This window comes from Ptychodera flava, unplaced genomic scaffold (genome assembly GCF_041260155.1).
Source record: "Ptychodera flava strain L36383 unplaced genomic scaffold, AS_Pfla_20210202 Scaffold_28__1_contigs__length_4768798_pilon, whole genome shotgun sequence".
Classification (NCBI taxonomy): Eukaryota; Metazoa; Hemichordata; class Enteropneusta; family Ptychoderidae; genus Ptychodera; species Ptychodera flava.
In genome coordinates, this window is record NW_027248350.1 from 3,943,784 (window position 1) to 4,087,962 (window position 144,179).

Genomic DNA, 144,179 nt, shown 5'->3' on the forward strand with positions numbered 1-144,179 from the left:
AGCGCGCCGGTATAAGCTTACGTCGTAGTGCGGCACGGTCGTCGAAAACATTTTGTGCATGCACAAAACTTTTTGACGAATGCAAGCGTATGGCTCATTACAGGTACGTTTCCATCTGAGTCAACGGCTAAAGTTATTGAAATCGTCTTGAAAATATACCATCTTCGCTTAAGCTGTAATGTAACCCTCCCGGCCGGTATTTAATGAAACAAACTTTGCATGGCATAATGTACTCGGCGAATCCCCCTCATCATTTATAGAGAGCAAAGTTTGCTTGAGTCCGTTATGGGCTGGGGGTGTTACATCACAGCTTTCATTATAGGGGATGATGTCACAACATTCACTGATATTGACAAAGCTAAAATATAATTAAAGACAACATACAACATGTGCTGAGAAGCTGAGGAATCCACGACAATTTTAATATCACCAAATTTCCGAACATACAACGTTATCATAATAAAGATATGACATTGTACCTGAATGCCCTTCAAAAAAATACACACCAAGTGAACGACAACATCATCAAAGGAGAAGATACACAGCAAATATCTAATTATGAAATTAAATTGACATAGGTCATGTTCTGAAAACCGAAACAGCAGACTCAGTGTCCGTTGAAAATTTAAACTAGGAAATACTGATATGCAAAGTGTAGTATCTAAAAATAATAATAATGTCATGTCCTTGCTCAAATGATTTAAGAGTCTTACCCTTAATTGTGTGCTATACTGATTCTATCATACCTTCTTTGTGAGTAGTGCTTTATTTTAAATCTACTGTTTTCATGCGCGAAAATAACTATCGACCTTTATTTGCGCCAATTAAAGAATAAGTCGTTACCTATATGCGACAGTAATTCTTCAAATTTCTTCGTATATGCATGTAATATTACAGTATTGATCTACGGAGACACCTCGAAGGTGAATTTCAAGAATTTTCAACACTACAAGGAATCTACTATAATGATATTTAGTCATGAAAACAAAAAAGAACACTTTATCTAACTCACTTCACTTCATATCATGCCTGCAAGTCGTTGACACGACTTTTAACTAACATGAAAGAATAAACCTTCATTAAAACAGGTAACTTCATCGGATTTCTGCAGATTTTGTACACTCGCTGATAAGAGGCGCTGGCAAAATAGTTGGATACTGGTACTATCGATTATAATTCTTTCGTCAATTCATAACGCGTTTATGCTTTAGGCCGGAACTAGAAGGCCGGTATTTCGTCCCTTGGTTTGTTATAATCCACCTCATCATCCAGAGTCAACAATGTCTGTGGAAAATAAATTACATAAAGACTGTTGCAGACATCGAAGTATCAGCACATTTATACCTTTCATGGAGACTAGTGAGCACAAGGACGAAAGGTAGTAGTAGGAGTAACAGGAAGGAAGGACGGAAGTAAGTCTGGTGGGACAGTTGAACTGTCAGTAACGTAACTATTATGGTCAGACAGCTAAATAGGCAGCTAAAGAAGCGGCGGCAAGACATGCATGTATGTGTGCGTGCGTTCGTGCTTGCGGACGGATGGATGGATGTAACGCCCCTCCCTGTAGAGATTTTATCTCGAAGCGTCCCTCACGTGGCCAAGGCGTGTGAAGTTCATTGACTCAGATCGTACGAGAAGCAGATAAGAGATAGTGTGATAGTTTAATTAATTATTGGTTAAGATTTCATTGAGAACAATCGAGAATGGGATATTCCATGGTGTGATCTTATTTAATCTTAAGAAACAATCAAAGACTGGCGGGAAAATTACCACGTGATAACTTTTTTAATTATGTAAGTTTGGAGATGTATTTAACTTTGTAGAGAGTTTAGATAGAGACTTGAGATCAGACCTTTGACGGTAACGTTACGGTCGCCATCTTTCAATAAAGAACAAGGTTGTGGTAAATCTACATCTTGGTGTGTCAGCTTCAGTTACTGAAAGCATTACGATCCAGACTGGTACCTCTCAACTCGTAATTCCCTAACTACGAGCGCAACACAGATGGATATGGATGAATAAATGGCTGGTTGGTTGGATGCATGCATGCATTCCCCTATGCAGGTAGTTAGGTAGAAGGTAGGTAGGTGAGTAAGTAGCTAGGTAGGGTAGGGTAGGTATGTAGGCACGCACGTATGAATAAATTGATATAAAATACAGACGCAGTTGTTGATAAAACTGATATTAAATACATATAGTGTTACAGTATTCTTGTTGTTTCCAAAGAATGAATTATAACACGTCTTTCTTCGCTAATTACTGTCCATGCTGTCGGTCTTATATTTGTTCTATGCATTTCTGTAACTGGCTTGATATCAATTTCCTAAGTAAACATGGGGAAGACATAAATTTATCAGCGTATTGAAATAGATACTGAGAGAAAAGCAGGGACGATGCAATGGCTATGCCTTTGCACTATTTGTTATTTTAGTTATATGTACACTGGCTTGGCATTGCAATAGATGGGGGCCACTTTATAAAGTAAAATCAACAAGATTCTCTTATATGATTTCATAGTATAACCCTACCATGAATGTAAAGAACAGGCCACAGGCTGACAAGAAGTGCCACACATCGTGATCGTCGTAGAAATCAAACAGAAGACAGTCACGGTTTCCTTCACGTGATTCTGCCGGGGTTTTCTGCAGAAATAGAAAATGTGTAAAGATCACGTTGCGGAAGCGAATGCATGAAAACAAGCAAACCATGTGAATAAAAAGCACAGTCATGTTCCTCAAAATTGGCATGTGTAGCTGGCGTCAATTAAATCACTTTGGTCATAGATATACACTTTACATATAAGTTATACTCACCTCCCACTGGGCTAATCCCTGAACGAAGAAATACAACGCTGGCACCCACACGATGTTCAGCACAAGAAACACGACAGTTCGTGGTGACTTTGGAAGAATTCTTTCACCCCATAGATACTGAAATATAACCCAAATTAGTATATTTTCATTTAGGAGAACAGTGGCTTGGCAATGAATGCTACCATAGAATGTAGTTTGATGTTTGTGCAGTCCTTTGCCAATTTGTGTAGAAATAATCAGATAAGGCCAAAGTAATTAAATTCTTTGTTTTGCGTCCCCACCCGCGTAGGTTTTTAAGGTTTACATGAGAAAAACACACACAGTGTATTTGAATAGGAAATTTTAGGACATAACCGCTTAGCTTTTCTGAACTAAAATTTTGTTATAATTTTTTATTTGCTGCAATCAAATTACATTGTGTTAATTTTCTTGTGTGTGTTTTCAGCCGCTTAGACGCGTACCTTTTCCCATTTTGAGTGGACGCAAATCAAAGAATTTAATTACTTTGGCCTAAGATATTACAACTCGAAAATGGATATATTGTCACCTCAAATGTTGACTTAATTAGGCAAGAATGTCATTTACCTTCATGGTAATGTAAAATCCTATGTACCACGCTGCATTGGCCAAGAAGACGTAAAGCAGATGCGAAGCAAAATTTTTGGGTTGTGCGATTGCGCCGTACAAGGCACTGAAACATAGAGAACTTTTAATAAACCTTAGGAGTGTAGGATGGGTGCATGATAACGCTCTAGTCATCTTTTCAAAATATGCTAACATGTTCATTTGCTTCAAGCACTTGTGGCTTGCGGATACGATAATTACAGTTTACTTTCATCGAGTTCGACTTTCCACTTATGCCTTACTACAAAACCTATTGAAAAGAAACCTATTTAGCAAAAGGGACTTTAAAAACTTACAATGACAAATTGATGATATTTCCAACAAGAAGTAGCACAATCCGCGCCTAAAAATAAAACAAAACAAACACAAATTCCCGCTGAATGATTTTAAAGACGACGCAATCGCGACCAATCAGCAATATAAAACGTTCAACGAAGTCTGGTGAATACCTGATAAAGGTGCGCACGTTCGTGCACTCTGTAGCTCTTTGTCCATTTCAACACATAACATAAAGAATCGCCACAGATTTTTTTTTCTCCTTAAGCGACGCGACGGTAATGACAATGACAACCGTGAAAGAGGCATTTCTGCATTGCCGAACCTTAAGCAGTCATGATATCTCTTTGGACTCTGACTACTGTCGAATAAATGGTGGAAAACACCATTGGCATTCTTTGATAACAAGCCAATCGGTTTAATTGGATATCAGACGACACAGGAGGCGGACACAGCTCAAGGTTTATAAGTTCAATTTACAACCGCACATAGTGAAAATAAACATTTGCCTGTAGTGTTTGTTTACACACTTTCTTTGATAAATATTTACTTTTTTGAAAATCGCCATTCTGGTCAAAGACATACCTGCAGTTGAAGCTGTAGCTCCAATTGCTTACATTGTAAATAAATCGTCACACAAACGGATTAGAACGTCAGTCAAAAGTATCAGGGCAATTTTTTTGAGTTTGGGTTTTCATGGCCTGCTGGTCCGAATGCTGAAACAAATTGGTGAACTTAATCGGAAAGTAAACGCGTAACTTTTGTGTAATTGCAGAACATTTTTTTGTAACCATAACATCTTTTCGTCACGACTAATCACTCACCGGATACTTTGGTCGACTGCATTTTCGTAACGCCTCAAATGACTTCTCCAACCTGTCTGTGTGTAGAAGTGAAATCAGATTTTAATGTTACAGTAGTATTCTATGTCCGTGCTCACCTGCAGAACAATAGTACATTTCACTACAATAAAAAACCATACTGTGCATAAAGCATTGCTTTTTGCAGGACTTAGCCTTGTGATTCCGACACACTTGTGGAAGCTGAAGTGGTGAATTGAATGAAAATGTCAACAGATTAAAGACATTGAGCTTGTAAAGAATACGCGGGTAAAACTGAAAGGAGATGACACATGTGCCTTTGAGGCTTTCGCGTACTATAACGTATTTGAATAACATTGGATTTTCTATGTCTACTCTATACGAAAGGCACTTTCGACTCACCACAGCTGATCCCCTCCACGTAGTATATTTGGGCAGTCAGTACAAAGGTCACCAAAATGTGTAATATGGTGAAGATAACCCAGAACCACACAGTCCCAAAGACCTGAAAATAATGGTTTCATACTTTTTACAACCATTTTAGAGAATATGGTTCACATTACCTAAAATATTCATATCTTAGTCGACATTTCTATATATGATATAACTAGAAGTTAAACAACTCAACCACAGATACCAATATATACACACTTAGACTTTCATGTTCTTATCGGACTTGTATTGTTTGCGGAAATATTTGAGGTGGAGCTGCATGTTGCCATCACAATTTTTTTTCAAAAAGCAATATTTCTCATCAAAGATGACAAGGAAACACCCTCATATTTTTTAAAAAGCAGAACATATAAAGTTTAGTATGGTAGCAATAGTTTACTTGAAGGATGAAGGGGTATATATTTGGGGTAAAAAACATCAATTTTGGTATTAATGATAATAATCAGTTAAAATCAAATACTTGATACTGTTTTCTGGATTTCACTTGAAACAAGAGTATATGTAGAAAAACACGGCTATTCTATTTTTGCATTATCTATCCTCATTATAAATGGCATGGGTTGAAAGACTGACACTCAAAAAGTAATTAAAACCATGATAAGCAAAATTAAAATGCCTCTTATTCAAAATGTAAGAGCTACATTGCCAAACAAAATAGTCGCTTTGTTTAATAGTATTTAAAGAACACAATGTGAAATTTCACAAAATTTGACCCAGTCAGAGTGGAGGCAAATTCTTTAGAAATCTTGAAATTGGGAGAAAAAGAGGCCAGAAATTCGGACGATTTGCATACATTTGCATAGATTTACACTTCTTTATTACCCAATTGATGACCGCTCGACAAGCTTAAAGGTGCACCCAACCAATATTTTCAATATAAATTTTAAAAATACGTAAATGAACGAATATTTTCAAAAAACTGATTTTGAGCAAAATACGCTCTGTAACGCCCAGCACCCCTTGAAGGTAGCTAATATTCTCCCACCCTCTTTGTGAAATTTCACTTCCTCTTTTGTAATGAAATTTTTGAGGACGATCACTTTGCAATGCGCCCAGGTTCTCCAGGAGTCACGCTTGCTGTACAGTAACATGGGTGTTTATCAAAAAACACTTGACACGTCATTAGCAAAACGTGCAACACCATTGCAAGTAGTTTACTTAGACTGCTAAAATAACGAACCCACAAGAACAGGAGAAAACTTACCACTCCAATGACAGTGACAAAGATGACAAGAGCAAGGCATATATAGGTCAAATGTGCAGTTGATGTAATGTCTGGATGCCTCGCCTGGTAAAGCTTTAGCATGCTAAGACCGACCATAATGTACATATAAGAAGTATCTGGTGTAAGAAAACAATAATGATAGAATTCCTTTGTCATTTTACGAAGTATATCCTAACCCTATGAATCAGTACTGGTGATGCATATGAGTCAAAAGACACAATTAACGTATTGTTAAAGGCACTGGTAAATACATGGTTACCTGTCGTAATTGATGTTGATTTCATGATATTGTCAGGTTATGGTTGTCGTTTGTGCCTGTCAAAAATTGCTTTTGAAATCTCCTTCTCCATAGTGCTGACTACCGTAGTCTTTTGACGTGGTAGTTATGCGTTCAAACATTAATTTGCTCATGGCTATTTGATGTTTTGAAATATGCAAAAAGGATATGATGATAGCATTATCATACAATAAGACAAACTCTTACAGAAGCAAATAATTATAATAATTTTCATGACTTGCTGTTATAATATTACTATTGTGTGCAATTTCGGAAAGAAAACAAAAGGATAAAGCTTTTGTGTCATGTCCACTCCACATCACTTTGGATAAATTGTGTGCCCCGAAGCCTTTCTGGTCTAACCGCTAGTGGACGCTCATTTTGAAGCTCTTGGGTAATTGAGGTTAATTTATTCGTCTTGTTTTTGTGAAAATTGAAAATTTCATTCTTTTCCATAAGTGTGGAATTTCAAGTGTGTTAAATGCAAGGTAGTTTGTTTCTACATTTTTGCAACGAACCCTAATTTGCATTTTCAGTGTTAAGGGCAAGGGATTAAAGTTGCCTTGATAAAAGGTAAAGTAAAAAGATACAATAGAAAAAATAGAAGACTGTTTTGAGGAAAGTACTACTTAAGCCAAACATAGGAAAGGATCAACGGCAAAGTGGTTTGCTGGGCTCAGTGGATTTTAGTGGCAGAATTATTTTCAGGTATTGATCATTCTGATCCAGTTGATGGCTTCTAAGCCGATTTAATCTAAAGCTCCATTAATATTACAAAATGAAACTCACCGAACTGGAAGTTAGCATGAGTTGGACACACATGATAGCAGGCGCTATGGATTCCCTCCATAATCAAGGCGATACCAATGGCGTAAAATATACCGAAGTATCTTGGCAGACCGAGTTCCTGTGATGGAAACATTCACTCTGTTATCTCATTCTTGATAGTCTCAGCTGCTGTAGATTGACGACATTCTTTAGCAGGCTTGGCGGTCCCTGCTTAATCCGTACGAGTTAATACTGTATTTTATCGAGAAACTGGATGCTTGTTATTTTCAAATCAGTATGGACCCAACCCTACATGCCGTAAATGATCCGTTTTTCCTCAATGTAACCAATCCGGCTTCAATACAAGAAGAACCATGCAAAATTGTTAATACTCATTTATATGCGTGTGTAGTGCGACATGAAACCAAATAAAAGTTACACTCAAACTTGAACAATACCTGTCCGCTCTCTTTGCATCTCTCCATATGCTTCTGTTCTTCCTTTCGAGTGATGATGAGGAAAAGTATGCCAAGTAAGACGTAACCCACATTACTGAAGACATTGTTGAAAGAACTGGCGAGGAAAATATTATTAGAATATTAGCTTTATAAAAAAATCCTTCATGTCTACCTCAATATTTGTGGGACTTATTGGTTGGATTTATGTTTCTGTACCGCAAATGTTTGTCTCTAAACAACAAATGGCTATTAATGTTCCTACCTGCGTCCAGGGTTTGCTTCACATACCAGAAACTACACACTAGAAAAAATATAAGGATATGTTATGCTCTGTCGGATAAACAGTGTTTTCCTGTGATGTCAGAGGCCGTTCTGATTTGATACAACCATGGCAAATACTATTCTAAACTACTAAGGGATAAAGGCGGTTTGAAACTGACGAAGTACCACAAACCTTAGCACACCGAGGGGATTGGCACAGAGGAAGTTGTAGTAGCAGACATCTTCGTCACCATTATCATGGAATATCTGTGACGAACAATGGAACATATTATTATTATTATTATTATTATTATTATTATTATTATTATTACAAGTTTAGGGGCTATAAGTATTATATAGAAATCTAATAACAGTTCATTGAAGCTGTGTAGGAATTCTGAAAAAGAAGTGTTGTATGTTTTAATTTTGTCAGTAGGGGTGACTTCCAATTGTTTTACGTGCAGCGCAGAATTATGCATTATACTGTACGGAGAGAGGGGGATATCATTAAGCCAAGGGGTAATTAAATGCTTGTCGGAAAAGTGACACTAAGCACCTTACGCGATACAAGCAGGCCTAGACTTTTAAATCGTTTGTGCGAACTTTACGGATACACGTTCAATCGGTTCAATTTAATTTTGTTTTTAGGTTTCTTCCATCAAAAGTCACGACTATGAAAAAGATTTCCGATATAAATTAACAATCTCTCTCTCTCTCTCTCTCTCTCTCTCTCTCTCTCTCTCTCTCTCTCTCTCTCTCTCTCTCTCTCTCTCTCTCTCTCTCTCTCTGCAGTGCTATGCTGCGACCACCGAACGAATATTCCCCACCCCCACCCCAACTCTAACATAACGTATCCTGTACTAATTCTTTCATAAACGTATCAATGTACCAATGTACAATGGATTCATTCTGTTGTATAATTTAAAACTTATTCAGACTTACTTCGTAAGCGTCATATTGGCATTGCAGAATAAACATTTTTCTGCATTTCGCATGTTTCACCCTGGCAGTGTAATCTGGCAGAGACCCTGCGATTCGCGTTCTTCTCTGTCGGAACACGCGCGCGCCCTTCAGAGACGCAACGCGAATCCCAGAGCATGCGCTATTGGGAGTGCGTGGCGTGACATTAGAACGTCTCCGATCTCGCGCTATCGTGTCGTTGGAATGTTGACAGAAACTGGAATTACTGCAGAGAATACTTTTCAGGATATCACATGTGAGTGTCTAAGGTACCAAGAAGGACGTTTAGGAAATCCTTTCAGAAAGTTCACGCCGCCTGTAGCCATTTTGTGGAGTATAAGCTTATAAGCTTACGTAACTCAGCACTGCAGCGTATACAGTATTTCTACTGACGGTACTGTACATATTGCCGGAAGATATGCGATAGAATTTTGCGTTTCACGTCGTTCAATCATTCAGATGGAAATGCCGCCCTTCTCCAAACTTTGAAAAAAACGGGTGAAAGACTTTGGAATGCTACACTACAGTTTTCGAGAACTCATGGACCGTGATTTTATTCAACAATCGAGAGGGCTAGGGTGAGTCGAACTTTTTCCTATGTCCATGTAGCACTTGTGCAAAAATATGCGAATCCACAGGCCTTTGGCGAATCAATAAATGCGTTTTTCACCAAGCTGAAAGGTTGAAAGATGCGTCCGTCACTTTGGGACGAGCTAGATAAATGCAGTCAAACCAGGCTGGGCACAAAAATTTGCCATAATATGACTTTGTTCTGGAAATTACGAAGACAACCGGCCGTGCGGGGGAACTTTGCAACAAAGTTTCAATATCTGAACTGGCATACTTGAATGACAGACACAGGAAACGATGGCCAATAAAAACGCATTCTCGTAGCATTTTGATAATAATGTATCAATCACAATGACACAGAAATTATGCCTCCTCCTGACAGAAGGGCCATGGCCTATTTGTAGCCCTGCTACACTATGTCTTAGTGCTGAAAAGGCCATGTTGTTGTTAGGTTGTCATGGCGACTTTTAAAATTTGCATACAACTCTGAGGGTTGAACGGGTTGTTAATGGGTCACAAAACTATGGAGTCCCACTGTCGTCCAATATACCTGTTTCCTTGGGTATTAAAGGTGTGTAAGTATACACATCAAAAGCCTAGAAAATTCACTTCATAGGCAGAATCTTGAAAAATAGCCTTTTTTTTGTCTGGTTAACGAAAAAAATACCCCTGATCTAAAATATGCATGGGCTAAAATCCACTGTCACTGGGCTACCAACTTCAGAAAATGGTAGCCCAAGTGGACTACCAGGGAAAAAAGTTAATTTTAAGCCCAGGGCAGTATTAAACATGAAACATTTAACTTGTAATATTTCCCCCTTGTCTTGGCCTGCTGGGTTTAAAAATGTTTAAAGGTATACAGACACCATGTTAAAATTTAGCCGTTGCTACCATGGAAAGGGGAGATCTAGCTAATCATAAAGTTTATGGCCAGGCCAGGTCACACAAAAAATAATGCACCACTACATGGTCATAATTTTACTTTAGTTAAACAATCAGAAATAATTTGTCTTCATTATTCTTCCTGGAATGAGGCAAAGAAATCAAAATAAATTATTATAACATGAATATTAATACGTTGTTCATTATATAAAATAAATAAGCACCAGTGAATTATGTTTTAAATAAAAAAACTGTGCGCTACTGTAACTGCCTGTGATAAATAATGGTACACTGGGTGATAAGGGGAATTGGGTTCATAAAATTAATTGAGATACTAGTAGAATTAATTTTAAGCACAAAATTAATTTGAAGGCATAAACATAATTCGATGCATAATGAGTTAGTACTGTACTATATAACACTTAGCCTATTTGGGATGACTGCATTAAACAAAATAAAAAATACTTCAAAAATTATTTCTGGTCTATATAAAATTAATTCTAACACACTAAAATTAACGGAAAATATAATTTTGACCAGAATGGCCCCAATATACATTATGTTTACTATTCATCCTAGAATGAAGGCAAAGAAATTACAATTATTATTATAGAACAACTTTCTTAGTTGTTACTTAGAAATCCATTAAATAACTAAAAAACAGTGAATTATGTTTTAGCATAGATCCTCTCGAGGGTCTATGGTTTAAAAAAAACTGTGGTTCCAAAATGGTTACCAAGGCAACATAAAACAAAAATGAACATGGAGTTCATGCTGTGATAAATACACTAAGGAGAGCATTTGCATAGTAACTGGGATTACTTTTAATGGAATTTGGAAAAAAAATTTGAAATTTTAAAATGCAAATAGGTTACTATGGAAACACAGGGCAGTAAAAATTGATATCATATTTTGTCTTTCTAACCCAAAATAACCCTTTGGTATAATATTTCTGTTGATTACTGGATTTTTACACTGGATATTTGGTCTTTCTAACCCAAAAAATCACTTTGATATTACACATTCTGTTGATTACTGGATTTTAGGTGAAGTCTTTAAAAAACTGGTAATTTTTACTCCTGAATGGTTGCCATGGAAACATCTCACATTAAAATGAGTGTGATATTTTTTGATGTGCAAACCAGAAAAACCCTTATGATCAAATTTTTACATCAATCAATCGTTCTTTAATAGGAATTAGGGAAAAAGTAACATTTTCAATCCCAAAATAGTTACCATGGACACTCGAAACATTAAAATAATTCTGGTTTTTGTGTTCTCTGACCCGAACTCCCCCACTAGATAATTTTCATATAAAATCAAAGTAACTTTTCATGGGATATTAGAAAACTGAAATTCTCACCCCTAAATTCTGGTTTTTGTGTTCTCTGACCCGAACTCCCCCACTAGATAATTTTCATATAAAATCAAAGTAACTTTTCATGGGATATTAGAAAAACTGAAATTCTCAACCCCTAAAATGGTTACCATGGAAACATGGGGCAGTGAAATCGATATCATATTTGGTCTTTTCGACCCAAAATACCCTTATGGTGAAAATTTCACGGAAATTGAACCTATTATTATTCGCGTTATTATTTCTATATAATACTTATATTAATTATTATTATTATTAGTAGTAGTAGTAGTAGTAGTAGTAGTAGTAGTAGTAGTAGTAGTAGTATCCAACATGTACGGTATCGTAGTGTTTCGGATATGATTGTATTTGCTGGTCCACGGCATTTCTGAACGGTACATCGAATATAAGATTTTATTATTATATATCATAGGCGCCTCCTGACCTAGTTCTACCAATGAATTTCATCGGGTGATGAGACCAAATTCAATCAGAGCAACTGATGACTTTCCCAAACCATAAGATTCCTGGTGGCAGCTAACGTCGGACTCTAAAGTTATGCCCAAAACCACTATTTTTCCCAATGTCGCTTCATCCCATAATTTCAGGGATATATATAATATATATATATATATATATATATATATATCGAAAGTATATCATTATTTATTTATTTATTCATTTAACCCATCCTTGTCCGTGAGTGACCGTATACTCTTCCCACATCTTAGAAACAATAACATAGGCAAGGCGGTCAACAGCAGCAGCAGCAGCAGCAGCAACAACAATTTTTTTATAAGGATATTCCACAGCATAGTTTTCTGTGGACCTTTATGTGGTGTATACCTACATTTTGGTGAGCCAAGACCAGTTGTATCACTGGTAATGCGTAGAAGATGGCTATGGGAATGAGGTTCCTCCAATACAGCTTGTACTTTTCAGACTGGTCTTCTTGAGGAGTGATCGACAAATCAGCCACAGACAGGGGCGGCTGAAAAAAGACAAGTATTGCACGGTTATCGAATACTTCACATATTTGAATATTCTCCCTTACAGCAAAATGTATATAGTCGATGGTACAACACGAGTGAGACTTACAAAGCAATAAAAGAATCGCGAAGACAACCCTAGTGTGAGGAAAGCTCAACGACGCTTCAAATTGCGACTGTTTACAGTCACTATACCATATGGTGTTATATTCTATGCAGCAAGAGCTAACAGATATATTTAAATGAGATGGTATTTGATGATAGAATGGGTTTTCATTGGTTTTAAGACCTAGTCGTGACGTTATCACATGACATGGCTATGTGATATAAATAGAATCCCAGTCCATTGGACTTGTCTATGTCACTTTGCTTCAAACACGATTGGATCTAATTTGGGATAATTGGATGGAGAAGAAATGTCGATTAAATCTACAAATGTTATCCCATCTGCTTTTCTTTTTATATTACACACTTGTGTTTATGAGTAGTTTGCGATATGGCAACATTCAGCTATATGTCACCTAACACTTTTGAGAAATTTGCAAGATATGAAAATCCAATAATCCCAAATTAGTTCCAATTGTGTTTTCAGCAAATCAGCCACACAGTGATTTATGCGAAAGCCGAACGACCAAATAAATACCGCAGGTAAGGTCTTGTCCGGAGCCTTCCTGCTACAAGTGAAGTGTTCTGTGATGGACAGATGTACACTGTTGTATTCGCAGAGGAGACAACGTTTTCCTGTATCTTAAAAATTCCGCGTTTCCCCTTCATTAGGATTTTCTGAACGAATTTACAATGCCTTACCAATATACCGTTTGGCTCGTACCTTTGCGCTGTCAGTGTTGCTTTCTCCTCTTACCTCGAGGGAATCAACTCCACCTTGTTGAAAAAAGAAAAATACCTTTTTTCACCATTTGATCTCTCACAAGTCTAATGTGAGAGAGTGCGTGTGTACACATCATGTGTGATATGCTAACATATGCTTAGAGATAGACTATTTGCATGACAGAATCCATCACTTAAATGTGAATCTTGCTTATTCCACTCAAATACTTTAAGTAGGTGTAAATGTACTATAACATGCGTATGCCTTTAGCTGATTTGAAAAACGATCTTGACGGCTGCTCTTTTTGATTCGGAAGACATTACTGGGATGTTGTGTGACCAAAATATGAATGCCTTAATAGATTGTTCTTGTGCAAAATTTAATTTAAAACTGTTGACACTTATGTAAGTAATGGCGATCGACGTGCAAAATCTCAACCTTCGGTAAAATGGCGACAAGGCATCCATATTGGATCATATCGTTAAAATTAAGAAGCTTGTGCAAGTGCGTTATTAGGCAATGTACTTGTCAAAAATCTGGGCAATCAGGAGGAAAATGTTTCCTTACGAATAATGCTAAAGACATTGTGAAATAAAATAGCTATCTGATTGCCAAAGAGGATTTTAGCCCACGACAGATGGACGCGCATGTGTACTTCATAGTCAAAGTTTCAAATACAGTCCATTGGATTGAGCTATTGTTTGTGTAAAATATCTGCACATGCAACTTAAAAATGAGTGAATGATGGCAAAAAGGCAGCACTATGAGATCAAAAAACAAGATGATCTTGGATCTAAAATACATGCGCTGTAAATCGCCATATGATATAATGATGGACTCGTAGGAGTAGAAGTTTTGATCGTCATTTATTTTTTGCTAATGTATGAACTTTGTAATTTAGAAAACAAATCTTGTCAAATTTCATACATTTGGCAAGTAAAATGTCTAGTAAAATTTCACAGCGTAAAATCGTGGATTTTATGTCTCGATCACATTTTAAAGTGTACGGACTAAATTAAGTACATTTTGTGTAATTTTCTACGCGGCCTGCGCTGCCTCTGACAAGATATATGATTATTAGGCACCTCAGAGAAAACACAACCTTGAGTTATGCATCAAAACCTTGATCAAAATTATGAAAATATTCCAAGGTCGCTTCGTAGTTGCCTGTCTTTTAGCAATGTTTTATCTTCTAAACTTACATTTGATTTACATATGTTTAATAACCGATTGCTGCAAGTGCTGTAACTTGATGTTGGTTTAATATCGTCATTCAAATGAAGTAAAAGCATAGTTTTCATCTTGATATGACAAGTTTCTGTATCAGAGTTACATTGACATTGAATTCAGATTGGCAAGAACCAGTGCCTGAGTGAAGTTTCATGGCTTGGACAGACTCATTTACATTAAGGGAAGACTTTTTCTGAACAATGCACGTTATTTATCAAGTAGCCATCCATGGACACAACATTTACACAGCAGAACACAGGTCCTTTTATTACCTTGCTGACGTCTTTGATTTGCGTCTGCTCCACGGCCAACATCTTCCGTCTCTTCGTTATAACTAAACAAAATTCAGAAAAAAAAACAAACTATTGCAATAATGAAAAGACTTGAGTGCACTGAGCATCCGTCCATCAATATCCACATTTATGTAATCCAAACCATTTATTTATTCACATAAATAAAACATATATCGATACATGTATCGATACATACATGTAGATAGATAGATAGATAGATAGATAGATAGATAGATAGATAGATAGATAGATAGATAGATAGATAGATAGATAGATAGATAGATAGATAGATAGATAGATAAACTGATAGAAAGATGGAGCGAACGATAGATCGATCGACGGATAGAGGCATGCAGTTATACATACATACATACATACATACATACATACATACATACATACATACATACATACATACATACATACATACATACATACATACAAGTACACATATGTATACATACACGCGTAAAGACATATACCTACCGCCGACAATACTGTATCAGCAGAATAAACCCATAGACGCCGTAGAAGGATATATAAAATAGAACCATCAGTGTAGTGCCTAGCCAGTAAGTAGATCCTGTCCCAAAAGCAATTAACATCATGATGAAATGGGTCTTTATGTTCTAAAATATCCCTAAATAAAGTGCAACACATTTGGATAGCATGTTAAAGCTCTCGGTATCGAGGTAAGAATGTCGTCCTGATGTTTGATTACAACGAACTTTAAAAGGGTCTCATAAAACAATTTATCTCTGACTAATGTTGCAAAGGACAAAACATCATTGTTGCCAATATTTCCTAGGATTTCTACAAATTGACTATGGTTGTAGTAAGTCCATGGTGAACTCTAAAATATGGTTATGGGTTGTTATATCAAATCGTTGAAGATACCCTGCTGAAGCAGTCATATCGAAAGCGGCGAATAACCAAGTTAGAATGACAAAAATAGCAGTCGGCACAAATGCTAACAGATTTATATAATGAGAAATAAGTATGTTCTTCATAAAAAAAAATATCATACAAAGATGACTTTTGAAAAAAGACCGAGTACAGCAGTGGACCTACTGCCACGTTCCTATACATTGATGTATTTAGTCTGATCAGCCAAAGTACATATAGAATTTTTCGTTTGAAATTAGCCAGTGCCTAGATGTAAATGTACCACTCTACTAACTTGATTGCAGCCAATAGATATTTCAGCGTACTATACAGCTATATAAAGTTTGCTTTAATGAAATAAAAAGTTTTAGCAAAACTCAACCTTCATAACAGCTATCTTTTATGGCGATTGGAAATCATTCTAAAGGCTTGTGAAACCACAGATTAATAAGGTCTCCATATTGCCTCGGAGTTCAAGATCGCTCATTAAAACATTTTGCAGATTTTGGAAAACATTGTAGCATATCGATGGAAAAGGCCATATATTATGAGCATATAAATAATATGCACAGATGTAAAAAAGCCACGTAAGTTTGGAGATAAATCAAGAAAGTATAGTCCATAGCATGCATCTGAATTCAATCACTACTAATAACCATAGGAACACCGCATGGATTGTGCGTGAAAGAAGTGCGCTGATGATTTTGTTCGTCGGCTAATGAAGCTAACCCAAAGCAATTGCGTAACCTGTCTGATTGCAGGTCATTTCGAAAAATTGTCAAGTTCGACATCATTTGTCTTACGACAACAACATCGGGGGAACTTAGTCACATAAGTCACTCTGATTCCCAAAGAGGCCAACATCGGTCACTTATTAAAGGTTCTTCGGCACAATTATAATAATGTGGCAGTTCTAAAAGATATTAATTATAAGCCCTTAGTAAATAGTCAAGTCTCCCTTTATTTACATTTTTGATAATAACCTTCAAATATTTATAAGGTACAATAAGGAACAAATTTTGGAGAAATTATATTCTCGTAAATGTTTGTCCTTGGTTTACATTTGGATCATGTAAAAGGAAGCAAGAAGATATCTCTCACTACATATTGACCGGAAATATCTGAACACCCGATATGTAATCATACACAGTACTATATTATCGGCTTTCCGGCTGACCCAATTATGATCATCGAAACAGTGACGTCACATTACTGATTCCTTATAATGTTAAATTATCACTTACCCGATGCTGTCGGTATGATGTTGATCGTTACTTCCTTAATTCTATCCACTTCACGTCCGAAATTAGGGAAATCTGAATAAAAAAGAAAACATGTAAAAATGAAGGTAATTTTAAAAGCAACATGCAACAAGACTACGCTTCTAGTAACAAATTACAGGTGCTTATAAAACTATGTCACACTTTCTGTTATTCGCCAGTGATGATGACAATAACGTGATAATGATTATGGTGATAATCATAAAGATGTGAAGGCTGACGGTCTTGATAGTTCTGAGGATGACTTTGATGTGATGATGATGTGATGATGATGATGACGACGACGGCGACAGGGATGACGGTGATGGTGGTGGTGACGTTGACCGTGCGGACGATATGCATTGTATACATACCTCCAAATATACACACATACATACATACATACATACATACATACATACATACATACATACATACATACATACATACATACATACATACATACATACATACATACATACATACATACATACATACATACATACATACATACATACATACATACATACATACATACATACATACATACATACATACATACATACATACATATCGCTTTGTTTACCTCCATCTCCTAATGACAAGCCCTGTTTCAATTCACTGCAATCACTGTCGCCTGGATGTACCACTAGTACGATGAAGAACTCTGGAAAATCACGTTTCTTGGGAAAAATTCAATCCAATCGATTAGAATATTGACCAAGCCATAGAATTGGTTTTGTTTGTTTTTCCTGAGCTCTATATTTATAACTACTGGGAAGATATTCCATGACAGTGTAGAAAGAAACTTCCTACCACGCTTCATAGGTTTGTCAAATTCTCAGCGGAAAAAAAATAACATTTTAATTGATGTCATTCTATTCTCACCATAAAAGTAAATTTTCAAGTATTCAATAATTTCTGTTGATAGTATATGCTTCACTCATTTTGTTAACAACACATCAGCAGTGATAATGTATGTGCTGACAGTGTCCGATGACGTCATATTAAAATCTATATTGAAGTCATATTCTAGGAATAGTGTGACGTCATCCTTATTTGCACGATTTTTAACTACCTTCCCCATGAGAGCACCGCTCTAATGCAATTTTTCGAGTTTGAAGCATAAGAAAAACTTAAAAACTTAAAATAAACATAGATTCAAATCAATAGTATGAACCTGACCTGCACAATTATCGATGACTTCGTTGTCAATGTCTGGTACATTCCTATAAACTTCACACTGCGCAGTAAGTCAAAGACAGGGCACTACAACATAAGAAAACACACACACACACACCTATATATATATATATATATATATATATATATATATATATATATATATATATATATATATATATATATCTGCAACGGATTAATAAATAAAAAAACGTTGAAAGAAGCACGCTAACACTCTGAATATTTTTCGTCTAAGATTTGTTATTTTTCTTGCGTACGAGTTTTTTGCTTAATAGTTAGGGTTTTGTCGGGTACATCTAAAGAAAGTGATAAAATACGAGATGTGGATGAGTACAAAAGGAAACCTGAATTTAGACAGTTTGATGGAGTGTTTAGACTGCGTTTTAAAGGTAATCGCAAAGGTGTGTGGGAAAACGATTAATTTCTGATGTTTAGTCCATGCGATGTGACAATCTAAATATAATAGAATCATTGAATCATTCACAAAAAGGTGGTGAAGACTGGACAGATAGAAATGTTATTTAAGAATGAATTAGTAGTTCTTGAAGAAGTCTTAGATGAGGGAATGCAGACTTTGTTAATGACAATGCCAGGCTATTGCCTTACCGTTGCTTCTTGAACTGATATGGTGGCACAGATCTTATCCTCGGAATGTCCTCGAACTTGAACCGCCTCCACGGCCTCAGGAAATTTGAAATAGTAATACTGCAATAAAGGGCGATATGAAAGCAATACAAAAAATTATTCCATACGTTGGAGCCACTTCTTGCATTGTTATTCCAATGTTTATCAGTTGCATATTTGCTTTCCCAGTCTGCTACATAGAACACATTAGTCTACAAGTTATTATAATGTGACGTGTCAGTAATGATTGACTTAGTTTGGTAAGCGGGAAGGGCGCCTGATGCTTTAATAAGGGCTTTGATGTCCAAGATCGGATGAATACCCTCAATTGATATCCACGCATTTAGGAAATGCTTAAAACTTACACTAAGACAGTTTCGCCCTTTTGGCTCATCAAATCGACATACAACTTTAACACTGAGACTAGAAGGATAGATATGTTGCTTTAATTTAGAAAACAAATTTTTGCTGCTTGATAAATGTAAAATGGCAGTGAGTTTTCGTGAAAGTCACTGGTAGAATTGATACAAGATGTACCTGGCAAAGCCGATTAGATTGTACCAAGCTGATAGACGTTTTCATTGGTAATGGTCAAACAATAATACAGCCGTTTTTTTTTATGATGATTATGAGAAGCTTGTAGCGAGAGAATGCGTAAGTACCGACAAAAACACAGCTTGCATCCAAAATAAAATTGTATGATAAGAGCTAAAACATCGAATATTATGTATTGTGTAAATGTTATTATGTTACGCTCTAAAGCTAAACTGAGCAAACAATGTTTGTTCATGTAGTAGTGGCAATGTACTCCCGCTGGTTGGCATGTTCATCGTGTTTACATCAAAATATTTTGATAAAAAGATGGCTATATTGAATGTACAGTGAATGGATTCCAATTGCCAAAGAAAGCCTGAATATGAGTGTTTTTCTTGAAAATAGAGTGCGACTCTACTGTAACATGTTGAGGCTGCAGGCCGAGGCATCTGATAAAAGGGTTTTACTGTATATACAAATAGCTATCCGAGTTTTAGGGGTCCGCCCCACCCAAGAACAATCACCTTTTAACCCTACAAATTTAACTCTTAAATGTTTGTATTAGCTATTTAAAACTTAAATGTCAATCAAGATACTCTACAAATTTAAGTCATGACATCCCAGAACCATCCCAGTGGAACATCCCAGAACCATACAAGCGCAATTTAGTTTACATTTGTGCCAAGGCGGTCCACTGTAATAGCTAGTTCCTGCATCACTCTCGAAATTTGCACATTGACACAACTTATGCGTCCAGATGGCACAGCATAAGAGCAAAGGGTGTTTTGTAGCCCTGGGAATTCGTGATTTAAATCAATACCTCATTGCTATACACAGCCCCAAATAGATCGATGGAGCTTTACGTTTTTGTAGAGACTGTTATTAGAGCGCCGCCAGCGGTGGGGAGTAAATTCAGAGATATTTGGGTAATGAGTAAAGGTAGCTATTGCCCATTATGACGACGTTTGTTTGTAGAGGAAAATTTCACGGCTTTTAAGCCGTTCGAAAATGTTAACACGCCCACAGCCCTGTTACATCTACGTGAGCTATCTCTTAACTCACCTGTGGTCGTGAAGGCGATGCCGTCACAGCGTGGCGGGCAGACAACCTGCAACGTCAAAGCGTATCACAGGATGAGAAACTTGTTTGCCCTACGTGGTACTACATGTTAGGTAAGGCGGGATACCAGCATATAAAATTCACATTGCACAGATATATATATAGCCCTTGCTAACACCAAATTTTTGCATGATATAAATTCATTCATTAATCCATTCATTCAATAAAAATTAGAGCATTTATATTAGTGTCTTCCACATCCTATAAGGATTTTCTTCATGATATGGTCGCAAAATGTTAACGGTCAGAAAAGTCTTGCACGATTGAATATTGTAACATAAGACTTACTTCATTTCAAAATCATTGACGACAGTAACAATCAGACTGTAGTCTGTCGCGTTTGGTGAGGAACACGTGACTCTGATGAGCACATCACTCACTGGTTTATCGCCAAAATTCATCGGACACAGTGTCCTGGCAACGGTGTCGTATTGATGACTGAAAAATCAAACATGATAGTCTAACACGACTGAGATGTGAGGTGACTCAATATGCCCAAACCGCTCTTCTCTGACAATAAACGTCAGACAAGGAACATAGTCGTTCTACGGGTTTGCATATCTGCAAGAACATGTCTGTTTAGTACCGCTGTTTTCTTGAAACTGTTGCTAAAGACTCCATACGAGAATACACTTGGAAATATGGGTCATAGTCGCAACAAAATTGTAATAGCTATAAGATAACCTGCTATAACTGCTGACTCAGCAATTTTATTGTCTTGCTCGGTGTTCAAAAAGATATTTTTTACACTAGGTCATAAATCCACATGTTTCTTCACACGTCAAAAGTCACTTGTAAAGACGTTTCCTCGTTATATCTAAGCTGAAAGACATTTACATTGTTTAGATAGGTAATGTTTAGATCCGAACCTCATTTAGTGCTCGAATTGGAAACAAAAAACTTAAACCTGTTTACCTAATTCATTTATTTATTAGAGTTAATGCTACACTAAATTAGCTAATTTTAAACTACACTTAGCCTCTCACTTCGATAACCTTTGTATTTACATTTTTTACGTGTATCGCAATATTATTGAGTTGAAGTTCAACAGAATCAATATCATTCATTCATTCAGTCATTTACTCAGTGACCGTGCAAGTGGAAATTACAAAAGGTCCGCTCAATAGTTTAATTGGTGATGAACATTCCATACATTGAATTTTAAGATGAACAAGAACGGACGTGGCAAGACTCTTTATTTGGAATATGTCAAGAAAGTATTTCACACTCGACAACAGTATACATACTTACAGTGACATTATTTCCAAAGGTAATTTCCATGATATGATACCTTCCTGCTGGGTGACGACAAACATCACAGGGTACGTTTCAAGAGCGTTGCTGCTATTCACCTCTACACGAACTGCAACTGACTAGAAAAAAAACCATATAATTTGTTATCAACAATTATATCCAGCTCCTGAAATGGTGACATTAGTACAGGCAGCTGCCATTCACATTAAGTAACTTTGCTTCCTTGATTAACATATGTTGATTTTTCCCCTCATTTAAGAGCTCAAGACCTGTAGCAAAATGAATACTCCAGCCAAATTTCTCACACGTGCAATACTTTTTATTGATATGCAGGAATGACGTTCAGAATTTGTAGATTGTCAACGCCTCTTGTCTGTATACACGCGCTTTTCGAATGAGGTGAATATCGTTACGACCAAGTAAACCAAAGTTTCTGGACGGGATGTCGGTCAAACAAAGATCACTCCAAACATTAAATGTTATATAACAAACTTATATTTAATTAAAATTAACTAATGCATGAAAAATAAAATGCAAGTTATCACAATGACTTTAAACTGAGCGTGACCAGGTAAGTAAAAGTGAACAAAAAAACGATAATTACTGCTTCTATACAAATAGAGTACAGACCCGTCGGATATTTGCTCCAGTCTTGAACGCCGTCGAAATTCTGCTATCTAGCAACAGAGTCCGCTATTTCACGAATGTCCGTACACAGTATTTCTTGTGCGACACTTGAGGAAGGACAGGGACGTCTCTGACAGCGGCAATACAGTTCTTGAGTTAACCGACGTAGATATCACAGCGTGCAGCGTGCAACTCTTACGACTAGGACGTTTCCAAAGTCTCTGACACACACACACTCACCAGAATCTTGAGCGTTTTTACGAGAAGAACAGTCCGGCCAGCAAACAACTTGACATAATTACTTCGTCATCAAACAGTCCGAATTTCGCCGGCAAAGATAGCAACTGGGAAGCAATCAAACCATGGAACTTCTGGACATCACGCTGCTCACAGAAGACAAGCGACGTGGCGACACGTATGCATTTATAGAACCACAAAATACATTATTCATTAACGCACCTGGTCACGCATAAATTATACAAAACAATGTGCACCTGGTCACGCAAAAGGAAAGATACATTCACTGCATCAACTTACAATAGAAGACATCGTAACAATATCGTTCACCTGAGAGTAAAAAAGGTAATCTTTTAGTTTTTCTCCCACCTTGTTCATGCCTCCTTCCACTTGGAACACATATTGTCGTTCTTCTCCTTCACTAACATTACCGTGATACAAAGTGTCCAATTGATATGAAGAATTGTCATGGCTGTCCGTTGGTTCAACCGTTGTCAGGGCTGCACCGTCCGTCGACATGAAACACCACGATGTCCGGACTGACAGGGTCATCCCGAGTAAAAGCAGCAACATCGGATTCTTGAGTGATATTTCTAACTCCATCTGCCAAATGAATGCATGTCAGCTAGTTATATATTAATCACCTCAATGTGGTTCAATGTGCTTCTTGTTTTCGTATGGGTTCTCGTTTTTCTTAAAAGTAGAATGCGCGTCGGGGACAGATATTCGAACTCTCATACTTTTCTAATATTCTGTTGGTCTATATCTCAGACAAACACTGCTTTCTACGAAAATATTTTTTGTCGGCCAAGTGTTTTACCTTATTTTCGAACAATTACAGTTGTTTGCGCCTCAAAAATGGAAGATTTACACTTTTGCTCAAACTTTTTACAAGCAAGCTTTCAACAATTCTCTTTCGAAATCAACGATACAAAGTAGGGGTCGCCGTTTAAATTTTGTACTCGAGAAACAAATTGCCCAATATTTACCAATGATTAAAATTCAAAATGGTCGCCATCCCTGTGTTATCTTGACGGAGAAAATTAAGTGTCAGATTTCCAAAAAAATTTATTTACTCCATAATCTCGAAAATGAGTCCACAAATTACAAATGAATAAAGCACATTACAAATGTCGACGTCATTTTATTTTAATTTAAAAAGAAAGGCCATAAACGTACAATGGATTGGTTAAGCTACTTCAGAGCGAAGACTATCTGATGTCAATGTAGGGTAAACGAAATTTTCACTGCCAATCCTAGAAATAAATTAAATGCTATATGTGGGATAATATATCGTAAGTATTGACGATGGAGTTAGGTGTGAGGAGGCAGTTTTTTACAGAAATTGTAAGTCCTGATACATTTACAAGAACACAAGCAAATGAGACCCCGTCGTGACTTGATTTCAAAGAATACACCTTTCCTCGTGATCTGACATTCGGAGAAATGAGCTTTCGGTTGGATTTATTAACATAGTCAATTTGAATTTCTGAAAATTTTGATGACCAAGAAGAACGGCTCAACATCTGAAGAGCTTTCGTTACGATTTTCACGTGACCTCAATTTTCAACTTCTGTGACCTGGTACAAAAATAAACCTGTCACATAGGAATACAGTGACTGTAGCTTTAAGAGGATGGGGCAGCCCCTAGATGTTAATATATTAAATCTAATATCAGGTCAAGCTAACTCAACCTTAGTCAATAGTAGGTCATACAGTAGGTCATTCTATTGAAGCTAGGGTCATACAAACGATGTAAATCTCTAAACGTCATAAATTTGCCATTGCTGTTTATATATTAAGTAATACATTAAAAGCAGAATGTGCCCTGGAGACAGATATTGCGACTCTCATATTTTATAATTCTTAGCTTTTCTGCCGCTCGTGGTGCTTCACTTTGAAGCGGCTGGTTTAAAAAAGATTTCCAGCGTCGTAGATTTTCGAAAATTGCAAATTATGTTTTCCTCATAGAGATAACACAGGGACGACGGTCTTTGTTGAATTTCAAATATTTTTTATGTATTGGGTGATTTGTTTCTTTAGTACGAAACTTTACTAAGTGACCATTGGTTTTTATTCCTGATTTGGTGAGAGACTGGAACACGATTGGAACTAATCTGGGATAATTGGATAGTGAAGTTATGTCGATTTCATCTACAAATATAACCTCATCTGCTTTTCTTTTTACGTTACATACTTATTTTTAGAAGTAATTTGTAATATTGCAACATTCAACTATAGGCCACCTAACATTCTTGAGAAATTTGACAAATATGAAAATCCAATTATCCACAATTAGCTCCAATCTTGATCTGGCAGAAAGTTTCATTGCAGCAAGTATATAGAACGCTTAAATCATTCTGTACTTTCGAGGCGTGAACTACCTGAAGGAAACATATGGATGCATACTGTTGAAATGATGTGTAAAAAGTCAATTCTAAGAATAAAACACACACACAGACATGCACACTTCATAGGTGCTGTGCATTTTGAACACACATGTACCTGCTTGTACAGAAATGCAAAGTACAAAATTTCTAAGATGCATAATACCTAATAATAGGTGCCTCCAGCACCAACACAGGTTATCAGGCGCTATCATCACCGAGTTCGACATAAATCATTGCTAATTAAAGGCGGCAAACAGTGTTGGTCAAAAAGAAAATAATGCTCCTCGGAATTTTCTGGCAAGGCAACAGAACTGACGGGTAATGCGTTTTATAATGTACACCTAATAATTTTATGAATATGAATGCTGAGTTAATATGTCACCCGGGTGAACAAGTATAAATCTTGTTTTCGATGTAATAAAACAATAATGCGGTTGATAACGATGAGCCCACAAATGTCAGATGTCACTGTGCTTTCTTTCGCTTCGACTTCAACGTTGTCGACTATTTTGAGAACGCTTGTATGGTCCTCATTACCGCCTTGCAAAAAACCAATCACAACTGACTTTGAACAGATGCACCAGATATCTGCTTGCAAATGAGATATTCCATTGTCGACAGGAGGGTATTCACCAAAACCTAGTACAGTGTGGCGTACTCCAAGTCATGCTGTACATATGCGTGTAAATGTCTCTGCTCTAAATGCTGTCACATGTGGCATAATACAGGGAAGAGCATTTTGCCATCTCTTCACTAGCCTTAAAACACTGTTGACACTTTAGGTAAGCATGGTTATACCGAAAACGACAAAGCAAGACTTACCACAGCTCATGAAGCTTCCGTTGCAAAATTAATTTTGACTGTGGCCGTAAAATATCGCTCTTTCGTTTTCTTTATATACGGCATGATGACCATTCACCCTGTCAGTCAGACATTGTAAACAGCAAACCCAATAGCGACACTGATATAATTTTATTGGTAAAATTATCTAGGCCTGGGCTTTACTAGGTGAGCTCGGACATTGTTCTGCTCACGGGCCTAACAATTATGACTAACATCAATTATTTGACCTGATAAAAAGAATATTGCTACAGTCATAGCAGCGTTGGAAACTACGCCGTCCTCCCGTCCGAGACGGGTAACTTTTCAGTCGGACGGGAGGAAAATTGCACTTCCACGTCCCGTGTCGGGCTCTCGATAGTAGCCCATACGGCATACCCAGTAATCTCATCGATTATGATCAGCTCCTTCTAGATGTTGTTTTAAACGAAATGTAGTATACCAATATGTCGGACTTCGACGCGCTTATGCTACTGAAACTGTGCAACTGTGTGACGCCGGAATGCAATGCAACCGAGACACGTAAACACGGGTAAACAGGAAGTCGCTCATACTAGTAAATCTCACACTAAGCGAGATTTGCGCGATATCAGCCAGTGCTATAAATATAAAGATATAAAGGAAAGATGTAAAGGATATAAAGAAAATGAGGGCAACTCCACACATCGGCTCTACCAAGATTGTTTAGTATTACGACAAGGTGAATAAAAGGATCATTGCATTTATTTTGTGTGGAATACATGGCGAGACACCGGTGAATCGATAGTGCCTTGACCCTAGTCATGTATTTGGGTCCCCGGTAAACCGGTTTGTTGATTGAGTGATTCGTCTTAACGGTGTTTCGGAACCCAAAATCGGGTTCCTTCATCAGTCGCTCTCTTGTTTTGTATCCCATCCGTTTGGTTGTGTGATGAAGTCATCTTCGTCCTCCAGGAGGAGAAGCCAGATTCGTTATTGAGAGAGTTAGCCACTATTGACTGACTCTATAGTGAGCGATCCGGTGTGTGGTGTCATATTATATCTAACATGACCCAGCATCGACCGGAGTTTCTGGACGCTTATAAGGATTTTTGTTTTAGGGCATATTTTGAGCGTTGCTAGTGCTCGTTATGTTAACAGTAAATGTTGTCCTAATCTGTCAACGATTAGTTTGTTTTAGGCATTTAAATCTATTATCCGAACTTTTAGTTTTGTGTCAATTTTTCATGGACTTTGTAATAGATTTCGGGTCGATATTGGTGCCTGCTTTCCGGTGTTTGAAAAGCATGTTGTGAAGGGCTGTTTCGAGAAATAAATCTTGTTTCTCTGTGTTTAGCCATTCCCAGGTTTCATGGTTTCGTTAACAATATTTGCTGTAAACGGCCTTTGAAATCGGTTTGGTCTGAGGAGAGTATTGGTTTATTTAATTCATGCCGCCAACTTTGATTACTTATATGGTAGCTCTCTCAGTTTTTGATTTTCTTTGCCAGATGTTTTCTGTATTGCTCAGCAATCTTTTCAGTTTGGTTGATTGTAGTACCAATTCGATGACAGATTGCATCTTGGTTTTATACGATAAAGTGGCATAAAATGGAGACATATTAAAAAAATGTTTCCCCGTTGTTAAAACCGCTATCGTGAGACCTTTTAACTGTTTGAGCGATATGGGCAAAGTGTGTTTGAATTAACTAATTAATTAATCAGAGTGTTATCAGCATTGTTATTGTAGAAATTTTGTATTCAAGCCCGGATTAGAATTCATTTCAAACAGTGGAATGTTGAAAATAAAGTTGTTTACAGTTTGAAGTACATAATGCTTTTGTGTTTTTTGAATGAATGGATTTGTCAAAAATTCAGGACAGGCAACTTTCTGGCAGGACAGGCAAGTTTGAAAGTTACCAGTCCTGATGTCTGGCAAAAAATTTGGCCAGTTTCCAACACTGGTCAGTTTTAGGCGACTACGGTTGTGTGTGTTCATGTGAGGAAATAATGTTTGTTACGTAGTAGAACACATGCAGTTTTATCAGTAATTGCCACGCACTCATTTTCGTCGCTGACAGCGATGCTACAGTCATAGAGGCAGAATCTATGCTCTAATTTCAGTGTTCACGAAAAACTACCTCTTGGTGGCGACAGCTAGACACAGGCTAACTCATTCTACACTTAGAAACTACCCTCAAACATGTGTGTTTTATATTTACCGGTTGATTGATTGATTGACTGACTTATGTCTGATCAATGGCATCCCTAGGCAAAGAGAGTACTGCGTCACTACACTGAATTAGATAGTCTAGTTTAAAGGTATACTTATTGGTCAGGATTAACATTACACTCCAAAAGAGCGCACATGTATATAGCCTTGTGAGGCCTGGAACAAAGCATTTTTCTCATCTAATTAAACGTCTCTGATAAACTAATATCCACTTTTCAATGGCCAAGCTAGGTTATAACAAGCATCACTATCTTCTGTTTCGCACCTGAACGTTTTGATCTGTTTGTTTGAGACAGCGTATTCGATTGTACATACAACAATTGTATGGCGCCCCTCCGATCTCTTATGTCACTGAACTAAACGCTGATTGTAGAAGGAATCCATGTTATCTCAGGTACTGTTTATGGACGGTAGTAACAAATAGCTGTCGTGTAAATGCTTGCTTGTTATCACTCGGCAAATCTGAAAACATGTGTTTACGAATATTTGCTTTAATTTATCATGAATACGCGACACCTAGCAGGATTATATTGTGCCATATATTCTGTTTTGACTTTAGTGACATGCCCTTTGTAATGACAATAATAGAGAGAGACAAATGAAGTGTATGCAAATCAGAATTTTCTGTCGCAATAAAGCAAAGATGAAAAGACTATCACAGATATCGAATGAAGGCTATATTTTAATCATTAACTGTATATTGCCGTAAATTCGTGGCAGGGCAGTTGGTTTTGCGATATGTGGTGGTTATTAATAAACTACAGCTGTTTTAAAAACAAACACGGTATATGAAGCCATGTAAAATTGACAAATTGATGCACGCTGCTTCAGAGAAATGGTAAATTTCGATTGTTAAACCACCTTAAATTCATCATCGAGTATATCGTAATTTACAAAGGTTCCAAGTGTTTAATCTGTAGTTCTTTAACTGTTTTACATCACAAAGTGATTGCCGCTACTGCAGACTGTGCGAACGCAATCTGAAGAACGATACAAATTTTCTGTATGGCCTAGTGTACTGATAGCGTCATATTGCGCCCTCCTTTACTCATATGGCAAACTCGTTCATACCAAAATTCCTCAGAAATGACCGGTTCCTGGAGGTCATTTGGAGGTGTACAAAACATATGTGCCAATACTTCAAGAATTTACATATAACTTTTATATGAAAGGAAAAAAATGACCAATTGGAAACGTTGTATTGAAGCAAAGACAGACGTCACTACAATCTTTTCTCGCTAAGATTTCAATTAATCTTGACACCAATAGGTGTCACCGGATGTGATAAAAAATGCTGTAATCACTTTTTTGTCATTAATCACAAAGAAATGAACTGAAATCGAAGGACTGTACAAAGCCTACACAGTAAGAGTTACTGAGGTAGACTGTCAGTCATGCTGCCCTAATAGCTGTCTTATTTAGCATAGATATCATATTTAGCATAGATATCAGGAACCGTACTTTGTAATCTTTTCATTCGTTTAAGCATTTTTCACACTTTAATTTAGGCGTGACTGTAAAGAAAACCAAAAGGAAGATTTACTGACCATAGGTCACGTATTTTGCGTCACATGGGTATGGCCATATGCCTGCAAAAGACTTGCTAGAAGTTCTTTCGTTATTCTTTCTGTATTGTATGGTGGACTTTGACCTTGTGACAAAGGCATCATAGACAGCTGAAATCCAAGAGCCTGTTAGTACAGTGATCGAAGCCAGGGGGTGTTACCCTCTAAAATTAGTCTAAACTATAAAGGCAGAAGGCAGGTCCTTAGGATTCTAGTGTCACTTTTGCATAGGAATGTCGCTATGATGATAGGAAGGCCCACGCGAACGTCCTACTTATTTTTCTTGTTACTCCACACCATGTAGTTCATGGATATAAAAAATACCCCTATACCCCATCAAATCACCCCGCAGTTAATAATTCTAGATCTACATTGCATTGCAAAGAAAAGTTTCAGTAGAACGTATTGCAAAAGACATGACCAAGGACCACGACTTTCCTGTTTATGAAGAGTGTGCTCTAAAATCACTCTAATCACAGTCCCTCTATCCACGGGACTGTGCGCTAATTAATTATTCTATGTAAGCCCGACTCGCTTCAAAACCTTTCTTGTACACATAACCGTCGATATTCACTCTTCTTAACCATTCAAACGCAGCCTATTCATAAATATCGCTGTTTCTTTGATTTCCCAACATGACTCTCCAGAATCCGTGTTTTTTCTATCGATTAATTTCGGCCAAGAATCTGGGTAGTTAGTCGGTACAGTCGCCTGACCGCTGACCTCTGAAACTCTAACAGGTCATCCATTGCCAACATTGATTCTACTTACTCACACCTGTCTCATCTGCGCGCAACATTGGTATGATCTTCGACAATAAACACATGTTCAGGCAAACTTGCAAATCAATCTACAGTCACCTCCGCCGATGGTTCTATACGACGCTATCTCAGTAACGATACATGTCAAATTATCATACATGCAACTTTATCAGCTAAACTCGACTACTGCAACGCCCTTCTGTACGGCCTTCCGGATACCACTATTTCTTTACTTCAACGAGCACAAAATGCTGCAGCCAGGATAATCACTCGCACCAGGAAATTCACACCAATCACTCCAGTTCTGGCCCATCTCCATTGGTTACCAGTTCGTATAAGGATTGACTACAAGATTTTGTTGTTAACGTTCAAAGCTATCCACAACCAAACGCCTGCATACATCAGTGATCTACTCCAACCTTATATTCCCACACGCACACTGCGCTCATCTACTAAGAAACTTTTAACTTGCACAACCTACAAAAACATAACCTATGGTGGCCGTGCCTTCTCTCACGCTGGCCCTTAACTACGGAATGCACTACCACTTGACATCAGAGAATCTACAAACTTTCAAACTTTCAAAAGAAAGCTGAAAACTCACATGTTCACCAGAGCATACAGTGTGGCTTAACCATTGAGCGTCACAGAGCAAAACTTTTGTTTTGGATTTTGGCGCTATATAACATTTTGCTGATTGATTGATTGATTGACTGATTGATTGATTCGCCAATGCTTTGTTCAGAACATGCCTGTGGTAACGTTTGTATCTTTTTCTTGAAAGGTGCGAAGACAGAAAAACAACACTGCCAACTACATCGGAAATATTCAGCGGATTCACGATGATGAGACGAACGCAACAGCCGTGTTAGGCAAACAAGCAGGTAACTTGTCACAGTAAATTAACACCTATTTTGATGTCAGAATATCTTGTAGACTTTTCACCAGCGCCAAAAATTCTCTCTTTGTTTTCCCCCGTGACTTATATATAAATGTGTGTTTCTTCCGAGGGACCAATACTCTATGTGTACTTCACAACTCTCTCTCTCTCTCTCTCTCTCTCTCTCTCTCTCTCTCTCTCTCTCTCTCTCTCTCTCTCTCTCTCTCTCTCTCTCTCTCGATCTCTTCATACATCAGATTAGCAACAGAATATGTGCTGTTATCTAAGTTGAGACACGATTTTCCAAGGAGGGAAATAAAGAAAGTGTCTGATCTGGTGCAGATACGTTTTATTTGAATAAAGAATCAAGTTTTTGTGTCTTCAGTGATGAATGTGTTGATGAGTATTTAGGATCAACGTAAAAGAAAAACGTTTTACGGCTGCGACGAATGGTCGGGATAAAACGCATGTGCGGACGGAATCTGGCATTGCAAACGCAAACGAACTAAAGACACACTACAAAATAATACTACAAATAAAGATATCGAGTTATACCCTGAAGAGAATACCCGGCGAAAAACGTTACAAATTAACGGAAAGGTTAAATCATCAAATAAAGGTCGCACAGAAAAACTAACAAAGGATTGAAAAGGCCCTAATGGTCCGCTATGATAGAATGACTATTATAAATGAAAAGTAGGAAAAACTGTTATACGAAACACAAAGTCTGAAAATTAAGTCATAGCCTCGCTTTAAAATACAATGTCATAATCTTGTACTCAAGTTACACCATCTTCATTAAGGCGTATAGTCAGCCTGTCTGCAATGTTTATTTAAAAAAACACTATCAAAATTCTCTTGAGTCTGAGTAAATGATGTCAAACTACCAACAAGGCAATTGCAATACTATAACTTCACACAATGTTTTATGCATGTATTACATTGAGCAACTGATAAAATTCATGGGTGAATTCAAAACATTTTAGATCGGTTTGACATCTGATATATTGCAAACAAAGGGCACCTTGTTCAAATAACCCTTAAAGGCAGCAAACTGTACTGGTTAGTTGTTCACAAAACGTTGGAGTAATATCAAAAAATCAAGTATCGCTTACAGATTTCTAAAGTTGTATATTCTTTAAAATCACTAGAGCTAAAGCTGGTGGTACCTATTTCATGTATTGCTGCTTCAGTGACTAATATGCTTATGTAGGGTTGGTTATATGTTGGACTGCTAAAACCTGCGAAGCATTTGTAGAATTGAATATGAACCGATCCTCATCTGCATTGCACATTCATACTTCAGGCTGAATCTAGAAAGCCGGTATTTCGCCTCTTGGTTTGTTGTAATCGATATCATCATCAAGAGTCAACAATGTCTGGGGAGAACCATAAAGAATGTTTAAGCCAGTGTGTTTATAAGCATAATTATACATTTCATGGTGATTAACGATAATACTGACGATACGGTGTAACTGATCAGTCAGACTGATACATGGACAGCTATGTATGTATGTATGTATGTATGTATGTATGTATGTATGTATGTATGTATGTATGTATGTATGTATGTCTGTCTGTCTGTCTGTCTGTCTATCTATCTATCTATATATCTATCTATCTATCTATCTATCTATCTATCTGTCTGTCTGTCTGTCTGTCCGTCTGTCTGTCTGTCTAGTACCTAACTATCTATACGCAAACGCGGACCCATGCGTGCGAGTATTTATTCACAAAATTTGACACGTGAATACACAAAAACGATTCGTCCTGATGTGTTAGATTAGGCAAGAACTTTGTTACTGTTCATATTCTTGATGTCATCTTTTCAATGTAGTTTGGGAAAGGGCGGAAAGAAACCTATTTTAGCAATCACATTGAAGACATAAATTTATCCATAAATCCTCGTAAACACAAGGCAGGCAACGCAAATGAAATGAATATGCTGTTAACTATGACATTTGCAGGTATTGTTCGTAACATGAACATTGGTTTTCGTTTGCAAAAGTTGCGATACGGTTAAAGAAAAATCAACAAGGTTTCATAGTATAACCTTACCATGAATGTGAAAAACAGGCCACAGGCTGACAACATGTGCCATACATCGTGATCGTCGTAGAAATCAAACAGAAGGCACTCACGATTTCCTTCACGTGATTCTGCCGGGGTTTTCTGCAGAAATGAAAAAAACCCACATTTATTGACTGCAAAAATCATGCCCCCAAAACAAGTACATGTACTTGAAATACAGAATAAATTTTATGGTGATAATAAGGTCATGTAAACAAACAGCACAAGCACGTATGTATACCTTCACCAGGCGTCTATTAAACTGCTTGTAACATATGTGATGTACACAGTACATACACTACACGTAATTGTGCTACAATTCTACCAGGGCCAACGTTGTACACTATACACTCAGCACGCACACACACATGCATAATTTATACTTACGTCCCACTGGGCTAACCCTTGAACGAAGAAGTACAATGCTGGCCCCCAGACAGCGTTCAAAACGAGGAACACGACAGCTCGCGGAGCCTTTGGAAAAATTCTCTCGCCCCATATGCACTAAAATGAAAATCAAAACAGTAATGAGTTTCATTGGGCTGCGAAAGAATGTCATGCATAAGTAAATTTTTGGTACCTGCAGTCCATGTCACCTTACGTGTCATTGGTAATTCTTTCTGATCACGTGCTTAAAATTGCAATATAGTTACATCAATATCACAAATATTGACCAAAGTAAGATAAATATGTCATTTACCTTCATAGTAATATAATATACCATGTACCACGCGGAATTAGCCAGGAAGACGTACAGCAGATGTGATGCAAAATTTCTTGGTTGTGTGATTGCGCCGTACAATGCACTGAAACAGGCAGAAGATGAGGAGAAAGTCATTTACTATGTTCAAATGATAGTTTGCGTATTGTTAGTATGCTTATGTGAGCTTATCAAAGCTTATCAAAGCCCACGTGGGCTTATCGAATAATGCGGGTCTTTTTTTGGTTAATGCCACTTCGGCTTTCAAACCGGACGATTGTGATCTGCGGATACGATGTTTGCAAATCACTTTCATGGAGTGCCCCTTTCCGCTAACGCATCAATACGTACCATTTTCCAGTTCACCATACAATTTCGTAAAAAATTACTTTAAAACTTACAATGACAAATTGATTATATTTCCGACCACAAGCAGTACAATCCGAGCCTTAAAACAAAACAAACATAATTCTTATGAGACAATCATAAACACTAAGCCAAAAGAGCTATCGAGTGATGTAAACCGTACAAAGAAATTAAGGAAACACACTGGCTAGAACGCAAGTTTAAGGGTTATCGATTCCTTGGTAAGAATTATGCTATGATGTACGTACAGGAAATCTTATCGTTATTGCTGAGTGCACTTCAAAAAGGCATTGACCTTCAGGTGCACTTTGCTTACGCCTGTCATGAAATGGCCAATTTTATTTTAAAAAAATTGCCACTATGATTCTCTCTAAAACGACGGCGGAAGTTACAGTTACCCTGAAAGAGGACTTTTCGTTTTCAGCGCTTAGCGGGAAAACTGGACCCTGTTTGCATGCGATCGTGCGATGAAGAGTTCAATATAGGGTATTCTAAAATCGCAATTCTTTGGTCTTAACTTGTAAAGGTCATCTAGATTAGGTGTATTATGATACTGTTCACAAAATACTGAAATTGATGTCCTCGTACATCCTACTCTTTTGTATTTTCTTGACAATGCTCGGCTTGGACAATACGTTCGCTGTACGATGTAATAGGACATAAACTACGTATTTTCGTGAATAACCTCATTTTGCTTGTATGGCAAGGAATGGTTATATGAATAGATCAAATGCCAACGGAAAGAAATTTCATAACAATTGTTATTTGAGTGTCATGAATCAACTCCTTCGAAGACCATTAGTGTAATTATTCCGTTGGTGGAGTTCGCTACCTTAACTAGCATTTATCTTGTGCTGTGCTGTGCTGGTTCTGAAAAACTACATGATAATGAACTTCATCGTGGATAAAAAGTCGACTTCTCAACATAGCAAGAGTTTGAGATAGACTTGTTCCTTGCACATTTGGGGCGCTTCTCTCCACTGCGCTGCGGTCCTCTTGGACAAAATTGAGAATTGCTACGTAACTTGTCTGTAATTGCTGGAGATGATGTAATTTGTATCTGTGGAATCTTTGCAGCGTGACTAATTACTTACCGGATAACTTGGCTTGCTGCATTCCTGTGATGATGATTCTTTCAACTTGCCTGTGTAAAGATGAGTTAAGGGTATCCCATGTTTGCGCATGTGCTCACTGAGTACGATAATCAACACAAACGGCTCATTTGACATCAGAAACCACGGCATATCACTCCGCTTAATGCATTAATGCATTGAGCTTTCAAGATTACAGCTTGTGATTTGAACAATCGTCAGGGAGATTAAGATGTAATACCTTTGCTTTCTAGAACACATGTGTAAAATAGTATTGTACTCATAGCATTTTGTTAAGCAGTTTATATGCAAAATCTAATGGAAATGCAATGAGTGCCTATAAGCATTTTACTTCGTGGAGAATTAAGCTGTCAATTTTCCTCATTGTTTGTATTCGCTAAAGCTACTCGCTACAAAAGGGACTTTTGACTCACCATGGCTGGTCTTCTTCACATAATAAATCTGGACAGACAGTACAAAGGTCATCAACATATGTAATAGAGTGAAGATCACCCAGAACCAGACAGTCTCAAAGACCTGAAAGTAATAGTTTCATATTTTGCAAACATTGCAGAATTTATTCTTTTAGAAAATATTGTTATATTCTCAACTTGAATCAGATAAGATATACCTTATCTACAACAAATATGCGACATTTTATCTGTGGGATTTGACGAAAATGTACAACTCAGTAACGCACACACCTACATTTTAATGTTCTCTCAGGTTGGACTTTTATTGTCGGTAGAAATTTTTGTAGACAACAGTAGTGACATTTTGCCGCCATTTTGTGAAACTTTAGTAGTATTCCCTTTCGAATGAATTGTTCGAAGGTTAGTACGATTTGAATCGGCCAGATTCCATAATAATCTTGTTTTAGAGTAAGACAAAGCACATCGGAACGGCACTTGGCACGCAAACGTACGACAAACACGAAATAACGGAAAAAACCTACCACTCCAATGACAGTCACGAATATGACAAGAGCGAGGCATATGTAGCTAACGTGTGAAGATGACGTGCCATCTGGATGCCTTCCCTGGTATAACTTCAACATACTTAGACTCACCATAATGTACATATAGGATGTATCTAGCGTCAGTAAAAAAGATATATTTCCTGTGTTATCTTACGAAGCATGTTTCATCTTTATTACCGCATGAATCGGCGTAAAAAGCTCAAGTACAATTGAAAATAACCGAACCTATTGAAGGATATGCGTAAGAATACACAGACAAACAAATTTCTGCTTTAGGTATGCACAGGTACATAAATTTTAACCTTTGTTATTTTGATTTGATTAGCAACTATGACGAAAATTTGTGTATACTACTGATATGATATGGCTGTTTTTACCTGCCATTGTTGCTCTTGACATCTTCACCTCAGTAGCACAGGCAAACTTTGCATTTTTATGCGATGGTCGATGGTTAAAAATGTACATTCACTCATGGCAATTCGATATTTTGAAATGAACAAATAAGAATTCACCATTGATGGAATATCGTCCACTAAGAATACAGCTTACACAAACGAATACATACGATAATTTACTTTAAATGTTATTAATCATAATATTACTATTGTGTGAAGGTGTACATTCTGTACACGAAAATAATAAAGAAAAATTTCGCGTTTGTGCTACGTTCAGAACATTTAACTTTGATCAAGCTAGCCATATGGAAGGATGAATGACAGGGGACTTTCCTAGACTGCATCTTCAAGCCAAAATCACTTTAAAACATTTTCCTTTTACAGTCTTTAGGTCCTAAGTGTAATATAAATGCGCTTACCAAACTGGAAATTTCCATGAGTTGGACACACATGATAGCAGGCACTGTGAATCCCCTCCATGATCAAGGCGATACCAATGGCGTAAAATATGCCAAAATATCTTGGCAGACCGAATTCCTGTGATTGAAACAGTCCATAATGTTCATATTATTAATTGTCACGTGGGTAACTAAAATGACGCTCTTGTGTAGAAGGAATATGAGGTCCCTGTTTGCTCCCAATGACACAGTACACTGTACCAAAAAGGGAATTTGCCAGGGTAGGTAAAGTACCTGGCAAAGTAAGGTGAAGTGGGATGTTTGACCACATAATACCTCCTTTATCACTGTTCACAGTTAGATGTTTTACACTCCTTTCACAGGGGTGTACACATCAGACATAAGTACCATGTTTCATGCCTCTTACAAGATGAATGAAAATGTGAACATTTATCTTATTTATTTGCTGCTTTTACCCCTCTCTAAAGTGAAGCATGATTCCAACATTTACACTGAGGCAAACTATTTAACAAACAAAGTTGTATCCTGATGGTAAATACACTTAGGTAAATGGCAGAAATATATCTACAAAATGCCAACGCGTAAAGCAGCAGGTGTAAACTGATGCCCACAGGGTACAAAAGAGGTCATACAACCCTCCTGTGTTCACCTATACAAATGACGTCAAAATTTGGGGATATTTTACCATGGCACAAGGATTGGATTTTACCAAATGTACAACCAGGTCATAAATTTGGGCAAAGGTGGGCGTAAAACCCTCCTGTGTTCACCTATTCAAATGACGTCAAAATTTGGGGATATTTCACCATGGCACAAGGATTGGGTTTTACCAAATGTACAACCAGGTCGTAAATTTGGACAAAGGTGGGCATACAACCCTCCTGTGTTTACCTATACAAATGACGTCAAAATTTGGGGATAGTTTAACATGGCACAAGGATTGGATTTGACCAAATGTACAACCAGTCAAAAAGGTGGGCATAAAACGCTCCTGTGTGCACCTATACTAATGACGTCAAAAGTTAGGGATATTTTACTATGGCACAAGGATTGGATTTGACCAAATGTACAACCAGGTCATAAAGGTGGGCATAAAACGCTCCTGTGTACACCTATTCAATTGACATCAAAATTTGGGGATATTTTACCACGGTAAAAGGATTAGATTTTTCCAAATATACAACCAGGTCATAAATTTGGACAAAGGTGGGCATACAACCCTCCTGTGTTCACCTATATAAATGACGTCAAAACTTGGGGATATTTTACCATGGTACAAGGATTGGATTTTACCAAATGTACAGCCAGGTCATAAATTTGGACAAACGTGGGTGTAAAACGCTCCTGTGTACACCTATTCAAATGACGTCAAAACTTAGGGATATTTTATCATGGCACAAGGATTAAATTTGACCAAATATACAACCAGGTCAAACATTTGGGCAAAGGTGGGTATACAACCCTCCTGTGTTTACCTATACGTTTGACGTCAAAAGTTAGGGATATTTTACTATGGCACAAGGATTGGATTTGACCAAATGTACAACCAGGTCATAAATGTAGGCAAAGGTGGGCATAAAACGCTCCTGTGTACAGCTATTCAAATGACGTCAAAACTTAGGGATATTTTATCATGGTACAAGGATTGGATTTGACCAAATATACAACCAGGTCAAACATTTGGGCAAAGGTGGGCATAAAACGCTCCTGTGTTCACCTATACGAATGACGTCAAAACTTGGAAATGTTTTACCATGGTACAAGGATTAAATTTGACCAAATATATAGCCAGGTCATAAATTTGGACAAACGTGGGCATAAAACACTCCTGTGTGCACCTATACAAATGACGTCAAAACTAAGGGATATTTTACCATGGGACAAGGATTCGATTTGACCAAAATTCAACCAGTCATAAATGTGGGCAAAAGTGGGCATAAAACACTCCTGTGTTCACCTATTCAAATGACTTCAAAACATGGGGATATTTTACCATGGCACAAGGATTGGATTTTACCAAATGTACAACCAGGTCTTAATTTGGGCAAAGGTGGCAATAAAACTCTCCTCTATTCAACTATACAAATGAAGTCCAACTTGGGGATATTTCACCGTGGCACAAGGATTGGATTTTACAACATGTACAACCAGGTCAAAAATTTGGGCAAAGGTGGGCACACATGTTTAACATTTCATCATACACACACATCTGCAATTGCAACATTGTTAACACATACAAAATACAAAAATAATCGAATGTACATTATGAATATATTAGTTTATTTCAGAATCAAAAGAGTATATTCAAGTGAGATGAGTGAAAGTAGCTTGTAAATAACATTAAACATAAAATGGCAGCAAAAAGTTGTCTCAAAGAAAACATCATCAAAAATAATTTAAGCATAGAACATCAAATAGGCTAATAAATCAAAGAAACTGAAAATGGCAGCAAGAGTTTTCATAAAGAAAATATCCAAAATAAATTAGTAATACAAAATTGTTAATTAAAATGATAATTGCAGCAAAAGTTCTGATGAAAACATCCCAAATTAAATAAATATTTACAAAATTACAGTGGTTAAAAAATGTTAGATCCTCAAAATGACAGCAATCTCTCAACTGATGATGATTTGTTGATGAACGATGAGCACAGTTCCAAGCCACTCAGAATTAATTTTGTGTCTTGTCAAGAATAGAATATTTGATAGCCCATGAGGGAGCATCTTCAGGCGATGGCCTATCTGAAGGTGCCCCCTCTCTTCTCTCATGAATAAAGCAACCCCCCATTTTCTTTAATTTTTTAGCATGGCGTTGGTCGAGCATGGCAAATGCTTCATTTAATGTTTTTGACCGCCAAAGAAGAGGACGTTTTCTGAGTGGCTTGGAACGTCGTCTCTCACTCACCAACAAGTCATCATCGGACGAGAGATCAAAATCATCTGCTGTGTCTGTATCCTCACTTGAGATGTATGCGGTCTGTAGGACCTCCTTTAGCTCCGCTTTCCTTGTTGACTCTATTGAAGTCGACTTTTCAAGGACGTCCTTCCGTCTTGCTAATTTCTAAATGAATAAATATATAATAAACGCCAAATTAACAATAGAATAACATAACACTGATACTTTGAAAGCAATTGATATTACAATTTCATGGTAGCAATTTTTTGACAAACACAACCCCCAATTGCTGCAATAGGTAATTTTGCTAACTGGTCAAAATTTAAAACCAACAGATGATTTTGGAATGTTCTGAGAAAAATATTCCATGGCTACTTCCCTTATGATGGCACTCTCAGTAGGGCAAGATACAAAAGTAATTTCCTCCAATATATCAGAGTTCAGGGAATGTAGAACAAATCTCTGAAGCTTTGTCTCATTGTTGGACATTTCATTGCATAAACATAATATACTGCAGCCATCTTCTAACCTGACTAATAATACATAAACAACGCCCTCACACAGAATTTGCCTGCCAGATACATCAGAAAACAACTCTACACCACAACATTCTCACATATTTTAAAGCTCATTTTTTGCAATAACTTAATTTGGACACAATCCCATCTGCACACCAAATATCGTGTTGAAATCTGCAGTGGTTCCCATGTTTTTGCAGTTGGCAGACATACATACTATGCTTTACCCAAATATACATTATATGTTTAGATTTGTATACCAAATGTGAGCTGAAAATGTACAAACGTGACCTAAAGGGATTTTACCAAGCACAAGACAAAGAACGACTAGACACAATGCAATTACCTGCTGTTTTCTTTGTCTTCTGGCTTGTTTCTGTCTAAATATCTTTGTTTTGCCCGAATTTGCTCTCTTCTTTTCTTTTCTTTTTGTAAAAAAGTAAGTTTTCATGGCAACTGAAAAAGAAAATATACTTAAAAAATTAGTACATTATAAAAATTGGCTGAGGTGGTCAACTTTTGGCAAGAAAGGAGCACTGAAAGATGGATGAAAGTCTTTTGGTCAAAGACACACTGTTTATAGCTGGAAATGTCTTTTAACAAAACTGTAATTTGCATTTTTTGTGAAGGTTACTGACAATTTTCTTTTGCTAACTAGATGATCGTAAGTACTTTCCTCTGCATCCAATCTGCAGATTATATGAGAAATGGTAGGATGGTGTAAAAAAATTAAGATTTGTTTCTCACCTTGAATAACTGCTTCTTCTTCACTTAGCTGATTCTTCACGCCCTTTTTTATCTCATCATTTACATCTTTATTTACTTGATGTCCAAATCTAAAAGATATAAATATTTGACAGAAAATGTGATATGCTGATTTTAAAAAACAATTTCCGAGCTGAGCAGGCAACTCCGTCAGCATGTATTTATGCCCTTGTGCACCGGCAACCTTTAGAGGGTGGTGCTTAGTTTTGCTATGGAAATGTGCAAAGTGTATTAGTTGTATTGCTATAACATCAAGGACCATGGCTATTGCAATAAGAAGTTTATAAACTATACAACAAAGGCCAAGAACACCAAAGAAAGATACATCAAAACAATATGAGTCACTACTTGTGAATCACTTAAGTTTCATTAGCATAAAGTTGGAACAAACTATACTGCAAGGCTTAGAGTTCCTGATAAACAACAATAATTAACCTGTTGCATGGTTCAATAGAACCAAAGACAATAGAGGCTATTGTCTAGGTAGAACAAATAAACTACAAGGCTTAAAATTCCTGATAAATAAGAGTAAACACTTGTTGCGTGGCTCAATAGAACAGATAGACTTAGGATTAGTCCCTAAATAAATAACAGACACCTGGTTCAGACACCTTTGACTGCCAAATGGTATACTTACGGCTTGCTAGTGTCCCACTCATGACCATTCTCTGCAAGTCCATTGTACACTGAACGAACCGTACTCTGCAAAATAAGAACAAAAAACAAACACCTATGTTAATGCAACACACACATTGGTAAAAAACTAGCATTAAGTCATGGTTCTTCAAGCCGAGAAGTTGACTGCCCTGATGCAAAGAAAATCACTCGTCATATCCCAAATGCAAATGTAACGGAGCCAAGATGAAAACGAAACAAGGTTCTCGCATATGTTTACAGACACAGGCGATATGTCTTTTTTTGTCAAGAGTATTAGTAAAACTGAAATAAAGGGAAAAAGACGCGCTTTGGAATAGTAACTTTAAAAGCCAATCAAAACACTACTAGTTCTTCGGTGCAAATGAAACGCCAGCGAATGAAAAATGTACGGCAATGAATTTAAGAATGGTGGCATCACTGGTGGTTCGGTACAATACGCATCGGACAAATGCAATGCCTAATATTACGACCCTTGTTCTGTGACAAAAATTGGTAGCAAAAATAACAATTAAAATACCTTCACTTTGACCGAGGGTCTTATCTTTTTCTTCGTGCGGATCTCGTTGGCGAGTTGTTCCTCGAGCTGGTGTTGTTTTTTCAACATTTCCTCCTGGTTTCTAAGCAGTCGCTGAAGTTCGCTCCTCGTAATGGTAACAGGCTCGTCTTGGTCACGATGGGGACTCGGTGATGGCGTCCGCTCGCATTCGTTTGGATCTTGAGATGGCGATGACATTTTCGAGGCTGTAAGATGATCTGGCAGGCTACGAAATTTTGTATTTACCGCATCTTCGGACCTCTATTTATACAGTAAAGCGCGCATTGGCTTCTGGGTATGTCCTCGTACAAGAGAGATTTAGTAATATGATTACATATGTCTATACATATGTCTAAATCTACTTTTGAAATGTTGTAACTTTCAATAATTGAGTAATTTTAGGATAAAATGATTGAATAATGATAATGCTGTAAGGCATATGAATTTAAACACAGTATAAACTTCGAAGTGCTTGTTGGTAGTAGTGATCGAGGATGTAGCAGCTGTGGCAACGACTTCCGGTGTCAACCAGACGACAAGTGGCAAGCACTCAGCAAGTATCGTCCATGTATACTGGCTTCCACCTACTAAAACTTGTTACGGATTGCGCGGTATAGGTGCACGAGGTGAGTAAAAATATCTGGGTGGGACTGGAGTTCAAACCTTGCATTATCTTAGCCCCGCGTACAGATCTGTGTGTTCCTGGCGTTACACACAGGTTATCGTAATGTTGCTTGGATAGTCGTTCGAGGCGGGCGGCCGCAGGTCGCCGTTTACTTCAATTTTTTCCAAGTAAACGGCGACCTGCGGCCGCCCGCCTCGAACGACTATCCAAGCAACATTACGGTAACCTGTGGCGTTACATGCCGTATAACGCCAGGAACACACATATCTGTACGCAGGGCTAGCATTATCTTATAGATAATTCATTGTTCATTATCTAGTTCATTGTATTTGCGGAACGTGGGACGACGTTTTAACAGTAGCCCGATGCCCATGGCATCGAGCGCCCTGTAGTCCACAACCCTACTACAAATCTTCTCGTAGTTTTGTGTTTTGCGTGTCGATTCTTTAGTACGTGGATTTTGCGTGACGTAGGCCATACCGTTTCGGCACCGCTTTCAAACTTTTGCCGTGATGCTGGCTATTGCTATCGGTAAACTTGTGTCACAGATTTTGAAAATTATATGAAGATTTTTTTTCTTATCGTTACCATGATCTCAGTAAATACAGCGGTACCATAATGTCTGGGGTCGCTGTGCCGAAACGTCTTGGGATTGCAAATTTGTGGGCCGGTATGACTTGGTGCCGAAACGTCTAGCAACCATTCTTTATGTCAAGTTTTTTTTTTATGTTGGGTAGTAGCACTACTTGCATACAAAATTCTAAACGATAAGAAATTGCCCATTGCCCAAAATGAAACAAAACTACCAAAAAATGCAAATAGTCTGGTGCTACGAGCTTCAAAGTGCTAGAATACGCCCAAACTTCCGCAAGTGCTCATCCATATGGTAAGGAGAACGTACATATTAAACAGGAAAAACAGCATTTTACGTAGCGAAGAAAGTTACCATCATGACTTGCTTGTAAAGTAATGACAACCGGCAACATTTGTTTTTACCGTAACCGCAAAGTGTTGAACAAAACCATTCATTAGATCATATTCGAAGGTAAAACAAACGAAGGTAGATGCCCAAAGCTGCAATGGTGTGATTTTTTATCAGTTCACACATTACTCTTTCAAGTTTCAGTTGTTTGGCAACTGTCTCGCGACAAGGGAGATGGTTTACTTCCTATTAGATTTCACAGTTTGTCTTGGGCTTGTCACTGCAAATGTCAATAAGTCACACACAAAAAAACTCTAAGGGAAGATTATGTAAATAGGTATAGTCTACATTCACACTACCACTGTATCAAAAGGCCACAAATCTGTATATGCACCTTGGAATTTACATGTGGCTCATTCTCGACAAGATGTAAAATCTAAAAAATGCAAACAACTCTGACTGTCCCCTGTTCATGGAGGAAACTCACAACTTTTTCCTCTGGCTAATTTTTTCACACAAAATTTTCAAGCTAGTGAGAAAAGTATACAAATGATATAAAAGTATTCTCTTTTATCTCTCGTCAGAAGTCTGATGGCATTCTGGGGAGCTCCAACACCTCTCTCTGATTGTGATCATGATTTTTTACATCCATGTTGTGATAAAATAGGTGAGTATCATGTTCTTATTTACCAACTGTTTACAATAGGATAAATAAAGACAACAAATAACATAGCAAATTTTTAGGAGTGCAACATCCACTTCTGATTCTCTTACATACACAACTACAAGCAGATTGGAGTCCACTGGATGAAGGAGGTTAAAGTTGGAGTTCAAAACTTTGCTGTGCTGACAATTAATAAATTCATTGAACCAACTATAAAACTTCACTTAATCTAATTACAGCTGCCTATTAGAGTGAATGTCAATACCCGAAAGAAATTTCTCCCACCCACTGAAGTTTCATTGCTCAGAAAGCTATTTTGTCAGTCATGCATTTGATGCTATGGGTTTACAGTTTGATTTCTCAGCTTCTTGTACTCACGATGCAGTATGGCATATTTTACACTGCTAATTTCCTACTAATATTTTTTTTTCTTCTGTCACAGTTTGGATGCTTTCTGGTGAACTTCAAGACTTGTCTCTGATTTTCATTTTGTGATCAAATGGGTGAGTATCTACTTGGGATCAACAACTTTTGTCTGTGTGTATGTATGGCCATCCACATGAACAACATTTTGTTAACTTTGGTGAAATAATTTGAAACTAGTGCCGGTAGTATTTGTGATCTCAGTGTAATGAAAGACATTTTATGAAATACTTTAAATCTTCATGTGTGACTATACAATGATCAGTTACTGTCCTCTAAAATGTTGAACAAATGCATTCATTGAATCATATTGTAAGATCAAAGGTGAAACAAAAACAGATGTACAAAGCTGCAAAGGTTTAATTTTTTTATCAGTTCACACATTGCTCTTTGGCAACCGGCTCCCAACAGGGAGGTGGTTTACTTCCTATGGTATTTCACAGTTTGTCTTGGGCTTGTCACTGCAAATGTCAATAAGTCACACAAAAAACTCAAAGGGAAGATTATGTAAATAGGTATAGTCTGCATCCACACTGCCTCTTTATCAAGAAAAAGCCACAATGTATTGTGCAGCTTGGAATTTAGATGTGGCTCATTCCTGAGATGAAAAACCTAAGAAAAAATACAAACAATTCTGTCTGTCCCCTGTTCATGGAGGAAACTCACAACTTTTTCCTCTGGCTAATTTTTTCACACAAAATTTTCAAGCTAGTGAGAAAAGTATACAAATGATACAAAAGTATTCTCTTTTATCTCTCGTCAGAAGTCTGATGGCATTCTGGGGAGCTCCAACACCTCTCTCTGATTGTGATCATGATTTTTTACATCCATGTTGTGATAAAATAGGTGAGTATCATGTTCTTATTTACCAACTGTTTACAATAGGATAAATAAAGACAACAAATAACACAGCACATTTTTAGTGGTGCAACATTCATTTCTGATTCTTTTATTCACACCAGTTCATACTGATTTGGGCCGATTGGTTTGATCATTCATGTTATCTGTGTTGGAGTTATAAACTTTGATTGTGCTAACAACATGAAGAACTCTAAAATTTATAGCCCACTTTTTCTAATTACAGCTGCCTATTAGAGAGAATGTGAATATCTGAAAGAAATTTCTCCCACCCACTGAAGTTTCATTGCTCAGAAAGCTATTTTGTCAGTCATGCATTTGATGCTATGGGTTTACAGTTTGATTTCTCAGCTTCTTGTACTCACGATGCAGTATGGCATATTTTACACTGCTAATTTCCTACTAATATTCTTTTTTTTCTTCTGTCACAGTTTGGATGCTTTCTGGTTAACTTCAAGACTTGTCTCTGATTTTCATTGTGATCAAATAGGTGAGTATGTATTTGGGATCAAAGACTTCTGTCTGTGTGTATGTACGGGCATCCACACCAAACCGTTGGATACTCTTCACATTAAATGCTAATTTGTGTATTCTTAACCCTTTGAGTGCCAAAGTCTATTTTTGTCCCCTTTATAAAATAAACTCCAGTCAATTTTTCTCAGATTTTTTGCCAAAATTTTGAGAAAAAAACTGTAGCAAATGAAATGTGATGTCCATTTGGTCCAAAATTATCAAAAACTATAGAAAAATTCATAAGAATTTGTAAAATTTGGCATTAAAATTTTCGCGGGAGAATATTACAGCGCTCAAAGGGTTAAATGAACTGTTAATGGCTGACCTGGCTTGCTGCATGTTTTTTAAGCTCATATTTGGTATGCCAATGTGAGCTTATAGTAAACATCGTTGTTCATCTTTTTTGTACATGTGTCCACCCACTGAAAACAACTTCAAAACCACTGCACATTTAAGCTTGGCATTTGGTGTGTAGCATTCTGGGCTACATATAGTATTTTTTTCAAATGTACCTGTCAATGTTCCAGAGAATCTGTAAATTAGCATAAGAATGTGAAAATGGTAAAAAATCATCAACTCATAAACCACTGCTCTGATCACATTGAACACTAGTATTCAAGTGCCTTTGGTAGACCTCATACAGTGTCGTGCATTTTGTCGCGATATCATAAATTATTTCCGGGTGACTTTCTCCATGTATGGTGAAAAATCTTCTTCTCTGAAACAAATAGCCCAATTACTTTCAAATTTAGGGTGGATATATGCAGGGTTGTTATCTTTTAATTTCTTAATTTAAGACCAAAGGATCAGTGTTACAATTTTTGGGTAATTTTTGACATATTGGTCAAGAATGTATTTCTCAAAATGCACAGGGTGTTTTGAAATGTGATTTTAGGGTGTCATAGATAGCATCATTGTAACTTACAAATTTTACAGTAGGAAATACCAATGCCTTATATAAAACCTATCCATTAAAGACACCTTTTGGAAAAGATAAACTGTCCCTAATAGAGAGGTGTCCTTAGCAGAAAGGTAACATTCTGTTGAAGTATGCATGATCCTAGGGTTTGTCTCTGTCAGATTTGTTCAAATTGTGGTAAAATTTTCATGCATGTATTTTCGGGGTAATTTCTCCCATTTATGGTCAAAAATCATTTTCTCCCAAAGTTTTTGTTTGATGCTTTGAAACTTTTCATCCCATGTTGTCTTCTGTAGGATTTCTTAAATTATGGTGGAATTTTCATATTTGTTATGTTTTGGGCATTTTTCTTATTTTTGGTTACAAATCATTTTCTGTGAATTAAGTTTTGTGATTGCTTTGAGAATTGGTATGCATGTACCTAGAGGCAACATTAGTTGAGCATCTTCACATTGTGGGTGATTTTTTTCATATTTGTATTTTTGAGGCAAGTTTTCTTATCTTTGGTCAAAAAATCATTTTCTTTGAAATCACTTGTCCGATCGCTTTGAAACTTGGTATGCTTGTTCCCAGGGGTAAACATAGTTAAGTATACTCACTCTGGCCTGCCACATGGAATCAAGTCTGAGCCAAGTGTAATTGATGCTATGTTTTTTTTTTTTTTTTCCCCTTTTTTATTTTTCAACTCAAATAAAATATGCAAAAACCATGAAAAAAACATAGGAATAGACATAGACATAAATGCACAGGAGTGTTGCTTCAGATTTTTTGTATAGCAACAGTCATGCGGTTTGACTTTGTATTTGTATTTGTATGGAAATAAGCATCAAAGATCCTCAAACAACACCATATCTCAATCAAAACTGAAAACTATGCATTCCTACATTTCTTTAAATTGTCTACCATGTTTACCGCATATCATATCATGGTAGATTTTTGTGTGTGTGTGTGATTTTTGGCTTTTTTTCATTGTATTCCTCATGGGATGCAAAAAAAATGTTTACGTGCCGGGTCTAAATGATGTGAGCTGGGAAAAACAAATGCTATTTTTGTGGCCTAATAGATAGAGTGGATCTTGTATGTGCAGTCACTAGCATAGATCATTTGTTACCAAGCAACCCTTTGAATGCCAATGTCATGTTTTTGTCACAGAAAAATGCATAACAAAAAATAGTAACATGTTGCACTAAAATTTTGGCAGGAAAAATCACAGCACCCAAAGGGTTAAAACAATAGTTACTATTCAATCAGGAGGCCAGCTGTGACCAGTGTTTACACAGAAATTGCTCTGCATACTTTGCTAACTCATCTCACATTAAGTAAAATTTTGAATAACTTTGGTATACTTTGCAGTACTTCTTATTAATTTCTTACTAAATTTGTGGAATGAAAGTAGCCAAACTTAAAATGTAAAAACGTTTTCAAATTAAAAATTGGGTATTTACTCATTTTTATCTAATGTGAGCAGACACTGTGTCATGGACGGTATTTCTTTAGTTTTCTGTGTTCACAGTTCAGTAGCATTTTATTACATAAGTTGACTTTAATTTCAAGTCTTTGCATTGGGAAAATTACTTATGATAGTACGAAATGTCTGTTCTTAATTTCACATTTTTGTAGCGAAGACACATGAATGTATTGCTATTACCGTAAGTAGTATTATTGATGTAGTGCTGACAAACTGTAGTTCACATTCATTACTGTCATGTAAGCTTACCATCTATGTGATTTGTTTTCATATGCAGATATCAATGGCTACAAAAAGAAAACAATGTCCTCACTGTGACGAGGAGCTAGTTTCAAAAGTTTACAAGCGGCACCGCAGTCTGTACTACAATGAAAGTTCCAACAGTTGGAGAAAAGTTGGTGACATTAAAAAGGAAAATTATGATCTACCAAACCTAAATGAACTTTTGCATGGTATCAACGAATATGAAGATGGTCACAACAGCTTTAGGCATGATTTTGAGAATGCTGGCACTGAAGAGAACTCTGAAACTTCATCTGTACAAGAGAACATTAACACTTTTATAGAGACACTGGACGAAGAAGATCAACAATACTTCTGTGAACCTAGTGTGGAAGAGGAAGCAGACTTCACAAGTGATCAATGTAATTTTGAGATCTGGGATACTATAAATGAAAATGAACTGAATGAGGATTTTACTGAACAGTTAGACTCATCCAATATATTTGTTTCAGCATTAACAGAAGAATCAGAGGATCCAAGGTTATTGACACTAGCTAATTGGTTCTGTCTGTTTTTGTCATACCTTTGGTACTTTCATAATTTGACAGAAACATGTATGTTCTTGATACTTGGTTTTTTCAGAATTGGTTTTTTCATTTTCTAGGGCAAATGTTCCCCTGCATGGCTGCCTTGTCTGTTCTTTTGCCTGTCAGTCTATACAAACTGAGAAAAATAATTGGGTTAAATGAAGACAAATTTATGAAATATGTTGTTTGTCAAAAATGTAATTCAATTTACAAGTTTGATGATTGTTACAAAAGAGTTGGTGGTCACAATATACCTGTGAAGTGCAAATTTCAAGAGTTTCCGGCTCACAGGCAGAAAAAACACAGGCAACCATGTGGGGCACCTTTGTTGAAAGAAGTTGAGGTTAAAGGAAACAAAAAGCGTTTGTACCCGTTCAAAGTATATTGTTACAAACCAATTCAACAGTCTTTGTCAGAACTAATCCAACGTATTGGTTTTGCGGGAAAATGTGAACAGTGGCGTAATAGGACAATATCATCAGGTGTGTTGTCTGACGTTTATGATGGAAGAATTTGGAAGGAATTTCAAAACGTGAATGGCAGGCCATTTTTAAGCGTGCCACATAATTATGCTTTGCAGTTAAACTTAGATTGGTTTTGTCCGTTCAAGCACCTTCCATATAGTGTGGGAGCCTTGTACTTGATCATCCTTAATTTACCACGTTGTGAAAGGTATAAAAAAGAAAATGTAATTCTTGTTGGATTGATACCTGGTCCACGGGAGCCTGCCCTGAATATTAACCCATTTCTAGAGCCCTTCATTGAAGAACTGAAATCATTATGGGATGAGGGTTTAGCATGTTCCATAATAGAGAAGGGGAAAAAAGTGGTTTGTAAATTCTATGCTGCCCTCATAAATATTGTATCTGATGTTCCAGCAACAAGGAAACTCTGTGGGTTTGTTGGGCACATGGCAAGAAAGGGGTGCTCCAAATGTGAGAAGAGGTTTATCACTGGAAGCTTTGGTGAAAAAATAAACTATGGTGGTTTTGACCCAGTGAACAGCAGACACAATGCACGGCACCGTGAACAAGCAGAAGAGACTGATCAACAAATGTCTAAAAAAGATAGAGATTCACTGGTGTCTGAGTATGGTGTACGTTATACTGCATTAATGAAGCTAGTTTATTTTGATTGTGTTAGATTCCATGTCATTGACCCACTTCATAATTTATTCCTGGGAAGTGGGAAACACGTAATGAAGAATGTGTGGCTTAACAACGACAAACCTAAAATTTCAAAAACCCAACTAGAAATCATCCAACAAAAGGTTGATAGTACAAGAGTTCCATCAGACATGGGAAGAATGCCTTTAAAAATTGCTACAAACTTTGGTGGGTTTACTGCTGACCAATGGAAACACTGGATCACAATTTTTTCCATTTTTTCACTGAAAGGTATTTTATCCGGAAGAGATATGGAGATGTGGCGTTGTTTTGTGTTAGCTTGTCGCCTTCTCTGTGCCCCTGTGATAACCTTAAGCAACATTGGAAAAGGTCATTCTTATCTGATGCAGTTTTGTCGCCAATTTGAGAAGTTGTATGGATCTGAAAAAGTCACACCAAATATGCACTACCACACACATTTGACTGATTGCATTTTAGATTACGGACCGGTCTATTCTTTCTGGACCTTTCCATACGAACGGTATAATGGAATACTTTCGGATTATTGTGCCAATCATAGATCTATTGAGATACAAATAATGCGTAAATTTATGAATGAACAGCTGTTAAATAGTATGCCCAGACCAGTCGATTACCAGGATTTCAATGCATTTTTTCCTCTAACATGTCAAGAAATCCCCTTTGCAGAGTCAAATACATGTATAGAAAGAGGAAGTAATGATGATGCACTTATACAGCTTGGTAAAATGTCAATGGGATTTACTGATTTCAATCTGTCAAATGTGCTGAAAACAGTGCATTTATTCAACATGGTTGGGCCCATTTCCATGGACTTCCTAGAACCATCATGGGTCAGCAATCTGAAAGAAATGTATAAGGTCATGATTGGAGATTCTGTTTTGCAAACTGTCAGTGGTTATATTAAGAAATGTGTGGCAGTTAAAGTAGCTGAGAATATTCTAGGTTCCGAAGACTCACGTTACAAAAGATCTTCACACATTTTGGCACAATGGTGTACACTGGGTGGCAAGATTGACTTAAATGGCCCACTTCGACCAGGCATAGTTGAGTACTATTTCGCACAGTGTATACCTATTAATGGGGAACCACATTTGTTTATTTCAGCAAAAGTGCAATGGTTCCAGACACACCATAAGAAAAATTACTATGGTGACCCCATTGAGGTTTGGTGTAAGAATGCATTTGAAATGTCTGGCCCTGCATCCTTCATTCCAGTTCAGAGGATTCAGAGTAAATTCATAGCAGGATTTGATATTATAAACCGAGAGAATATAATGTGTGTTATTCCTTATCCAGTGAAACTTTATGTATAGTGTATTTTTACAATGTAACATTGATTGGAATGTGAACTCTGCTCATGTATTCAGCAGTTTCTTTTTTGTAAATAAATTGCTCCATGTTGCACTACATTACTTTGTTTCATGTTTTCTGTATTCACAACCAACATAGCCACTAAGCTCAAAATACTAAAGAATACTTTATTTTCACTGGAATTTATGTTCACTGAAAAAAATTTATTTTCACTCTTTCTTATCAGTGTATGTGTGAAGAATGAAATAATAACTTTTATTGGAATTTTATTTGAGCAGAAAAACAGTCCAGCAAAAAAAGTGAAAATTAGTTGCAAGTGAAAATAAGTATTCTACAGTTGTCAACAAAAATATTAAATTGATGTACCAGAGCTCCCCAAAGGATTTTCTGAAAGAGTGACATCTATTTGCATAATCATATAATTCCAAATATTATAGAGTGGAGGCCAGCACCACTCTATAATTGCTCTGGGGAGAACACTGAGTACAGGAAAGCATTTCAATCAAGCAGTCGGTGGATTTGGAAGGCATTGTTTTGTCAATCACAAGTAAAAATTGTGCCAGGTGGCTGTACAAGACTTTGATGAAGCATTTGTAAAAACCTATGACCTTGGAAATATTAGTAGGTGAACATATATAGTAAGGGAGCCTTCAGTAATTACAGGGGGATAGAAAACAGTCCAAGGGGAGGGTCACTTTTTATAAACCTATCTTGGGGGGAGGGTCACTTTTGACAGAAGCTGATTTTATGGCCAAAACTTGATTGTCCATGTGAATTTTCCTGAATAGGAAATCACCAACAAAATATGTACACATTATAGACCGCCATGCATAGGGAATTGACATTTCATTGAAATTCCAAAATCAAATTTCTTACACAACCATAGACTTGTAAACATTCTAGTCTAATCAAGAAAATTAATATCAATAATCAAGACTACACAAATGCAAAGATTTACTTATTTTTGTATTGGAAAAACTATTCATAATTTCATCATAGACACCATGGATAGTGAACAAACTTTTTAGATGAAATTCAGAAATAAATTTCTTTTACACAAATGCACATTTTACTTCCCTATTCGAGCGAAGTACATTTAAATACATTATCAAACATATATAAAATACAGATATAACATGTTTTGTGGGGGTAAATTGTCAATAATTTGCCTGATATACTCCTTGTTTTATGATTTGATATGTTTGGATGAAGCACTATATCAGCCACATCTTGCCTTCTTATAGTTGCGCAAAATATGGTGACCCTCCCTCAAATGTATGAAATACCATACCTCTTCAAAAATTCTTGCGTGATATTAATTCTAACTGTCCCCCCAAAAACACCAGCCCTCCCCTCTGTAATTTGTCCCTAACATAACAATTGAACCAATTATTATGTTAATTAGCTGATACTGTTTTAGTTATTCCTGGGGAGAATACCGCAGTGGTTGGGGGAGGGTCAAGTTTGGAGGGTCACATTTTAGACAGGACGATAGGCGGAGGGTCAAATTTTACGGTACAAGTGTGCGCGAAATTCCCCCGGCCCATCCCCCATAAATTACTGAAAGCTCCCTAATGTTGGCAATATGGAGTGTACTGAATACTATAGGGACAGGTCAGTTTCTTCGGCCTGGGGGCCAGTGGATTCATGGGGGTCGCATCACCCTGTTTTTGACTTGTGTGACAGGGGTGTCACCATGTTTTTGACTTTCGTGATGGGGGGAGGGGGGTCAATATGTTTTTTAAATGCCCAATAGGGGGAGTCAGCATGTTTGTGAATTTTGACATGGGCTTATACTTACCTAAAATGCAATATGCCAGTCACAAATTTCATCATTCAGTTGCATTTTTTAGCAAACCCTTCGGGGGTGTAACTTTGATGATAATCAGACATATTTTTCAGAGCCCCCCTTCAAGCGCAAAACATTAATATCACACACACACACACACACACACACACACACACACACACACACTATATATATATATATATATATATATATATATATATATATATATATATATATATATATATATATATATATATATATAACGACAGCGGGATAGAAAATGTTTGTGCATTTATCAATCGAGGTTTTGACCATAATCTTTCTACGACACAATCCTTGATCATGGGCTTTTTTCAATAAAGAAATAAATATGAGTTAGTAGCAAAGATAAGCTTAATGTGTCAACCAAAGGGTCATATTTTTGGAAAATGAATGGGGAGGACACCGCAACATTATACTTTTATATGATTATCATATCGGATATGTACGGCTACTGGAACTATACAATATCGAAGCTGTGGTCTGTTCACATCTGTAATGACGCTGAAATCTCAGATATATGTCGGATATTTACCCGCAATTTCCGATACATAATAACCGATATTTGGATATTTACCCGCGCTTTCACAAATATAGTATTGTTATTATCTTTTTTTTGAGGGGAAAGGCGAGGGCCTGTAGAGAGGTACCTGGGTTCTTCAAAGTAGTGACTATACACGGGAAGTTCACGGTTCGTTGGTACTACATAGTTATTATTTCTGCATGAAGGCGCGACTTTGCACAATTTTTAAATATCGGATATTTACAATCTAGTATCGAAGTTTGACAGATCGACGATTTCGGGACAAGTATCGATACTAGACGATACTAGAATGAACTGCAGTTGTCCCATGGAAGCCGCGTCTGTGAAATCTCTGATATTTACCCGATATTTTTCAGCGATTTGGGGACTCTAATATCGATACTAGACGATACTAGACGATACTAGAATGACTTGCCCTGTGCCTCGGCACGCCGGATCTGTGAAATCTCCGATATTTACCCGATATTTATCGGCGATTTGGGGACTCTAATACTAGACGATACTAAAATGACTTGCCTTGTGTCTCAGCACGCCGGATCTGTGAAATCTCCGATATTTACCCGATATTTATCGGCGATTTCGGGACTGTAATATCGATACTAGACGATACTAGATTCAGTCAAATCGCAAGTAAATATCCGATATATATCGGAGATTTCATCACCTTACAGTTCTGGCCAAACTCGACTTCCAAGGACTGATTCTAGCTTCGATACTAGACCATACTGGATTCTGTCAAATCGCAAGTAAATATCCGATATATTTCACCACCTTACAGTTCTGGTCAAACCCGACTTCCAAGGACTGACTCTAGCTTCGATACTAGACGATACTAGATTCAGTCAAATCGCAAGTAAATATCCGATATATATCGGAGATTTCACCACCTTACAGTTCTGGCCAAACTCGACTTCCAAGGACTGATTCTAGCTTCGATACTAGACCATACTGGATTCTGTCAAATCGCAAGTAAATATCCGATATATTTCACCACCTTACAGTTCTGGTCAAACCCGACTTCCAAGGACTGACTCTAGCTTCGATACTAGACCATACTAGATTCAGTCAAATCGCAAGTAAATATCCGATATATCTCGGAGATTTCACCACCTTACAGTTCTGGCCAAAAACCGACTTCCAAGGACCGACTCTAGCTTCGATACTAGACGATACTAGATTCAGTCAAATCGCGCGTAAATATCCGATATATATAGGAGATTTCACCACCTCAGAGTTCTGGCCAAACCCGACTTCCAAGGACTGACTCAAGCTTCGATACTAGACCATACTAGATTCAGTCAAATCGCAAGTAAATATCCGATATATCTCGGAGATTTCACCACCTTACAGTTCTGGCCAAAAACCGACTTCCAAGGACCGACTCTAGCTTCGATACTAGACGATACTAGATTCAGTCAAATCGCAAGTAAATATCCGATATATATCGGAGATTTCACCACCTTACAGTTCTGGCCAAACTCGACTTCCAAGGACTGATTCTAGCTTCGATACTAGACCATACTGGATTCTGTCAAATCGCAAGTAAATATCCGATATATTTCACCACCTTACAGTTCTGGTCAAACCCGACTTCCAAGGACTGACTCTAGCTTCGATACTAGACCATACTAGATTCAGTCAAATCGCAAGTAAATATCCGATATATCTCGGAGATTTCACCACCTTACAGTTCTGGCCAAAAACCGACTTCCAAGGACCGACTCTAGCTTCGATACTAGACGATACTAGATTCAGTCAAATCGCAAGTAAATATCCGATATATATCGGAGATTTCACCACCTTACAGTTCTGGCCAAACTCGACTTCCAAGGACTGATTCTAGCTTCGATACTAGACCATACTGGATTCTGTCAAATCGCAAGTAAATATCCGATATATTTCACCACCTTACAGTTCTGGTCAAACCCGACTTCCAAGGACTGACTCTAGCTTCGATACTAGACGATACTAGATTTAGTGAAATAGCGCGTAAATATCCGATATATATCGGAGATTTCAGCCCTTTATAGATCTAGCCAAGCCAATCTGACTTCGATATTGTATAGTCTAGTAGCCGTAAATATCGGATATCATATAAAAGTGCAATGTCGCGGTGTCCTCTATTTCTGGATAGACAAGCTTGACAGTTACCATCACCCAAGATACATGTACTCTTGTCCCATGGTCTAAATGTCTTGGATCCGTTATGCTCCTCTCTCTCAAATGTCTCAATATTGTTTTACAATGGGATTTTAAACGTTATCGATAATGCATGGCTTTGATCATACGATAGACATGAATTAAAGATAAAATGATACATCCAAATGTAAAAATCAGTGTCACAATTAATATTCAAACATTGCAAACCCTTCACGTAAAACTATCAGGTTCCTTCAAATAAGTGTTGACTATTTTCATCATTCAAACATATGTTGTGTCTTTGTAAATTTGTCGCAAATATGGTTTGTATGCATATCGACTTATTGAAATCTTGTTGTTTTAATTAACCATTTTACTGACCGCTAGGTTCATTAACCTTTGTCAGAGGTAAAATATCTCCTCGTGTAGTATCGAAGTTAGTGTCGGACTAAGGAACTTAGCATAGATCTGTAAGGTGGTAAAATCTCCAATATACACGATGTCACAAATTTACCCTCGAGTTAAAAGTCTAGTATCCTCTAGTATTGAAATTAGAGTCGGACACTGAAGTCTGCGATTTCACAGACCAGGCGTGCCGAGGCACACAGCAAGTCGTTCTGGTATCGTCTAGTATTGATATAAGAGTCCCGAAATCGCCGGTAAATATGGAATAAATATCTGCGATTTCACATAGCCGGCGTATCGAAGTAGTAGGCAAGTCTTTCTAGTATCATTTATCATCGATATTAGATTCCCAAAATCGCCGAAGTCAAACTTCGATACAGCATGGTAAATATGTGACATTTAAACATTTGGCAAAGTCGCACCTTCGCACACTGACTGACAGAAAAATTGCAAGAGACAGACGTACAGTCATATTTTGGAATACCTTAAAGGGACGGGCAAGCGAGAAATAAAGGAAGCAAGATGACGGCGATCCTTAAAATGCAATGTGCCTCCCTTTTCATGCTTCGATTAAGCGTGCACAGCTAGAAACCAAGCAACACGGGCGAGATCTCAAGAAAATCTGGCTATTTTAGTGTGTTTAATTAAAAAAGTCACCGTAAATACACACTGTATATTCCAATGCTTAGTTTTGAAATCGAAGATCTTTTGCACCTACTTTTCGTCGAATTTGTTCAAAAATAAGACGACAACATTTGTGCATCTATTTTTTACATCCATGGTTTGTGTACACCACAGTGTGAATCTCCAAGCGTGGGTTTTGTGGAGGGACCGTGCTTTATCCAAATCTGAGCTGGTTCTGTAAACAAATCCAAACAATGCTGGGTTTCTTTCCGCTTACGCTCAGTAGCAAAGATGCGGTGTCAGAGAAAATATGGTGCAAATTAACATTTGTTCCGGACTGCTAGAGTGCAGCTAAGGGAAGCAAAATCATGTAGCGTTGTTTTGGTTTTTCACGTTTCAATCTTATTCACTGATCATTATCGATATATTACTTTGCAACGTTCTTCACTCTTAGATTACTACAAATTTTCTGTTTGAAGTATGCCGAGTGGAATTTCGGTCATATAGAAACTGCTTCTTGAGACTTAGTGCCTTAGGACCGAGCTTCCGATAGTCTTTACCAAACGTTTGACCCATAGAACCTACAAGGTTTCCTGTAGGGCCTATGATTCGCAGTGTCCGATTTCTTTCAAGCGCACCAATCGGTCCAAAGCGGTAAGGCCATTGAAAGAGAATTCTTTGTTTGTCGTCCTTGTATTTATGAAAAACCCAACAGATAGCAAACGAGAAAAAAAATAACTGTATTAATATGAGCTCAGATTTGCTTTGGTTTCCTTTGGAAAATAATATTCTTATATGTACATAACATTGTGTTTGTTTCCTTAATTTTCTCCGAAAACCTACCAGCACGGGGACGGCAAACAAAGAATTTTATTTTGAAGCCCCTGAAGGAAATTCTCCAATGTAATAAAGGGGAAGCGGCTGCACACATCGCCTACACTATTTTTTCGTTCTCTGTGTTTGTGTTTGATTTTGTGTGTTTGGCTATTGATGTAGATATAAGCCATGGCGAGACGTAGCCGTAATCTGGCTGTCGAATGACAGGGTGATCCTTTGACGCTACGTTTCGAAACCAGTGTGTGGTCTCTTCCTCAGTCGCTTTTTCTGAGTTTGCTCTCCTTTGATTTATGTTTCACTGTTTGTGGCTTAATTATTGTCAGTGTTTTGTTCGTCTAGCAAGGAGGCTAGAATACTTATATTCGGGTCATTTTGTTGTGTTTCATTTTGTTCGGTTGTTTCTCTAAGATTGTGTACTTGTGCATTTATGAGTGTGTCGCTAATGTTTGGATTTCTTTTGTATGCGATGATCGGTTTCATCGTGAATAAATTATTTAGTGTTTGGTCTTTTTCTATTTCTTCCCAGTTCTTCAGGAGTGCTTGTTTGATGTCTTTTGTTTTGATGTGTGGACTATACGTGGTAGAAAATATCAATTTATTTGTGTTGTTGTTGTGCGTTTGTTTGTGATTTAAATGTGTTCTTCGTGTTGCGTAATTTGTTTCCGCATTGATGTTTGATATTTCTTGTTGTGGATATTCTCGCAGTAATAGCTTTTCATTAAATGTTTTGACTTTGTAGTTGAAGTCTTCTTCATTGTTACATGTCCTCATGTACCTTAATGTTTCGCCTTTGATTAGGCCCTTGAAGGTTGATTTTGGATGACATGATTTTCTATGTAGGAACTGGAATGTATCTGTTGGTTTTGTGTGTGTTCTCGTGTCTAGCATGTTTTCGTTGTTGTATCGTTGATCTTTGTAAATGACCAGGTCAAGATATGTTATTTCATGTGAGGAACTTTCATATGAAAATTTGAAAGTGGGATGCATTGTAATGAATTCGTGGAGTTCGTGTTCAGTTCCAATAAAGATTAGGAAAATGTCGTCTCTGAATCTACACCATTGTGATATTTTTGTTGTGTGTTGACGTATGATTTTCAGTGTAATAAAGGGAAAGCGGCTGCACACATCGCCTACACTATTTTTTTCGTTCTCTGTGTTTGTGTTTGATTTTGTGTGTTTGGCTATTGGTGTAGATATAAGCCATGGCGAGACGTAGCCGTAATCTGGCTGTGGAATGACAATGTGATTCTTTGGCGCTATACGCAAACAAAGAATGTTATTTTGAAGCCCCTGAAGGAAATTCTCCTCTGAAACTGTCGTCCCTTGTTTGATAATAGGCAGAGTAGATACTTATCCGAAATTTTGTGATTCTTGACGACGCTTTAAGTTCGATCTTGAGATGAGGTCACAGGCTCAATTCCAACATGGATGTCAAAACGTCCATGATAGTTTTTAATGACTCGACAATTCTTGTCCCCTGCATTAACAGAATGCGTCAGGGGGAGAAATTCGGACTTTCAAATTGTTACAGTCTTTTCTGATTAACAACATTGGGGCTAATTTTAAAGCTCTTGGAGTAAAAGCAACTTTACCGTCTTAGTTTTTCGAAAATCCTAAAATAGCATTCTAACCATAGAGTTAACACAGGGATGACGGCTAATTTTAAAGTATCTGTAAATATTTGGTAATTTACGTCTCCAGCACCAAACCTTGCACCCGTCGGTGACCTTTATTTTTTATTCTTGCTTTGCTAAAAAATGGCTAGAAGGTTCATTTGGGAAAGTTTCTAAGCTCTACCTTAACCAGTTATCTTACAATTCTTCACCGAAATGTCTCTTTTCCAGTCACATTAGCGAATTTTTGTAACCACGCACCAATTTACCACTGAATAATTGTATTCAGAGTAACTGCATGTTGGTTGATACTGATGTTTTGTGTTGATACAGAATTACTATGTGAATATGAACGTACACTGCCACCACTGTGGTATCCTACTTCACAGTCCTTTTGTGAAGGCACCGTACCTACAGACATGTGATACTATGAACGAGCTCAGGCTGTTTGTTCATGGATGTAAACTTCTAAGGTCTGTTGATAACGTGACCTAAATACGACTTGAAATTTCTTGCGCCATTCACGTTGGACCATGTGCATGGAGGTCAATACTGCACTAAATGATCACTGGGCAAGTGCATATAGAGGTAGTGGAGAGCTCTCCAATACCTCCATGGCGCGTGTTATGAGATCAAATGAAACCTCTGTGCCAGTTTTTCTGACAACTCATAGACAGTAGAGTGGAATAATGGATATGGATAGATAAATCCTGTAACACTGAATATTTAGAAGTGATATATTGCTGCTGTGTACCGAATGACACATCCATTGCGATTGGGAGCGTGTTTCACGACGTGATGATATAATTTGTTCACAGTCCCGGAGGGATCATTATTTGTTAAAAAAAAAGCTATATCCTATTTCCCTGAAAGCCATTTCTTCATTATGCAGGAGTAGCGGACTGATGCCAGTGTAATGAAAATCAATTTCAAATATACTCCCGATTTAGCTGTACGCTTGGTATACGATTACAGGGAAAAGCTATAATGTTTGTCATAAATTTATCATTATCTGAGTACATCAATGGAGTTTATTAGGCTTTGAAATGCCAATCAAGCAGCAAGTTTAGATATCGGGAAATGACTAAGAAAAACTAAATTTAGAAAATAGCTGTAGTTTGATGTTGTCATCTGTATATTAGCAAGTTTTTCAAGGAAAAATTGTGAGCCAGTAGGAGTAGTCTTGTAGAACCCGAAAAATACTATCAGTTTCCCCGAATTGAAAGTTTTGAAGCCAAAGCCGAAATTAAATGTGGCGACGAAATAATACCTCCTATAAGTGATGCAAATTAATGCTAATGGCCTTATCAACAGTGTTGCCGACCAGGCTGCCATCTCCCAGCTGCGTGCTGAGAGTGAAATGTGGAGTCATTGAGACAGTCGGGCCTGAAGTGAAAATAAAATTTCCACTAAGGTGAAAAAGTTTTCCAAGGGTATATGGAAAAAGGCGATAATTATCGCTTTCAATTTGCTGTAGTTGAGAAAGTCTGACCTTATAGGTGAAGTCCCACAAAAATATGCAAGAAAATGTCGGAAGAAAAGGTTGATACACAGTTTCTTTTGTCATTTGTATATTCCCAAGTGTTTCAACGTAAAAAGTGTGAGCTTGTAGGAGCTTTCTTGTAGAACCCGAAAAATACTATCAGTTTCCAAAAAAGTAAGTTTTAAAATCTAAAATGTTACTTGTCCAATAGACCAAACAAATTACCACACATCCTTCAATTTGACCAAGGTGTGTTCCATGACCACCTCGTCAATTTGTGCTGATTAGGCAGTGATGCAATTGATGCTAATGAGGCTTTGATAAGGCTATTAGCATTAATTTGCACCACAATGGACGCGATTGTCGTGGAAGGTATAATAGATAATCTGAACCACTCCTTCTCTGTGTCTGAACACACCTTGGTTATGTGAATTGTGGCAGTATGGTTATTTACATTCGTCTTCACGTCACACATCTGATTTATTTGTCATAAACACTGGCGGTGGTTGTTTGAGAGTCTTTGTTTTTGATCTTTAGTCTACTTTCCACAGAAGTAAGAGTAAGCAACACTAAGTGTATTGTAGTGTTATCACAATTCAAGCAAGTAAAAATGTATTCACAATTGTCCGTTTCAGCATGTTCTACCACTACAGTAAAATGAAATAAGTGTTCAATGATACCAACACCTGGTCAAAACTTGCCCCAAATATTTCACTATACTAAACCAACCCAAGCAAAGTGGGGCAAATAAGATATTTTTGCACAGTGGTGTAGCAGTGCATTTAAAAGTCCCACCATCGCCCCACACAAAAAAAGTTGTTGTTTATTCTAGGATAAATAACCATATACGCACACGTTAACCCCAGTAAAAAACATTATGTCATTAGACTATCATAACAAGTGAAGCAGCACCGACTATAACTTTCAAATGCCTTATAGTCAAAGTATTAAAAAATGATAGCGTTATTTTGGCTTGTGAAAGTTCCGACTTGACTTGACTTTGCAGTGGTGAGAAAGAATGCGCAAATAGACTACTTTGCACTACCAACACACTACAGACTTTGTCTTTCTCTAAAGGGTGAGAATAATTAGGGACAAAGGCGGTACTTTAATTTGCTGTGTCCCCATGAAAGAGTTAAGCAAAGTTGATTGTATTTTATCGTCATCACAAGCTAAAATAAGGTCAAAGTTTCTAGTTTTGGCATGTTTTGTCTCTGGGGAAGAATAATAACAATATTAAGTAATGCTTACACCTAGTCAAAGTTTGCCCCAAATATTTCACCATAATTTACCCACCCCGGCAAAGTGGGGCAAATTAGAGAGTTTTTACACAGTCGTGTAGCAGTGTATTTAACAGTCATTTGATAACCATCACACACAGAGGAAACAAGTCGTTGTTTATCACTTAGCTAAATAACAACATACGCACATGTTTACCCGCAATGAAAACCATGATACCATTAGATTATTATAACAAGCGAAACATCGCCGTCTCTAGCTTCCAAATGTCTTACTGTCAAAGTATTAAAAAATGATAGCGTTATTTTGACTCGTGAAAGTTCCGACTTGACTTGACTTTGCAGTAGGGGGAAAGAATGTGCAAATGGTCTACTTTGTACAACCGACACACTACAGACTTTGTCTTTCTCTAAGGGGTGTGAATAATGAGGGACAAAGGTGGTACTTTAATTTGCTGTGTCCCCATGAAAGAGTAAAGTAAAGCTGATTGTATTTTATCGTCATCACAAGCTAAAATAAGGTCAAAGTTTCTAGTTTTGGCATGTTTTGTCTCTGGGGAAGAATGATAACAACATTAAGTAATGCTTACACCTAGTCAAAGTTTGCCCCAAATATTTTGCCATGATTTACCCACCCCGGCAAAGTGGGGCAAATTAGAGAGTTTTTCACAGTGGTTTAGCAGTGTATTTAACAAGCCTTTGATAACCATCGCACACAGAGGAAACAAGTCGTTGTTTATCACTTAGCTAAATAACAACATACGCACATGTTTACCCGCCATGAAAACCATGATACCATTAGATTATTATAACAAGCGAAACATCACCGTCTCTAGCTTCCAAATGTCTTACTGTCAAAGTATTAAAAAATGATAGCGTTATTTTGACTCGTGAAAGTTCCGATTTGATTTGACTTTGCAGTAGGGGGAAAGAATGTGCAAATAGTCTACTTTGTACAACCGACACACTACAGACTTTGTCTTTCTCTAAGGGGTGTGAATAATTAGGAACAAAGGTGGTACTTTAATTTGCTGTGTCCCCATGAAAGAGTTAAGCAAAGCTGATTGTATTTTATCGTCATCACAAGCTAAAATAAGGTCAAAGTTTCTAGTTTTGGCATGTTTTGTCTCTGGAGAAGAATAATAACAATATTAAGTAATGCTTACACCTAGTCAAAGTTTGCCCCAAATATTTCACCATAATTTACCCACCCCGGCAAAGTGGGGCAAATTAGAGAGTTTTTACACAGTCGTGTAGCAGTGTATTTAACAAGCCTTTGATAACCATCGCACACAGAGGAAACAAGTCGTTGTTTATCACTTAGCTAAATAACAACATACGCACATGTTTACCCGCCATGAAAACCATGATACCATTAGATTATTATAACAAGCGAAACATCACCGTCTCTAGCTTCCAAATGTCTTACTGTCAAAGTATTAAAAAATGATAACGTTATTTTGACTCGTGAAAGTTCCGACTTGACTTGACTTTGCAGTAGGGGGAAAGAATGTGCAAATTGTCAACTTTGTACAACCGACACACTACAGACTTTGTCTTTCTCTAAGGGGTGTGAATAATGAGGGACAAAGGTGGTACTTTAATTTGCTGTGTCCCCATGAAAGAGTAAAGTAAAGCTGATTGTATTTTATCGTCATCACAAGCTAAAATAAGGTCAAAGTTTCTAGTTTTGGCATGTTTTGTCTCTGGGGAAGAATAATAACAATATTAAGTAATGCTTACACCTAGTCAAAGTTTGCCCCAAATATTTCACCATAATTTACCCACCCCGGCAAAGTGGGGCAAATTAGAGAGTTTTTACACAGTCGTGTAGCAGTGTATTTAACAAGCCTTTGATAACCATCGCACACAGAGGAAACAAGTCGTTGTTTATCACTTAGCTAAATAACAACATACGCACATGTTTACCCGCCATGAAAACCATGATACCATTAGATTATTATAACAAGCGAAACATCACCGTCTCTAGCTTCCAAATGTCTTACTGTCAAAGTATTAAAAAATGATAGCGTTATTTTGACTCGTGAAAGTTCCGACTTGACTTGACTTTGCAGTAGGAGTAAAGAATGTGCAAATAGTCTACTTTGTACGAACGACACACTACAGACTTTGTCTTTCTCTAAGGGGTGTGAATAGTCGGGGACAAAGGTGGTACTTTAATTTGCTATGTCCCCATGAAATAGTTAAGCAAAGCTGATTGTATTTTATCGTCATCACAAGCTAAAATAAGGTCAAAGTTTCTAGTTTTGGCATGTTTTGTCTCTGGGGAAGAATGATAACAACATTAAGTAATGCTTACACCTAGTCAAAGTTTGCCCCAAATATTTCACCATTATTTACCCACCCCGGCAAAGTGGGTCAAATTAGCAATTTGGTACAGTGGTATTTTCCCAACCATTGGAGTTTCGTTATTTCTAAAAACAGTTGGGACCCACCCTTTCGTTAATGATCGGTATTCCCATCTGTAACCACAATAATAGGGAACAATGCAAAATCGTTCATACTCGTTGGTCTGGGTGTTGCTGCGACCCGAAAAAGAACCAAGGTTTCTCTCTTAACTTTAACAATACCTGTATGCTTACATTGGTCCTCTCCGGAGATAATGCTTGATGCATATTTTCTTCCCTTCGAGTGATGATTAGGAATAATATACCAAGTAACACGTAACCGATGTTACTGAATACGTTGTTGAAAGAGCTGTCAAGGCAAATATCAAGAAATTGTTAGGTTCATGGACCGAGTATTGCATGTCCACTGTCATATTTCAGTACTTCGTGATCGAATATTGATTTAGCTTATCGCAATTGTTGACTGTGACTCTCTGACAAAAACGTGACTTCCCATATTTTATCCGGAGTTCTCCAGGGATTGTCCACCGCTTAAACAACATCGACCAAAGCGCACATTGCCTTCATTTTCTTTATTATGTGCGTAAGAAGATTCCAACGGTAAGTTTTCCCTTGATAATGCTACACAGGTAATCTAAATATTGGTCAAAATTATGTTTTCTGTATTACAAATTAACTGTTATAAAAGTGAAAATGTTCAAGTCAGTCGACCTATGGACAGATTTTAATCAACACATTAAACTCACCTTAGCACACCGAGGGGATTTGCACATAAGAAGTTGTAGTAGCAGATATCCTCGTCGCCGTTATCATGGTATACCTTAAACAAAAAATAAGACGTTAATCATAAAATGACTTTACAGTGTCCCCTTTCAAATTGAGCATTTCCTACGTGTACACATGCATGTAACCACAAATTTTGTTCTGGCACTTTGGCATGTATACTTACATGTTGGTAAGCCAAGACAAGTTGTATGACCGGCAAAGCGTAGAAGATAGCGATGGGAATCAGATTCAAACAATACAGCTTGTATTTCTCGGTCTGTTCCTCATTTGGAGTGTCTGACAAAAGGTCCACACTGATAGGTATCTTAAAAAAACAATTTATGGTTAATGTCATCCTCTAACGTTCCCTTTACCGCTATCCAACGTGCTACAAGAGTACTTTGTTTAGGTAGTATGCGCTATTAAAGTGACTTAAAATTCACAAACATTTGGCCAGTCAGATTGAAAGAAGTTTTGAAATCGGGAGAAAAAAGAAGCCAGGAAATCGGGTGATTTTAGATTTATACTTCTCTTTCAGCAAACTGACGACTGATTGTCATGCTAAAAGGTTGACTCAGCCAGTATTTTAATCTTGGGTTGTCAAATGAATGAAAATTGAATGAATTTGGAGCATAATACACTGCGTTGTGTGCAACGTCACTTTGAGTAACAATTTTTGTATCTCTACAAAATGTATTAGGAAACATTAATCGAGCTGAGTTGCTGTACTAAATACCTCAGTGTTATCCCCTTCATTCGTGTTTGAAGAGTCTCCATCACCTACGTGACATAAATAAGCATTGGAATTATTTGTTATCACTAGATGGAAAAGAGAATCTACAATCACAGAAACGTTTTACACAATTCATACCTATTACAGATACATGAGCAGCTTGGTTTGGTGGCCATATGAGACATTCAGATACTTATTAAGAAAATTCAGAAACTTCTTCAAAAGTACCATACTGTTTGGAATGCACTTGTTTTACATCAATATTAGTCAAAATATTTGTAGCTTTGGCAAAGAGATTGCTTTTAAACATGTGCTTTTGAGGCTGTATTGGCATTCGCAAAACCCTTTGTTGATACCCAGGAAATGGTATTAAAATCATCCTTCGCCAAAAACCACATGCTGTTTATCTTTAATTTTGTGTGTAATATTTAATTTTAGATTACTTTGAAGCTTGCGAAGAACATTTCAATGTTCTGTGTGGTTCGATAGCCATCATCCAATTTAGTTCAGTGGCCATGATGGAAAGCCATACAGAAATGCAGTTTAAGGTTATCAAATAATCGCCTTCAGCCAAGAGTTGACCTGTGGTCCAAAACCAACTTCCATTTGAAAGCAACAAGAGTTTGCTTCATAATAAATGTGTCTGAGTTACAATTTTATTTTCGAACTGTACAAGTACACCTTCTTCTCACCATTTATACTCTGATTTCTTGCCACAGACCCATCTGATGTGGTCTCTGGCATAAGGTCATATGCATTCTCCCTGGTGAAATAAAAGATGATGATGATGATGATGATGATAATTATTATTAGTTCCAGAAACCAGCTCTTTACTCACTTTCTTTCTTTCTTTCTTTCTTTCTTTTTTTTTCTTTCTTTCTTTCTTTCTTTCTCTCGTATTACTACCATAGAACATGCTTCATTACCAAGAATGCATTGCGACACTCTTATGACGTCATCGCTCAGCTCGGACGGGTTTTACGGGCATTTCTTGTTTGTTTATTTATTTATTTTTTATTTTGCATTGCACAAATATCAAATTGCTTCACCTATTAATAATTCTAGCTTTCTTTCGCTTTGTTTTTGTTGCTTTTTGCTTTTTATTTTTCTCTATATACTCGCCGTACGTGGCGCTATACTGTTACGCTGGTTTTCGCCCGGGTGCTCATGGGTTTCAACATATGAGCACTCGGGCGAAAACCAGCGTAACAGTATACAGATATTAACAATGGCGGCGGATACGAACGCTTCCCTCGCATAGAGAGAGAAAAGTAGGCTTTGCGTAAGTTTACAAGCGCGGCTGGGCACATCGTGTACCTAGGCGAGGTGGGTGTGCTCGAAAACGAAGATCAATGCAAAATTTGGATTCAAAATCGGCTGTTTCGGCGGAGAAACTGCCCGCCGTATTTCTGAGGAGCCACCAGCGGTTTTTTTCTATATCAGTCTGCAGGGCTGTGGTGGGAGGCCGTTTAACGCCGGTAACACACAGCCCTGCCATGCAGAGCTAGGCATTCATAGTGAACTGTCTGTCACCGCACCGGCATGCGTTGGCTGCACGTAAAAGCAACTCAACTTTCCAAGATCAAACGGTCAGTATCTTGTGAAAACAGCGACATAGCAATGAAAATTGTTTTAGTCAGTGGTAAAAACTCTTAACAGATGAAGCGTTAATTGCTTTTAATCAAATGAAAATGCATGTGGCCTTGGTTTTCAAGTTCAACGGCCTAGGTCCGATGTCTCCTCTCGTCTGATATACATTTCCGTGCGTTGTCGCCCCCGTATGTGAGCTTATCTTTGCGTTTTTACCGTACATGTAGGCATTTGTAATCTCTGTACTGTAATTCTCCGGACTACCTTGCTTTTAGTTTTATTCTGTTGTTGTATCAGCCCTCATTATAGGTACGTGCTTGCATATTAAAATCCTGCATCATTCTGCACCAATCTTCGTCACACACTCTCCTTTTCTTACGCTGCTCTGGTCTCTGGAACTTCGCTTTTGCTTGCAAATGCCTACTAATTAAACCTTAGTTCATTTCATAATCCATCCATCTACCAATTTTCTAATACGCAAAAACTGTTAGAAAAATTTATGTCATATCAATGGGATGACTTGAATTTATATCACAGGACTAGGTATGTTAGCTAATAATGTACAATGTGTTTATAAAAGGAGGTTCAATCCATCAACCAATCCATCCGTCCGTCCTTCCGTATGTACGTACGTACGTACGTACGTACGTACGTACGTACGTACATACATACATACATACATACATACATACATACATACATACATACATACATACATACATACATACATACATACATACATACATACATCGTCCATCCGTCAGTCCTTCCGTCCTTCCGTCCTTCCGTACATACATACATACATACATACATACATACATACATACATACATACATACATACATACATAACATACATACATACATACATACATACACACACCGTCCATCCGTCAGTCCTTCCGTCCTTCCGTCCTTCCGTACATACATACATACATACATACATACATACATACATACATACATACATACATACATACATACATACATACATACATACATACATACATACATACATACATACATACATACATACATACATACATACATACATACATACATAGCATGCAGTGGTCTGTCAGTTAGTCAGTCAGTCTGTCTGTCTGTCTGTCTGTCTATCTGCAAGACAGACACGCTGATAAAATGAACGAATGGATTAGATAACGCCATACCGCCGGCAATACTGTATCAGCACGAGTAACCCGTAGATGCCGTAGAAAGACAGATAGAATAAAACAATTACGATCGTGCCTACCACGTATGTTGATTCTGTAAAGAAAAAAATACGTTTCTGTCCCGTAATTGCGAGTGATTGACATACAATGAATAAAAATGATCTCACTAGTTCTCCGACTGAGCCGTGCCTATAATCTTAAATCATATGTGGAAAGTCACAACTGATTACACTTCATAAATTTTTTAAAAGTAATAATAAATATTGTCATTAAATGTTTTCTTTTGACTGATCTAAGAAGGATAAAATATGTACCTTGTACTAAAAAATTCCGAGTTTTTAAAATATTGTACAGTGTTCTTTTGTTGAGTCTGAAAGGTATTAGACTGGGTATCATTCTAAGGCAAGAAAAAACACCTGGAAAAACAAAAATGGCTGAAACACTTTGCATGATTGACACAAGTTCGCAACTCTTTTCAAGGATGCAAATGTCGACAGGACGTACTGCAATACTTTGGCAAGGAAATGTAGAAACCCTATTCTTAAGAAGTTATTGAAATTGTAAATCACGGGACCTTATGTCACGATGTCATGAAATACAAAACTCAGCATAGGCCAATATCACGCAATTTACTATAAAATGGCCTTAGTAAACACTCAGCATAGACAGAATGGCCGAGCTGTAAACGAGATCGAGTCATTGACAATGACATGGTCTCCGCTTGTCATTAGGACTTGTTCAGTGGATGTACTTTATTATGTAGATCATTCTCTTCCATGACCTAGAATTTAAGTAGTTCCACTTAGAAATTTCTAGGAGGTAATGTTACAACAAGGTAAGATATTTTTAACAGTAATTAGCATATCAATAGAAATACTAGAAATTCTCCAGTGTTGTCTGGGTTAAGTCCCCCCCCCCGGACGCTACAGATTTTGAGCTATACTGGTAGGAATCACGTTAGTGTATACTTCAGTATATTTATGACTTTTCAAGATCTTCACACTCTCGCTTGGTTCGCTCTTTGAACGTCTGCACGGTTCGGCCCAAGAGAGCTTGCAAGCCAAAGGACTTCCTCACTCACTAAACTCTTTGGAGGCTAATTTGGGAGCTTTGTGCCGTCCCAACTGGGATAAATAATTTTGCTCTGCATTGTAATTGTTATTGAAAGAATACCCTATATTTAATTATTATTTTTGATAAAGTTATTTCAAAGAAAATCACTGACTTCATACATGCATACTTTGGTCATTACTGTTTTCTTAGGAGCGTTCTTCAATTAGCGAAATCGACTGAAACCCACATTGCTTATTCCTCTCTATACTCATAGAAAAAGAAGATTGATGGCAACCATATCACTTGTTGATATTATTTCGCTGTTGGGCCACCTCACTTCAAGGGATGGTTTTGACACAGGTTTTCACAACTTGAAGAACGTTTATATTTACGTTTAGTGTGGCGTTGGATCGTGTAAAATGAGTGTTTTTTTCCGCGTTTTGAAAAATACCTCACCCCTTTGCTAAATAATAAGGCCTGCCAAAAATCGGGTCAAACTACGCTCGCCAGCTTTCGATATCAAGCTCAATCGAATAAACCGCCAAGCGCGAACACAGCAAACAGCTCTACGACATCTATGAATACAAAGTGGATATAGTAGCCATACCAGTGAGCATAGATGTATCTCAAAAATAATGTACGTCTTAAGACGTCAAATATGCCGACTTTACCATCTTAGAAAGGAATTTGTGAGCGGATTAGGGACAACTTTAAGTGAGTACAGCGTGTAACTCGTTCATGTACATTATGTTGCAGTAAAAATAAAACATTTCAAAGGCATCGTCGGCTCGTATGTTTTCGTTACTGGCTTGCCTAAATAAAAGTTATGAAGGTTTGACTTTCTTCGGAGTATCTTACAACCCACTGTATCAGAAACCTGTAAAGAGCACAATAATGGCACCTGAATCTCACTGTACATTATCAGCTTTCCACCAGCCACATTGTGTCGACGCTGAGGAGGGCTGTGTATCTGTTGACAATGTGTTACTGTGTTGCAGTTTTATTGCAGTTCACTGCAGTGGCTTCGCTGTCTAATACTGAAAATGGTTGTATTTCGAAAATTGTTACTTACCCGGTATTGTCGGGATTACATTGATGATCATCTCTTTCATTCTGACCCCTTGGTACCCTGGATAAAGCTTATCTTCATGTAATGAAAGTGATACTAATATTACATATGTTTTAATACATGGCATTAAGTAGGGAAATGGCAAATGCAACTAGATATGAAGAATAAAAAGCTTTGAAATTTATCATGTTTAAACATTTAAAGTATCTTTGCAATCATCAGTGGTATTAATAGAAACAACAACGAAGGATAGCTATGCTATCTGAAATAGCATAACCGGACAAATGAGTGGGACCAGTGACCAATTTTTGGCCAAATGACAGAGCCACAACGATCAACTTATTCATCGATGGCGCAACGAGGACGTTCTTGATCAAACTCAATGATGCCTTAGTGAAACCCTGAGGACTTTAAAGTAAATTCTTATGAAAACAGCTTGTAATTTTTACCTGAACAGTTTGATTCCTTATCGATGGCACTCTAAAAATATATAACAGAAGTGTCTGGGAAAACCCTACCTTCATCATCATGTGACGAACTTTGTTTCAATTCAGTACATTCAGTATCGCTGGGGTGTATCGTCAGCAAGATGAAAAACTCTTTGAAAACGGTTTTCTGAAAAAACAATTACAAGGTAAAGAAGTAATCGAGCAACATCATAAAGATAAAATTTACGAAATTACGAAGAAGTATAAATCATGTAAGTAGTTACGATAGTGTAAGCTTGTGTTCGCGAGATTTCGCTTTCCTCAAATATGCTTTCTCCTTCAGACAAGTGCACATCAACACGCTCTTTGAAAGAAGATCGTTCTGTTTGTTTGATTCACTTCCAGACGTTGACAGAGTTCAGTTTATTTTAGATTTAAGATGTCAGTCATTTGTCACACTCAGTCGGCGCATCATTTCCTCTGATTTACATGTTGTAATACGCATATTGGAGCAAAGCTTTCGAATGTTGCATAAAAAGAGAAACTTTCACTTTTTTACAGTACTTTCCTCATCGATCGCTTATGGGGATAATTTTGAACCTTTTGGAGTTCACCGTCTATTTTTGAATTTTTCTAAAATCGAAACAGTGATTTTCCCTAGGAGTTAACACAGAGGTAAAGGCCATTTTGAAGTTTTAAATATCGCTAGATGTTAGGTAATTTGTTTTTTCAGTACAAAACTGTGCACAGTGACACTTGAGTTTTATACTTGATGTCGTACGAACTGCTGAAACTTGCATTAAGGAAAGTTTGAGCAAAATTTAAAAGGCCTTCCCTTCAAGGCGCATGCTCCCTCATGAAAGATGTTTAATTGCTCGCATTTATAAAACCGTCATGTATTCAATGCAGACGTCAACGACCTGAACATCACAAAATACCTGCAAAGAACTTAACAGTAAAACTGACCTGCACAGGAATTGACGACTGGGTCGTCACTGATTGGACCATTCCAATATATTTCACATTACTCAGTAAGTCGTGAACAGGACACTGAAAAACGTTGACAAGAAACGAAGAATTATTGTGTCGATGTATTACAAACAAATAAATTTAGAGAAGTTATTAATAGTTGAAAAAATAGAGCTTTATACATTATCAAAATCTTATTATAGGGTGCCACTTATTTATTTGCATATTGTGGGTAAGGTTAGCATGTATGTATGTATGTATGTATGTATGTATGTATGTATGTATGTATGTATTCATGTATGTATGTACAAACGTACGCAGGAAGGCTATTTTCTGTTTACCGTAGCATCTTGTACTGATATGCTGGCGCAGATTTTATCCTTTGAATATCCACGTACTGACACGGCATTAACATCCTCAGGAAACTTAAAGTAGTAGTACTGCAAATAAATGAAAATGAAAGTTAATGATTGGATGGTTTGTGATATTACAGATGTACAGTTTCACTTTCCGGCTTATCACTGTCATGGCCCTGTCATACCTTGACTATTTAGTTAGCGTATGTCAACGTATGATAAATTTGGAGAATACGCTAGGTGTACGTCGAATACGTTATGGGTAAGTTGGCACAAGATCACTAATTCACTTAGTTCGGAAGAAAAATAGTGCAGACCTTGAAGTTTTGATACCAGCATGGATGCTTGTTTAGTTTGAACTTTAACGTCAAGAATTTCTGTAAAGATATTTTTCTGCCTGAATCAAAATCAGACTGTTGTGAATAATGGCTGAAGCATTCGATGGTAATATGAGGAGTTCTGGGGGCCATAGAAATAACAATAAGCCTGCATTTTGTCAAAAACACAACTGAGGGCGCTATTTTCATCCCTATCTCAAAATTTCCGTGGACTTGCCCACACGAAAAATTCATCATTAGTCAAGCTGACATTGACCGAACACCTGTTAAGAGGATTCGTGCCGCTGAACGTTTTAAAATAGGAAAAATCGAGCTCAACGCTACTGTGGTGGCCTATGGGAAATTAATTAGTGGTCTTGTGCCAGTTATGTACAAGTTAAGAGCATACTGAAGCACGCTGATATACGTCGCAGTACGGCGAGGTCGTCGAAAAGTTTTGTGCATGTACTAACTTTACGACGTATGCCAGGTATGGCTCTTATGTCCCTAAAACGCGGGACATAAGTTGTAAGACGTTGACACACGTTACTTGTATGTTACTCAGAAGTCGAAATGCATCGAGATAATTGACTAGTGTACCAAAACGTATTTTAAAGGGCTCTGTCAGACATCGGCGATTTAGCCAACGTATGCCGACGTATCAAAATTTCTCTAAAATGCTGGCATGCTGAACTTACGATGTATTTACATATCGTATTCATAACGTACTCATAGGTTGAAAATACGTTTTGGATACACTAGGCAATTTTCTCGATGCATTTCGACTTATGAGTAACTTACAAGTAATGTATGTGAATCTGAACAAATACATATGGCGATATTTTCACATTAAAATTATTTCTGCCGGAGGTTTGGTCAGGGTCATGAAGTTTTATGCATACCCTCTCGGGAGGGTCATACATAGCTGGATGTGACGACACTATGCTCTCAAAAGCAAGTGTGTTGGTTTGTCCGATGAATTATATATGTGTGCTCATTCTTCAGGTCAGGCACGTTAAATTTTAATGTATTTGTACTCACCTGTGGTGTTGATGGCGATGCCAGCACTGTCTTTGGTGTAGACAATCTGCAATTTCGGATAATACATTGTATGTAAATGATGCCTTTGTTTCTAATGAAAATTAATAGATTCGGCAAAGGATACCGGCCTTTGATGTACTATATCAGCTTTCATTCACAAAGATTCCAAACAACGTAAGGTAAACTCATAATGGTCGTACTTAATGGTAAAATGTAGGTGTCCAGTCTAGCTGCTCAATCTTGTCTTCTAGATTACACTGATTAAGTAATATAGTCATGCTGTGATTCCAAATTTCGATAAGTGACTTACTGCATTTCAAAATCGTTCACATCGCTAACAATGAGATTGTACAAAGTTACGTTTGGTGAAGAACACGTCACCCGGACCATCAAATCACTCACTTCCTTGTCACCAAAGTTCATCGGACACATTGTCCTGCCTACAGTATCATATTTATGACTGAAATAGAAAAAGATGACATAATCTACCCGAAGCTGGTACACAACTAGAATATTATTTATTAACAATTGATCTTATCCTATGGAAAAGTCACCCAGTATTTTCAAAATCACTGACTTCAAATCTGGGCATGCGCCAAATACATCATTGTAGTGAAAATCTATAGAAACTTGCACTTTGTATCAGTTAAAGTTTGGTTTGAGTGCCATCATACCTCATATTCTGTTGTAATGCACAAAACACTTCTGTCACACCTCGGATCAAATTAAACCATTCAGTCCGACATATCAACATCGAGGTGTGACTCATTGTATTTCGTTTCTTTTAGCACGACACATTTCCTGCTTTTAGCTCATTTGATCACATGCGTGAGCAGCAGTCCTACCGATGTCTATCTGTCTGTCTGTCTGTCTGTCTGTCCGCGGACGCGAAAGCTCAAGAAACGCTGATCAGATTGGAATCAACTCAGGTAATTTTATTTTGAAATTGCGAGAACTGGTCGGTTTTTAGTGAGCACGGCTCACAAAGTTTATGCTAATTTGCGAAATCAATGATTTCAGAGGAAATGGAGAGAAATCATGAACAGCAGTAAAATATGAAGAAACTTGCTGCAAATCTTGATCACACAAGGAGATGGCAGCCTTGAAATACATTAAGAGATAACATAAAAGCTAATGGCCGATAAGCGTATTTGATGTACGTTTGCAAGTACAAGCTTAAGGCAGGAATAACTGAACGGATTGAAGTAAAATCTTCCATACAGTTTCTGCTCACTATTAGCAAGAACAGATAAGGTTTAGTTGATGTTACTTACAATTATATGCTGATACGCATAAATTATGAAAATTAAGGACAGGTGCAGACAATTTACAATGAGACTTTATTGTCATTGTCAATGGCACGGGTATGAAACAGTAGTGTAAAACATTGAGAGATGACATGAGATTTAATTAAAAAATTGTATATTATAAATGTATATTATATATATATATATATATATATATATATATATATATATATTTTTTTTTTTTTTTTTTTTTTTTTTCATGATACAATCTCATACTTACACTGACATTATTTGCAAAGGTAATTTCCACGACATGATGCCTTCCTGCTGGGTGACGACAAACAACAGAGGATACTGCTCTTGAGCGTCGCTGCTACTGACCTCTACTCGAACAGCTTCTGTCTAGAAAACAAAGCCTGAGTAAATAAACATCTTGCATCTTTTTAAGTTCAATGGGGAAATCATAACCGTAAACCGTGTAGATATAGATATGTATAAATATGTACACAATGCCAGCTGGTGAATCCATAAGCACTGTAACTATTAGCGTTGATTTATGTCATGGTACAGTGTCTTAGCTGTCTGGTAAATTTAGCCTTGTAATTACTATCCGCTGATAGAACCAATTGCAATCCTGCATCTCATCGTATATTACATTATAGTTTGTCAATACCAGAGAATTTCGTGACGTCATACTCTCAGATTGTTACAGATAATGTATCCGATTGTATTAGATTATCCAGCATTGTGGTTTATGATTTCTACTTCTACCAATTCACTAGCACTACCAAAACTATAAAGTAATAGCAATAATGTACCGCCTCCCAAAGCAAACTTCGAACTCCATATTGTACCCGGCTCCACTTTGTTCATTATGTTGTGCAAAGTTTGCATTCGTCCTTTATAGACCAGAAGGGAGTGCATTATTGCTTAACAATTATATTATAGCTTTGTCAATACCAGTGAATTTTGTGACGTCATATCCATACATTATTACTGATAATGTATTCCATTATTCAGCATTGCGGTGACAGCGAGCAAGTTTTTCTTTTGAAAACGAAAAAAGGACTGCGCATTTCAAAGGAGGGAAAATATCGGATAAACCATGTAATACACAAAACTATAAATCTTGATAATGGTGCACAATATTGATAATAATGTCTTATTGTACGATTTATCACATTTTTTGAGTCCTCACGCATGCACTTGTCGTCTGTCTGGCTGGCGCTCAGCATATGCAGTCCCCGTCCGATACGCTGGTTGTACTACTACGTTTGTTGACAACATGGTTCGCTTCGTTGCCGTATAGGTGAAACAGATCTCAGTACGTTTGCAAACTCCTAGACGATACTGGGTTTGACACATGGCATATTATGTATGTCAGTGGCCATGTAAACTATGCAAGCGTGAAAGGCTACTCGAACCAGCCGTAAACGGGCCAACAACGGCAGCTTGCTGTCATCAACCTTGACCGGAAGTGTCTACGGAAATTACTACGGAGCCATTCAAAGTCTTGGTCCAAGGTCAGCTACTACCAACAATCATGACGACCGTGGACTCTCCGTTGATCTAACATCTCGGCCACCTAATTTTGATGCACTGACTGTAATCGGAGACAACTTTCATTCATCGTTTTTTTCTCCTTGTCTGTGGTTTTACCTTGCCTTGTTCTCGATATCGCGACGGTACGGAAACCCTCCAGTATGTTTGTAAACTGTACCTTTCAAGCACCCGTTTACGTCAAGTTTTCTCGTTCGCCGAAATAAAATAGCTCTTCTCAAGAAGCCATCGAAAATTAAATTTATAGACACCATTATTATTGAAATATAAACATTAGAATAACAATGTTGAACTCTGTTGATATCGTTTGCAATGAATGCTGTACTACTAGCGACATAATAATGATCGTATTGATCAGCTGATACAATGGCATGCAGCTCGCTGATCATGCTGATGTCGATGCATGAACATTCCGGTTTCTTCATCTCTGGCATATCACCGTGTCGGCTTTTTGAATGGCATGATATTTAAAGGTGATGTTTCAAGTTTTATATAGACGGTAGGGATGCAGTTCCTTTTCATTTCCTTCGAAAATATATCGTTTTTCAATTCAAAATTGAACCGTGAAAGTGTTGGTCATTTTTTGTGCTGAACGTGCGTGTTCAGTGCAGTGCACTGTGGAGTGCATGTGATGTGTGCAGAGTCAGGACGCTCACTGGCTTCAAACTCAGTTTAAATTTCCTTTTTTATTCGTTTTCTACAACTACAAATTCACTGGCATTGCCAAAACTATAAAATAATAGCAATAATGCACACCCTCCCGGCCCATAATGGACTCAAGCAAACTTTGCACTCCATATTGTACCCGGCTCCACTTTGTTCATTATGTTGTGCAAAGTTTGCATTCGTCCTTTATAGACCAGAAGGGAGTGCATTATTGCTTAACAATAATGTGAAAAACGAGTTGTTTTTATAATAAGAGGCTAACATCGCTGGGACATTGCCGTGAAGATTTAGTGTCGTGTTCAAAATGTATTACATTTCATTTCTCTTTAAGACACAAAGTTCTCATCAAATTAGACTGCTTAAATTTGCAATCATTGAACTGGTGATCACTGCATGGTTGTCTCGCGTCGTGTTTTGATGTAATTAGGATTTTGCGATCGATTTGAATTTATTTTACAGTATAATATCTGATATTTTTCTTGCTTTAAACTAACCTCTATTTTACTGACCTTTCCTAGTTTAGGTTTGTAAAAGATGACTTCTGTAGAACATTTTCTAGAAAAATCAAGCCAATTCGCAAGCTCACCTCTCGTAATTACACAAGCTATCCCGTTTCAAAGGCGGGAGGGCGCTTTACAGGAGGCCGTACTTTTCGACCTAAAAATGTCACGCACATAAGATTGTTATCATTTTACTTTATGGGTCGACCTTTTAAACCAATAACAATAAATGTATCGATTGTTGTTGTCAGGTTGTTAGGTTTTTTTTTGTCGCAGGTTACAAGTAAAATTATGTGAACCCCAATGTCTCTCACAATAAGGGAGATGTCATAACTCTCTCGAAAGAGGTTGAACTTCGGAATACAGAAGTTGAAATGATGTACGACAGCAAACCTTGTGCGTAGGGATGAAGCCGAAGACCTAATTGTCAACGAGGTGAACCAGGACCCGGGATTTACAGCAGCAGGGCTTGGCCTACAGCTTCGCCCGGGAGCATGCAGCATGAGTCTCGAATACGAGGATCTAATCGTCCTGCAGAAAGTCTCTACAGCACCTGGGCTTGGCCTACGGCCGCACCCTGGAGTAGCAAATCATGGGTGTCTGAATATGGAAAATATTTTGATCTCCTATCGAATAAAAACATGTTCAGGATATAACAGAATATAGTGACAATACATGGTGCTTCATTCAGAAGCGTCATGTATTGTTGTAAATATATTCTGACACAGGAAATCAACACTCTGTTTGTTGGAGCTATCTGTCCTGCGAGCTGGTTTCCTACAAATGATTGGTTGATCAGCAACGCCTGTAGAATGAGACTAAATATGTAAATTATCTGCGCCTCAAATTTATATGCCTACAATTTGCGATTGAAGTGTTTGCATACGATCTTAGACGTATACAAAGTTAAAATACAACTTTTCTCTCACCTTGTTCATGCCGACTCTCACTTGGAAGGGGTAGAGCACTTCTTGACCTTGACTGACGTTGCCGTGATATAACGTGTTTAATTCATAAAAAGCATTTGCTGTAGAAGTAGCGCTAAGGAACACCAGCAGCATAAGACGACGACATAACATTTGCATCTCCATCTGTAGTATAAGCACATGTTAATTAGTTAAGCATCCATCACTTCAATGAATTAATGAGCACCTGGTTGTGATCTATAATCTATTCCAAACCGGATCCTGGTATCCCACCCAACAATACCAAACAAATGTGGTACTTGTCCAAAAATATTAAGAGGACCGTTCCTTGGTTCTGTGCCTATTATAAAATATAATAATCGTCCTGGTCTTTTCAAAATACTGCCGATAACCGAATACTTTGATTAAGAAACCATTTCATTGCGAAGGAACTTAATGATGCTTTGAAAAGAACTTTCATATTTCTCTGTGACGACGAAGAACTTGCTTGGACGTGCATGTGTTAAAGTTATATACATATTATGTTTTTACAATGGCTTCCAGTACAGAGTTGCTATTTCGAACGTCTACTGAATTTTTACTCCGATGAAAATGTAGATTCTACGTCCATCTTGCTCTAAGTAAAAAAATATCATATTTTTGTGAAAAATTCACATTCTACGTCTAAGATGTGAACCATGAACCTTTATTTTGATTTAAAAAGATTATAGATTTGGTTACTTTTATTCAAATTTATTGATTTATCGTTTCAATATTTAAAACCTTTCAAAACGTGACAATAGGGTATTGGGAAATGCGTTCACATAGATTTGTGAGTAACCTTTGCTTGGCTCCATATTTCGGGGCGGACCGGTTTCTCGCGCAAAACATGTGAAAATAGGATTTTCGTTTTATTTGTCGGTATTTTGATAGTAATAAAGGGATCCGTGTTGACCGACAATGTTTATTAATGGACTGACAGGAGAGGAAAGGCAAAATTAATGGTCTCGTCGGCTAATTTTAGCTTACTTCACGCCCTTACCCGTAAATCAACGTTACAGGTTATTCAAAGTGTCGCCCTTTATGTTCATACAGTGACAGTAAGCCATCGATTGGTTGTGAAGTTTCTGTCCCAAGCAATTCATTTTGGCATATGTCAAAGATACTATGAACCCCTGGAATGCAGGGCGACACTATAGGGCATAAATTAGTAGCCTAGCAACGCCAAAGCCTAAAATGTTTTTCATATCAACATTGCGGAACGGGTCTACAGTCTAGCCGTGTTCTTACAGGGTTTTCCATACCTACATTTTATAATTTCCACTTAGCTGTGTTTCTTTGAGATCTAGCGTTTTAGTGGATACAAGCAAAAGCGATTTTAAACAATCTTGCGAATCCCCTCTAAGGTTAAGCGCTAACCGATAGTTTTAGGCGAGGAAAAGTATTGAACCCCAGTGTTACCATTGCTGTTGTTGAACGCAACAACAACGGGTGAAGAGGTGGTCCGCTACCGCAGAGGTAGCGTTGACAGTTGGTTGGAATTTTACTATGCACCGGCAAAACTATGACTACAGAAATGCAAACAAACTCTTTCATGATATTCCAAAGGTTATCGAAGGTGGAATGTGAATGATAATAATAATAATAAAGTACATTTGTAGTGCGCCTAATCTCTTAACAGAGCTCTAGGCGCAATAGTGACAATACAATATAACAGAGGACATGTTGAACCACCGGGACTGGAGACTACGTAAACGAAAAAGGTTAAACTACTGTTTAAAGAGAAAAATGTGTATGAAACAAATGAGTATTCTCTGTTTTGTCTGTAACCCGAGCTCAGTTGCGGAGAACACCGTTACAAAACAATCGAATTCGAAAGTCGGACGAGACACACCAAGTAAACACATTTTGCCTATATATGACAGTGAAAACCAGAACTTTATTGATGACGTCATAGAAAGGTATCAACCTTGAAAGCTCAAGACATCATCGTTGCTGAACATCGAAACAGATATAATCAGCTATTTTGTCTTCCTTATTACGACAAGAAGGGAAACCTTTTATAAGATATTATTAGAGCTTTAAACGAGAAGCATAGTTAAAAGAAATGCACAGAACTGTCACGGAGCCGGTGTGTGTATTAGCAACGCCCATAGATACAGGGGAAATGGTGCTGGCGTCCACTCACGTATTTCTCGTGTATCTTTGGAAAGACGCACATGCAGGTTAAAATACAGATATCAGAAGCAGTAATTTGTCATTTCTGCTCTATTTTATCAGAATTAGAATGGTAATACCAAAAACCGTATTGCACACAATTACTTACCCTTGAAGGCTATACGAACTCAACTCTTACATTCGCTAACAGTTGGTGTGTCTGCGATAAGACTCGTTCTAACTTCTTTCGTTTTCTTTATATATCGTACGATGACCTTTATCTATGCCAGATTGGCCATGCAAATAGCTAAGAACCAATAGCGAAACAGCTGTGAGAGGAAAATTATTTGAGTCTTGGCGTTTATTTCTGAGAGTGGAATGTGGTCTGATTGACACGTCACTTTTGGGCGGGTATTAATGAGGCATGGCTCAGCGTGATAAGTATTAACGGTCGCGATCGTTAGCAGTTTTTATCTGTGCAAACTGCTTGCCCATAACTTATGAGAGAATAATCTGAATCTTAGTTTTAATTAACTGTGGAAACGCAGCTATCTTTTGGCGAGGTAGCTTGCGTCGCTATGCGGGTCATCAAAAGGTCAACCCCGCCACGGATAGTGGCGGGGTTGACCTTTTGATGACCCGCATAGCCATGCACGCTACCCAGCCAACAGACGGCTGCGTTTCAACAGCTAAGTTTTAATATACTCCTTTGACTGTTTCTATAAAGATGAAAGTTAAGCCTCGTATTTATTGTGATGTAACACTCTGAATGGAGTAACAGTTTTGAGGAATTTCTCAGCAACATCTTTAGGACATAAGAATCATTTTTGTCTGCCCTTTATATCATGTTAAAACATACTGCACCAGTTTTAAACATAACAGGCGTCCAGAGTCCAAATATTTATGTTGACGACGACGACGACGATGAGGATGATGATTATCATCATCATTTATGTGTTCGAAAATATAAAATATTTCAACTGATTATTGCATAAGTCTTTCAAAGGATGGAGAACACATACACACAATGCTAAAAGAGTACTGGCCAAATATGTAGTAAAATGATGATGATACGAAGTGACATTCAACAGCATTGACTTACTGTGTACCAACGCGATTGACATACTCATGCTTTTAATGCCACCACAGGTACCGGTAAAGGTTTGTTCACATAGCGTAGGTTTAGCAAAATTGCGCTCAAAAATAGAGTTTGTAAAGGTTCGCTTTCAATTGGTCGGTATCGAGATTTCATTATTCCTGGGAAAAATTCTGGTGCCCCAACGTACAATCTAAGAAAGACAATTGTTACAGAATTAGTATGTTGTTTTATTAAAAAAACAAACACGGGCATTACAGGAGAAAGACTATGGTAGGAGGTACCCCCTCACATGCCGCATTTAAATGTTTCTAGCTAAAGTGAATCTTCTGCGACGGTATTTACTGACAAGTTGATGATTACGATAATTGCAGGAAGTACAAGATTGTGAAAACCGTGTTTCTAAGTGCTGCTTGGTGAAATCCAGAACATGTCATGTTTTCCATATAAAACATTATTTTACTGTATGTCACCGCGTAAATGTTACAATAGAATGGTGACTCTGTAATGTCCAATATCGCTGGTTTCTAAGAAAAAATCCGGTAATTTAACTCACTACGTCTTTGGTTTCGACCTCACGCGAGACTTCGTCTGTTGTAGCCAAATCTAGCTCGTGGTAGTTACATACGATCACAAGATATGAAACTTTTAGGCATAACATGAGCATAGATTTAGGAGGGTGAAACTCTGGAAACAATCTCAAAACTGGTAGAACCTCATTTGTATTCGTATGAATTCCTCCACTGAACGCCATTGCTAGTGTTTTGATATTTCAATAATTTTGTCTTTTTTTGTAAAAGCTAGTACAAGGAACTGTAACTTTGGACAGTTTTTTTTCGCTATTTTTGTTGCAGGTGTCAACTACTGTCTATTGGTTTAATTCCATTAGTATTTTGAAATCTCCTGTATCATACAACGTGTAAGTTTTTCATGTGCATTGTTATTATTGGACACTGAAGTTGAAATCGCTAACTGAATATGATTTCAACACTAACTATGCAGGACACAGAGTACACTTAATATCACCAAGCCGATACGCTGTGGGGAGTACACTATACTGATACCGTGACACGTAACAAAACACGTTAACAACAATCGTACAAATTTAAAGGGACATCTAAGTCCACAATTGCACATTTGAAGATCGAAAAACAATCCTGTGTATACATTGTATATATTTTAAAAACAGTATAACGGCCGCTATCTGTATGATCTTGTTTTAACAATACTATCCGCCACATGATATATTTTCGTGTAGTATGGTCGCATTTATCGCTAATCATGTGTCACGAAGCTTTATTTCTAAGCCTAGGAGTACTAGATGTAGAAAATTCACAATTATTATATATTATTTTTTAATGATTATTATAGGACGAAAGATCACTGTTATGATACTAGATTCAAACTTAGTGTGAATCTGCTTTTGCCAAGAATGCGCACTACTCAGAGGTGCAGGGTGTAGCGGCATGGGTTGCATTCTTCGATTTCACGTATAATTAAGCAATAACCCCCGCTGAGGACGGGTATACCAAGAGATATAGCACAATTCACGACATATATGCACGACCCGCAGGCGAGTGCATATATGGAGTGAATTGTGCTATATCGAGTGGTATACCCGTCCTCAGCGGGGGTTATTGCTATTATATTATATCAACTTCATGTTATTACTTTTGTAGACATTAATATTGATAAAAAGTGGGCCGTATTCAAATATTTATGGGGAACGTTGTTTGCTCAAAACAGTGGTTAAATGAAATGGGCCCCAGAACAAGCATTTTAACCTTTCCCAGAAACATCCAACACTCAAAATATACGTAGATGTACAACTGTAAGTTTCGTATCATATCGTCAAACGAATTTGTATTTTGGTAAAATTATAATAAAATACGTACCAATAAGTATACATTCATTTCATTTTTTGGATTAATTAATTAAAGAATTTTGCACGACCTAAAAATTGTGTTGTGCTCCCCTTTGATGTCGTCTGCAAAAGCGCTGTTCACTGTTACAGGTGTGTTACTAAATACTGCTGTACGCGCTCGACATCGGACACGCAGTTTGAAATGCGGACAAATTTATCAATTTCATTCACATGATTCAGGTTGCATTCATATGTAAATATTTTATTGAATTGACCTTTCAGAGAGTTGTACACGCGTGTTATACTGTTGACAGTTACGTTTGTTCTACCATATCATTTCAAAATAAAAATTCGTTTGACGATATGATACGAAACTTACAGTTGTACATCTACGTATATTTTGAGTGTTGGATGTTTCTGGAGAAGGTTAAAATGCTTGTTCTGGGGCCCATTTCATTTAACCACTGTTTTGAGCAAACAACGTTCTCCATAAATATTTGAATACGGCCCACTTTTTATCAATATTAATGTCTACAAAAGTAATAACATGAAGTTGATATAATATAATAGCAATAACCCCCGCTGAGGACGGGTATACCACTCGATATAGCACAATTCACTCCATATATGCACTCGCCTGCGGGTCGTGCATATATGTCGTGAATTGTGCTATATCTCGTGGTATACCCGTCCTCAGCGGAGCTTATTGCTTGATTTAACCATGGTTTGCACAAATTAAAACCGATTCTCATCCAATCATAACATTATGTCTCTGGCACAGTTGCACTGATATAATATAATCTGATTTGACCTGGCTGTCAAAGATAATCTACACGTTACTCTGGAAAACAGTGAACTTTGACTCAAATATTCGCTTTAAATTATTTTGGGATATCATCAACTGCTTGAAAAGTGTCCATGAATTTAATGTTCATGTTTCAAAAGCAGCCAGTCAGAGACGATCTGTACCAATCCTGTAACCATAGTAATTATCTGTGAATTGCTCATGAATCACTAACTCCATACCTATTACACTCACGTATGTTTCATTGTCTGTCTGTCTGTCTGTCTTCTGTCTGTCTCTCATTCTCTCTCTCCATAAAGCTGATATGAAATTTGAAATTAAGTATGTGCTGTATTTATACACCCAAGACATTCCAAAGAGTTAAACAAAAAAAGACTTTGATTGATTTCATGTCCATTTTATTCGGGGAAAAAGGTTAAAGGGTGTGTCTCTTCGCGGGTATTCAAATCAAACACATTTAAGCTAATATGCACCTCGAAAGTGAAAGACTTAAACTTTTGCTCTAATTTCCTCAAGGGATCTTTCAATCATTCTCTTTCAAAATCAAGAATAAAAATATGGGGTCACCGTGCAAATTTTGGTACTAGAGAAACAAATTACCCAAGATTTACCGATATTAGAAATTCAAAATGGCCGCCATCCCAGTGTTAACTCTATGGAGAAAAATAAAAAGTTTCGAATTTCGAAAAACTAAGCCGGTGAAAAGTTTTCTTTCGCCAAGAGCTTTAAAATGAACCCCCACATGTGGTATATCAGAAGAGAATTGTAAAAGTTTGAGAGTCCAAATGTCTGTCCACGAGGTGCGTTCTACCTTAAACACGTTTCTCAACTAGGTAAGCAAGTAATGTAGATATGAACAAACGTTTTCAAAATATTGATTATCATACTGTATATCTGCTTTTAAAGTAATTCCTTCACCAAATAATAGAAAAATCATTACTTTTAAGATACAAGTAGAATAAAAAATACATTTACATCTGAAATAAATTGTTGCGATAAAATGCATATGTTGAATGAAGTTGACATCGCAAACACAAACTAAGGTATGAATCGAAATGGTGGAATGCTCATTGACACTAACAACTAGATAAAACTGTAATGAGAAGCACAGGAAAAGAATACGTCATGCCTTTACTTTACCAAGTACCAAGTCAAACGTTTTATACTTGAATTCACGCTGAAAGCTCTGGTCAAAATGACAAACCTAAAAATCTAACAGATAATTTTTCAATTCTTGTTTAAATCTACATCTCCTGGAAATAATTTTGATATCATCTGGAAAACAATTTCACACTAAAGTACAGGACTAAACTGCTTCTGCATTTCGGTTGATGGAGAACACTTTTGTTTGATCAATTGTGGAAGAATACAATTTGAAATAGATTGGAAGTTTATAATGAAGTATATCATAATAAATAACGACCTGAAGCTTGAATTGTCCATATACATGTACAGTGTAAATTTTCTTAAATAAAGGGGCAATATTAGCAGCATAACTACTTCTGGATATAATACACACTATTAAATGTATTGTTAAAAGCATCTTACTCTACTCTCCCAAAAGTATACCATACTTGGAAGTCATTCCCACAACATTGAACTATTAGTATAGAAAAGTTCATAGATTGCTAGAGGTTTTGTACATTATATAGTCACTACAGCTAAAACTGGTTAAGGCTATTTTGTTTCACAATTTAATAGGTTTGATTATATGCGGCGTTGCCAAAACCAGTGAAATATTTGTAGAATCGACTATTACCCGATCTTCATCTGCATGGCACTTTCATGCTTCAGGCTGAATCTAGAAAGCTGGTATTTCGTCCCTTGGTTTGTTGTAATCAACATCATCATCAAGAGTCAACAATGTCTGCAAAGATCATTACAAAAGAGAACGTTGAAGCCGTCTTGTTTATGAGCACAGGTATAAATCTTACGAAAAATAGCCACATTATAAACAAGAGGTGGTCGTGTACAAGTTGGCAGACAAAACAGTAGCTCAGTACTATGGTAACCGAGGAGGCGCATCAAATTATTTTTCAACAGTTCCTCAACATAATAAATTGTGTTTCCTAGCTTTCATTTCTATTTTAATATAAAAATTGCGACCTTGTTTTTCACCTTATAACTTAATTTTAGTGGCGAACTTGACACAAGATGTTCTTTCCCGTTTTGATTGGCGTTTGAGAAGCTGATCTAAATTGGCACAATTGGCTGAATAGCAATTACTAAATATCTGTACTCGAGGCACATTATACATCAGCAAGATTCCATCGTATAAGCTTACCATGAATGTGAAAAAGAGGCCACAGGCTGACAAGAAGTGCCACACATCATGATCATCGTAGAAATCAAACAGAAGACAGTCACGATTTCCCTCACGTGATTCTGCTGGGGTTTTCTGTATAGAGAAAAGATGCATAATACCAAGACTGACGGAAAATAGACATTAAAACAAGAGTAAACGTACAATGATATCAGAACCATGTATATAAACAACACAATCGTAATGCCCAAGAAGTATATGCACGATAGTTAGTATACTACTAGGGTTATCGTTATAAATATAGGTATAGTTGTGCCCTGTGCACAGAGTACCTATACATTTAAGTGGATACTAACCTCCCACTGGGCTAATCCCTGGACGAAGAAGTACAATGCTGGCACCCACACGGCGTTCAGCACGAGAAACACGATAGTTCGTGGTGACTTTGGAAGAATTCTCTCACCCGATCGACACTAAAATTGAATACAAAATAGCATGCCGTCAATCAAGAGGATAATTGCTGCGAACAACAGCAGATTTCACTGACAGTTTTCAGCATTCGCGGTTCCCTGCTATCTTGTGTTGAAATGCTAATTAAAATGCTGCTTAGGGTGTTAGAGTGTTAAGAATTGATACAGTGCAATGACGCTATTTACCAAAATGAGAAAATGATGTAACTTACCTTCATGATAATGTAATACACCGTGTACCATAAGGTATTGGTCAGAAAGGTGAACAACAGATGTGATGCGAATTTCTTGGGTTGTTCGATTGCGCCATACAGTGCACTGAAACATGAAAAATTTAAAAGGAAAGTCATTTTGATATGTTTCAATAATAAAAATTAAGTATGCTTACGAAAATCTGCCGGTTCATGTTTTCGATCGATATAAATCGCGATCTAGTCGTACACCAGTGATAACAAATTAATACATCTTCAACTACCTTCTCTCTAACTTTTCCCCACACAGAAACTGAACAGGTTGGACCAGTCACACCTCTCTTAATCCTAATCTTCTCAATGTTTATCTCGTCAATATATCTATCGCACGCTTTTAGCACCTTTTTCCAGATTCTTGAAACTCATTGGTGAAAATTGGCTGTTCTGGCCCTCTTGATCATCCCTATTAAACGGTTTGGTAGTGGAAAGCAACATTTGCCGTGTACTTCAGAAAAATAAAAACGTTTATGTAGGAAAGATCAGGTAAAGCTACTCTCGGTGTTTTCCGGTAACCGTGGGCTATACAGTCAACGTAGCTAGTGTACCATACGTACGATGTTGTGTGGACCTCTGTGGACATGTTCCGTTCACTATGTTATCCTTCACAACAATGAATGGAAACGTAGTGGACGAACACAAAGCACCGTATACGTACACAGACTTGCGTGGCTGCAAATTTTGTCAGGACCAAAGACTACTTGTTCAGTAAAAGAGGGGCCTTGGCTACTGTACACCGATACTCGTCCTCTCTGCCTGGCAGGGCTATGTATGCAACGGCCACGGCGTAGTCATAGCTGAGCACCCTTGACTCATACACCAGCCGTAGGGCTAAGAGCTGACCACCGCGCATCGGTTGATACCATGCATGACAGAAAATTACATGCGGTGTTATTTTTTCGGTAACGCGTATGTTAGTCCGTGGAGGTAGAAACGTTATCTTCTACGTCCATGTTTTGTCGTTCAATATGATCATTGAGCCAGGAGCGGAGCTAGTACCTCCATACTAACGACAAGCTTTGTGTACTTGGTCATTACCTGCTCACTGTGTTTTGAAACGGCTTTGTTAGGTCTGCATAGTTTTTCCGATTTGATGTACGTTCGTGTTGTATTTGAAGGGAAATTCGTGAAGCCAAAAAATTGTCTTGCTTTATTCGGAATCGTAACTGCCTTAAAAAGAGTCATGAGTGATAAAGCGTAGTCTTAATTCACTGCCCACGTGTTGAGGTTGCCAGCCTGATGTAACAGCCATTCCCCAGATGTCCAATGCATATAAATGTTTGCGTAAACAAGAAAAGTATACTCATGAATTCTAATAGACGTGGTGGGTATGGCCTACTTGGTCAAATGGGCCATACCCACAACGTCTAAATCTGTGTGGGGAAAAGCTGTCATGTTTCACGCGGCGAGATTTTCGCCGCTGATGCTTTACTCACAATTCCCATTACTTTTAAATTACTAGAGCAAAAAAATTGTCTTATTAACTTACAATCCTAAATTGATTAAAATTCCAACAGCGAGTAGGAAAATCCGAGCCTAAAAAGCAAAAGACATAAATGACGCATGAAGCCAATATGAGTGGTAAAGTAATACACACAATTGAAAGAAAACCACTATTACAGTGATTCTCGTGAACATTTATTTGAGAAGCGGATAATTCTATTCCAGAGTACCAATTATCCAAGTCTACATACGTAAGAAAACTTCATTATAATAGGTATTTGTACCAAGGGGTTAGCTCAAATGTCCGTCCCCAAGGGTAGGGGCGGGGGTAAGGTGTCTTTGTCTTAGCACAGTTTTCTTGTTGCAATTTCTTATTTAATTAATACGGTTAATTGGGCCTTAGTTAGTGACCACTACCTATCTGACTTACAGATTGATATATGGCGGTGCCACATGTGGGGCAGGATGCGCTTACTATTTTCGAAACACCTGACATCACTTCTTGGTCTTCTGGCCAGAGGTCCATATATCTTTCTTTCATGAATATGACTTTGTTTGTGTACCGTCTATTTACTGTCTGTTTTGTGCTGTTTTGTGTCTATGTTTACAAATATTGTCTTACGAATTCTGACCTAATGTCTTTGGAGTATGGATTAGTATGATTGCGATTATTTGATTATGGTATTCATTGGCAATAACGATTTATACAACCAACCTTTCGGCGTCTTGGTCTTATATTAGCACTGGTTTTGCAAATATTCCCTTTTTCTCCTTCACTGTGTCATGTATTTAGCCTTTGACAATCTAACGCGAAGTTTTATCACTGTGTTGCGTCTATAACTAATGCATGGTTGCCTAATGCGCCAAATCAAGCAAAGATAAGTTACTAATCGGTGGACGCTGTCACCAGATTATCACCAGAAAGTCAACAACGAACGCACCAGTAAGGGTATACCCTGGGGTGGACATTTCAACTGACCCCTATGATGATACTTGAAAATAGCCGCAACTAATATGCATATCCTGATAGGCGCACACTTCCCACTTCAATTTGGTCAGATTTTAATGACATACACATTCACAACGAATTATTTTTGGTGATGACTATAGCAGCATTCCCTAAGAACCATCTACGCGAAACTTTAGCATGATATGATACCTGTGCAATCAAGGGGAAACGCCGGTCGCACCCTTTTATAACAATACGGCGATAACAGGCATAGCTAAAGCTATTTCATTTGTTATTTGCATATAATGTAATGAAAATTGACACGAAATATTTCTTTCATTTGGTTCCGTTGGAAATTAAACTTCTATAGAAAGACCTTTATTCATTTGAAATTGTAGCTTTTAAGTGTGTTTTTTTTATAAAATAAAACCGATTCATTAAATCAACATGCCAAACGTAAAGAGGCAGAGTTTCACATACGTAGTAAACCCGCAATTTTGGAAGCGATTACTGTAATAATTCCATTTGCAGTGCGAGGGTGTATTTGGTCGTAGGTTAATAGCACAAAAGCTGAGTTACTTTTGTACATTTACAGGAGCTGATATCATATTTAAAGGTGTAGATCTCTCACTCGTGACAATTTACTCACCGGATACTTTGGTCTACTGCATTCAAGCACTCCCTCCAATGACTCTCCCAAAACATCTGTGTGCAGAGGTGAAATTGGTGTAAAAGAGTAATCGCTTTTTAATATTGTATTGTATCTTTTACCTTCCATTATAATGATATGAACTTTGTGCATTGTTTTCGCCAGACATCGTGAATTCGTCATACTTCACGTAATAACATGTACGTTGTATACGTTTTACAGAAGACATAATGAAAACATTACCAAAGAAAACGCGGTTACTTTTCAAAGCTATGCATGGGTAAAACCAGACTGAGATGACACGTATACCGATAAAATGACGTCACATCCCGACACACATGCTACTTTCCACTAGTTTTTCTCTAAACTATGTATGCCCTCTACGCTATGGACGTTAGACTTACCACAACTGATCCCATGTACGTAGTATATCTTGGCAGACAGTACTAGGGTTACAACAATGTGCAATATGGTGAAGATAACCCAAAACCACACAGTCTCAAAGCGCTAAAAAACAAAAATTGCAGAATTTGAAATAAAGTCAGAGAATTAACAGAATTTCGGCAAATTTACTCTATGTGAAAAATATCTACATATCAAAGTCATGACAACTATTCTAAAAAAATTCATAATATTTACAGAAAAAACCCTACGTACTACAGCTCAACTACACACATCCACACTTTAATATTCTTTCTTAGCTTTCATGGTCTGGGGGATAAATAACGTACATATTCGCACAATTTTCGGGCAAGGTCCAAATTCCTCTAAAATTATATGTTTGGAATCACTTGTACTGAATACGTTCAGGTTTCCACCTGAGACGAGCGTTATGCATAGTATCAGATGTATCAAATAAAAAATAACACTTATCGCATCATCAGTCAAATTTACAATATCAACGCAAGACTTAATCTAGACCGGTGATATAAAAAAAACAAACTTACCACTCCAATGACTGTGACAAATATGACAAGAGCGAGACACGTATAGCTAACGTGTGCAGATGACGTGATGTCCGAATGCCGTCCCTGGTATAACTTTAACATACATAGACCGGCCATGATGTACATGTAAGATGTATCTAGAGTTCGAATAACATAATGATAGAAAACCAATGCGATTTTACTAAGTTTTAGATTTTAAATTTTCAACGCTCTTAATACCAGTGTTAAAGGGCCAAGTACAGTTACGGGGAACCCAATTATAATGTTTGAAAACAAAAGCAATATCTTGCTCTACGCACAGATAACCTGTCGAACTTGACTTTGATTTGCAGCCAAGACAAAACATGAATCTATGTACGATTGTTTCTTAATGTCATGTTCTAATTTATCCTGGCAGCATTGTCTTCGTAACAGTGACCATCTTGGTATTTCTAAGCAATAAAGTATAAACGTATATTTCGTAGTCATTTGATCTTTAAAGTAAAAACATGTACCAAATGGCAGAAATGTTGTAAAATTAGAACAAGGTATATATCAGATAAAAATGCGAAATTGTACCACTATTTTGTAAACAGTCGCAAAAAAAAGGAGCAAAGGATGTCGATTTTGTTCAGTATATATAACTTCTGTCGAGCCTAACACAGGGAAGATTAAACGAAAACGAGGCCTGCCAGACTAATGATACAAGGCGTATTCATTCACAGGTATTATTTCTTACATGTGTACCACAGTTAACTTACATCGGAGTGTGTGCGCGTACCATCGGTGTATGTTTTGCATCGCAATACCGAAAACATTACGCAATCTTATGTTAAATGAGCCCTCGTAACCAGGAATAGTTGTTCTTGTAAACGATCTATGTAATATAAGAAAAGTGAAGTGGTCCTATGCAGGCTGCATTGTTTCGCAAGAGAAACATCTAACAGCGTGGAAGATTTCAAACACGATATCTATGAAAAAGTTCATATTTTCAGTATATTTCAAGTGTTATTCTCTGTTTTTTTGTTCCCGATCCGGCCATCTCTGACAGACTCAAGCTCCAAATCTTTGGCGAAAAAATAAGTTTAACTATGTTTCTTTCTTGATTATATTGCTACCATGTTTTAAAATAATTTAGCGTAGACTCTCAAAATTACACATGCATAGCTATTCACTGTGTTCGATTCGGGCTTTATTGCAGCGAAAGCTTGATGTACGAGACCTCTTATGAGAATACACGCGCCTTTGACCTGTAAACATAAATAACTTTATCGAAGCAGAACTTTGGGTGTGGCAAAGAAAGGATATGAAAAGTCAATGGCATCATAGTACATCAAACCCGATTACAAAGATAGGAACATATAAATCAGCCAAATTTCAGGCGTCGAGTCGCGTCGTACTGGATAGCATTTTGTTCTTGTTTTATACCCTTTAAAGTGCATGTGTACTGGGGGTATTTGCTCTTTGACGTCCCCTTGCTGTCTCCGCACTCGCAGACGCTGGTATGGAGACGACGCAAGATATATCCCGAGTATTTCACTTTTGCACTTGGGGGAGGGGGGGTCTGTCTTTTTCTCTCTTTCTCATCCAACTGTCTTTTTCTCATCCAACTGTATGCTTCTTCGCCAGCCCTATCTATGCTGCTGTTAATGCTATACAAACAAACTTACCAAACTGGAAGTTACCATGACTTGGGCACACATGATAGCAAGCGCTGTGGATCCCCTCCATTATCAAGGCGATACCAATGGCGTAAAATATGCCAAAGTATCTTGGCAGGCCTAGTTTCTGTAATAAAGCAGTTAAATGGCTTATATCAATCTTGAAGGCCCTTGGGGGATATACGACTTTATCACATCCATAGACCCAGGTATGACGTTACACTATGGGTATACGACTGCGATGAATCTATATATTATGTGGTGGATATGGAACCCGGACTACCTTCGACGTAAACAAACAAAATCAGCTATTCAAAACTGATTTTTATATTTCTGAAGCGCAAAAGCGCGTTGGTAAGGAAGCAGAGGGAAATATAGGGTTTTAGAATACGTGTAAAATACAAAATACCGTAATTTGTATGAATTCGTGTAATTTGGTCGGTGATTTGCAATAATTTGTTTGATTTCTTCACCACTGACATTTTAATACGTGATGCTGCTATATCGCCGACATTTTGTGTTGTGTACCTCTTCAAAAGAGCCCCTGTCGATATCCATCAAGCAACATGATAAGCATAGACGCTAACCTAATTCATGTATCAAACGTCCCTGCAGCGGCAGGGATGTTTTCTGAAGCAACATTGACGGGGTTCAAGTTCGATATCACGCTCAACACTGCCGCGTCAGTCAAAGAGTCGAGCAGATAAAGCAAAGAGCGTTCGTCATTCCTGACAGCTATGACGATACTCCTCCGGATTTGAAACGTATCAGAAGAAATGCCTTTTTATTTTTCAAGATTTTCAGCTCATTTGAAGGTGTGAGTTATTGTATTGTTCATTCATATTGTGCATCACATTCTCTGAATTGTACCTTGTTGTTGAATTCACCTTAGAGATGTTGCTCGTAGTTGTACCGATTTTTGAGTCAGAGCCGAACACCGTTCTTCATTATATTTGAACAAATTCATTCTATTCGTAAAAGCATGCAAATGATAACTTCATCAACATAATTTTGATAATTTTGAAAGTTGAAAGTTCCATAGAAAGTTTGCAAAGCAGAATTCTTTGAATGATGTTCGAATATTGACAAAAATAACAACGCGCCACGTCCAGTCATTTGATGAATGAATTTTCACTCAAATTGATGTTTTAGTTCGTACCAAATTGGTGTTATAGTACGTACCAAATAAATACCTTGATTTAAAAATCCACGGCCTTTCCTATTTCCGCTTGATTCGTTCAGAAGAACCTGACAGAGAGATGCCATTATCCATACGACCAGCTCGATTGAAGCACAGACAAATAGAAAGACAGTCTCGGTAGACTTTGGCCTTTTCATATTAAAATGAGCTTCATAGGTGTTAGACCTTTGGAGACTTTATTCGTGGTCGATAATTGAACGAGATTATGCGAAAAGTACGACAAGATGGCATCGTGCTGCCAGTCGCGTAGCAACCATACTTACTTTGTGAGTTCTCAGGGCTGAAACACTGTTTCACGCCAATCAAAACATAACACGCCACTAGTTTCATAAACGCGTCCTTCCATGACCAACTTGTAAAAGACAATATGACTGACCGCAAACCATTGAGTAAATCTGACAGTATCGATAAAATACTTTCGAATTCGGTTCAAACACACTCATTCTATATTCATACAAATGTAAGAGGAATTTCTAAAATGGTAAAACTCACTTTCCCGAAGCTCAAAACTTTCGCGTTTTCGCCAGCAGGCCAATTCCTCTCCACGTCACACGACAACAACAACACAAACTTTGCCAAACATACTTTCGCGTAAAAATTGGCGAAAATCCGGAAAATACCGAAGGGTGCATTGTCGGCACTCTTCGGAAAAGAGAGACGAGAGCTACCTGAGGCGAGGCGTACATGGAGGGCTTACGTAGTCCCTTCACACCTTGAACAATACCCGTTGCCAGTCTGTCAAGAGTTCTGTGTTTGTCTGTGATCGAAGTTAACCTCGGAGCTGAGTACAGCTGAACGCGGGCAAGTCAGCTGTGACCCAGCGATGATCGCATCAAACAAGCGCATGAATTCTTGTCAAATAGTCCCTATCGTTCTTTCTCTAAATAAGAATATACTTAATATAATTAAAGCAGTTTGATTTGGAACCATTTGGGGAAAGACTGGTTGTCCCCAAAAAGGTAGAAAACAGGAACAAATGCACGACAAAACAAGCAACATTGTCCATACTCATATGGGTATGAAAGCCCTATGGCAAGAAAAAAATATATAGTAGTTCAACTGCACCTGTTCGGTGTCTTTGTACTTCTCCGTATACGTTCGTTCTTCCCTTCGAGTTATAAATAGGAATAACACGCCAAGAAAGATGTAACCAACATTACTGAAGAAATTGTTGAAGGAGCTAGCGAGGAAAATTTCAAGAACATGTTACATTTACAGACAAAAGCCTACATGTATATTTCGTTATTGATTTAGTCTAATGCAAATATTTGCATCGTCTTTCTAAACACAAAGAATTCCAGCCAGCATCAAAGAATTGCCCCCCGATTTTGGACAATATACTAGCAATACTCTGGAGAAATGTTAGCGCTCAAAAGTATGTTTTAAGTCCGTATACCTTAGTTACATTAGATCTCATCGGTTCAGCTTTTATTGAACATAGATGAAAGCGCCAATTGACTTCAACAAAAATGGCTTCTTATTTTCTTACATCTGCAGAAAAATATTATCACTAGTTTATGCTACACTATTCTTAATCATAACAAACAATAATAATATATAAAGCTAATACGACTTTATACTGTTATATTCCAGTATTATTCTAATTTTATGGTTATCTTGCTACTACATTACACACTTATTTTACAGTACACTAAATTTGTGTTGTAATGAGCCAGAACATCAAATGTATGACGTTGTTTTGGTTTCATAGTAAAATTATGAGAAATACAAGAACTTAAATCCTACCGAGAGAAAGAAATGAGCAGATGCTAAATTGATATAGTAACACCAACCTTAGCACACCGAGAGGATTTGCACAAAGGAAGTTGTAGTAGCAGACATCTTCGTCACCATTATCATGGAATATCTATAACAAAAGATGGAAATAATAATAATAATGATAATAAATGATGTTGATGATGGTGATTGTCATCATTATTATCATTATTATCATTATGATTATTATTATTATTATTATTATTATTATTATTATTATTAGTAGTAGTAGTAGTAGTAGTAGTAGTAGTAGTAGTAGTAGTAGTAGTAGTAGTAGTAGTAGTTCAAGCTCAAGAACTTAGAGAATTATAACATAGGCCTCTGAGTCCTGTTGATTGATATGCAATACTACGTCTTACCATTGTCTTGGAGAGGTTGAATGCCAAAAATGTACAAATTTCTAAGTTCTTATCAACTGATGATATCTGATCCGATAGATCAAATATTCCTAAAGCTTACACTCAAATGGGCCTTCCCTGAGTACCAAGCCAAACGTTTTTGTTCAATAACTATTATATAGTGACTTTATTGAGGGTTTTTAAGTCAAATAATTGGTTATCAGCAATTCTGGTGATTTTTCAATAATAGTGCAGAATACAACTGCAAAGGAATGGTTTGCGTCCATTAAAGGTAAACATTCAAAAGCTAAATCTTGTACAATTAATGGTACATTTTCTATAACAGGTAGAGGTTAAGATCAGGAAGATGGAAGTGAATGTAATTACTTGTAATGTCTGATGGCGCGAAGTGGCGTACGCGTATTGCTTGCAGGATGCTTGAAACTTGAATAACAGATATTATTACTTTGAACTTGAAGTAATTTCTGTAATCATTTATAACGCTGTGCTTTGGCACTAAGCACTGTAACTTCCTATGAAAAAATATGTTAACTTTGAAATATATATATATATATATATATATATATATATATATATATATATATATATATATATATATATATATTATTTTTTGCCTGAAAACATGGGTTTATGTGCCCGAGAGCAGGTGACAATTTGCCCGACGCCAGGAGGGCAAAATGTCTCCTCATGCAAGGGCACATAAACCCATGTATTCAGGCAACAATATTTTTATTACATTCCACTTCACAGATAATGCTAAATGACATTTAGTCACATACAGGGGAGTTTTTAACAATTTTACCATTATCGACCTGCATCAAAAAGATTTTAACAAAGTTAAAATAGCAGTGCGGGCATTGATATTTTACATCTACAATCAAGCGTCTACTTTGACATTGAAAAAGTCGAAAGGCTTCACTGGACCAGGTAACCATGGAAACCGGTCAGTACATCGTTCACCGGCCGACCAACATCCCGGATGTTCCTATTCAAATCAATGCACTGATTAGCACTCACATCGAGGCATTTAATATGTATATATATATATATATATATATATATATATATATATATATATATATATATATATATTATATATATATATATATATATAATATATATATATATATATATATTATGTAGGTCATCCCCCACCACCAATGTTCTGAGTTTAATTAGTCTAGAACATTCTTTAGGTCATTCTCCTCCATGACCCGCAATTCAACTAGTCATGTTTACTATAAATGAAGATATTTTTAGAACAGTAATAAGCAGGTTAACATAAATTATAGATTGTTCTGATATTTCTGGAGGAAGAATTTTAAGTAAAGTTTTTCAGTAAGATTGTTCGGGATCACTTTAGTGAGTGTTTAATTTCAGTGCTACTTAGGACTTCAAGACCTTCTCACTTACATGCTTGTGTTCGTCGAAGCTTAGATGTGTACCTGTTAACTTGTACGGTTTGTACGTTATCGCTTGACTTAGTGATTAGCTTTAATTATTTTTATTTGAAAGAAAAGCGCAGACTTAACCAACTTTTTTGTGGTGTATATATTTACCTATCCATTGATTGATTGATTGATTGACTGATTGATTGATTGATTTATAAATTGATTTATACATTGATTTTGCTCATGCTTGTCCTTCAGTGACCGTAACTTTTCGTACATCTTAGAAGTAGTCACCAAGAGTATAGGTGGGCAACAAAAAGGACATTTTTTAATACGGATACCAAAAGCATGTTTTCTTTGGAATTATGTACACCCACCTCTTGGTGAGCGAAGACAAGTTGTACCACTGGTAATGCGTAGAAGATGGCTATAGGAATGAGGTTTTTCCAATACAACTTGTACTTTGCAGACTGGGTCCCATCAGGATTCGTCGATAAATCAGCCACAGGCAGGGTTGGCTGCAGAAAAGCATTGTTATCAAATATTACACATAATTGAGCGTTCTCCCTTACAGCGAAGGGTGTACAGTCAATGGTACAAGAATGCGACTAAGGATGCGATAAGAGAATCATACTGACAGAAACAACCCCAGTATGAGGAAACTTTATGACGCTCAAGAGGCGACTATTTACTGTCACCACACTATATGGTATTATACTTCATGCAGCAAGAGCTGACAATCATGTGTAATATAGTATTCCATAGGTTTCCAGCCAAGACCTAGTCGTAACGCCATAGCATGATATGAATATTTGATATCGATAGAATTCGTGTCCATTGAACCACGCACAGCAAATTACGCTCACAATGAGTTGCACAATGATTTGAGTAGAACAATAATATAAATACCACAGTTGGACAGTCTTGCCTGAAGCCTTATATGGAAGAACGCACCCTGCTATATATTCTAAGCAAACGAGACAATCGTTTTCTTGCGTCTTAACAACTTTGCGTTCTCCTTTCTTTTGGAACGTCTTGAAGAATTTACTATGCCTCACCAATATATCGTTTAAAGCATACCTGTACCCTGTCAGTAGTGTCCCCTCCTTCTCTCATCTCATGGGAATCTGCTGTGCCTAGTTGACAAAGGAAAATACCATTTTCAATTTTTGCGCTCTCACATATCTTATGTGTGAGAGTTTGCATGTATATACAACATATGTGATAATATATTGGGCTTAGACCCTGGTGTAGCGCCATGGGTAAAGATTAGAAATGTTAATCTATTGATTCATGGTTGGTATAAAATAGAATTAATTGTTCCATGCTATATACGTTTGTACGACAGTTATGCCCAGTTTATCCTCTAATTAAAACGGTTCGACCCTGCAGATATAGATTTTCTGCTTAATGCGTAAAAATGTTGTACATAAGTTGGCAAAGTTACCATGATAACAACCTATTATGTTTAATAAAGGACGTATCGTACCATCATTATCGTAGCAATAGTAACTGCACTGCCAAACTTCCACTTGCAAGCTGAAAACTAGTGTTCCATTTCAAACTGGAAATTTATGCATCTTGTTATTGGCACAGAGGGCGCTTATCTAAAATTCAATCCCTGCATTCTTTGCGTATATCCTCGTTCATATGCACGACAATTTTCTCTCTCTTTATATTTTAGACGTAATTGTAACTGTATTTTGCATCAGTGACGATGTGGATTATAATGCTTAATAGCTAATAACAGATATATATTTTATTAATGGCTGATTTGGTATTTGTTTATTTACGAACACTCAAAAACACAGCGGCGCTCAAGAATTAAGCCGGGTACACTTCCGGTTACTCGCATAGTATATAATGAATCTGCGCATGCGTAGTCAGTAAGCCGCTGGCTCGACTATTAATCATAAGCTCAAATGTGAACTGTGTGCATTACAGAAGCCATAACTTAAATGTCAATCTGCTTATTCTACTTATATCGAAAGACAGTTCTAGGATGTAGTATGACCGATATATACGTCTTAAGAGACTGCTCCTACACAAAATTAAGTTATTATGTGTTATGGTGCATGTGGTGATCTACGGAAAATGTCACCCTTCGATAGAATGGCCCCGAAGGCATCCATATTGGATCATATCATTAAATTAGAAGACTATGCATGCTTGTTATTAGGTATTATATTACCATGCCCTATCCGTCGCATTTTGATTGGTCGAGCTGAACCACGTGAACACAAATACACAGTAACTGTTTGCTTATATGCCCGTATATATGAATAATAATATAAACGACTCACAGTATCGCAAAATTTATAGCTAAAACGTAAATTGTGGTTTGTACAAAGATCATAATCAATCACAAAGAGCACTTTTTGGCCAAATTTAGACACTTTTTTCCAACAAAACATCTCCGGATTTGCAAAATGTTTACAGGGCGTGACAAGTGCGTCAGGTATTGCACTACTCATTGACAAAAACTCCGAGCTCGCACACAGTGCAGCGCATCACTGTTGAGTGCACTCAACAGTGATGTACAACATTTATGTAGTACAAGGCCCCATTAACTTTCGCGCGGGGAATTTTGACGGTTTTCTCGGGTTCGTTGATAATAGAATGGAAATAACAGACTTCGCCCTGACCATGCCCATTCACTGATTTTTTACTTTCCTTTCGACCTTGCCCATTATTAAACGTTAACGGACAGTGCGTCGCCCAATATTTCTATAGTGTACCTGTTTTTAATTTGGGAAATAAACGACTTAGGCTACAGAAATAGCTTTCTGATAGCCATATTGGACTTTAAGCACGACAGATGGACGTGCATGTGTAACTTATAGTGAAAGTTTGAATGCAGTTAATTGGATTGAGCTTTTTTTGTTTAAAGAATCGGGATATGCAACTTTTAAAAAAATGTTGTACACCGGTCACTAGTATCAAGATACATATATCCCTGCTGTTTATGTTATTCTAAAACTGTACAAAATCTATCAAGGGTTGTCTGTGTGATGGCTCTACTATAAAACTTTTGTTTCAAATTGGCACCACGCATCTATGTTGGGTCATATAGGGTTATATTGCGAAACACATAAAGTCATAACACGTTGTCGTTCTGCATTGTGTGAAAGCACTTAAGTGGGGAATGAATGACATGAACAATTTCAAAACTAATGGCAACAAGGCACCAGTATTGGATCCAAAAACAACATGATCTTGGATCTAAAACACACGCGCTGTAAATCGCCAAATGATAAAATGATACACGCTATGTAGGACAATTTCGTAGGAGTAAAAAGTTTTGATAGTCATTTATTTTTATACTGTAGAACTTTGCGAAGTTTTCAACAAATATATCTTGTCATATTTCATACAATTGGAAAGAAAAAAATGTCATGGTAGTTTCACAGCCTGAGAATGATAGATGTGGTTTTTGTGTCACGATCACATTTTCAAATGTACGTACGAATTTAAGTACGCTTTTATGACTTTTTTTAGTTGTTCTAAGTGGCGTGCGCTGCCTCTGCCAAACCACACACACTCTTGTACTATAAATCAAAAACTTTATCAAAACATGAAAATATTCCAAAATCTTGAGGAAAGGGTAAGTTAAGTCGAGGAAGTTTATTTCATTGCAAATACACGTAGTTTCTTTAGTTGCCTGTTTGTTAGCAATATTCCATCTTTTAACTGGCGACGGATTTCTATGTGTTTTATCATCGGTAGCTGCAAGCGCATTATTATTGTGACTTAATTTCTGATCTGATATCGTAATTCAAATAAAAAGCATGAAAACATTGTTTCTGTCTTTGATATAACAAATTTCTGAGACAGAGTTACAGTGGCATTATATTGAGACTATTAAATCATTGCAAACAATCAGTGCCTGGCTGAGGTTACACGGCCCGGCAGACTCTTGTACATTAAGGGAAGTCTTTTTGGGAATAGTGCACGTTATTAATCATGCAGCTATTCATGGACACAACATCCTCAAAGTAGGGTATGTTAGTTTCTTTCATTACCTCTTGGACGTCTTTGCTTTGCTTCTGGTCCACGATCAACATTTTCTGTCTCTTCGTCATTACTAAAGAAATTAAGAAAGAAATATTGTAACTTTGCGGAAGACGAGTGCACTGAGCATCGATCCATCAATATACACATTTATGTAATCCGAACCAGTTATTTATCCACATAGATAAAAAATGCATCGATATACACTTGTAGATAGATAACTTGATAGATGAATGTATAGATAGAGATAGATATACAGAGAGACTTACAGACAGATAGATAGATAAATACATACATAGACACACACATACACACACCCATCCATCCATACGTATACTTACCGCCGACAATACTGTATCAGCACGATTAACCCATAGACGCCATAGAAGGACAAGTAGAATAAAACTATCAGTGTAGTGCCTAACCAGTATTTTGACGCTGTCGATAAAAGAAATTTGCGCCATGATGTAATACGTATTTAGTGTTTTGAATTATCCCAAAATAATGACACATTTAGATAACATATTAAAACTATAAACATGATAAAGCTGTGGAGGTAAGACATAGCCCTGATTTTGAATTACAAGGAAGTTGAAGAGGATCTCACGAAACGATTTATCTTTGAGTTCGGTTTTGAAGGGCGAAGCATCATAGTTTGCAATTTTCCCGGGATTTCTATCAATTGAGTATGGTTCTAGTAAATCTACAGTGCAGGGTGAAATAAAGTTATCGGTTGGTATTCAATTCTCAGAGATACACTACCGGAGCAGTCATACATACAACGGTGACCAATGCCATTAACGCTCAACAAAGTTAGAACAAAACTAGCACTCAGCGCATATATAAACAGATGACAAGGGCAATCTGTTCATTATTCACAAATATATTACATACTAATAATCATAGTAATACTGCCATGGGCTGTGCTTGAGAGAAGTGCACGTGGGATTTTATTTGTTGGGTAAAGAGGAAATCCCAGTACTTGCGTAACATGTCTGATTGCAGGCCAATTAGACAAATTGTCAATTTCGAGATCATTTGTCCAGAGACAACTTCCTCCTGTGATGTCGTCATATGAAACAGGTAATTTCTATGATTCGCTTATTAACCAATATTTGTCATTGATATCAGTATTTTCACTAGCTCTTGCTTTTTAGCTCACGTGTGTAAACACGTGGGCTAATGTCATAGCGATGTCTGTCTGTCTGTCCGTGTGTGTGTTAGTGTGTGTTAGTGTGCGTGTGTGTGTGTGTGTGTGGTGTGTGTGTGTGTGTGTGTCTATCTGTCTGTTTACTGTAACTCAAAAACGGATTCAATTCAAATTTGGTACACAGGTACCATATGCTACTTGCAAGAACTCATTAGATTTTGGTTAGTGTGGCTTGCATATTAATGAAGTTATGCAATATCGATTTTTTCCGTACAATGGTTTCCCTATGGCGACGGTAATGACAGTGAAGGCATGTATCAAGAAATACTGCACAAAATTTCATGAAACTTTTCATAGATGACAATCTAAGAACATTATGATGATACTGTGAGTGTCATGTCAATTATCTTCTCATTTGCATATTTAATGAACTTTTGTTATTAGTGTCATAACTCTGAAATTCCTGCACCATTAAACCTGATGATACTTGCAACAAATATTGATCTGATATATATCTAATTATACTTAGAAGCATTAGGCAGTGTCAAGTTAATAAATAGCTCATTTGCATATTTTATGAAGGTTTGTAATTAGTCATATAACTCCGATATAACTTCACCAAATGTGATGAAATCTGCTGCAGATACTGATCCGACAGATATCTAATTGTGGTGTAGAGCATTTAGTTGTGTGAAGTTAATTAAGGGTTCATTTGATCATTAATGAACTTGGTAATTAGTGATATTACTCCAAAATTACAGCGTTAACTTTGATGAAACTTGCTACAGATGTTGATCTGATAAATATCCAATTGTACTGAGAAGCATTGAGCAGTGTCAAGTTAATAATTAGCTCATTTGCATATTTCATGAAGTCTTGTAATTAGTCATATAACTCCAAAATAACTGCATCAAATGTGATGAAATCTGCTGCAGATACTGATACGACAGATATCTAACTGCTGTAAAGCATTTAGTAGTGTAAAGTTAATTAAGGGTTCATTTGCATATTTTAATAAACTTTGTAATTAGGAATGTAACTCTGAAATTTTCGCACCAAAGTTTTGTGAAACGTGCTACAGATATTGATTGATAAATATTTAATTGTGCTATGAATCATTGAACAGTGTCAAGTTAATTTACGGGTTTTTTTTTGCATATTTAGTGAACTTTGTAATTAGTAACATTACTCTAAAATTACAGCATTAAATTAAATAAAACGTGCTGCAAATGTTGATCTGATGGATATCTAATTGTCCTATACAGCCTTGAGCAGTGTCAAATTAATTAACAGCTCATTTGCATATTAAATAAAGTTTTGTAATAAGTGATTAAACTATGAGAGTACTGTGCGAAGTTTAAAAAAACCTGCTACATATAGTGATGACATATATCTCATTGTTCTGTGAAGCGTACTACTATTAATGAACCTGGTGTAAAACACGTGAGCATATTCAGTTCATATCCGGTTATATAATAAGGCAGATCCAGACGACATCTCATAATTAAAACTTATCACTTACTTGATACTGTTGGTATGATATTTATTGTTACATTTTTAATTCTATCCACCTTGTTTCCGAAATCAGGTAGATCTAAATAAAAAGGGAAAAGTGTCAAAATGTAGACAATACAATAGCGACATAATACGACAACACTTCCCTTCTGGTCAAAAGTTAAAGGTGTTTATAAAATGATATAAAGCGTTTTATTAATCGTCAGTGATAATGTCAATTACGTGATATTTATGATGATAATTCTGAAGATGTTTAGGGTGATGATAGTGATAGTTTTGATCATGATCTTGATGACTATGGTGATGGTGGTGGTGGTAGTAGTAGGGAGAGCGATGACGACGACGACGACGATAATGTTGTAGACGATGACGGTGGTGGTGATGATGACTGTTGAATCGGAAGAGATGCATGCATACAAATGAGCATTCCTACGTACATACATACATACATACATACATACATACATACATACATACATACATACATACATACATACATACATACATACATACATACATACATACATACATACATACATACATACATACATACATACATACATACATACATACATACATAAGTACGCATGCACACACACACACACACACACACACACAGACCTATCTATCATCCATCCATCCATGTCACTTGGTTAGATATTCTTTACCTTGTCCTCGTGACAAGCCTTGTTTCAACTCCGTGCATTTCTTGTCGCCTGGATGTACCACTAATACGATGAAGAAGTCAGGAAAACGACGTTTCTGGAAAGAGCAATTTCAATCCAATGGATTAGAATATTGATTAGAATTGGTTTTCTTCGTTATCCCTTTGATTAGAAGCTTTATGTTTATAATAAGCTGTGTCATTACAATGGAGAAATTATCTCATGATAGTGTAGGAAGAAGCATCGTACATGCTTCAACAGTTTCTAAAATCCTGAACTGAAGCCATTAGTTAACCAATACTCTGCCATTACTACTATAACATTCGGAACAAGGATCGTTGTCTATTAGGAGCGTAAATGTATGTCCCTTTCTTAAACTAAATTGTCTTGGAATTTGTCAAACACCTTCCAAGATGTCCGAGTAATCGGACTTTGTAATATACAGCGTATTATAGATTTCTGATGATGGGATATGCCTATTTCATTTTGTTAACAGTACATCAAAAGTCATAATAATTGCTGCAAAGGTGTTAAACGACCTCGTATGGGAATTTATGCTGTACACATGCTCCAGAAATATCTTGTGACGTCATTATGATTTTGCACGATTCTTTACCAGTTCGTGTTCACTCTTAATTTAGAGATGTATTTTGGAGCATTGCGCATGCGCAGTTCTACATTTGCATAAGCGACCCGTTCAACACGAAAATGGATTTTTCTCAGGGTACGCACACCGCACCGGGTGCTTTCGGCTCTTGTGTAAAGGCGATGGAGAGACATATTCGGGTCAAGCTTGGAAGCAGAAACAGTTTGGACTTTCAGTTAACGTCATGGCTACCAGCGAGGGTGGAAAGTTAGGATTTCCGGTAGATTTTATGCAATACTTTCAGCGATCCTCTCAGGCTTTCCGCCATGTTGTTTCTGTCAGAATATCCATGATTTCATTCAGCTATATTCAAATCCATCGTACAGTGTTTTTTTCGGCCGATTTTTTCATCCCACGTGAACAACACTGTCGATGAACAATTGGTGGACACAAAGGCCAGCATTTTATGGCCGTTGCGCCTTGGGGACATTGGGGGACACTCGGCATTTCCTTACATGCATCGCGGCCTACTTCTATTTTTGGAAATTCCGACGTTTTAGCTTTGTATACGTACCAAGAATATAACGATCTCATGCATGGCGACTTATAGAACAGCCCGCGAAGGAATTCTTTTAGTGAAAAAAATACAGCCTTCAATTGTCCATAGTTTCATCCAAGTGTTCAGCTGCGTCAAGTGGTAGCCCTGCGTACAATAGTGTGTGTTCCCGGCGCTATACGTCCTCCCATCCGTGTAACGCCAGGAACATACAGCGTTGTACGCAGGGCCGGCTACGTCTAGTGGCAGTATACGAATTGAATCAAGTCATTGGTACGTACCGCACTTTAGATGGGTTCAAACTTAAACTGAGTTCGATGTTAAGTGATAAGAGGGGAAATACACCATTATAAATATTTAGGATTTTGATCTCGTTTGAAAATAAATATTGCATGTATCAGATATTGTAGAGTACAATAACAAATTGTCTTCTGGAGAGTCAAAACATTTTGATGTTAGGGTTGCCAAGCAAAGTTTTGTTTTTTAGATGATATATGTATGGGGTCACATGGATAAGTAACCTGGCCCTGTGATTAGTCAATTTGGTGATGCATCTTCAAGGTCTGCAGTTTGGGTATTTCTACAAGAGATACCTTGAACTTAGTCAGTATTGTTATTCCAGTAATTTTGTATTGCTTTTCATGACTGAGGATCTGAATTAAAAAAGACACTAAAAAGACACTACTAAATCATATTGCAGTATCTTTATTATATTTCACAACACCATGAACATGTATAACAATATAAGTATTATAATTTTCAAATAAATACTCTTGCAGTAAATAAATGTTTCTCTGTCTTGTTTTTGTAGTACTTTATAGTGCTGCATGGACAGTCCTGTTGAGTAACTAACTATGAGTGATATTCTGCCGACATGTGTCTTTTATATTAACCTAATAAGAACAAATGCTTTCATTGCACTGTGCAAAAAATATAATGACGATAAAAAAATAAGAACAAAACCGAAAGAAAACCCTCAAACTAGGTTTTTGGAGGAAATGGTTTTCCCTAAAACAAGAGCAAAATCAAAACAACCTGAAAATCAGCCTATAAGCTTGACTAGACAAACGTTATAATGCACATGAAGCAAATTTTATTTAGGCAAATTTTATCATCCTGGTGTCGTACATCTGACTAAAATTCCCCTTCAATTGGTTTCCTTCCATTAGTCCAGATCCTCCCAACCGCTTCATGGCGAGACTCCTTTGGCGTCGTTGGCGTGTAGCAATAAAAGACTGAGGGGAAGGGAAATTAAATACAGTTTTAGAAACCTATGTCAGTTATGGAAGCCTAGCCCCCGAGGGTCATTGCGGAAGCTTTAGGTTTTGACGATCACCTGAGACGTACCTCTGCAGACTAGAGTGCAGTCGTCCATCGGAGCATAAACGTACGTTCACCGTGGCGATGGCGGAAGAAGTTTCTACCTCCATGCAGCATCATTATTTATTATAAGCCATACACAGCCCCATGGCATATATTCGAAATGATCAACATTAACAGGCAGGGAGGGAAAACAGTCGACGGTACAATGGAGAAGTTTAACACCAAAAGAAAAAAAACTGCCGTGCATGCAAACATGAAATACAAGTCCGGGCAGCGGGCTCTGCGTCGCAGGGTACCGGCGTTTTGTGGCCCCAACGCCGGTAAAACACACAGCCCTGCCACGCAGGCCTTGCATCGTGCTCCCAGGAAAGTTAAAAATTAAGCGCTGGTTCCACAAATTTATCATGGGATCACTGTAAAGAGGTTTATTAACCGTTGATTCCTGATCAATTGTAACTGTGGACCTGATTCGGCAAGTTTACCGTATACAGCAGAAGCTTCCGAAGGAGTACACACGGTGTAGACAGTCAGGCAGAAAACTTAGCGCGATCCGCGCGATCGGAGCTAGCTCTGACCTCTGACATTAGGTACGATCAACTTCCTGCTCTACGCACGCGCAGCAAAGGGTCAACGGGTCAAAACGTTACTGCGAGTGCGCATAATACATCTCTAAATTAAGAGTGAACACGATTCTTTACCATCTCTCCCATGCAAGACCCGCTCTAATGCTGTAATAGTGTCAGAGACATGAGCAATCTGCAAAAATAGACGCAAACTAATCGTATAAACTGACCTGTACAATTATTGATGACTTAGTCGTCAACGTCTGGTATTTTCCGATAAACTTCACATTGCGCAGTAAGTCAAACACAGGGCACTATAAACACAACAAAGCTCATGAAAATTATATTGTGATATAGCCGGACGATTGCTTAGAATGGAACCTTTGAATTAAATGGGAAACGACTGACAATGAATTTGACCGGCAGTGCATCCTACACGTGATGAATCGTGAGAATAGTCTCCCTTAGTTCCTACTGAGTTATGTACCGATGCAAATTTATATAATATGCTGAAGATTTAAGAACTATTGATATATTCACCAAAGACCCGATGGTGTTGGGATAGAGAGAACTGTTGGAGAAGAATGAATGAGTAGTTCTTGACAAAGAGTAGACGATGCAAACTTTGTGACATAACAAATTCTTCATTTACCTCTGCTTCTTGAACTGATATGGTGGCACAGATCTTATCCTTGGAATGTCCTCGTACTTGAACCGCGTCCGTGCTCTCGGGAATCTTGAAATAGTAATACTGCAATAAAGGTATGAAAGAAATGCAAAAGCGATATGAGAGCAATAAATCGGATTCCACATGTGGGAGCCACTGCTTTCAACGTAATGTCAATTGTTTGTCAGTTGTATCTATTTAGTTGCATTCTCGGTAGACGATGATACATTTCCTGTACGACGTTTTGCTCTCTTTTTCCTTTTCCAGTTAATGTAGAGGTGTAACGTTTCATCTTCACTCTAATTTGGTATATATACGTTAATTACATGTTGATAGGTTAACTTCGACGACTCAACATGACAAGGGTGTATTCTTTTATCATAAGTTGTTTTGAAAATTAATTTGCCACATTGTGCGATCTGTGAGCTACTTAGAACACATAAATCTCCCAGTGATTATAATGTAGCGTGTCAGTTATGAAGAACTTAGTTTGGTGTGTGTCAAGGGTGCCTATTATTTTGATGAGTGCCTTGATGTTCGATGGGATGAAGCGATATCCACGCTTTTAAAACATCGCATAAAACTTACTTTTTGAAATCTTCACTTTTTCGCTCCGCAAATGGACATACAACTTATACACAGAGATTAGAAGGGTGTTTGGTGATAGGCAAGGGGTCGTTGTCGCTTTGAAATAAAGATTTACTAGCTAAATAATTATGGAATAGCAATGTGTTTTCATGAGAGTCACTTTTAGAATAGGTCCCATGTTTGCTTGGCAAAGTCAATTAGACTGTATGTTACAAGCTGATTGACAATATTCATGCTTTCATTCATGATAGTCGAACACTGAAAAATACAGTTGTACGGAGACCGTGAAAAATACGTCATTATTGTTGTTTTTCCGATAATTTACTAATGCTATACATTGAATGATATGTTTTCATTGGTAAACGTTTATGTGAGGCGCTTTAGCTAAATAAGCAAAAAATAGCTTCCTGTAGTAGTAACGATGTACTCCCATCGATTAAAATTTTCATTTTGTATGATGTACTTACCTGCCAGTGTTATGATACAATGACGGCTATATTGAGGGTACATACAGGCTTCGCCTAGCTTCCGGATAATACAACACAAAAGCAATGGAGTATAATATAACCCCCGAATAGATCGATGCGGTTTTGGCAGAGACTGTAATTAGAGCGCCGCCATGGGTGGATCGCAAATTCAGGGATATTTGTGCCTTCCTATGTTTATCATTGCTCGATATGACGACATTCATTCTTAGAGGCAAAATTTTAGGCTACAATCCTTTGAAAATATGCAGTGGCCACAGTACAGAACAGCCGAGCTGCAATGACATGTACTTTCTCATAACTCACCTGTGGTCGTGAAGGCGATGCCATCACAGTGTGGCGGGCAGACAATCTGCAACGTCAAAGAACACACAGGCTGAGACACTGTTTGTTATTCACGGCATTATATGTTGGGGCACAGTATATGAATAAACATTGCATAGATATATACCCTGGGCTAAGATCAACATTTTGTATGATTTTAAATTCATACATTCATTCAGGTAAAATTAGAGTATTTCTATCAATTTCTTCAGCATCGTATATGATCTTTTGAATGATATCGATCACAAAAGGTTAAGTTCAAGAAAAGTCTTGTATGATTAAATATTATAAAATACAACTTACTCCATTTCAAAATCATTGACGACAGTTACAATCAGACTATAGTCAGTAGCGTTTGGCGAAGAACACGTCACTCTGATAAGCACGTCGCTCACGGGTTTATCACCAAAATTCATCGGACACAGTGTCCTGGCAACATTGTGGTATTTATGACTGAAAATAAAAAGACAGTTAGGCTATTTTCACGTAAAAAGGTATCTAACGAGGGGATTAAATCCCTGGTTATATCACTTACACTTACTCTTTTTCCGGTCATCTGTGGATATCTGAGAGATTTATTGTAAAATTGACATAATATGTAGTCTTTCACTGAAACTTACATAGCCTAGAGCTAAATACATTTATGCAGTATATTTTAGGCAATAAAACCAACTCAGCGACAGTATTCCACTAGATTTTGACCAGTTCACGACACATATGCACGAGCGATAGCGAGTGCGTATATTAAGTGAACTGGTCAATACCGAGGGGTATACATTCGCTGGGTGTGATTTATTGCTATTATATCATAACAGTATACTGATATGCTGGCATAGAATGTCAAGAAAGGATTTTGCTCTTGCCGAGAGCTAGCACATGTCGCATGTGCCAAACATGCTATATCGGGAATATATCACGGTCTTGTCGTGTCTAGACCAATCAGAATGTTGTATTGGCGCCATCAATATACTGGTATGATAATCTGTGGTATACAAATTGTTGAATGTTAATTAATTTGCTACATTTGGTCGGACTACTTCGGTCCCAATGGATGTGTCAAGGTGTGGAATAAAAAAACGGCGTGGTTTTATCGCGGGTACTAAATGATAAAGAAGTAAAAACAACACAATAGTAACTACTACAATATGGAGTAAACAAAACTTAGTATGTACATTGAAGATATTATGATACAACATTATTGAAATTCATTATCATTATTTTACTTAAGTCGTTTTAATTGGCATTTTTAACGAATATTCATAATTAGGAATCATATACCTGGATTAACTTGATCAAAGTTGGCGAAACATGCTATGTACATTGATGATACCAAGTTAAAACCATATTGAAATTCAATTAGTCTTTTCACTGCAACTGAACACTGATTTGAATGTTGGACCAACTTTCCCAGTTAAGGATATATATCTGGATGGGCATGATTAAAGTTGACGAAAGTTGCCATGCATATTTGAAATACAGATATATAACAATCATGACAATTATTTTAAAAGTTTTAGATAAAGTATCACTAATTTGCATATTGAACGAACTTTCCTTGTAAGGGACATATATCTGGATTGACATGACCAAAGTTGACAAAACTTACAATGAACATCAAAGATAATAAGTTAAACATTATTGAAAGTAATTTAGCATTTTACTTAAACTAATTACTAATTTTCTTATGAGAGAACTTTCTTAGTTAGGGATATATATCTGGATTGACTTGTTAAAAATTGTTGAAACCTGCTCTGCACATTGTAGAAACTATAATAACCAAAAGTCGGTTTAGATTTTTTAGAATATCTTATTACTAATTTGCATATTCGACGAATTTCCTAATTAGAAATATATCTGGATTGGTCAAATCGAAGTTGACAATACGTGCTATGTACATTGAAGATACTACAAGATAACATTATTGAAGTCATTTAACATTTTTACTTCAGCTTATTTCTTATTTGCATATCTAACAAACTTTTCTAATTAGGGATATATCCTGATTGACTTCATTAAAGTTGATTAAACCTGCTATGTACATTAAAGAAATGTGATAAAATATAAATGATTGTTTTTGGGGTTTTTTGCAATTTCACATCAGCAAGTTTCTAATTTGAATATTTGACCAACTTTCCCAATTAGGGATATAAGACTGGAAGGACTCTAACGATTATGTTGTACAAGTGAAAGATGTTTTGTTTTCATGTCAGCTAATGTATAATTTGCATATCTAATGAGCTTTCAAATCTTGGCATTTATAGCTTGAAGGACTTGACCAAAGCAATTTCACTTGCTATATAAAGTGATGATGCAATGATAGCAGTCAAAGAAATTTAGTATTCATATTTCAACTAATGATATAATTATATACTTCAAATTTTGGTACTAGGGAAACACATTACCCAAGATTTAACCGACATTTGAAATTCACACTGGCCACCATCCCTGTGCTAACTCTAAGGGGAAAAATAAAATTTTTGATTTTTAAAAAAACTATGACAGTGAAACTTTTTCTCACTCCAAGGGCTTCAAAACGAGCCCCAAGAAGTGGTATATCAGAAAAGCTTTGGAAACGTTTGAGAGTCCGAATTTTCTGTCCCCGAGGCGCATTCTAACATAATACACTAACGTAACGACGACAGTACTTACTCTGACAATATTTCCAAAGGCAATTTCCATGATACGATACCTTCCTGCTGCGTGACGACAAACATAACAGGATACGTCTCTTGAGCACCGCTGCTACTGACCTCTACACGAACTGCAACTGACTACAAAAGAAAGAAACGTGGCAACTGTATTTATAGTTGGAAGCACCGATCACTCAGCTGCGAACTACGTTATTTGAGAAATACATTGGTCGAAAATTCAACATCGCTGAAAGTTGGTCATTGATCCACCTCGTACGGCGGGGAGCATTAGTATGGCGATATCGCTCCTTCTTCCTCCCTGAGGCATGAGTAAGCATGAAATACTGGAATAAGTATGAAATGTTGGGTTGCAACATCAGATGGCGTCGTATCTCGGGACAATAGTTTTGAAAGCACCCCGGTAATGCAAGCTTACTATCTCATTGGATAACTTGGCTATAGTAAAGAGTATTCAATAGTCTCGGCTCCTTTATTGACTAGGTTACCATTTGTGTATATTCCTATACAGGCACTCAAGGCTTTTGTAATTAGGGTTCAAAGTTTGAATCGCTCTATTTCTGGAGAGCTTCATTCAACAAAGGCTATCATTGATACTGAGACACTTGATACCCTGGACAAGCAAGACAATGCCTACAATGTGTACGTGACTCCAGAGATTTGTATTGTATGAATCATAGGGGCTTGATAACTGAAACAAAGGCTGTCCACTTAGAAAATAAAGCACAAAAATATTCCCGCCCACTTGCGTAAACGAGACGCCCTCTTGCCCCGTCCGCTGACAGAATAACTACCCTCACGGCTCCAAACTACTTGCGAACACCTTTTTACCCGAACAGAAGCGAGTGCCAGGTATGGACATTGTTGTTCAATGTTCAGCTTCGGGATATGAAACATGACATAATGTTAATTTTATTAGTTCGGTGATATTAGATCATATACCTTTGTATATGTGACAAATACAAAGTGATGATCGCGTCAGGACTCAACCTATATATAGCTTTGCGCATCCTCAAATTCGACTTAAAGCAAGATCAATGGAAAAAGTATGTTTCTCACCTAAATTATGTATATTTATAATATATTTTTGTCGTTTACGTAAATAAGTAAGAAAATAGAAATAGTTGTGTTGTTTCTCACCTTGTTCATGCCGCCTCTCACTTGGAATACATACTCTATCTCTTCACCTTCACTAACATTACCATGGTACAGAGTGTCAAGTTCATAGGTAAGATCTCCGTTGTCGTTCGACGCTAAAGTCCACGATGGCTGGACCGAAAGCGCCACACCAAGCAAAACAAACCGTAGAATGGCATACCCACGTGCCATGTTGAGCTCAATCTGTAGAATTAAAAATAAAAATGTAAATTTAAATTAAACTAAAACATGAAATCCAAAATAAATAAAAAAGTCAGAACCAACGTCAAAATCAAAATAAGTATGATATTAGTGTAGAAAGCCAAAACTGAAACTCAGAACAATATCTCAGTAACACTAAAATAATAAAAATTTTATCATAGAATCATAATCATAATCAAAATTAAATTGATATCAAAATTGTACATCAGAACAGAAATCTAATACAAACATTGAAACGAATATTATTTTCATTTTATAAAATAAATGAATTTAGCTTTGAAACGAAAATCAAAATGGAAAGGCAACCTAAAGTCAAATCATAATAAAAAGTAAACTTATTCATTAAACAACAAATAAAGTTACGATGGAAATACTACTTAATGAAATGCTTCTAACTTTAAAACTAAAATGCAAAGGAAATATAAAGTATAAAGTCAAAATAGCCGTGCAAGGGTGGAAGGTATGTGTCGAGTAGTCAGAGTCGATGAGTAGAATATTCTTTTAATTATTTGCATAGAAATGTTGCAAAAAATAATAATCATGCATCAATTTATTTTATAAACTTTAAGTCTGACGTAAAATTAATAATACACTTATTAGAGCGTATCGGTCAGGAAATAAGATTCATTAAGACTGTTCTGAGTAACGATTGGCCCTTGCAATCACGTATTATGTTTATCCAGTTACCATTACTAGGCAAATCTTGCCGTATGAACCTGCTTTGCGCCATGAAAACAATCTACATTTCTCTTCCGATTGTGGGTGAAGATGTCAGCTAATATTATTTTATTTAATTAATTATATTTAAGAATTAAATTGATATTCATTATTTTGTTATCAAAGCATAATTAATCTAACACCGCCATTGTTTCTGATGGGGATGACTGATTTTCATGGGTTCGGAAAAAACATTGTTTCCGCCAGACTTCGGATGGTATATTATCATTTAGGATGTAAGCAGAATTAGCATAATCAGTTCGCGGAAATTGTTACTTTTGCTTTCCCTTTATGTACTGGGAATTCATTCGATGGTACAGAATAAGTTTGCACGCTGGTCCTAATAACTCTGCCAAGTTTACAAGAATTCTCGCTTTGTCCACCTGTACACTTTATCAAAAAAACGTTCAACTTTCGGATAATAACGAGCGGCATTAACAAAGATTCATCCATAACTGTTTGCCCTCGTTCAGATTTTTTGAGAATTAAAGTCCCATGACTATTCAACATGATAGAAGTATCTTATGAAGACTTATTGTGAAAGACACCCTGAATTACATACAGGGCCGTAATTTACATATATTTACATATTGATAGTGTGGAGAATCCAAAAATGACATAGAGTAATTACATAAATCTACTAATGATTTTCTCTGCTGTTCTTGGTAGGAATGTAATTAAGCTTTGCACAACATTTAATAATCATTCCCAATTATATTTGTAGTTTGCAAGATCTTCAACATTGTTAGAGACACGAGATTTCAGCAGAAATTCAAATTTTCGTTTCTTCGATTCTGTACGTTGTTCATCCCACCAGGGTTCAGTGGGTGTTCTCGTGTATTTAGTATTAGTACCGCCAACGGTTGATTTCAAATCTTTGCAAACTGCAGTTCAAATAATGTCATTAAACTGCACAACGCTCCGTTTACATTGCCCATTTCTATATTAGAAATTACATTCCTTAAAAGTACAAGAAATTCACAGGCACATTATCAGCCAAGTCTGGTTTCCATGTGTATTTGTTATAGGGTACAACATCTATCCCATTCTCCTTTTTCATGTCAGTGTTGGCATTCTGACCAAATGTCAACATGCACTGTACAGGAGAAGTGATCAGAGAAATCCAATGTATCTACAGAGAAACAGTCCATTCGATCGAACAATGTACTTGATGCAATAATAAATTCTACAATACTCACCCCTTGAATCGCAGTACAAGTGTATTCGCCATATTTTTCGTCCATAAAAAGGCCATTTAACAAATCTATACCAAATTTACTTCAACATTCGACTAAGGTTCTTCCAAAGTTAATTACATTGTCACTCTGCGAACATCTTTCCCTATTAATATAATTCACTCCATGGTCAAACAACCCAAAAGTATTGACATCAGAATCACAATCAGAATCATTGGTTACAATTGAAATCACCCGCTATAGTTACATTTTGCATCAGGGAAAAACTGCATTAACTTGCATGGTACCTGAAACCCGAGTCCTTGCCAGACCAACTCGGGTGACAAAAAGAAGACTTTTAATCCCCAAAGGTGTGAATGTGCAATTGTTATGTTTATCTTATCCAGCTGCTGGTGCCATTGTAGTGCCATTGTAGGAAAGGCAGGTCTGTGAAATTGATCCTCTGATAACGAAGTAGGGAAGTAGGGTATGAGCTTTCCCGTAATGGACCATTAGGATTCAAAAGTATTTTATCAAGACAATTTTCTAATCGAGCATATCCATTTGGTTCGCCATTATTATAAATATTTGCGACCCGTCTGGTGAAAAGTAAACGGACTACATGTTGGGCTGCCAACTCTTCTTGTTCGACTGAAGTCACTGCATAGTTGATTGATTGAGAATTCAAACTGAAAGTGCTCAGTTGGGAGCCAAGGCAAACATTGTTCAGCTCATCTTTCATGTTAGTCTTTCCACTGGCTTCCGTGCGGTCTTGTATAGTTTACAGCATTGTGACTGCACTGCTGATAACAACAAGACAAAACGCGCACTTACAGAACATTCCATTGGCTTCCATCCAAGTCATGTTCGGCGTGTACGAAGCCGGTGTGATACTGCGCCAACTTGTTGGTTGCCCAAAACAACCTATAACTTCTCTCCAGACCATAATACGATACCAATGGTTAGAATTTATCTAATGCAACACGCCTCATTGATTTAAAACTAAACTTCCCAGCACCTTTCGCCGAGACGATGTTGTGAAAGGTCATCAGTACAGGGTCACGTGACCACCCCGCTCTGGCGTTCCATGCACATAGAAAAGAAGCCGATGGCAATTTCCGATTGAATACTTTGAAACTACCTTGCAAGCACAGTCATTCGATGGCTGAAAGTGCGAATAAATTAGCTACTAGTGTACTACTGCTACTACTACTACTACTACTACTACTACTACTACACTAGGCGATGATCGCAAATCGTACAAATGAGCTAAAATTCTCATGGAGGCGGAATAGGCGTGTCATGAAGACATAGGGGACGAAACTGTTTTTGACGACACTCACTTTCCGACTGAGTTTATTGCGAAAGCATAATTCATAATAGGTATTTCTACCTTTGCACTAGCTTATATTGAGACTGCAAATACGCATGCCACAGAAATACACACAGCGCTTGGTAAATTTACTTACCATTAATCTTGTTCCCTCAATCATACAGTTAAGATTTGCATCTGCTGAAATTTATAGATCAGAAGTGTTTTGCTAAGAGCACTTCGTAGCAATGGCTCGAATTCCCGCTTTTACATCACTGATATATTGTCTGATGGCCTTTAACCTTTCAGGTAAACAGTCAGCTTTAAGCTTTAAGCAGTTTTTTTTTCCCGCGAAAGTATAGACTGACTTAAATAATATCCAGTTACCTAGCTATTGCCGTTCAACAATAAAGTTCGCAGCCAGCAGGTCCACAGGCGCTCGCAATGTTTTTAAGTCGATCGAATGCCCGGTTTCAAAACAAGACTAGCTAAAATTAATATTTGCATCGAAGAGCAACGTCACTGAATCAGTGGGTCACGTGAAAGACTGGCTCAGAGTAGGTCACTTTGTAAGTATTTTCTGATCCAGAATTGGCACTGAAACTAAAGTTAACATGATTATTTGAATAGCACGGTATAACTATCACTACTCTTGTAACTGCTGTTCCAATTACAATATCAATAATTGCCTTGGCTGTAATTAAGGGCGGCACACGCGGCAGCGGCTCACCCAATCAGCAAAGGGGTGGCAGCCAACCCATAGAATACACAAAAGTGAAGACAATGATAAGGCTGTTGGTGACTGGTTGAAAACCCTAGCTGTGAAAAAAATGCCATCGCACTGCCGTGCTTAATCGGATCCCTTTGTCAGTTTTTTATTAAAACGGCAGGATCAGTGGTCGGTTTTGCTGGTGAACAGCTAAATGGATATTTCTGACTGGCTTAACACTAGTCATTTAAATAAAAATATGCATCGATATACGTGACACGTGCAAAGTCATGTTTGACGAAAAGAATGTTGCAAAGTTTCTTTCTAAAACATAAAGGCCTCTTTGGCTTCTCTATGGAATTGGAATGATGTAAACTCCGGTGACTGAATCGTCATATGTTATTCCGGTGTAAGTTGGACGTCAGTTGCAGCTTTAATTCTTCCTGCAAATAGTCGCTCTGTTGCATGTTTCTCTTTCGTTTAAGAAGACAGAAACAACTTTTAACAATCGGTCCATTGATTGAAGTATTTGACAAGTAAAGCAAGCAATTAAAAAAGTTGTCATATACCAAGATTCACGTTCCTGTGTAAAGCTATGGGAGAATGCGCCCTCACATCCGTGCATTTTTTTACGTATCACGACCCGGCCCTATGTGCAAATTTGGATGAACGCGTCGAATTCTGCGAGTCCAAATACGGGCAATCACTTGCAATTTTGAACTACATAAACTACCTCAATTCTGGTTACTACGGGCGTTGCTATCGGCAAACGTTGTATTCGTACACAAAGCCAGATTAGAGGATTAGCGAGATTAGAAAACCGTCTGCTCGCTCAGATTGTAGTGGCGACAGTAGAGTCACGCCGGTGATGCGCATGCGTTCAAGTGAAATCCATCGTGGGCCAATCATAAGTGCGTGCCGAATGACATTGATTTACATTACGCGTTTGTCCTTCTTTGATACACCTCCATTTCAACCTGAATCTGTTGCTCACGTACGTTGCTTTGCGTGTTCTAGAATTCTACAGGTAAACAAATGACGTCATTGTGTATATCAATCCGCGATGCGAAGCGGCCATCGCGTTTCTAAAAAATTTACAAAAATGGCGATGAATTCTTAATATCGCTCGAATTTTTATCTCAAAACAATGCTTAAAATTATGTTAAGTACATAATTATCATTCCATAAGGTATATGATAAAACCTTTACGGCCCTGATACGGCTTTTGTCGCCCTTGGTCGTACGGCATACGGCCCCTCGCACGCTCGGGCCCTTCCGCCGTACGACCTCGGGCCGCAAAAGCCGTATCAGGGCCGTACAGATTATGAACACTTGATTTCTTATAAGCATTCTTAAGAATAACGTCTAGAGATGTTAGTAATATTTCCATGTCGTACGTACGGTAAAACCGTTTTCACACAGTGTGTAGCTTTTAAACCAATATTAGAGGGAATATCGTGTTCCGAAAGGTCGTCAGAATACCTGCTAAGCAATGCTAATTACGCAACACAGTGTATCGTGTGGCGAAGGATAAGTATAATCGATACTACATTCTCAAATGACCTCTCTTTGCCCAAGACAAACTTTCATTCTGACAAGGGGACTTTGCGAGCGTGATGTTAGCGTTTATTTTGCCTCCAGCTTTAGCCCCGTTTACACCTGGCTGTGTTCCAGGTTACTTCGTCGGTTAAAGTACAGCATACAAAAGAACTCTAATCCTTAGAAGCACCTTTGAACACTTCAGCATTCGCCATGTTTTCCGAGAAAAGCAGATGCATTTCTGTAAGAGTGACAGCAGGGTCGGCTTTAATAGCTCCTTATTACATGCTTCGATGTGATTGTAAATCAGTGCATTGATGTGAATAGGAACATCAGGGGACTATGCGGGCCGGTGAAAGATGTATTGACCGGTTTCCATGGTTAGCAGGTCCAGCGAAGCCCTTCGACGTTTTCGAAGTCAAAGTAGACGATTAACGCCATATGTAAAATATCCATGCGCGCACTCCTATTTTGACTTCCGTTAAAATCTGTTTGATGCTGGTCAATGATGGTAAAATTGGTTGAAAATACCCTGCATGTAACTAAATGTTATATAGCTTTAACTGTGAAGAGGCATGTAACAAAAATATTATTGCCTGAATACTTGGGTTTATGTTCTCTCCCAGTATGAGACAATTTCCCCTCCTTGCGTCGGACATATTGTTACCTGCTCTCGGGTACATAAACCCGTGTAATCAGCCAATACTACATAATACAATACTTGTGTTTTCATATCCTCTCCCCCCCCCTCTTGCCAGAATGTATTTCTGGTTATTCATGATCTTGTGATTGAATGGTCCGATGGTTCGGTTGTTGGCTGACTGTCTCCGACTACTCACTAGCCTTTGAAATGAACATTAATTAATATTCTAAATACATCGATATCAGATGGCTACCCTCGAACAAACGTGTTGCCCATTTCTTTGTAATGAAATCAATTAAGAGACATACATGGAAATTCATTTTAGTAATAAATGGTGACGAATTCTTTACAAAATGCATACATACAATTTAAATAACAAACTTGCTAGCCTTCATACAGTAAGATGTCTGCACGTACTTCAGATATGCAAATATATTGAACTATTGAAGTCGATGTCTTGATCGTTTTTGGTTTTAGATGCTCCTGATTTTATAACAATCGGTCACTTGTCTCAGCGAAAGCTATCAAAAGCTTAAACATAACAAAAAGAAAATGTTTTGGTCCTAGCCTTAAAGGTCAGGCGAGGGCAGACAAAATTGTAAAGCTATTCACAGACAGTAGAAAGGTTTTATTACCTTTCACGTTTCTGTGTTTATCTACAAGTGTTTTGATTGTTGAACCCCGGGGCAACGGAGACGAGACGATATCTCGGGCATTCATAGTGCAACAACAGCTAGACCGACATCGAGAACGCATGCGCATCACTGATAGGGATACAACAATAAGAGGCCAAAGAATCATGAAGGTAAATCTCCTATAATTCACCTGAAGGTAGTCTTGCTATCCACTATCATTTAGGGACTACTGACATGTCTTTCGTAGACCTGGCGCTCATGGCTGACTCAGCCTCTCCTAAATTTAAGAAAAAAAACGCTTCTGGCGTTAGAGGTCAGGCAAGTTGGTGTAGCAGGATATTAGAATATTACACTTTTATCATCTGTCCATCAATTAATTGTTGCCTTTAAAAGTAGCATAGGTGCACGTGCTATATTTTTACGGAAAATTATTCAGCAGATATCCTTCCCTACCACGCCTTTCAAAGAGCTCATAATCGATTACTAAATTGCCTCATATTCACGGTAGATTGATGTAGCTCCCTCAATTTTACCCACATTTTATTTCTAAGTATTTCTGTGAAGTTTGTCTTCAGAAACAAAGTATGGAGAATGGTTGAAACTTTGTTTTTTGTTTTCAGATTTAAGACGTTTCTTCCAAAAAAAATGTAGATTTTGATTGTTAATTACCCGAAATTTAGCATCGAGCATATCTTGATTTACAAAGGTTGCAAGTATTCAATCTGTATTTTTTTTCTTTGTACTACATTACAAAGTGATAAACACTAGTGTAATGCGAGGCAATCTGAAGAATAATAGCAATCTTCTGTGTGACCTATTGTACTAAACGCGTCATATTACGGCTCGCCTTTGTAAACGGTTGACTCATATTGCAAACTCGTTCATACCAAATCTCGTCTCAAATGACTACTGGTTCCCTCAAGGTTATTTCGAGATGTACAAAACATATGTACCAAAACTTCAAGAAAGCACATATAACTTTTACAGCAAAGGGAAAAGATGACCGATAAGATTTCATCGTGTTTGATCACCGAAACATTTCAGGTAACAGTTGTTTCATAGCTGGATTAGAACAAGATGTCAATTAGTTTTGACGCCAATAGGTGTCACTGTGTGTGGGAAAAATGCTGTATTCACTTTTTTGTTCTTACTCACAAAGAAATGAAGTAAAATCTCAGAGTTGTACGAAGCCTACACAGTAAGAGTATGTGTGGTAGACTCAACGTCATTCTGTGCCAATTGCTTCTCTATAAGTATAGATATCAGGAACAGTATGTTGCAGTTTTTCACTTATTTTAAATATTTTGGCCAAATTGATTAAGGTATGCCTTTACCGAAAACAAAGAGGAAACCTTAGTTACCATAGATCATGTATTTTGCGTCACAGAATTACAGTGAGAGTGGTCGTATGCATATTAAAGACTCCATCGAATTTCTTTCGTTTTCTTATATATTGTATCATGCCAGGAATTGTTACTGTATAAAATTAGTCTATGTTCCGTTCCCGGGCTCCAACGGCGCTTAACGCCAATTCTGTGATCTGTTGATCGAAAGCAACAGTGGTCATCCGCGATTTCTTCATTTGTTTCTGATCCTACTGAAATATAAAGTTAGGCCATGGAGCGTCCGTTACCTTAAGCTTGCTTTCCATCATTCTGTTTTTAAATGGTGCATTATGCAGTTTGTAGGGAAGCCTTGTGAATACTAAAAGCGGGTATGGTACGTAACAGACTCTGTGGACGAAATCATAATACTGTCACATGATATATCTACGTGCTGACCCTCTTACTTGTCCTACAAACCAATAAAAAGAGAAGTCAGGTCCTTAGGATTCTATTGTCACTTTCGCATAGTAATGTGGCTATGTTGATAGGCAGGGCCACGCCAACATTCAACATTTTTCTTGTGCCTGAACACAATGTTGTTCATAGACACAAAAATACTACCCATACACCGTCAAATCATCCTGAAGAAAATAATTCTTGATCTACATTGCACTTGTAGAGATATGTTGAGTAAAGCGTATTGCAAGACATGACCAAGAACCAAGACTTATGAAAAGTATGGTTTAAAATCACACTAATTAATTACTGTAAGTAAGCCAGACTCTCGTCAAAACCCTGCTTGCACAAATTAAAACCGTCGATATTCGCTCTTTCCATAGCAACCATTCAAAGACAGCCTATTCACATAATTACCACAGTGACTGTTTTTTTTATTTTCCCACATGACTCTCCGGAAACCGTGTTTCTATTCTCTACTGTTTAATTTAAATGACAAATAAATATTATAATGCAAAACACGGAGTTTGAAAGTTGTTCGAAAATGTTGTCATGGCCTCCACAATAAGTCTTAATAAAGGTGGTGTAGCTTAAGTAAAAGAGTAAGACCTGACTTCTATGTTTATTTTCATCACAAAATAAACACTATCAAACTTCCCTTGTGTCGGAGTAAATGATGTAAAACTACCGACTCTAGAGATAATTGTAACACTACTAGTATAACTTTAAAATGTGTTTTAGATGCATGCATTGCATTAAGCAGCTGCAAAATTTGTCGGTGAATTTGAAAAGGTTTAGATCCATTTGGCATCCGATATATTGCCAACCAGGGGCACCTTGTTCATTTCGCTCTGAAAGGCAGCAAACCGTACAGGGAAGTCTTTCATAAGACGTTAGACTAATATTTAAAAAATCAAGTATCTCTTTCAGATTTCTAAAGTTTGTATATTCTCCACAATCACTACAGCTAAAGCTGCTTGTGCCTATTTATGGTTCAGTGGATGTTTACCATATGTAGGGTTAATTATATTTGGGACTGCCAAAATCAGTGAAGTTTTTTCAGAATCCATTATAAACCAATCTTCCTCTTCATTGCATTTTCATACTTCTAGAAAGCTGGTATTTCGTCTCTTGGCTTGTTGTAATCAATATCATCATCAAGAGTCAATAGTATCTGAGAAGAAATTCATAAAGAGTGTTGCAACCATTGTCAGTATGAGCACACTTATGCCTTTCATGGTGAAAGGTGAGAATAAGGTAAAACTGGTCAGTCAGACTGATACACAGCTAAGGGGCCGTGGATGATTAAAACGCGCACGGTAAACGCAATTTCTGCATTTTAGGGGGGAGGGAGTTTGGCTGCATTTCGATTACCGTGTGCAAAAATCGCAGAACATATTTTTATATCGCAACATCTCGCTATACGTTTTTATGTACACCAGTCCTCAAAATATCGCACTAAATTGTTTGGCGTGTACCAGGCCAGCGCGGCACTGATTGACACACATGTGGTTCAGTGCAAATGTAAAATAACGTGACAATAATTTTTAAATAATATTTCAATTCATTTCATTCTATTGGTTGCGTCATTGTCGAGTTGACGCTGAACAAAGACTGATTTTAGAGGGGGTATATGCGGGGGTGATCCGATGTGTTTTCAAGCTACCAGACAGCTGCAAGTGTGATTTTACGGCGAACACGAAATATTAAGTACGAAAGCACGAAGACAAAGAAGGAAATAAAGTTAAATGGCAGAAACTGTGTTAGAAAAGCAGTGTTGTCCTTATATTTAAAAGTAGCCGGGTAATTCAAGAATGTAGACGGGTGGACTGCGACCGAGCGAAGTGACCGAGGGGCGAGTGAACGTTGGTAACGAGGGGGAGAGCGCGCGAGAGGGGGTGTCCCTCCTCTCGCAAGGCGAAAAATGAAATTTTGGAGTGGAAATGGTGTTCTCTGGTGGCATCTGAGGTGACATTTAGCTGAGACTGAAACAGTACTTTTGTTGTGTGTCTTTGACGTGGCTTACATACAACAAAAAAAAACACACATGATTTTGTTTTGTTTGTATTATTTATGACACACTCGTGGTTTTATTTGCATTGAAGATTTAACATTTAATCTTAAATCACCTGCAGTCTGCTCATTTCATTGCTCATTTCCCAAAATCAGGATGGAAAATTCAAAATACCGACAGTATTCTAATAAAAACACATTCGCTTTTGTTAAAAAAAAAACATCGGTAAGATAATTCACTGTTACAGTGTTCGCATTTACGCAAAAAAATGCGTAGGCCCTATATCGAAAACTCATAACAACGAAAAAATGCGTCGAGAGTCGATCCAATGTGTAATAATATTACGCATTGGATTGAGTCTCTACGCATTTTTTTTATTATGAGTTATAATACGCAAACAATAATAGTAAAATGTTTGCGAAAGCACTCTCCGCGACTCAGTCTCGCATGCCAGACCTCGAACCTGCATGCGGCGCGAGCGGCGAAGCTGTCCCCAAATTTGATCAAAGCAGATATGCAGCATGGCGTCGGAAGGAAACAACTCTGTTTTCTCCAAATTTGCTCCACGAGTCCGTGAAAAAAATGATTCAGAGGGTCCATCGAAATACACTATCGGGCAACCAAACATGGAGAACATGGAGAGGCGTAGAAATTGAACCCCTGCCGGAATCCACGACGTATAACAACAGGGGATCAGCACCACAGTGAAGCCGTGAGGCGTGACGATGATCAGGATGATGCGGCGGTCGGCAACACACATGCCTGTGACCGTGGATTCTAGTACGTAAAATAATCATTGAAAAAAAAAATACCCATTCAAATAAACAGTTGGTTCTAAAAATTCAGTTCTAGCTCATTGTTTTTAAATCTAGAAAATGCGTCGGTATTGCTCTGAGAATAACTTGATTTGTTGAGAAGATCATACTCGTACTGACGTTGGCAGCCAGCGCGGCGGAGGAAAACTAGCTGCGTCATGAGCTTCGAATCTTCGATCAAAATCACATCTTTTTGGCGCTTTTTTCTCACAAATTTGGCGAAATTGAAGTTTTTCATACATAAACTAAATGTATTGTTGGAATCAAGTATAGCTTTCGAACGGGCTTTCTTCGGGAAAAAATATTCCATCGGCAAGGTGCCGGTGGCCGACGCCACATTTCATTTTACGTTATCGTTAAAAATGACCTAAGATGACCTTCATACTAATCAAACCAATTACACTGCTCGTAATAAAGACAACACCATAGGCGCGTCCATCAGCCAATCACACTATTTAACAAATAAACGATGGGCTCAAAAGCCACAAACGGGTATTTAGAAACTGTTTTATGTTTGTGCATTTCCATGCGGAAAGGGGTCGCGAAACTGCTAATCGCACGTGTGCCGTCTAACAGTTGGCAGAGCAATCCCAAATTAAATTACAGGTCTATAAAAATAATCTACTTACGTTAAAGTAGCCGGGAAAAAATGCAAACAGCCGGGTTATTTACCCGGCACCCGGCTTCTAAGGACAACACTGGAAAGGAAAGAGTTACAAGTATGATCATATTCTTCAGAGTACACAATATTCGCTGTTTTACCGCATTGTTGAAATTTGTTGCAATTTCATAGCGACGTTATTACCGATTATAGCGATGCTAATACAAAATGAGGCCTGGTCTGATTTTCGCACTTTGAAACCTTCGTTAAGAGGGAGAGGGAATTTAAACCACCTCAATTAATTGCCTTCACCGTGCGCATGTTTTAATTATCCTCCCCCAGGGTACATAATATGAATGGATGGATTGAACAGTGGATGGATAGTTTGTTTGCTTCTTTCAGACAAACAAATACTTATGCATGTGTGTTCATATATGCAAATTAAGATACTTGAATGCGCACATATGGCTGTACATTTTATATAGAGAGTCATCACTTGCTCTCGCAAAACGAATGATTTTGAAAATAAAGAGTGTACGATCGAAGGTTACGAACTCTTTCGTTTATCTTGAGCGATGACTTTCGGTTCATATCAATGGCCCCGTCGTTGGCCGACAATCGACAGCCACGTTTTCAGATGATAGCGTTGGACTTTGACATAGCTAAAATGAGCATGCGCGAAAAGGTTTCTCAAAAAATCCCCGCTTGTGTGGGTCGGAAGGTAGGGTTCCCATGCACCCCATGGATGTATTTTTTTAACCTACATTTTTGTAATCCTTAGGGTCTATATTTAATGAATTTTGATGTTCCCAAAATCAAATCGTGTCCCATGGGGTTCATTTGGCGCCATCTTTGCCGCCATCTTGGCCGCCATCTTGGATTTCAACAATGGGGTAGGGGTCACGTATCTACCGCTCGACGGAAACAGAAAGAATAAAATACTATAAACGTTACATTTTTAGAAAGCCAAGATCATGGCCTTTTCATTGATATATAACTTAATAGGGATCAATTAATATTCGAACGTCGATTAGACTTTATATCGGCCATTGGCCGTAAATCGTAAAATTTGCTAAATTTCACACCCAATAATTAAGTTCCCGTTCCTCCAAACAATTTTTCATAAGGTATTTATATATTTTTGGAAGAACTCAGTGCAATAAACAAGAAAAACAAGATTAAAAGTATGTGTCTTGAGATTTAGTGGGTGCATGAGCTTGTTTTCTTATTACGCGGTATGCCACATATCGTGTGTAACATAAGGGGTAGGGGTAATGTTTCCCTTTCTGTTTCGAATCATGAACGATGCAACCATAAAAATGTTACATTTTTTGAAAGTGCTGCATCAGACCTTTCTAAAAATATATAGATTTATGGGGAAAAGTTGCATATTTAAAAGTTACAAAGCTTAAACCTTTCGGTTTGTGTCGATTTTAAGTGATTTTTTAAGAACGAAATTACAACATATGGGTAGGGGTAATGTTTCCCTTTCTGCCTCGAACCATGAATTACGAAACCATATAAATGTTATACTGTTTGAAAGCTCTGAAATGGGCCTTTCCAAACATGTATAGTTTTATTGGGAAAAGTCCATATTTTAAAGTTACAAAGCTTATGCCTTTCAGTTTGTGTAAATTTTAAGTCATTTTTTAAGGACGAAATTACAACATATGGGGTAGGGGTAATGTTTCCCTTTCTGCCTCGAACCATGAATTACGAAACCATATAAATGTTATACCGTTTGAAAGCTCTGAAATGGGCCTTTCCAAAAATGTATAGTTTTATTGGAAAAGAACCATATTTGAAAGTTACAAAGCTTAAACCTTTCAGTTTGTGTCAATTTAAGTCATTTTTTCAACCAAATTTTAATATAAGGGGTAGGGGTAATGTTTTCCTTTCTGCCTCGAACCATGAATTACGAAACCATATAAATGTTATACTGTTTGAAAGCTCTGAAATGGGCCTTTCTAAACATGTATAGTTTTATTGGGAAAAGTCCATATTTGAAAGTTACAAAGCTTAAACCTTTCAGTTTGTGTCAATTTTAAGTCATTTTTTTCAACCAAATTTTAATATAAGGGGTAGGGGTAATGTTTCCCTTTCTGCCTTGAACCATGAATTACGAAACCATATAAATGTTATACCGTTTGAAAGCTCTGAAATGGGCCTTTCTAAACATGTATAGTTTTATTGGGAAAAGTCCATATTTTAAAGTTACAAAGCTTATGCCTTTCAGTTTGTGTCAATTTTAAGTGATTTTTTAAACAAAATTATAATATAAGGGGTAGGGGTAATGTTTCCCGTTCTGCCTTGAACCATGAATTATGAAACCATATAAATGTTATACTGTTTGAAAGCTCTGAAATGGGCCTTTCCAAACATGTATAGTTTTATTGGGGAAAATTGCATATTTGAAAGTTACAAAGCTTAAGCCTTTCAGTTTGTGTCAATTTTAAGTGATTTTTTGAACAATATGCACAAAACAGTTAGTCCGTTGGCCAGGTATCGAAATCATTCCCCTCTAAGGCATTTTACCCACTATGATTTTCTGTTAGCAAGTATTCTCAGCTGTCATAATCTGCTTATTTTCCATTTAACTGATGGTGTGTGAGAGTGTAACGACTTGTTTGTGAAGGGCTGTCACGCCCTCGGTAGTAAAATAGGAATGGGTTAGGGGTAACATATTTACCGCTAGTCGGAAACAAAAACAAAAAGTACCATAAACAATACATTCTTAGAAAGCCCAGATATAAGCTTTTTACTTTTTTGATAATTATTCGACTTTAGATGGCGCCAATATTCCGTATGTACATGGCGGTCAGCAGCTGAATCATTCACATAACGAACGTTGATATGGCCTGAAACATCGGTTAATTCATTCAAGCAAACTCTTGTTTGATTAAGTTGATAGTTTTCCTTTCTTTTTTATTTCGAGTATTTGCCATGGCATGACTGAAACGAACCTGGAAACGAAGGCTGTACGTATCTATATTAGTCCGAGCCTGAGCGTGATCTGAGAGCAAACAAATCCGCAGATAATGCGAACGATCGCAACCGTTACCAACAGACTCATTATGCAGAGCCATGCCCCAAAACGCCCAACCAAACTTGGCACTTATCATGATCCCAGTCCATTTCGAGCCGGGCTTTAAGGGAAGTGCGGTGGCCTTTGAAAGACCCTTTGGTTTGGTTTTGTACCGTAGTTTAGGAAGAAAACCCGACCTGTCGTCGTTGCTGTGAATGTTTGTGTTGTTTTTAGCCTCTTTTTTTGCCTATTTGAAGAATCGTCTTTGCAGCCTTCCATCCCGCGTTTCTGTGTAGCGAGTGTCTTCGATCGCTTTCTTAAGTTTGTGATGTACAACTGTCTTGAGTCCCGGTGCTTTATTGGGTGTAGAGGTAAATAGTTAGAGATCAGGGTGATAAATTGGTTGCCGCAGTGTCTTTCCAGGTGTTGCCACTTTTGAAGGAATTCAACACTCGGTATTTTGGCCTGGTAAGTATTCTTTAAGGTGTACCTGTAGGCTACGTGGTACTGAATAGGGGCCACTTAGGTTTTAACACATTCGATACTCTTGGCTTTCGCTTATACCCCGTTGTATGAGTAACTGGGATCGGAAATGGGAAAGGCTTAATTAATATCCATCTTTGCTAATATTAATTCTCGTTTGGCTTACAGATTGCCACCTCTACTTGTTTCGGTGAAATTTGACTTTCATTGGACAAAACATTGAGTATGACTTTCTTCTGTGTGTTATTTAGGCCTATGAAAAATATGAAAATTGCATACATATTGTTGTCAAATATCTCAAATCTTAGATTGTAAGAGATAGGCTTAGGCTTCCCTGTAATCATACAAATGAGTTAAATGGGAATTTATTGGAGTAGATTACAGTAATCGAAGAGAATGGTTGACACTATAGAAAGACTTATCTCGGATTGCGGGGACCTAACTATAAAAGAACAGCACAGAATACTTGCCGAATGTATTGACTGTTTATGTATAGTACAGGCTAGTACAACATGGAATGTAAAACATACAAATCAAAGAAGTGGCAAATTTTCTAACTTTTCACAAAGTTTATATTCCATCATTACTATCAGGATTAGGATTTTCCCAATCTATAAATAAGGTTTTACTTGATTACACCTTGATTCAGCATGACTAACATTTTGCATTTGCCACGCAACCAGCCATGCCCGTCCCTGGGATCGCGAACAATGCCTTTAACGAAGCTTTTGAACGCTTTTTGTGAATTGTGTAAGAATGTCCTCTCTGTGGAGTATAATATGTGAAGCCGTTGTCTAGCTCGCTTGACTCTGATGATTATGTTGACTTATTTTTTCTCAGCTGCTGGTGGCTGATCTAGCTCGAAAGTTAGATCAATCTAGTCTCTCTGATTCGATCATGCTGGTGGGAATGGTATCTTCAAGCATTGACCCTAAAACGTCCGTTTGTAGGGTCTTTGCTTCAAAGACGTCAGGGTCTAACATTGGTTAAATGTCATCCATGATAAGAAACAAGGCATTTTAAACATTGAGGTGTCAATGGGAATATAAGCCTTTTTAGTCATTTTCTGAGGTTTGTCTCGCCTTCTTATTGCTTGGTGTAGAGAGTGTTTGTTCGCCTTCTGTTTACTATTTAGTTGCGTAATTTGAATGCGTTCTGTGACATTTGGCTTTTCGGGTTTTAGTTCCAAAATTATTTTGCTATTGAATTTTAGTACCCAGTCGAAAATGTAATTCTCATTGGGAGTATATAGTGTTCTGCGTTGTAAAATAATTTCGAAAAATTGGTTATGATCTCTTGTTTTCTGGTAAGGAAGTAAATTGTTGTCGATCCATCTTATCTTATTATGGAGAAGCTATATTGTGGATTAATGGTGATTGGTTTTCAGCAATAAAAGATTCTCTCGTGTTCCTGTGTGGTATTAAAAGTAACGCTATTAATAGTGAGCTCTGATTTGCCCAGACGGTCACGTGACTGTGCATGTATTTACGATATACTGTAAAGTTTGCCATTCCTATCTCCAAAGTGGGTTTCTTGCACATTGTTTGTATTTTCATCACAAGTTTCAATATACTGATATAATATAGCGATAAACAACCCCTATAAGTTGGATACACCACTCGAGCTCGGTTTTGACTATTTCACTCCTTATACACACGACTGAAGTTCGTGCGTATATGTTGTTTACCGGTCGAAACCGTGTGGTAACCTTTCAAAGTGGTGCTTTATTGCTTATATATCTCTCGCGATACAATTACAGAAAAGGGATTGATTGTTGCTGCTGTCATATCAACTTGCATGACGACTATGACATCCAATTTAGTGTTTGTGGGTTTGGAATATATAATTTTTGACATATTATAGCTGTTAACTTTCTTTCCCTAATTTGAGTTATTGAAATGAGTAAAACGTCTTTTATTAACCACCATTTTAGCTTTTTAGTGCTATTTAATGCCTATAGAGTATTTTTCTATGTTCCTTTTAACAAGTAAATGTCAGTAAAGTAACACAAACTTTTGAGTTTAGGCATTGTCACTGCATAATTTTTGAGTTTACCCCATCAAGCCATATCTTGTTGGAAAAACAACTGCGTTAGTGTTTCAGAGATATGATATTTATGTGGCTTCCTTATTCGCTGCGTTTGGTAGGAGAGGAAACATTACCCATACCCCTATCCCTTAAATGTATATTATAGAGGGATGTACGGCATACCATATATTAGGTAAACAATCGACGCACCCCATAAGTCCCAAGAAGATACACTCTTTTAATGTTTTTTACTTCTCTATTGCATTAAGTTCTTTCAAATGATATATAAATACCTTGTAAAAATTGTTTGGAGGAACATGAACTTAATTATTGAATTATTGGGTTTGAAATTAAGCAAATTTTACAATTAACATTTCATGTCCGATATAAATATAATCGATGTTTGAATATCGATTTATCCCCATTTAGTTGTATACCAATGCTAAGGGGATTATCTGGGCTTTCTAAGAATGTATTGACTAGCGGTAAATATGTTACCCAAATTTTACTACTGAGGGCGTGACAGCCCTTCACAAACAAGTCGTTACACTCTCACACACCATCAGTTAAATGGAAAATAAGCAGATTATGACAGCTGAGAATACTTGCTAACAGAAAATCATTATGGGTAAAATGCCTTAGAGGGGATGATTTCGATACCTGGCCAACGGACTAACTGTTTTGTGCATATTGTTCAAAAATCACTTAAAATTGACACAAACTGAAAGGCTTAAGCTTTGTAACTTTCTTCAAATATGCAATTTTCCCCATAAAACTATACATGTTTAGAAAGGCCAATTTCAGAGCTTTCAAACAGTATAACATTTATATGGTTTCATAATTCATGGTTCAAGGCAGAACGGGAAACATTACCCCTACCCCTTATATTATAATTTTGTTTAAAAAATCACTTAAAATTGACACAAACTGAAAGGCATAAGCTTTGTAACTTTAAAATATGGACTTTTCCCAATAAAACTATACATGTTTAGAAAGGCCCATTTCAGAGCTTTCAAACGGTATAACATTTATATGGTTTCGTAATTCATGGTTCGAGGCAGAAAGGGAAACATTACCCCTACCCCATATGTTGTAATTTCGTCCTTAAAAATGACTTAAAATTTACACAAACTGAAAGGCATAAGCTTTGTAACTTTAAAATATGGACTTTTCCCAATAAAACTATACATGTTTAAAAAGGCCCATTTCAGAGCTTTCAAACAGTATAACATTTATATGGTTTCGTAATTCATGGTTCGAGGCAGAAAGGGAAACATTACCCCTACCCCATATGTTGTAATTCGTTCTTAAAAATCACTTAAAATTTACACAAACTGTAAGGCATAAGCTTTGTAACTTTAAAATATGGACTTTTCCCAATAAAACTATACATGTTTAGAAAGGCCCATTTCAGAGCTTTCAAACAGTATAACATTTATATGGTTTCGTAATTCATGGTTCGAGGCAGAAAGGGAAACATTACCCCTACCCCATATGTTGTAATTTTGTTCTTAAAAAATCACTTAAAATTTACACAAACTGAAAGGCATAAGCTTTGTAACTTTAAAATATGGATTTTTTCCCAATAAAACTATACATGTTTTGAAAGGCCCATTTCAGAGCTTTTAAACAGTATAACATTTATATGGTTTCGTAATTCATGATTCGAAACAGAAAGGGAAACATTACCCCTACCCCTTATGTTACACACGGATATGTGGCATACCGCGTAATAAGAAAACAAGCTCATGCACCCACTAAATCTCAAGACACATACTTTTAATCTTGTTTTTCTTGTTAATTGCACTGAGTTCTTCCAAAAAATATATAAATACCTTATGAAAAATTGTTTGGAGGAACGGGAACTTAATTATGGGTGTGAAATTTAGCAAATTTTACGATTTACGGCCATGGCCGATATAAAGTCTAATCGACGTTCGAATATTAATTAATCCCTATTAAGTTATATATCAATGAAAAGGCCATGATCGTGGCTTTCTAAAAATGTAACGTTTATAGTATTTTATTCTTTCTGTTTCCGTCGAGCGGTAGATACGTGACGCCTACCCCATTGTTGAAATCCAAGATGGCGGCCAAGATGGCGGCAAAGATGGCGCCAAATGAACCCCATGGGACACGATTTGATTTGGGAACATCAAAATTCATTAAATATAGACCCTAAGGATTACAAAAATGTAGGTTAAAAAAATACATCCATGGGGTGCATGGGAACCCTACCTTCCGACTAGACTATTGTGTCGTAACACAGAAAGAAGCTTCTGGAACTGACGACAAGTGATGATGTAAACGGCGAATTTGAACTTGTTCATTGAATAGGGAAGCACGCTAGGCGTCACGGCCCAGTCACTGATACATCAGTCTGTGGGCCTGCCTGTGAGTGTGTGGATGCGTTAGTCGGTGTCACCCGAGTTAGTGTCTTGTCTGTCCTTCTCCCTTTCTAAAATGTCCATTTATACAGTACCGTGGCTTTCGGAAACCATAAGATGACATACAATACTTTGATTTCTACCGACATTAGAAAAGGTACAAATATGCATATAACCACTTGCCCGTGCGTGGTATGCTACAATTCTTTTGTTTCAAACCCACGCCATGAATTAATTAAAATGATAATAACAGGTCCATATTACAAGGAGTTGAAATACAATGGAAGATGGTGGTACTACGAATAATACCTCGATGAGAAACGTAGTAATTGGGTGATTTTTTTGATGTGTAAACAAGCAAGACCATGCTGTCGATACCGTGTTGGAATTTCATGGCGCAAGTATTGTTATAGTCCAAATTCAGTTGAATTGCAGTTTGATTTATCACGTCCAGGGACGCTGATGTATCGTGAGCGTGACATATTATTTTTTGCGCCAATTTGTAAGATTATGACACTTATTTAAGGGTAGTTTCGAGACACTAAAAATATGGTCGCATGTTGTCAACATTCTCAGCAGCAGATTGATAGCAATAATATATACTTTTAATGGACGGTATCTTCCTCTTTGAGAGAAACTAAGGGTAAATGGCAACTGATGCAAAAAATAGACGAAATAAAGAAGACGCCAATAAGAAAACAAAGACAGTCGAACCGCGGTCCCGACCTTGTGGAACGAAGTACTGTAATGTTTTGTATGTGCATGGGGGTAGACGCGAGATATTGTTAGTAGAATGTTCTCCGGGAAGCTTAGCCTGTCGATTTATCGTCAGATTTGGAGCATCTAAAGGTTTTGCAAGCACTGATAATACCAATGATCACCTGATATATGAACTGATTATTCATTTACTACACGTATAGAGAGTTGTGAGTTATGTTACAATTTACAAGGTTGTTCGTCTATTTGAGTGTATTCTACTTTCAATGCACGTTGTAGCTCATCTGGAATGTGCCTTACCGCACTTTCTGTCGTCTGTATTTTTGTCGCTTAATAAAGATTGATTAATTCAATAATATTAATGGGCTGGTTGAATAGACTGGCACAAGTAAAACATTTAAAGGTTATAAGTATTTTTGACCATACTGTAATGCAATGGATCTTTTGAAAATATGCATCAAAATTTTCGTGTTCAGTCTAAGTAAAAAGCGTACTCTACGGATAATTGTGTATTTGTGTGCCAAGGCATCTAATGTGAATATATTCATCATTTGTAGTCCCTCAAAATTACTCATTGAGTACATGACATATTTGTTGAAAAAGGAGGGAGGATGGATGAGCACTAAACAACTTGTACTCACTAGTTCTTTTTCAAAGCAAAATCGTAAATTTACCAACAGATAGCAAGGGCAGGAGAGAGCAAAGCTACCTGCTTCCTCGTCGCCCCGACTCTTTAAGTATGCCAACGTATTTCAGGATCTGACTTGATAGCAATTCATTTCCGTAGCAAAATGTAAAATGCGATTTTGATATTTCTGGTATTTTAATCTTTTTCCTGTTTTTTTTATTTTCACTGATTGTTGTTCGCCTTTCTACATTGTAATTGTTTTTTTGGATTTTTTTGTCTTTCGGTCTTTTGTATTTTTGGACTACATTGGAAATAAGTCTGGACTTTCCTGTGTAATCAATGCACGATATTGTTGTTTTGTTGGTTATTTTGAGTATCAAGTTGTGCAAAATAAATAAATAAAATCAACGATTCCGCTAAACACCAGAAGGAACAGTGCAAAAGAAATGAATGTGTCGTGAATTGTGACACTGTCTGTTGTTTCTCAGAGTGTATGTTTGCCTGCAGTAAAATCATCAAGATTCCGTCGTATGAGCTTACCATGAATGTGAAAAACAGGCCAAAGGCCGACAACATGTGCCACACATCGTGTTGATCGTAGAAGTCAAATAGAAGACAGAAACGATTTACATCACGTGATTCTGTTGGTGTATTCTGTGTAAAGAAAGAGATCTATAATACTAAGACCCAATTATTCGTAAGGTGATAACAAAATCATGTAAATAAACAGCAAAATCATGATGCTCCTAATAATATATGCATCCAGCAGTTATTATAATTTGGGTGATGGTAATAAATACATATACGGTTGTACGCTGTGCAAACAGTACATACACATTTTAATAAATACTTACCTCCCACTTTGCTGGTCCCTGAACGAAGAAGAATACTGCTGGCGCCCAGAAGAGAATGGTAAGCACGAGAAACACAGCAGTTCGTTTTGACTTGGGAAGAATTGTCTCACCCGATCGACACTAAAATGGAATACAAATAGCAGATTGTGGATCATTGGAGTAACGGCTTGCGAACAAGCAGTAGACTCCAGTCTTCGATATTCGCGGTTCTCGGCTACCTTGTGTTGAAAGGCTAATTCATTGTGGCTAGGTGTTAGTAAGGAATTGATATACTGCTATGATAATATTTTACAAACATGAGAAAAGGAAGTTATCTACCTTCATGATAATGTAAAATACAGTGTACCACAAGGTATTGGCCAGAAAGGTAAACAACAGATGATATGCGAATTTCCTCGGCTGTGTAATGGCGCCATACAGTGCACTGAAACATGAAAACCATTAAAAGAAAGTCATTTTTGGTGCTTCGATCATAACACTTCAGTAAGCTAGGCTTCTAAAAACATTTTACGCAGGTGCAGAATTTGGTCGACATAATCGAGACCTTCGACTCGAACACTAAAGATATTAGATTAATATATCTTCAACTAACTTGCATCGAGCAAGATTTTCCGCCTATGCTCTCCTGATTCAATTGATTTAAAGAAATAGAGCAAATGAATTGCCGTTCAAACTTACAATCCAATGTTGATTGAAATTCCAACAGCGAGTAGTACAACCCGGGCCTAAAAACCAAAAAGGCAAAATTAATATATTTACGTGAAGCCTGTATGAGTGAATGAGTAATACAAACCGTTGAGAGAAAACTACTACAACTACAGTGATCCGTGTGAACATGAATCATTATAATAAGAGAAAATTTTATCTATCCCAGGGTACTAATTTTCCACATGTACTCACGCAAAAAACCTCATTATACTAGGTAATTGTACTTCAAAAAGACAACCTAATATGGATTTCCACGACAGGTGCCCATTGCCCACGTCAATTGCGTCAGATTGTAATCGCTTGCACATTGAGCATAACAAATTGTTCAAAGGCAACCACAGCATTATATTAATAAAAGAGGCATTCTCTAAGACCCGTCTACCCGGAACTTAAAGTAGACTGGCGCAGCACAAGCTATTTTATTTGCATCCAATAACATCATTTTGGGGTTTTGTTTGTTTACTTTTGTTTACTTCCTCTTGGAAAATCCGATTCATTAAATCAACAGGTCAAACGAAAAGAGATGTACTTTCCCATCAATTATTTTCGAGGTTGTTAACCCCACTTTTTCGGAGGTGATTATTGTAACAATTCCTTTTACAGTGCGAGGGTGTATTTTGATCGTAGGTTAAAAGCACAAAGGCTGAGTAAGTTTTGTGCAATTGCAGGAACTGATATGATATGTAAAGGTGTAGATCTCTCACTCGTGACAATTTACTCACCGGATACTTTGGTCTGCTGCACTCTCGCACTCTCTCCAATGACTCGCCCAAAGCGTCTGTGTGCAGGGGTGAAAGTGGCGTCAAAGAGTAATCGGTTTTTGATATTGTATTCTTACTATCATGTTTGACCTTATCTCATGGCTTTCACTAAAATAACATGGCACATTGTTTTTGCAAGACTACGGGCAGTGATTTCTTCATACTTTACGTAGTCTAGCAAGTATTGGTTTGCAATATATTTTCTAGAACACACACATAATGAAAGTGTTAACAAAGAAAATGCATTGGCCCTTTAAAGATATACATTGGTAAAATCGGCCGGAGATGACATGTGTACCAACCAATACAGGGATTTTACTTCCCGACGAACATGTTAACTTCCCTTTAGTGTTTCTCTAAACAATGTATACCCTCCCCATTATGGACGTTCGACTTACCCTAGCTGATCCCATCCACGTAGTATATCTTGGCAGACAGTGCTAGGGTTACAACAATATGCAACACAGTGAAGACAACCCAAAACCACACAGTATGAAAGGCCTAAAAGCAACAATTTCAAAGTGTTTGCAATCAATTCAGAGAATGGTGAGAATTTTGACAAATTTGTTTTATGTCAAAATTACCTATATCAAAGTCAACACAACTGCTTGATATTTTAATAAATGAAATTTACAGGAAAAACATTATAGTTTAACCACGCACATCAAAACTTTCATATTCTCTCTTGGCTTTTAGGGTTTGGGGAATAAATAACTAGCATCTTCCCATAATTTTCTCAAAGCTTCGAATTAATTAAGAATTAAATGTACTAAAAGTTGAAATCACTTATACTAAAAAGCGCTTAGTTTTCCTCTTGAGACTAGCGTTTTGTATAGTAAAAACGCACTTGATGCATCATCAGTCAAACTTACAACACCAATGCAAAGAACTAATCTAGACTGGTAATATAACCAAACCACCAAAGGAGAAAAAAACACAAACTTACCACTCCAAAGACAGTCACAAGTAGGACAAGAGCGAGACATGTATAGCTAACATCTGCAGATGACGTGATGTCCGATTGCCGTCCCTGATATAGCTTTAACATACATAGACCGGTCATAATAAACATGTAAGATGCATCTAGAGTTAGAAAAACATAATGCTAGGAACCAATGTAATTATCCATTTTCAATGCTGTATGAATATGTTTAAAAAGGCAAAGTACTTAAGGGGCAAACCAATTCAAATGTTTCAAAACAAAAGTTAAGTCTTGCTATAAGCACATTGACATACATTACATCATGTCGAACCGGTCTTTGATTTGCAGACCAGTCGAAACAAGATTCTATACTTGTTTGTTCATGTTCTAATTGATCTTGGCAGCATTACCACCGCAACACTGATCACCTTAGTATTTTTGAGTAATTATCATATGTATAAGTAATTATCATTTGTATAAACTGGGGAATTTTACGATCATTTACAAATTTGATATTTTAAAATAACACCTAAAAATGTACCAAATAATAGCATTATTGCCAAATAGGGCTACGGCTTAAGGAAGGAAATGTATATAATAACTTTATCGTGACAAATTAAAAGAGAGAAAGAGTATTGCTATTGTTGTAAAATTTCGCAAAAGGGGACGCAAACGATATCGTTATATGCCATGTTTAGTCAATATTACTTCTGTCAAGCCAAACATAGGGAAGACTGAACGAAAACGTGATCTGCCAAACTAATGTTTCAAGACAGAATCATTTACAGGTACTAGTTCTTATTACATGAGTACCACACTGTACTTGGATCAGGGTGCACTCATACCGTCAGTATTTTGCATTGTAGTACAATACCAAAAACATCATGCCATAACCTTATCATCATAAGCACTCGTAACTGGGCCACCTTTTATTACAAATTACCAGTATCAAACAAGCAAACCAAAAGTGGTCCTCTGTACGTTGCACAACATCAGAAACAGCCATCAGAACGGAAGATTTCAAAGACAACAGCTACTACAAAGTTTATTGTATAGTTTAATATTTCCAAACTAGTGTTATCTTTCATTTCTTTCCTCCACGATGACGCCAGCTGTGAAAGGCTGTAGCTCAAAATCTTTGTATAATAGTTCAACAGTTACGGTGGGTTTTTTGCTGATATTTCTACTGATTTTAAAATATATCAGCATTGGTCATCACAATAACTGTTTGCTGTGTTCTTCCTTCCGTGATTCTTAATTACAGGGGAAGTCTTGAGCGAGATCTGTACGAGAAATACATGACCCTTTCATTCATACACATGTAAACTGGCAGATCAGATCAGATCAGAACGTTGGGTGTGGCAAAAGAAGCTACTGAAATGCCAATAACATCATCATTCAACAAGCCTGATTACAAAGGTAGGAACTTAGAACATATTAATCATCAAAAATTCAGACGTCGAATCGCGTCGTAATGGATACCATTTTGTTGTTTTTTTGTTTAAACAGTAAACATGTGTAAGGATGACAGAATCCGTAATAGATACCATTTTGTTGGTTTTTTTTCGTTTATACAATAATGGTGTGGAAGGATGACAGACTCCTATGGCCAAAGTGAAAGCAATTCATACTCATGGCATAGGGGTGGTTTATTCTGTTGTCTAGACGCTCTTGCGGGGACAGCAGACTAAAGCACAGCCACAAAGAATTTATCCATTGCACGTCAAGCTTACACTGTCTGTGTATTCTGCTGTCTCCGCACTGGCTATACAGTGACGGCACAGAATATACCCGGAATACGTCAAGCTTGCACTTTACCCCAATTGGTTTTCTGTCTTATTCTCATCCAACTCTCTGCTTCTTCGCCAGCCCTAGCCATGCTGCTTTTAATGCTATACAAAATGAAACTTACCGAACGGGAAGTTAGCATGGGTTGGACACACGTGGTAACAAGCGCTATGAATTCCCTCCATGATCAATGAGATACCAATGGCATAAAATATGCCAAAATATCTTGGCAGACCTAGTTCCTGTAGTAAAGCAGTTAAGTAGCTTGTGTCATTGTTGAAGGCCTCGAGGATATGCAACTTTGTAAAGAGAGGTTTGGCGGTAACATGTCAACTCTAAATAAGGTTATACTAAATGTAATTAAAGTAATTTGGAATTGAAACTTTTGGAAAAAAAGATTAGTTTGCCCCCTCTCCCAATGTACAAAACAGGAATGAATGCACGAGGAACCATGGAACATTGTCCATACTCCTTTGTGTGTGACAGCAAGGAAAAACAAATGTACTTGGACAGTTCAGCACCTGCCCTGTCCCTTTGTACTTCTCTATATTCGCCGTATACGTTTCTTCTTCGTTTTTAGTTATCAGTAGGAATAAAATACCAAGGAAGATGTAACCGACATTACTGAAGACACTGTTGAAAGACCTAGCGGTAAAAAAAACAAATAAAGAATATAGAATACATGTATACTTGGCAAGTGTACTTATTGGTTAGGTGTTGTGCAAATGTTGTCAATCTCCTCCTCGACGCAAACAATTCCAACGTCATCAAAGACTTGGTAAAGATGTGGTAAGCATTTGCCCCAGATTCTAGAATAATGTACTATCAATGCTCCAAAAAATGTTAGCTTCCAAAAAGTGCGTTGAAGGCCAACATGCCCTAGTTACATTAGATATCAACGGTTCACCCCTTAGGGAGGAGCATCGACCTAGATGTCAACGGTTCAACCCATAGGGGACATCAACAAAAGCGCAACTGTTCAGCTAAAATGCCTTGTTGTTGTTGTTACGTATGGAAAATGATCTTACCGTGATTTCGACTGTCAACGTAGACAAGTGACCTAAGCTATTCTTAAAAATAACAAATCATAATGTAGACTTATGCTAATAGTACGATATATTGTTTTTAAAAGTATTCTAATTTTACTGTTACCTAGATACTTTACACTTAGTCTATTATGTGATCGATTGCAATACAGGACTTATTATTATTATTATTAGGTGGACTGGTTTGATAGTAAATTATGAGAAATGTGGAAATTGAAATTCTACCAGAAGAAAAAATAAGCCGATTCTTAGCTAACATAGTTCAACCAACCTTAGCCCAAGAAGAGGATTTGCACACAGATCGTAGTCGCAGACATCTTCATTATAATTACCATTGAACATCTTTGACAAAAGAGAAAAATCATCATCATCATCATCATAATCATCATCATCATCATCATCATCATCATCATCATCATCATCATCATCATCATCATCATCATCATCATCATCAACATCATCATCATCATCATCATCATCATCATCATCATCATCATCATCATAATCATCATCATCATCATCATCATCATCATCATCATCATCATCTTTTATTATGCATGAACATTACACATACATAAATACATACAAATATATATATTAACACATACATATTACATCAATATTACATACAGACATACATACATACATACATACATACATACATACATACATACATACATACATACATACATACATACATACATACATACCGCCGACAATACTGTATCAGCAAAATTATCGCATAGACGCCATAATAATAGTAGTAATAGGTTTGTGTGCGTGCTGTTTAACTGTTTATATAGCTTACACTTACAATTTGGAAACTCAACACATTTTTCATAACCGGCACCAAGTAGAAGATTGCAATAGGAATCAAATGCAGCCAATACAACTTATATTTATTGTACTGCGCTTCCTCAGGCTTCGTCGAAAAATCAGCAACGGAAAGCAGCGGCTGGAAAAAAAACCGGTGTATATGGTCATCAAATATTTTGTACTCTTTATATTCTATTAGGCTGAGTGTACATGGTCAATGATGCAGCACTAGTAATACTTATGTGATACGATATCATACTGAAGCGAAAAGCCTTCAAATTGTTTAGGCTCAAATTCTATACCTAATTTTCCTGTAACCATACCATGCGGCTTTATTCTATCTACATAAGTTAAGAACTAACATAACATTTAGCTGAAAAGTATCAACTTTTCAAAACATGTCAAGAATATTTGCTATC

The 144,179-nt window shown here is 37.3% G+C and overlaps 6 protein-coding genes and 1 long non-coding RNA gene across 7 annotated transcripts; 1 reads left to right on the top strand and 6 right to left on the bottom strand.

Annotated features, from left to right (window-relative positions):
* Positions 1 to 394: 394 nt before the first annotated feature.
* Positions 395 to 26,109, bottom strand: LOC139127018 (SID1 transmembrane family member 1-like). The gene is made up of 24 exons (XM_070692947.1): positions 26,041 to 26,109; positions 23,198 to 23,431; positions 21,962 to 22,083; positions 20,999 to 21,148; positions 20,654 to 20,699; positions 19,040 to 19,138; positions 18,416 to 18,499; positions 17,817 to 17,913; positions 17,216 to 17,287; positions 15,573 to 15,669; positions 15,066 to 15,127; positions 13,564 to 13,616; positions 12,596 to 12,736; positions 8,170 to 8,243; positions 7,716 to 7,830; positions 7,279 to 7,396; positions 6,192 to 6,328; positions 4,937 to 5,039; positions 4,538 to 4,593; positions 3,734 to 3,780; positions 3,399 to 3,504; positions 2,814 to 2,930; positions 2,529 to 2,642; positions 395 to 1,284 (listed from the first exon to the last, which is right to left on the bottom strand). The coding sequence occupies exons 2-24, from the start codon at positions 23,429 to 23,431 to the stop codon at positions 1,219 to 1,221; spliced, it is 2,310 nt and encodes a 769-aa protein (XP_070549048.1). The 5' UTR covers positions 26,041 to 26,109; the 3' UTR covers positions 395 to 1,218.
* Positions 26,110 to 31,796: 5,687 nt separating this feature from the next.
* LOC139127057 (SID1 transmembrane family member 1-like) lies at positions 31,797 to 34,836 on the bottom strand. The gene is made up of 5 exons (XM_070692979.1): positions 34,627 to 34,836; positions 34,226 to 34,331; positions 33,913 to 34,029; positions 33,514 to 33,627; positions 31,797 to 32,834 (listed from the first exon to the last, which is right to left on the bottom strand). The coding sequence occupies exons 2-5, from the start codon at positions 34,247 to 34,249 to the stop codon at positions 32,769 to 32,771; spliced, it is 321 nt and encodes a 106-aa protein (XP_070549080.1). The 5' UTR covers positions 34,250 to 34,331; positions 34,627 to 34,836; the 3' UTR covers positions 31,797 to 32,768.
* Positions 34,837 to 36,063: 1,227 nt separating this feature from the next.
* On the bottom strand, positions 36,064 to 82,357 carry LOC139126974 (SID1 transmembrane family member 1-like). Its single transcript, XM_070692892.1, has 18 exons — positions 82,285 to 82,357; positions 79,983 to 80,144; positions 76,608 to 76,729; positions 75,391 to 75,540; positions 75,081 to 75,126; positions 73,708 to 73,806; positions 73,364 to 73,447; positions 72,488 to 72,584; positions 71,973 to 72,044; positions 69,845 to 69,941; positions 67,776 to 67,846; positions 67,087 to 67,187; positions 66,535 to 66,675; positions 66,332 to 66,405; positions 65,820 to 65,934; positions 37,476 to 37,593; positions 36,638 to 36,774; positions 36,064 to 36,219 (listed from the first exon to the last, which is right to left on the bottom strand). Exons 2-18 carry the CDS (start codon positions 80,142 to 80,144, stop codon positions 36,064 to 36,066), a joined length of 1,842 nt encoding a protein of 613 aa, XP_070548993.1. The 5' UTR covers positions 82,285 to 82,357.
* Positions 39,784 to 43,125, bottom strand: LOC139127056 (uncharacterized). Its single transcript, XM_070692978.1, has 5 exons — positions 42,828 to 43,125; positions 42,291 to 42,355; positions 41,636 to 41,724; positions 41,235 to 41,344; positions 39,784 to 40,535 (listed from the first exon to the last, which is right to left on the bottom strand). Exons 1-5 carry the CDS (start codon positions 43,041 to 43,043, stop codon positions 40,146 to 40,148), a joined length of 870 nt encoding a protein of 289 aa, XP_070549079.1. The 5' UTR covers positions 43,044 to 43,125; the 3' UTR covers positions 39,784 to 40,145.
* On the top strand, positions 43,295 to 52,597 carry LOC139127058 (uncharacterized). The gene is made up of 6 exons (XR_011550913.1): positions 43,295 to 43,471; positions 44,977 to 45,059; positions 45,499 to 45,559; positions 46,243 to 46,325; positions 46,769 to 46,827; positions 49,515 to 52,597. It is a non-coding gene; the product is annotated as an uncharacterized lncRNA (long non-coding RNA).
* A 3,905-nt stretch (positions 82,358 to 86,262) lies between the features above and the next one.
* LOC139127020 (SID1 transmembrane family member 1-like) lies at positions 86,263 to 105,967 on the bottom strand. The gene is made up of 16 exons (XM_070692949.1): positions 105,900 to 105,967; positions 103,569 to 103,665; positions 103,239 to 103,300; positions 100,297 to 100,352; positions 99,594 to 99,734; positions 97,484 to 97,557; positions 96,756 to 96,870; positions 94,499 to 94,616; positions 92,850 to 92,986; positions 92,307 to 92,409; positions 91,903 to 91,958; positions 90,351 to 90,397; positions 88,826 to 88,931; positions 88,500 to 88,616; positions 88,165 to 88,278; positions 86,263 to 87,747 (listed from the first exon to the last, which is right to left on the bottom strand). The coding sequence occupies exons 4-16, from the start codon at positions 100,330 to 100,332 to the stop codon at positions 87,682 to 87,684; spliced, it is 1,230 nt and encodes a 409-aa protein (XP_070549050.1). The 5' UTR covers positions 100,333 to 100,352; positions 103,239 to 103,300; positions 103,569 to 103,665; positions 105,900 to 105,967; the 3' UTR covers positions 86,263 to 87,681.
* A 143-nt stretch (positions 105,968 to 106,110) lies between these two features.
* Positions 106,111 to 119,104, bottom strand: LOC139126975 (SID1 transmembrane family member 1-like). Its single transcript, XM_070692893.1, has 9 exons — positions 119,018 to 119,104; positions 115,438 to 115,638; positions 114,299 to 114,420; positions 111,953 to 112,102; positions 111,632 to 111,677; positions 110,238 to 110,336; positions 109,816 to 109,899; positions 106,561 to 106,654; positions 106,111 to 106,280 (listed from the first exon to the last, which is right to left on the bottom strand). The coding sequence occupies exons 1-9, from the start codon at positions 119,039 to 119,041 to the stop codon at positions 106,111 to 106,113; spliced, it is 990 nt and encodes a 329-aa protein (XP_070548994.1). The 5' UTR covers positions 119,042 to 119,104.
* Positions 119,105 to 144,179: the final 25,075 nt, after the last annotated feature.

Bases quoted from the DNA above. Each gene is read 5' to 3' on its own strand.
- LOC139127018 (XM_070692947.1), bottom strand. From the start codon at position 23,431: ATGGAGTTAGAAATATCACTCAAGAATCCGATGTTGCTGCTTTTACTC. The intron at 12,737-13,563 runs GTACGAGCCAAA...GTCTTTTTTCAG, and splicing joins GCAACACTGACAGCGCAAAG to CCGCCCCTGTCTGTGGCTGA. The intron at 4,594-4,936 runs GTGAGTCGAAAG...TTCTACACACAG, and splicing joins CGTGGAGGGGATCAGCTGTG to ACAGGTTGGAGAAGTCATTT.
- LOC139127057 (XM_070692979.1), bottom strand. From the start codon at position 34,249: ATGGTATATTATATTACTATGAAG. The intron at 34,030-34,225 runs GTAAATGACATA...TTTTCATTTTAG, and splicing joins TATATTATATTACTATGAAG to TGCATATGGGGCGAGAGAAT. The intron at 32,835-33,513 runs GTAAGGTTATAC...GGTTCTCCCCAG, and splicing joins GCCTGTTTTTCACATTCATG to ACATTGTTGACTCTTGATGA.
- LOC139127056 (XM_070692978.1), bottom strand. From the start codon at position 43,043: ATGTCATCGCCATCTCAAGATCCAAACGAATGCGAGCGGACGCCATCA. The intron at 41,725-42,290 runs GTAAGTATACCA...TATATCTTTTAG, and splicing joins GAGTGGGACACTAGCAAGCC to ATTTGGACATCAAGTAAATA. The intron at 40,536-41,234 runs GTAATTGCATTG...TTATTCATTTAG, and splicing joins GAAGACAAAGAAAACAGCAG to AAATTAGCAAGACGGAAGGA.
- LOC139126974 (XM_070692892.1), bottom strand. From the start codon at position 80,144: ATGGAGATGCAAATGTTATGTCGTCGTCTTATGCTGCTGGTGTTCCTT. The intron at 76,730-79,982 runs GTGAGAGAAAAG...TTTGTTTTCTAG, and splicing joins TGAGAGTCGGCATGAACAAG to ACAGAAGCTGTTCGAGTAGA. The intron at 37,594-65,819 runs GTAAGCATACAG...TTTCAATCACAG, and splicing joins TATCTCCGGAGAGGACCAAT to GAATTCGGTCTGCCAAGATA.
- LOC139127020 (XM_070692949.1), bottom strand. From the start codon at position 100,332: ATGAGAGAAGGAGGGGACACTACTGACAGGGTACAG. The intron at 92,987-94,498 runs GTAAGTTTGTTT...TTCGAACTCTAG, and splicing joins TCATGGTAACTTCCAGTTTG to ATACATCTTACATGTACATC. The intron at 88,932-90,350 runs GTAAGTTAATAA...TTCATGTTTCAG, and splicing joins ATTTTAATCAATTTAGGATT to TGCACTGTATGGCGCAATCG.
- LOC139126975 (XM_070692893.1), bottom strand. From the start codon at position 119,041: ATGATTGAGGGAACAAGATTAATG. The intron at 110,337-111,631 runs GTGAGTTATGAG...CCTTTATTGCAG, and splicing joins CATCGCCTTCACGACCACAG to TATTACTATTTCAAGATTCC. The intron at 106,281-106,560 runs GTAAAGAATATC...CCGATTCAACAG, and splicing joins AGGCTTGTCACGAGGACAAG to TCATCATCACCACCACCGTC.